General features: G+C 35.1%; 5 protein-coding genes, 1 non-coding gene and 1 pseudogene across 8 annotated transcripts; 3 read left to right on the top strand and 4 right to left on the bottom strand.

The window, feature by feature from the left end:
* The first annotated feature begins 35,318 nt into the window (after window positions 1-35,318).
* Window positions 35,319-37,087, top strand: LOC124830112 (glycolipid transfer protein 2-like). Of its 2 annotated transcripts, none has more exons than XM_047303746.2 (6): window positions 35,319-35,526; window positions 35,614-35,669; window positions 36,211-36,341; window positions 36,474-36,609; window positions 36,728-36,871; window positions 36,958-37,087. In XM_047303746.2, exons 1-6 carry the CDS (start codon window positions 35,364-35,366, stop codon window positions 36,991-36,993), a joined length of 666 nt encoding a protein of 221 aa, XP_047159702.2. In that variant the 5' UTR covers window positions 35,319-35,363; the 3' UTR covers window positions 36,994-37,087. The 2 variants fall into 2 exon arrangements, with proteins under 2 accessions (XP_047159702.2, XP_087965918.1); XM_088109792.1 differs by having other exon boundaries at window positions 35,347-35,526; window positions 35,611-35,669.
* A 17,717-nt stretch (window positions 37,088-54,804) lies between these two features.
* Window positions 54,805-66,556, top strand: LOC124834249 (uncharacterized protein C57A10.07-like). Its single transcript, XM_088102658.1, has 3 exons — window positions 54,805-55,774; window positions 65,558-65,682; window positions 65,885-66,556. Exons 1-3 carry the CDS (start codon window positions 55,180-55,182, stop codon window positions 66,203-66,205), a joined length of 1,041 nt encoding a protein of 346 aa, XP_087958784.1. The 5' UTR covers window positions 54,805-55,179; the 3' UTR covers window positions 66,206-66,556.
* LOC148205084 (uncharacterized) lies at window positions 60,440-63,936 on the bottom strand. The gene is made up of 2 exons (XM_088102668.1): window positions 63,666-63,936; window positions 60,440-60,863 (listed from the first exon to the last, which is right to left on the bottom strand). Exons 1-2 carry the CDS (start codon window positions 63,934-63,936, stop codon window positions 60,643-60,645), a joined length of 492 nt encoding a protein of 163 aa, XP_087958794.1. The 3' UTR covers window positions 60,440-60,642.
* A 3,452-nt stretch (window positions 66,557-70,008) lies between the features above and the next one.
* LOC148205085 (small nucleolar RNA Z221/R21b) lies at window positions 70,009-70,093 on the bottom strand. The gene has a single exon (XR_015783986.1). It is a non-coding gene; the product is annotated as a small nucleolar RNA Z221/R21b (small nucleolar RNA).
* A 6,145-nt stretch (window positions 70,094-76,238) lies between these two features.
* LOC148205086 (secreted RxLR effector protein 161 pseudogene) lies at window positions 76,239-77,027 on the top strand (annotated as a pseudogene).
* Window positions 77,028-80,731: 3,704 nt separating this feature from the next.
* LOC124821051 (protein LAZ1 homolog 1-like) lies at window positions 80,732-98,264 on the bottom strand. 2 transcript variants are annotated; one of them, XM_088102677.1, is made up of 9 exons: window positions 98,154-98,264; window positions 97,328-97,494; window positions 97,157-97,213; window positions 89,531-89,639; window positions 89,076-89,260; window positions 88,875-88,963; window positions 83,053-83,308; window positions 81,380-81,622; window positions 80,732-81,293 (listed from the first exon to the last, which is right to left on the bottom strand). In XM_088102677.1, exons 2-9 carry the CDS (start codon window positions 97,466-97,468, stop codon window positions 81,003-81,005), a joined length of 1,371 nt encoding a protein of 456 aa, XP_087958803.1. In that variant the 5' UTR covers window positions 97,469-97,494; window positions 98,154-98,264; the 3' UTR covers window positions 80,732-81,002. The 2 variants fall into 2 exon arrangements, with proteins under 2 accessions (XP_087958803.1, XP_087958802.1); XM_088102676.1 differs by having other exon boundaries at window positions 97,328-97,788.
* A 13,506-nt stretch (window positions 98,265-111,770) lies between these two features.
* On the bottom strand, window positions 111,771-115,280 carry LOC124834558 (putative UDP-glucuronate:xylan alpha-glucuronosyltransferase 3). Its single transcript, XM_047309267.2, has 4 exons — window positions 114,982-115,280; window positions 114,400-114,609; window positions 113,427-114,064; window positions 111,771-112,989 (listed from the first exon to the last, which is right to left on the bottom strand). Exons 1-4 carry the CDS (start codon window positions 115,038-115,040, stop codon window positions 111,959-111,961), a joined length of 1,938 nt encoding a protein of 645 aa, XP_047165223.2. The 5' UTR covers window positions 115,041-115,280; the 3' UTR covers window positions 111,771-111,958.
* Window positions 115,281-129,914: the final 14,634 nt, after the last annotated feature.

The raw sequence follows: 129,914 nt of genomic DNA on the forward strand, positions 1-129,914 counted from the left end.
TGTGACTCTGTGATCATTTAATAAGTATTTAAGTTATTCTTTATCGCCATATCAAAATTACACTCTTATAAAACAAAACACACATTATTTGCAACATTTAAGATTTGTACACGTGACCTTTAACCTACCACAACAAACTCTATCAAATTAACCACATAATACTATTTAAAATAAACGTCATTTCATCAACCAAGATATTCCAATAACAGACTTATACATAAAATTGTATTAATTTCTCGAGTCTTACACCACCCATTTTTTAACATAATCTACAACCACTAGTATATATTCATATCGCTGGACATAGGTAATTGAACAATGAAGTTCATGCCTCAATAGTAAAATATTTCAACTTCTATAATGTTCTACAAAAGGAATTTTGTTCCCCCTTGTTATGTTGCTAGTCCTTTGGCATTTGTCACATTTCCTACAATGATCAAATGCATCTTTAAAGACTAAAGACCAAAAAAACCCTTCTTGTAGGACTTAGGCAGTAGTCCCATCTCTACTAAAATGGCCTTGCGACAATGCCATAAGATGTCTTGGATTTCTCTTCCAAATATACACCTTTGTAATAGAAAATTTGCACCTGTTTTGAACAAGTTAGGATCATGTCAAGCAAACCATTCTCTTCCTTGATCACTAAATCAAATTGTTATAGAAGTAAGATGCATATGATGAGTCTAGGTGATAACTCTCCAATTTGGCATATTTTTCTATGTTTAGGAGTCTTTGTTACCTTCTTTTAGTTTCTTATTGTTTAGAATTAGGCTAGTTTTAGAATTTTTCTTTTAAATCAGTAGTTTTATAAAATTGTAGTTAAAATTAGGATTTTAGAGATTTTTTTAGTGTTTGTCATAAATAGGAATTTATTACTTTTTTTAGAATTCTTTCCTTTATTTTAGGCTTTTATTTTCTTTAATTTCTGAAATGCTCTTTCCTTTAATTGTTGTTGATTTTCTGCAGATTGGGCCTTGGTCAATTGGGCTAATATTCTTGATCAACTTAAGCAACTTTGGGCAGATTGGAAACTAGGCCGCTGAAATTGGGTGCTGCAAGTGAAAATTTGAACGTTGCTGCTGTATTAGAGTTTGTCGCTTAGTCTGATGCATCCACACTTGGGCTACTACTGGAATTGGGCCATTGCATTAGAATTGGGTCAGCACTGAAATGGAAAAGCACCACACCTTGGAATGCTGATGACGCTGGGCTGATTCTCCTTAAGTGGAGCAGTGCTGTTTTGAGGATTGGCAGCTGTAGCTCTTGGTGGTCTTCGTGTGCGTGGTTGGCAGAAAGAATCCATGTGCTAAGGGTGAATGGAGAAAACACCCATCCTCTAGGGTTCGCGAGAGAACAGAGGAATAAGAGCTCCATGGCTTGTACGATACTTATCCAGGAGCGTGATTGAAGAAAAAGCACGTGCAGTAGAGGGTGAATCGACAAAGTTAAAGAAGATGACCGAAGATGGCCCTGGACCGAGAATGAAGCACGGGACCCTGCAAAGAAGTTGACCGATGGAGATGGAAGATGACCAGAGCTGCCACGTGGAGGGCGAAGATCAAAAGCGTAGTGAGCAAGTTTTTCCCTTTTCCCGCTTTCATTTTCTTTTTCTTCTTCGACCCTATATAAAGGGCTTTCACCATGTAAAAACATTTTACACTTACACTTTATAAACTTTTAGTTTACAGTTCTACGCTCTTTAGATTAGGGTTTTTTACGCTTTTGTAGAGGTAGAAGTTCTTGGCTACTAGATTTCACCTTGAAGCTCTCAAGAGTGATAATTGCGAGTGGTTTGGTGAGTCCGGTAGTGTGTAAATTTCCTTGTCACGTTAATAAATTTCAATTTCATATTCTTGTTTATTTCAATTTTGTTCTTTGTTTTTTTTATTTTTGTCATTGTTATGTTTTGAGAAAATGATTTGGACTCTGTCACTCTGCATTCTATAATTCCTTTTGGAATTAAATGACTTTGTATTGAGCATTCTTTATCTAGATGTCTTCTCAAGTCAGAGATGAGTCCAATGCATAAAAATTGATTCAAATTTGTGTTTCTTGAATTTGTTTGTGAATTTAAGATTGATGAATAGGCTAATGAACATTGGTTGGACAAATGAGTGGAAAAAGTCAATTCAAACTTCTGAAATATGAACTAGAATACCCTGGATTGGGATTCACATTATCAGGATGTCTTCCTGAGAACTCTAAGCACTCTTTTATTCATATCAATGTACATTCACCTATGAAATAAATTCTGTTCTTTTCTTTTGATAGTGATAGTTGAAGTTTAGTTTGAGTTTTGTTGTTCTGGTTGTTTACTTTGAGTATTTTAGAATTTATAATCTGCTTTACTTCTGTTCCAGCCTTTACATTCTTATTGATATGATGCTTTTCAATCTTGAGTTTTAAGTTCTGTTCAATTTGGTTTCAATTTTGATTTCTTGAGAGTTTAGCATAGTTAAGTGTAGTTCAGATTCGTAGTGTAGTGTAGCATATGCATACTATTCATTTGTAAGTTTAGTTGCATCATTTAGATTTTGCATTTATAGATTTTAGGTTCTGGCAGTAGCAATGTTCAATAACTTAGGTTCTTTCATTTGCATTAATTTCTTAGTCTAGTTTAGGTTTCATATTAGAGTTTCAATTTCTTCAGCTTAAATTCTTTACTGTTAGTTTCATTCTTTCAATTAAATTTCATTTTCCCCACCTGTTTAGTAGTAAGTAAATAATTAGTAAATAAATGCAAGACCTTACCCCTATACTTTAATCTTAATTAGCTAAGTCCTAGGATTGATACTTTGGTTTCCCTATGCTACATTAGTGGGGACCATATTTGTTCTGCCTTAGGTGACTAAAGGGTAGTTTAACACTAGGCTTTGAGTCTTTCTTTTTCATCAAGTATGTAATAGCTGCATGATTTGTGTAGACTCTGACCTCATAGCCAATTATGTATGATATGAACTTCTCTAACTTGTAGACAATGGCTAGAAGTTCCTTTTCACTTATGGCATAATTAACTTGGGCCTCATTAAGAACCCTGTCCATGGAATGAATAATATGAAACTCGTTCTCCTTTCTCTAACTCAAAACAATACCAATAACATGATCATTTGCATCACACATAATTTCAAAGTTGAAATTCCAATATGGTGGTGTGATGACAGGTGAAAGCCGAGGTTGCGCTTAAGCTACTCAAAAGTCATAGACAATTCTAATTAAAACTGAATTTGGTGTCACTTAAGATAAAAATATGTTCTTGAGGGCTTGAAAGACACCTCTCATGTTCTGTTATTTATATCGATAAAGAGTTGATACAATAGAGAGATAGAAGGTCAAGTCACTGTCCTAGACTGCTAGGTACAATGATTAGAGATAACCCAACACAGTACCCCCTATTTTAGTCCTACTGACTACACTAACAAGTAGACTTAGTAATTATTCTAACACTGTCCCTCAAGCTGGAGCATACAAATTGTATGTACCAAGCTTGGAATAAATAAACTCGATCCGAGGTCCCCTTAATGACTTAGTCAACACATCTACGAGTTGGTCATTTGATCCAACTAACTCGGTACATATTTCTTTTGATAATAACTTTTCCCGAACAAAATGACAATCAATTTCTATATGCTTAGTCCTCTCGTAAAACACTGGATTTGATGCAATGTGAAGAACAACTTGGTTATCACAATACATCTTCATACTCTGAATGTCACAGAAGCTAAGCTCTTGAAGGAACTGTTTCACCCATATAAGTTCACATGTTAGTGACGCCATTGCCCTATATTCAGCTTCCGCTGTTGATCGAGCCACTACATTCTATTTCTTACTTTTCCATGAGATAATGTTTCCTCCAAGGAAAACACAATATCCAGTAGTAGATCGTCTATTAATAGGAGAACTTGCCTAATCGGCATCACAATATCCTGATACCTGAAGGCTTCCTTTTTCTTCATATAACAACCCTTGCACGGGAGCCTTTTTCAGATACCTCAGAATGCGAATGATAGCATTCCAATGGCCAACACATGGAGCTTGCATGAACTGACTAACCACCCCAATAGCAAAAGTTAGATTTGGCCTTATAATAGTGAGATAGATTAGTTTTCCAACTAGCCTCCTATATCTCTCCAGGTCGGAGAATAACTCACCTTCTTCTATTGTTAATTTTTGATTTGGGTCCATGGGACTCTCAACCGGTCTACAATCAATCATGCCTGTTTCTTGCAAAATATCCAGAGCATACTTCCTTTGGGAGATTACAACTCCATCTTTTGACTAAGTTACTTCAATGCCTAAGAAGTATTTGAGGCTTCCAAGATCCTTGGTTTGGAAATGTCTACACAAGTACTCCTTCAATTGAGATATTCCAGCAGTATCATTCTCTGTAATAACGATATCATCAACATATACAATTAAGTAAACACATTTCCCGAGAGACGAGTGATAATAAAAGACTGAATGATCTGCTTCACTACGTTTTAGCTCAAATTTCTGAACAATGGAGCTGAATTTTCCAAACCAAGCACGTGGTGATTGCTTGAGCCCATATAGAGATCGGTGCAATTTGCAAACCATACCAGACTCCCCATGAGCAACAAACTCAGGAGGTTGCTCCATATAAACCTTCTCCTCAAGATCACCATGGAGAAAGGCATTCTTGATATCCAATTGATGAAGTGGCCAATGACGAATTGCTGCCATTGCAAAGAACAGACGAATGGTAGTCATCTTGGCCACGGGAGAAAATGTGTCACAATAATCAAGGTCATACACCTGAGTATACCCTTTTGCAACTAGCTGGGCTTTGAGCCGATCAATGTCACCATTAGGGCCAACTTTAATTGCAAAGACCCATCGATAACCAACAACCTTTTTGCCTGGGGGAAGTGGCACAAGCTCCCAAGTATTACTGTGGTCAAGAGCCTGAATTTCAGCAATCATTGCTTGTCGCCATCCAGGATGATCAAGTGCTTCTTTCACATTTTTGGGTATAACCACAGAGGACACTGAGGATAAAAGGGAATAAAAGGGGGGCGACAATCTGTGATAGCTAAGAAAATTATAAATGGATGAGGGTTTCGATTGGAACGAGCACCTTTTCTGAGAGCAATGGGCCAACCAGAATCATCTTCACCAGGAGGCGTGGCAGGAGGCGATGAGGGAGAAGAATCTGAAGGAAGAGATCCACCATTTTCTAGAAGAGGACTACCCATCAGGGTACTATGTCGGAAGATATCAATTTGTGGAGAGGAAGGTTCGGGAGGACCTTGAGCATGACTTAGATTGACAGTGACATTAGAGATATTGGACTCAACTACTGGAAGAGGAAGGACCTGTTGGAGGATATGGACATCTTGAACAGATGGAGAGAAGAAAGGTGTCTGTTCAAAGAATGTAACATTGGCAGACATGTAGTACTTCTTGGTTTCGGGAGAGTAACACCGGTACCCTTTTTGAAGTCGAGAATAGCCCAAAAAGACACATTTGATCGCACGAGCGGAGAACTTGTCTAGCCCCAGAGACATGTCGTGAACAAAACATACACAACCAAAAACTCGAGGAGGGGTGTGAAAGAGAGGATCATTGGGAAAGAGAATGGAGAAAGGGACTTTATTATTGAGACAGGAGGAGGGCATCCTTTTAATAAGAAAACAGGCGGTTAAGATGGCATCCCCCAATGATGGACAGGTGTATGGACACCAAGCAAAAGGGTACGAGCAGTTTCAACTAAGTGTCTATTTTTTCTTTCGGCTATACCATTTTGCTGGGGTGTATGAGGACAAGTGGACTGATGCAAAATACCATGGGAGCTCAAGATTGCAGAAAAAGTGGATGAGAAATACTCTTTAGCATTATCACTTCTTAAGATTTTAATCACTTGACCAAATTGGTTCTTGATTTCATTCAAAAAGGATGTGAAGATGAGTAACAATTCAGAGCGATCTTTCATTAGATAAACCCAAGTACATCTAGAATACTCATCAATAAAGGTAACAAAGTACCTAAAACCAAAAGAAGAGACGCGACTAGGTCCCCATACATCAGAATGAATAATAGAAAAACTAGAATTACACATTGATTGAGACTTTTTAGGAAAGACAGATCTAACATGTTTTCCTAGTTGACAAGACTCACATTCTAAAGTCTGAAGACCACTAAGTTCAGGACACATCTTTTTTAACTTTGACAAGTGAGGGTGGCCAAATCGGTCATGTAACACTTTAGGGGGAAGAGCTGCAACACAGGATACCCGTGGACGAGATCCAAAATGATATAAACCTCCAGCTTCATATCCTTCTCCAATCTGTCCCCCGAGCCACGCTCCTGTATAACAAAAGATTTTGAATTGAAAGTTATTGAACAATGTAACATTTTGGTTAACTGACTTAAGGAAATTAAATTGAATGGACAATTAGGGACAAAAAGAACAGATTTTAGAGTTAGAGAGGGAGACAGGGAGACTTGACCGACTCCCTTTGAACAAGTTTTAGAGCCATTTGCAAGAGTAATGAAATGGGGTTTTTCTTGGAGGGAAAGGGTTGAGAATAATGAGGCATTACCATAGATGTGATCAGAAGCACTCGAGTCAATTACCCATGAATTTTACAGTAAGTGAACTGTGGACGTCCCCTACCTCCACGTGCTCCTCCTCTAGTGCCCTGTCATCCTTTTCCCCGCGTAGCAACCATGATAGATGGTTCCATTGTTTCAGGAGCTTCTTGAGATTGAGGCACTGGAACACGAAGAAGATGTGTGGTCAAGGCTTCCAAGGAAGGGACCTCATGGCTTGTCAGAAGTTGATCTCTGATATGATTCAAATCAGGGTGTAAAGCACGGAGGATCATCACCATATAATACTTGTCAAGCTTCTTCTTGATGTCTTCCGAAGATTCCATTTCCAAGAACATTCTCAACTCTTCCACAGCTGCTTGGGCTTCAGTCATGAAGGAGACCATATCATGGTCTGTCATTTTGAGACATGCAAGCTTGTTTGTTGTATCATAGAGACGTTGAATATCATTAGCATAAATGCTTTGAGCTTTCTTCCGAAAAGAGTGACATGTTTTGAAGGCTCTAAGAGATATCAAAAGTCGGGGTTCCACAAATTGCCACAATAGGGCACACAATTGGAAATCTGCTTGTTTCCATTGTTCAGCTTTTTCAGAAGGTACTTGGCTTCCATCCTGCTCAAGGTGGTCATAATGTCCTTGACCGAGAAACCACATTTCCACGACAGCAGACCAAGAGAGGTAATTCTTTCCGTTTAGATTTTCAGAAGTAATGGAGGGACGTCCAGAGAAAGAAAGAACACTTACAGACGCCATTGTTGATAAAAATAGGAGAGGAACTAGAAAGGAGCCAGAAAACCGAGAGTAACTAGAAAACCATAGGGGTTTCTTAGGGTTTTCTTCAAGGGGAGCTTCTGGACCTCACTGAAGCAGGGTTTTGAGGGGCAGAGAAGAGGGAGGAGGTGTCGGCTATGGAGGTGTCACGGTGACTTTCTGGTGGCTAGAGGGCGGCGCGTGAGCTGCAGGCGCCTGTTCGCAGCGCACAAAGAAGCAGCGCGTGGCTGAGCATGGGGAAGAATCAGACGCCGGCACCGGTGGGGTTAGTCATCGCGTGAAGAGGCGAACCGGATCCAGTGGTCGCCGGACAGAACAGTGACGGCGGACGACGATGGACGGCGGCGGACAAATGCGAGATGGCAGAGAATGAAGTTGAAGAGCTTCAAACTGTAGTTGACAGCTGCAGACAGTGGCAAGACAATTACGGACGGCGACAATGGGCACCGGAAGATGCAAACAACAATGACAATGCTGGTGGACCACTTTAGGACAGAAACCAGAGCAGGATGAACCTGCTCTGATACCAACTTGAGATAAAAATATGTTCTTGAGGGCTTGAAAGATACCTCTCATGTTCTGTTATTTATATAGATAAAGAATTGATACAATAGAGAGATAGAAGGTCAAGTCATTGTCCTAGACTGCTAGATACAATGATTAGAGATAACCCAACACACTACCCCTTTATTTTAGTCCTATTGACTACACTAACAAGTAGACTTAGTAATTATTCTAACAGTGTCCTTGACCAGTTGGTTTCTTAAAGGTTTGGCGACTTAAGAAAATTACTTTATGAATCTCTTACATAGGCCAACATGAGCTAGGAAACTTCATACTCCTTTGACATTAATAGGTGAAGGAAGTTTGGAAATGACCTCCACCTTAACAAGATCTACTTTAATTCTTTTTTTTAAAATCTTGTGGCCTAGAACAATTCTTTCCTTAACCATAAAATGACATTTTTTCAAGTTCAACAGTGGGTTAGTTTCTATGCATCTTCTCAATACAATGTTGGGGTTTCTCAAGCATGCATCAAACAAGTAACTATAAATAGAAAAGTCATCCATGAAAACTTCAATGTTTTTCTCAACCAAGTCAAAAAAGATAGCTAGCATACACCTTTGAAATGTAGCTGGAGTGTTACAGAATCCAAAAGTCATTTTCCTATATGCAAAGACACCAAATGGACATGTGAAAGTTGTCTTCTCTTAGTCTTGAGGATGCACAACTATTTGGTTATAGGCTAAGTATTCATCAATGGACAATAATACTCTTATCTAGCTAATCTTTCTAGCATTTGACCTGTGAATGAAAAGGGAAAGTGATCCTTCCTTGTAGCTTGATTGACTTTTCTGTAATCAATGCACATTCTCCATCTAGTGACCATTCTAGAAGGGATCAATACGTTCTTCTCATTACAAATAACTGTCATCCCTCCTTTGTTTGGCACAACTTGTACTGGACTTTCTCATTAGCTTTCAACAATTTGAGCAGTCGTTTCTCTCCATCAGGTGCAAGAGAGTTACTTAAAATGACTACCTTACTGCACTCTTTTCCAAAAATGCATATTTCAAGTAAGGTAGCAACTGCTTTAATTTTGGTTTCTACAACTGTAGTTTTGCTTCAATTGCAAACTAGCATGGTTGTAGTGTTGCTTGAATGTTGATTGCAACCCTTGGAATTGCCTCTTCATTTAGTTCTTTTGTCTTGTCAAATTTTGTAATTATTTTTCTAATTTCCTCTTCTTCATTAGTATCTCCTCTTGGTTCAATATTCATCAAGCCTTTTTTGTAGAGGATCAACCGGAGAAAATGTGCTTATTGTATCCATATAGATTATATCCAGCATATTTATTCTAAAACAACATTTCCTATCAATTGGATACTTCAAAGCCTCAATTACATCAAAGTTCATTTCTTCATCTTACACTCAAACTTTTAATTTTCCATTATCCACATCAATTATGACTTTGGTGGTCTTCATGAATGGCCTACCAATAATCAATGGCACTTCAAAGTCTTCCTCTATGTCCATGATCACAAAGTCCAATAGGAAAAAAATTCATCCACCCTTAATAGAAGGTCTTTTACTACTCCTTGTATATCTTCTTCATTATTGACTACAACAGGAGATTAATGCTTTCTGCAGGATCTAGGAAGGCTTTTCCAACTGTCAATTTTCCTATAGTTACAGGAAATGTGAAGTAACTTGGATCACAAGTTTTCTATGGTAGATAATTTTGAATAATTCCACTGCATCCAGCCTCTAATTCCACATTTTCTTCTTCTTGAATTCACCTTTTCTTTGTTAGTAAGTATTTCATGAAGTTTACAAATGTAGGTATTTGCTCCATGGCTTTTGTGAATGACACATTTATTTGCAACATTTTAATCATGTCCAAAAATCTTATGAATTGTCTCTTTTTATCCTTCCTGGTTGGTCCATGAGGGTATGGTAGGTGTGTGACAAGAGGATTGGCATCGTCAAACAATTTCTTCTTTTTCCTTTCTCCCTCTTTCTTTTTCTTATCAATGTCTCTCTTTCTCTCATTTTCTTTTTCATACTCTACTTTTACTTTTTTACTAGCCACACTTTTTTCATTTTATTATGCACTTGGTTTCTCTTCTCTCACTTTTTTAGACTCAGGCACACTCATTTTCTTCTCTCAATTTTTCTAATTTAAACTCACATTCATTTTATTTTTTTATCTCAGTTTTTCTCACATTTCTCCTTTCCTCTCAAGTCATCACAAATTCCCTTACTTATTACAGTTCCTTGCCTAGTTGTGATGCCTTTACATTGCTTCTTTAGATTAATTTTGGTTTTGGATGAGAGCTTTCATTCTTAGTGATTTACCAACTATTGTGTTATTTGTCCAATTTGTACTTCAAGGTTCCTAAGAGATGCTTTTGTGTTCTTTCGATTAGATGTAGATACCTAGATGAATTGTGTTAGTGCCTTGATAACACTCTAGATTTACATATTTTTCTTTGTTAAAAATCACTTCTTAGATTTCTTTAGTTTTTAATTTCTTAGAATTAGATTAGTTTTATGTTTTTCTCTTAATTCTTTAGTTTTATAAAATTTTAGTTAAAAAGAGGTTTTTAGGTGTAATTTTTAGTTTTTTGTTAATAATTAGGAAATTAATATTTTTCTGAAATTCTTTCAATAAAAATGTTTTGTTTTAATTACATAAATTCTCTTCTTTTTCTTAATTGCTGTTTGATTTTTTACAGATTGGGCCAACAATTGGGCCATAATAGAAGTTGATTGAGAGGTGTTGAATTGAAATGGGCTGCTGGAATGGAAATTGGGCTTAGTTGACAAATGGGCTATTGAAGCTGATTGGGCTGATTGGAATTAAATTTGGAAGCTGCTGCACAAGCTTTTGGCCAATGCATAAGCTGGATACTGGACATCTTAGGCCGCTGCTGCTGTCTGGATGAGTGGGCCGCTGCTGCCACACTTGGAATGTACTGTAACATTTCATATTGGCCTGCTGCAATGAGGCCTAAGTTGAATGACGTTGTTTTAGGTGAAGAGGGAAGTTGTTGCTTTTGGGGGTTGAGCTCGAGACTTCATTTGGAGGAAAAAGAAGTCTCTCTCGAGCAAAGTTCAAATGAGAGAAGAATAACCCAGCAGCTAAGGTTCGTGAGAGAGCCTCTAGAGAACGTGAGAGAAAGGGGTTTTGCAGCCCAAAAGATGATGATCCAGAAAATTAACTAAAGGAGGCCAACCCAAGATGTTGATCAGTCAGAATGGAGGTTGGAGGCACGTGCGAAGCAGTCGACGGTTGAAGATCAAAGTGGTTTAGAGTTTGTTGAAGGCTGCTCGAGAAGCTTCCAAAGACAGTTGGTGATTCTTCCCCCTTTTCCCCCTGTTGTTTCTTTTTCTGCCTTTGAACTTTCCCTATAAAAGGGGGTTTTGTAACTTTGTAAAGCACGAGTGGTGGGTCACAAGCCCCATTCCTAGGTTTAGATGTGCACTGGGTGACAGATGGTGTATCTAGCTTAAGGTTTTCATTCTCTCGCTTTAGTTTTAGAATTTCCAGCTTTCGTAGGATAGAAACTTTGATCCTTGGAGTTCTTGGAGCTTCCATTGGGTGACAGATATTGGCTCTCTGAGAAACTCTGATATCTTGTAAATTCTGAATTTACTTTTCAATAAAGCACTTTTATGTTCCAGTTTCGATTCACTTTACCTTTGAGTTTGTTCTGTTAAATTCTGCACTTGATTTTACTTTCTATGCTTTATCATTCAATAACTTTACAATTCAGTTTTAGATTCTGAGTTCCTTGTGGGTTTGTTTCCTTTCCTTTATGATTTCCTTTGCATTTCCGTTTACAGTTTCATTATAGGTTAGTGTTAACGTGAGGTTAGTATGGGATTTGATTTTGGATCAGTTGGTTTAGGCAATTTGTTATAGTATAAGGACAAGTACAATTTTAGGCAATTGAGGTTGATTTGAGATTTAAAGGAAACTGTGCATATCAGTGGTATTTGATTCAGATACCTTAGGACCCCAAAGAGGACCTAACTTTTCAAGATGTCTTCTTGAGACATAGTATGCTTTGAAGCTTCAAATTATTCCTGTTGCCAAGATTGTGTTTGATATTATACTATTTTCTAATTTGTCCCAATATTAGGTAATTAGTTTTGTGCTTTTCTTTTCTGTTTTTCAGATGCTATATGGTGTTGAATATTCTGTTTACCTTTTCCTATCACAGTCACAATTCAGTTTTATATTTTAAACTTCATTCTATATTGTTCTTCTTTCATTCCCTAAGGAGATTACCCCATGGGGGTTTCGTGTTGTTAATTGTTCTTCTTATTTTAGATTCTATCATTAATAATGTTCAGGTTTTTGCATTGCATTTGTATATCATTTTAGGTTAGGATTCATGCATTAATTTTCTTTCTTTGCATTTATTCATCCATACACCATTCATTCTAATTCTTCATTATCAGTGCATATATTTTTTACATAGTTTATGTTTTCATCACATTATCTTGCATTCAGTGATTAGATTTAGTAGATACATGCATTATTAGTTAGTTTCATATTTTTACATTACAGATAATTTTTCCTTTCCCCACCTTGTATTAGTAGTTAATTAGGTGTTAAATAAATACAAGATTTAATTCTACACTTTAAACTTAATTCTAGCCGAGTCTTTGGATTGATTCCCTGGTTGTCATATACTACATTAGTGGGGACTAGGGTTTGTTGACTTTTAGTGCGACCTAAAAGCCTTTCAACATGCCTCCCCAATTTTAGATACTATGTCCTATTGTTAAGGTTCTTGTCCATGGTAAGTTGGTTATGCAGTTTGTCTACTGGTTGAACCTATATCTAGTCTCCAACTTTGATGATAATTTTAGTTTTGATTTGATCTCCAATTGTTGGAGTAACTATGTGTCCTTCTACTATTGTTCATGAAGTTCACTTCCTCCCCTTTTGTTGTTTCTGTTGTGGAACAATGGTCATTTTGGTGTTTAGTTGCACATAAATCACATTTAAGAATTTGCCGCGTACAATCATGAGTTCGTGGCTTAAGTTGCATCATCGTCATTTTCTTCTTTAACTCTTCCATTTGTGAAAAAATGAGTTTGTTTTATGCCAGTATGGAATTTTGCGTTCCTAACGTCCTTCCTGATTTACTCGCTTACTAGGATGTTCAGTGGAATCCTGAGATTCTGCTCACTCTCATCTTGGCAAGGGCTATGATGTTTTTGCCTGTCGTGATTTTGCATTGAGTTACAAGATTAACCATGAGTTTCTCTAGTTTTGTGCCATATTGACCTGCTCTAGTCTCCTCGAATCCAATGCCAAGTGCTTTGGGTACGACTTTTGGGGGAGTTTTGTTGTGTTCTTGGGTTGCGCTCGGCTTGGGAGTAACAATGGCCCTCCTTTTAAAGGCTCCCCCGATACATTGAGGTCCAACTTGTGTCGCACTACTTTTGTGAGGTTGATTCCTCACTTGCAATTGAGTGTCAAGTCTACATTATTGGCTGAGGGGTCTTTGGTGGACGACGAGGATGTGGGGGAGACCTCCCGTTCTCTAAGTCGGTTAGCTCGTGTTCAGGGTTAGGAGGTATGTCTGATGTTAGACACACACAATAATGAGTTTCTTATTGTAGTATTTGCATTATCATTCGTTCTCCTATATTAGAGTTTGTACCTAATTTCAAAGGGTTGTTACCAGGTTGAATTCCATCTCGTGTGCAATTGAGCTTGGCTTCGGGTGGTGACCATGGAAGAGTGAGGTCGGGAAAAAGTTTTATCGAGGCTCCATAGTGGGCTCCAAATGTTCTTACTGGGATCCTAAGCGTGGACCTCGAACATGTGGCAAGATCTGAGAGAGTTGAAGAATCCAGATATGTACTCCTAAGGCTTGGAACGTAGGAGGAGGTTCACCTACAAAAGACTCTCTAAGCTCAAGTTAGTAAGAGAGTTTGGATATGTTGAGTAAAAGATAGAGTAAGTATGAGTGTGTATTTCTTGGTGAAATACCATGCATATTTATTAGGTTGGAGCCCTATGACTTATGCGATAAAAATATATAATATCAAGATGATATGAAAATATCAATAAAAATAAAAACTTAACGTATATATCATAATCAATAAAATAATCATAATAATGTTATACCTTACTTAATTAACCAAACATTATGTAGATATATGATATTAAAGAATATCATAAAGTAATCAAACTATCGATATTTGATCATATATATGCTAATTACCAACAAATAAATTTTAGAATATTATGTAAGCACTCCACCTAAATAATCAAATTATTTTATTTTTTTAATTTGAATAATTTAAGTGGAGTGGTTTGATGTATAAATTCTAAAAAATTATTTTAACATGTATATATAAGTTATGATTAAACCTAATTACTAATTTGGTCTCAAATTGGGGATGACAAATGAGATCGTTTTAAAACACAAGGGGATTAAATTAAATCAAAATTTTAAGAAGGAACTAAGTTAAAAACAACCACTAGACATGACAATAACGTTGAGACATGACATTACCACTATGGCACGATCATGACTTATGGCAGTTTATGTTTTTTGTTTAAAAGTTAAAATCTTCACGAATTGACATATGACATGTATAAACACGACGGTAATGTCAACTTAACAAACACAACCAAATTTAATCTTTTCTAAAAAATAGAGGACTAAATTAAAATCCAAAATAATAAGAAAACTAAAATAAATCAAACCAATAAATTAGAGGATTAAACAATTAAGCCTAAAAAATATATATTATTGTAATATATTTATTCTATCACATTCAATCTACTAATTCTGTTTCAAATTAGTTCTTTATATAAAGAGAGAAATGATCGTGAGTGAACTTAAAAATTGTAATTGAATAATTTTATTTATATTATGAACTTAAATATTGATTTGTTATCTAATACGTAGATAATAAAATGGATTGTATTTTGATATGTAGTAATTTATTATATGAAATTAATAATTATCTTCATTTGTTCTATTGGATACATTAACCGTCTAATTAAAACTTAATTAATATTTATATGATTTTATATATATATATAAATTGAAAATAAGGAAAGGCTAATAAACTAGTTTAATCTCTAATTGTACAGTTTAAGACTCTTAATTTGCCTCATTTTTTTTGGGCTTAAACAGAGAATAAAAATTGATCGATCGGTTTGGTCCTCTACCATCTATTAAAAATATTGTCTAACTTTGTTTTTGTGCCAAATTTAAAAACTTTAGACTTTTCTTTGTAATAATATTTTGTTTCTTGATACAATATTATTTTGTTTATTGAAGTATCTTATAAAATGTTTTGATAATAAAAATAAAATAAAAAAAGAAAAGGAAAAACTAAAAATTAGTCCATTAGGTAAAAAAATATTATATAATTTATTATTATAAAAAGAATCTCAAATATCATAACTAAATACTCAATTTTTAAATTAAACATTTCATAATAACTAAAGAAAAAATAGTATGGAAATTATCAATATCAAGTTGACGAAAGAGATGGAATGGTCGGTTGTAATCTAAGTGTATATAATAAATTGTGTTTTTGGCTAACAATAATGCATTTTGTTTTCTTAAAAGTCTAAGGAGAGAGAAGATTCTTTCCATTTAGACACTAAGAAAATATTACAAACCCAAAATGGAATTTATAATTATATCAAATTTTCTCTCCATTGATAATTCTATAATTTTTTAATTATAGTCATGGATACCGAATATTTAAATTATATAGAAGGTTAAGACCAATCTACCTATTAAATTAATAAGCATGTCAACATGATAATCTATATTAAAAAATTATATATTTCTCTCCTCTTCTCCTTTATATATAGATAAGAATGTGTGGTTAACAATTTTAGGTCACTTATATATATAACAAATTATTAAATATGTTAGAGCTATTGTATTTTATAAGTCAATTATAAAGTCATCTAATAAAGTAAATGTGGCTAAGGATATATATGTCATGAAATGCTTATTATATAGATATTAATAATAATTTCAATTTGTTGAAGGGACCAAATTGAAATTATTAAAACTTAGAAAAAGTAACCGATAAAAGTTACATAAAGAGGTAATAATAATCTCTATCCTTGAGCACGTTCATTATTCATATTCCTTTCTCTTTATCTATATCAAGAGGGAACCTAAGGTGCTCTATAGAGGAAAGACCATAAACCAATTAAAGGTTGATTATTAATTGTTTCCAATGACCAATCCTCAAGTATGTTTTCGATTTCTGTTCTAAAAGGGATTTGGAACTGCACTATTTTATAATGGTTTATTGCTTATTATTTATTGATATGTGATTCATAAATCTAACAATTAGTATAAGAGCATGTTAGTTTATGATTAATTGGCATGAACCCTAATCTGTTTTTCTCAATTTTATAAAAGAAATTTTGTTTGTGAAATTTGCGGTTTTAATTAATTATGGGTTGTATTTTAAATTCTGATATGTTAATTGTATTAATGTATGTTTGATGAGTGGCTTTTATGATTAAAATCAAGAAAACCCCGACCCTAATTAATAAGAACCTTAAACTGAAAATTGGAAATGGTACTTTTGTGTTTTGGTGACTCTGATTCCTTCTTTTAATTCATTGTAGTAAGCATAAGATTTAATTTGGTTCATAAGGATTAGTTTAATGAATGTTTATGGAGTGAATTTTAATTAAATTTCTCAATCAAATCATAATCCTTTAGAACCGTAAATTGTAATTAAGAATCCTAATAGATTATGAAACCTTAATTTGGGAAAAATCCCTAAATTTTGTTCGTGATTTGTATAGTGACCTCTGTTCGTCTCTTTCCTTGCTTCATTGCGGATGATGCTCTTCACCAGGGGTTTTTGAGGGAGGGTTCAAGACCTTTGCTTTTGTTGTTGTTTTGGTTTTCTCTCACGAGTGATGGCACAACAGTGGTGCCTTTGTTTAGGGCAATGGAGGCGCGACAACTTGCTCATGGTGGAAATTGGCCTTCGCATTCTTCTGTCAATCGTGGCGGTCTTTGTTCTCTAATGTAGGTTTGCTATTATGGCTCGCGAACAGTAGAGGAGTTTTGATGGTGGTTCGTGCGGAAGGGCTCGCGACAATTTTGCGAAGTTTGGCATAGCTTCACGGTGGTTTTTATAAGACCCGATAAAATGTAGAGCTTATAGATAAGATTTGAGTATGTTTTATTAGAATCTGCACGATTTCACAAGGTGTGGTGTAGCTTAGTTGACGTACATGTCTTGAGTAGAACATATAATTCTATGTTTTTTATTTATTTTCTAGATATAAGTGCAACATATGTTATTGTATGGTTGTTAAATTTGTGATGTTCTATATTTTCAATATGAAATGTTGGCTTGTTGGTAGAGATATATGTGGAGGACTAAATGATTGTGAGTTCAAATCCTAGGAAAAGAGGTTTGATGTAAAACCTATGTTTGATTTTATTTATATTTTTGCTTAAGGGCAACCATTTTAGTAATTCAAGTGCATAAATTATAAAAGGGGGTGAAGGAAGTAAAAGCTTGCAGGAAATGAATTTTTAGAAAATATAGCAGAAGCGTGAGAGTCTGTGGTTGATTAATCTTTATGAATAAAGCTCTAGAATTGGCCAAGGTATGAAAAACTTACCTTATGTAAGATTTTATTTATTTAATAGATAATTTTGAATTCTTTGAATGATTAACTGTAGTGTGATTGTTTGGGTGAATTATGAGATTATGATAGTTTATATATCATAGAAATTTTATTTTAGGATGAATAAATGTTGGTTCTCATTTATGTGCACACAATAATCTCATTTTATCATGTAAATATTTATATAATGATTTAAAAGAAAATGAATAATTACTAGGCAAATTTGGAATATGAAACTAGAATAACATATTAGGAATTAGGATTTCTTTAATTATAATTAAGAATTTATGAGAAATTAGGGTTTCTTTTTAATTATAATTAGATAATTTGAGATCAGAGATCCTGTTAATGTTAATTAGAAATTATTAGGGACTAGGGATCCTATTAATGCATTTTCTAATTACCTTTAATCTTAGTTGGGTAATTTAATTAAAACCACTTAACACTAATTAAACTTTCAAAAGCTTATTCATAGTAAAAAAACCTAATTAAGAATTTGTCTTCTTCTCCCTAATTTTCTTTTATTTCTTGCACTTGGACAACCCAAGCCAACATTCTTCTTTCTCGCGGACAACTCCACTCTAAGAGTTATCCTTGTCTCAAGCAAAGGTAGAAAACTTGTGGTGGAGAAGACAATGAAGATGCGGGGGCACGACACAAGCGACATTTTCACCTTCTTTGAGGGCTGACAATGTGTTCGCGAGGCGACTGCGTGAGGGGATAATGTCGGAGAAGGTTGTGGCGACTTGCGGTTGCTCAATCTGGGAGTACTATGGCAGAATCGCAAGGCCCTTCATCGCATAAGGAAACCTTCTTCTTCTTCTTCTTCTCTTTTCTAGGTTGTTTCACAAGGCAGCTCAGGTGCGACCTCTTCGCGGTGCAGTGGTCACAGTAGCAACATCATCGTGACGCAATGGGCTCTCTCTTCAGAGACTTCGCGAAAGGGGTTTTGATGGAGTTTTTGGGGGTTAGGGTTTTCACGTTTTGGAATCTGATTCCTGCTATCTGGGTTTGTTTGGGATTAGGGTTCTAAAATTTGGAACTAGGGATTCTATGGTGTATTTGGAATTACAATAAATGAAATTGTGGTTTCCGATCTTGTTTCTGTTTTGCGATTTGTGAATATGGAGTTTTCCTTTTCGAATTGGGATCTGTTCTTGTTGCCTCAAATTGCATACTTTGGGGTTCTGTTTCTTGCGTTCCGGGTTCTATTTTTGGTGTTGCTGGTTCTTAGTGTGTTGATTCATGGTTTTCGCGCAAGTTTGCGACAATGAAGGAGTTAGTGGGTGAAGCGAGTGAGTGTCAGAGTGGCTACAACAACGTTGGGCTGTGTTTGGTTAGTTTGGACCTAATTGGGTTGTGTTTGGTCAGTTTAAGCCCATAAATAAATATAAATTAATAATAGAAATGGGAGTGAAAATGAAATCATAAATAAAATTAAAATAGTTGAAATAAAATCTAAACAAAAATATAAAATAATGGAAATGGAATTGGAATTAAAATTAATTTTGTTTAAAAAGAAAAGCAATGAGATTTTTAAAAAGGAAATAAATGATTTATTAATTTTGATTATATTGTATGATTTTTATTTATTTATTTTGTAACTTATTGTTGGAGTGGAACCCATGAGGGGTTCATATTGAGTACATTAGGTTTTGAATGAGATTTTAGATAATGATGAATCAATAAGGTTAGGCAGGGAATGAGAATAGTTGTTCTGTTTAGGAATATGATGAACTTTAACTGATGATCGGAATGTGTGATTGTTGGAGTTGTACTATAACTTGTGGATGATGGATGAGCATGAGACATAGGGCATGGGTCTACTTACTGTACCTAATAAATCTTGAAACTATTTGTCATGTGATACGGTGATACGCGGGGACCAAGCACGATGACACACCAAGGTCCGATCACTCGAAGGATGGTCAAAAAGCTCCAAGAGGACCTTGAAGATTCCTTTCGAGAAGGTCAAGTTCTTTGTGCATGCTTTGAGTGGAATCTAGGAGCCCAATCAGATGATCCAGAATGGCCCAAACTAGCACACGGGGAAGGATAGAAGAAGTCCAAGCAAAGAGGCTGAGTGTCAACGTGTTTGCTATTGCTTTTATGCGCGTGTATTTTGTGCAAGCTTCTATATTTTCAGCACATTTCATGCTTTTCCACGTGGGCTATGATCCACAAATTATGGCTTTCATCAATACTGTACAAGGCTAGGTGAATCGCCTATAAATTCACCTTAGCCTTACTTGTAATTCCACTTTCGGAATATAATAGAGAAATTCTGTTGATGAAATTTTCCAGCCACTTTCTCTGCACCGAGACTCATTCAATTGCTTCTTCACTCGCCCCTATAGCTTCTTTCCTTGAATGGAAGGTCGTCTGAGCTGTAGCCGGCTCACCTAAGCACTTCATCCATTTCATACAACCACCAAATCACACCATTTCGCTGTCAACTTCCACTTTACTTTCGTTGATCCAATTGCACGATGGTCTTTGTTGGTTTTTGCATTTGGACAAAGCTATCATATGGGATAACGACCCTCTTTCCCCTTGTGTGAAAAACGAGGGATGTTCGAGTGTTTAACCTTCTTTGGTGAGGTGATGATGTTTCGCCTAGTCCTTCTGTAGCAAGGAAACATGTTTTTAGCCAGGGTGGCGGGACGACTCGAGTAGGTTTGTAGTGGAGGCTACAAATGGCCTGTAGAGAAGGCTACATGTGTGTGTGAGGTAGGGTACATGAGTGTGACTGATTCTTTCATGATAGTGTTCATGGATTGGTGATGGTCATGATAAGGATAAGCATAGTCCTAATGGAAGTACATGTGTTGATCATTGGTGATAACGGTGTGTTTTGGTATTATATAACTAGATTTCTGTAATGGTATTATGATTTTAAAAATTTTAAATTTCACTCATAATTGGGACATCCCAAAAATGGGGGTGTTATAGTTTTGTGGTGCAGTAGCGTTTATGGTTTGTGCGACGATAGTTCAGAGGTGTTCTATGGTTCTTTGTCGCGGTGTTGAGCGAACTTGTAGAAGACATGTCGTGGTGGATCTATGGGGAAGCACATTGGCTCTTTCGTGGTGGGGTTTTGCTATGGGGAGGCACATTGGCACTATTCGTAACGCCAATTCTGGCTTCTGATCTGTAATGGTGGTGCACCGTAAGACTAAGTGTCACGGTGGATGGTGGCGGAAGATTATTGGTGGTTTAGATCTGTAAGTATTGTTCATTGGTTCGTTCTAGTTTGCGAGTTTGAGAGGTCACGATGATGGTTGCTTCAGGAACGTTTTGGCAGGTCTAGTGTGGTTCTCTATTTCGTCTACAATTGGTATGACACTTGCGAGAGGGAGAAAGAGTAATGGATTTCTATTCTCATGGCCTGGTTCGTGTAGTGATTAGCGCAATGGCCAAATCACTAGTTCGTTGATCATGGTTAATCCGCGGTGGCATCAATGGCATGGTGGTTTTTGGCATCGGTTTTGTTCGCCATGGATCTAAAGCCCAACCCAAACCTAATCTAGGGCAGATTCTATTTTGGAACAGATCCATTTTCTGGAAGATCCGTTTACGAGTCTAGATGTCATTTTGGATCTGATTCAGATATATTTTTGGGATATTTTATGAATTTTAAAAGAAGATAAAATTATAAAATAAAGTAAAATTAATAATTATTTTGGAATAAATAGTAAATTCAATTTTGATCCTGTTTATAATTTTGAATGAGCTATTGATAATTAAGAAATGACCAAAGTGAGTCTTCTTTATTCGGTAGTTTATAGAGAAATTATGAATGTTCGTCTTTATGCATATCCATGTGAGTATTGGTCGACTCAAAAGAATATTAATATTTGGTCAAATTGTGTACATACATGTAATGGTATCATATGATAATTTTAAGGTTTTACGTGTCAATGATAAATCCATCCAAAGATAGGTTTGTTATGGACATGTTATTATTATTAATGTTGATCATTACACCAAGATACTTCTAGTAGTTAATATTACTGTCCAAAAACTTGATATTGATGGGGGCATTGGGTATCATGAGATGGATAGACCATTATTTAAATATATTTATATAATTATTAATGTTACGGTGTGAGCTTAATTCCTTTGTTTCTCTTGTATAAAATACAGCTACAATGCCAACTTAAATTTAGTGTTGGTCCTTAACAATACAAATTTTAAGGATTGGAAAAATAACATAGAGATAGTTCTTGGCTGCATAGATCTCGACCTCACTTTAAGGATTCAAAAACCTCATTCTCTTAAGGACTCAAGTACCTCTAACGAGAGGAGAGAATATGAGAAGTGAGATTGCTTAAATCGTATCAGTTTGATGATCAATAAACACAACATTCCAAAGGTCTATAGAGGTACTATATCTGATGACATTACAAGTGCTAAAGATTTCCTTGTTGAGATTGAAAAGTGCTTTGTGAAAAGTGACAAGGCGGAAACGAGTGCACTTCTTCAAAGCTGGTTTCCATGAGGTATCAAGGCAAAGAAAATGTTAGAGAGTACATTGCTTTAAACTTAAGGCATTGAAACTTGAGTTGTTGGAAGACTTACTCGTACGTTTTGTTTTGATCTCTTTTCCTATACAGTTTGGACAGTTTAAGGTTTCATATAACTATCAAAAGGATAAATGGTCTCTTAATGAGCTCATTTCATATTGTGTGTAGGAAGAGGAGAGACTAAAGTAAGAAAGGACTAAATGTGCTGACTTATCCAGTACCTTTAATGACAAGGGCAAAATAAAGAAAATTGAGAATCTCAATAATAATGCTCCTAAAGGTCCATAATAAAAGAAACAAAAAAAGTTTGACAAATGTTTCTTTTGCATTAAAGTTGGACATATAAAGAAGGATTGGAGATGTATCATGCTTGGCAGGCCAATAAAGGGTTGCCTAAACTACTAGAAGATTATTGATTCCGAAATATGTATGTATTTGGAGATGTCAAATCGGTAGAGATGGAAGTCATAAAATGTTTTAGATTATTATTTTGTAATGATTCTCTATTTTTGGTTTTGAAAGAAGCTTCAGTTCTATCGTCATTTATGCGAAATTTGATTTCACTTTGTTACTTGAATAAATTTTGTTAATTATGTTAGTTTGGAAATAATTAATTTGAGATTGCTTTTAAATTCGAGTTTTGTTGGAACTAGTTGAGTGTTGGCTAATAATAATCTACATATTCATGCAATGATTTCTTACTGTGAATCCTTAAATATGGAATTGCATGATACTAAGCATAATATTCTTTCAGGATATTGAGTTTGGGGAAGAATCAATGAAAGTGAATTGATTCATGAAGTTACTTTTGATGAAGCAAGTTCAGAACCTCTAGCAAGTTTAGAATCTCGATAAGAACAAACTTAAGATCATCATAAACATGTGTGTTGATAAATGGGGAGATTGTTGATAGGGGGAGCACATGTATTAGCTGAACCAATCCCTGTTATGTTGGTTTTTGATAAGTAACAACACATGAATGTGGTCAAGTCATAACAGAAAAGAGTTTTTGTATGTTGTGTTTTTTACATATGTGGATTTGCAAATGCATATATTGTGTGATAAATATATATGTTGAGCATACTAGTTATTTTGCATACTATTGTGTTTATGATGTGATTATATCTTTGTATGCATTATGTATGTTTCTGTGTTTTGAAAACCATAAGCACAAAAGCATATCTGCATGACAATCGATTACAGTGTTGTAGTAATCAATTAAGGTCATCAGACAACTTATGATTTAAACTGTGGTAAAACAAACAGTTTGAATCGATTACATTAGTTGGTGAATCGATTAAAACTTGTGTGTTTGCATACATCATTTTCAAATGTGCTATGATGAGTTTTTGGAAAGAAAAGTTTTAAAAAATATTCTAAGTGTTGAAGCTTAAATCGATTACCTGTGTTGTGTATTCGATTAATTATGTTATGTTTGAAAACATATTTCATGCTTGTCATAACTGCTATAACGGTCATATTTTTAAATATGTTTGATCAACATTTAATGATAATCGATTACATTAATTGTGTATTCAATCTGTTACGTCTATTTTATGTAACCAATTACATAAGTTTAGTAATCGATTGTTTTGCGTCAGGACTGATATAAACTGTATATTGACGCATTTTTGAATTTTGTAATGAACGAACGATTAATCATTCTTACATTTTCATATCTGATTAATTTGATCTGAGAGGTGTTTACATATTACTCATAAGCTCCAATAATCAAGAACACGAAGAATTTGAAGGATCTTGAGGCATTCTTGAGAGACATTTATTGAGCTGAATTGACTGATCAATTTAACACAACTGAAGGTGCATCTTGATAGATCAGGAGATAAGACTTGCAATCTTTGACTTATTGTTTTCCTGGACGTGCATGTCAAGAAGAAGAGTGTTGTGCTCTTGACTTTGAGATGGGATTCTTAAAGGGTTTTCTGCAACAAGACCGTGGGGTGTTGTGTTTGCAGGTGTTATTGTTTCTATATTTGATTGTGTGAGTGGGAAAGGTGTTTACTTTGTGAGGGTGTATTCACAATAAAACCTTTGGTGTAATTCTTTAATCATTATAGTGGAATATACTTCAATCAGTGGTTGAATGGAAGGGTGACTGGATGTAGGCATTGAGGCCGAAGCAGGATAAAAACTATGTTTGATTTTCTCTCCTTTATCTCTTTACATTTGCATTTACTGTTTCATTGCACACATATTTGCTTATTACACAAGAAAAATTTCAAGAACATTATACTTAGCGAAAAAGATTTAAAAAGAGCAAGTCTTTATAAAACACCAATTCATCCCCCCTTTTAAGACCTTGGCAAGTGTACCGAATCGTATCAAGTAATAATAAGTGGTAAGACCAAGTATCGTTTCCCAAGAGACTCACGGCACTAAACAGTCATGTAATTACTTAACTAATTAAGACATTGAATAACAATTTAGGGTTTTTGAATGCAAAAACAAGAAAGTAAATATGAATGCCTTTTGATCCATTGAAGAAAAACACAAAGGTGAATGAATGATATTGAAATTATGAGATGATTATGTTGTTGGGGTTTAGATTTTACCTAGTTTACTCTCATGCATATACGAATTCGTCTTCTTCTTTCAATTGTTAACGTCACTTTCTAAATAACTTAAAACTTGATCCCTCGGCGAAGAAAGCCTATCCTTAATTACTAGACCACAATCTCTTGCATCCCTAATAATTAATTTTGCATTACGATTAGAAGCTTAAGATGACCAACCCTCTTATCTCCATTCCTGGGCAATATTGCTTTTGGGAGAAATTCTCCAGATCGTGGTTTCTAGGTATTTCCCAACAACAAAGAAGACCATAAAATCATGTCATGAACGATCAAAACATAACAAGCATAGAGCAAAGGAGAAAATCTCTAACAATTGATGAAAGAAGCATATATAATTAAAATCAATTCAAATACATGAGAGTTCACAAGGTTACATTATCCCCCAACAATAAATTGAATTTAGTTCCCCTTTTTTATGGAGAAACTAGATGAACAATGGAATGAGAATGAAAGATAAACCCTAAAAACTGAAGAGGAGAGCTTCCGCATCCACTTCTGCCTCTAGAGAGCTGGAGAAAATCTGAGTTTGTGTCAATTTTGTCAAAAGATACTCCCTCTAGGTCATGCAAATCCTTAAATAGGGCTGAATTGGATCATGGGCCAACGTTGACACCGCTCAGCGTCCCTACTAGGGCGCCCAGGCGAGCTTGCGAGAGGATGGCGCTTAGCGCCCCAAGAAGGGCGCCCAGGCGTGAAACGTTACTTGAAGACTGACGCTCGGCGTCCCTGAAAGGGCGCTCAGGCATGACTGCGTGACTCCTACGTTGAGGGCCCTAGAGGAGGGCACCCAAGCGTCCTGCGACCTTTAGTAGCCTTCTCTTTTGGTGGTCTTTCCGTCCTTTCTGAGTTCCAACTTCTTGACATTTAACTCCTCTTCTTGTCACAGAGTTGCGTATTATGAAGGAATTGAAAGACCACTCAAGTTATACTCTAACATCAAATCAGTTGTTAAAGAAAGAGTACAAAGTGTATGGATTTCCATAAAATACTTAGGGACAAACTCCTTGAAGGTATATCCTCTTAATAATGCTCTTATACCCAAGGTCTTTCAAGAACATATTGCTCATATGGGTGTTTTTCAGTTTGAGGAATCTTGGTCCAGTGGGAGTTAGTCACTTTTGTGTGTTTGTCTTCTATGTGTGATTTTCATGTATGAATACATGGTTTATTAGTCAGAAATTACACTCTGTATATTAAGGTTATCGTATTGATCTCATTGAGATAAAGTACAGACCAATTGAAAATAAATGTGTACAGTTCACCTTCACGTAATTTTCATGCTACACATTTCATAATGAATCCATATCATTTGGTTCTGTCAGCATTAGTGATCATTGTCAAGTTTGGTTGCGATTTATGCAATGAAAACTACTTTGGTTCTACATGCGAATATAACCAATTGCCGAGAACTTTTGGATATGCTCAAGGTATATAATGGCAATTATGAGCTCATAAAATCTAACACATTTGTAAGGATTTATATAGATATATATATTTGTGATCAGTGGGAGATTGTTAGCAATTTTGGGTCATTAATACATATAACAAAGCATTAAGTGTTATGGTCATTGTATTTTATTAGGCAATTATAAAACGATCTAATCAAGTAAGTGTGGCTAAATATATGTCATGAAATGTTTATTGTGTCCAGACCAATAATAATTTTAATTTATTAAAGGGGCAAATTGAAATTATTAAAACTTAGGTTAAGTAACCAATAGAAATTACTTAAATGGGTCATGGTCTTTATCTATGTTCCTTTCTCTTTATCCCCAGTTAGAGAGAAAGTCAAGAGGAATCTAAACTGCCAGAAAAAAAAATCATAAAGCAATTAATGATTAATTATTAATTGTTCTCAATCACAAATCTTTTATTTACGCTTCTGTTTTCTGTTGTAAAGAAAATTAGGAACTACTCTGTTTTATAAAGGTTTATGGTTGATTATTTATTGATATATGATTCATAAATCTAACATATACCTAACATATACGTCTTATATAACTTTTTCATTTTATCGCGTAACAATTGTGAATGTAATCTTATATAGATTTTTTATTTCTTTATTTTAGCTAGCATCAGTTGTCAATATAAATACATTTTAAAATTATGTACACTAATATTTTGATATGTCCATCAACTAAAATACAAAATAATATATGAAAATGTTTGTAATAATAAAAATTATCTATGCTAATACTAATTAGTAACTCATTTTTTTATATTTGTAGAAGTTTTTGTTTAAAGCTGATATAACAGTTAGATAAAGATTTTCCTTTTTGTTTTTCTTTTGATCAACACACGTCCTATAACGTGATCTCATTATTTAAATTTGTTTTAAGACAAATACTAAAGACACACAAATAAACTTATATAAAGTATACTTGTAGAGAGTAAAATGAATCAACATGAAATATCTTTAAGAAATTAGATAAATTATGTACTTTTCATAATTTAAAAAAATTAAGAATGTTTTCCAATTTTAAATCATTTTTAAAAAAAAAATCGTTTTTAAACTAAATTTATAAATATTTTGTTTCTTTACTTTATGAAAAATTGTAAAAATATAATATATCATTGAAAATAATGTTTTATATAACTTTCATAAAATATAAAAGTAATATCTATAAGTTTAATTTATGAAACAAAATACAATATTTGAAAAAATTTAAGAACAAATATCATATTTAATCCATTTAAAAATCAATATATTGAAACAATTTAAACTTGTTCTGTTTAGAAAAAATTTATTGTAGTTTTCATTTTCATTTTCTACGACTATTTATTTAAAACATTATCCAAACACGCAACATTGCATGTATTGCTAATTAGCACATCAATATATATATATATATTAATGAGAAGAGTATCCAATTCTCTCAAAATTCTTAAATGTCAACTTCTATGATATAATAAAATGTGTGATGAAATAAGATATATAGGTTGAGTCAACTACTTCGAAAGAAAAGCAATTAATGAAATAAATTTAAGTTAATGATGCCGAAATAACATGTTCGAATTTTCTACAAACAGCATCCATCAATTTTTAAAATCCCTCAAGTTGTCATATTTTTGCTTAGAGAATCCCTCATTTTCTTAGAAAAATAATTTTATGGTTCATCATAGATGATAGATCACATTATATATGTGGACTTTGATTTCATAATTGAAGATGATGATTGAAAACTTGAACTGTTCAACCCTATCCACATATGAACGACTGGAACAACCCTTCACATGCTGAAATAATTTAATTATGAATGCATTTATGCTTATTACAATTAATTTTAGTTGTTCTCTATTTCATTTTCAAGTGTTAAAAAATTTGAATATTATTTTATGTTATGAAATATTATTTTAGTTGTTCCCTATTTCATTTTTATTATCTATTCTCGTCAAAAAATATTTTATTAGTTTATGTATTTATATACTGTGATATAAAAAATGATAAAGCAGGGAATATAAATATTTTATTATAGACAAATATTTATTTCTTGATTTTTCAAAAGAGGCTTAACCCTATGTTTACAGGAAATAAATTATGAAAAAAAATAGAGAGAAAAATATCTTTATTCATTTGAGGGTTAGCATGTAAAAAATAATAAATAAATTAAGATGATATAATTGCTCATTTACAAAATTACACATTCTTTTATTATAAAAAAAGTGTGAGGTAAGTTTGGAATCAGATTTGTTATATTCTTTTCATTATTTACTTTTTATATTTAATTGAAAAATAATATATTTGATACCAGTGACATCTTTTTCTGTCACTTTCCTTATTAACAATGACAAATATGCTTTCTTTGTACTTATTTTGTTGTATTAACTATTTTTCACTCAGCTCTCTTTTTTTTATTCTGATCTAAATAAACAAATTTTTTTAAATAGAGTAATAGATGGAATAATTGTGAATCTAGAACCTTGTACTAATAATGATATATTTGTCGTTAGGTTGCTCAACAAGTTGTTATGAAACGGAATAACATCCAACAGACAATCATTGTAATCTATAATCAGTAAAAAGATACCAAATATTTTCATGTATGGTCTGTTAGTCTATCAACTTTTCTTAATTAGTTAGATAAATACAAACCTTAAGGAAATAAATTCGAGCAAACTACTCAAAAAGAGAAGTGATTAGTAGCACTTAAATATATATTTTTATTTCACATAAATTCATGAGTTTTTATTTTAGTGCCTATGATTTTTTTCTTTATAAAATTTGAAACTATTTTTTAGTTTACTGAGAAATTTATTTTTAATAGTTATAAAATATTTTTAAAATTTTTACTCTTCTTAAATTTAAATCATTATTTAAAAAAAAATTGAGTGTTTCTAACTATTTTTAAATACTTTGAATTTTTTATAATTGTTATAGATATTAAAGTAAAAGTGAGTTTATTAATCGATAACTGTATGGATACAGTTCATAATCACCAATGCAGAAAAGACATTTAACATCATCCTTTAGACGTCCGATCACCGAATATCCAACGTAAAAAATGACACGTGACATTGTTGTAATTAAAATCACTATATAATCGTCGGCTTTGGGGGTCCCCGACATCTAAAGAAGAATACACATTGGCCCCAGCAATTGGACGCCAAAAATAAACGAATGAATTAAAAATATTAATATTTTAATTGGCTTTAGACGTCCGGGTTCAGGGTGTCCAACGTTTAAGACCTATTTCAACGTCGGGGCCAACCATTAGATGCCAATAGGGTAGTCAGAAATCCAAAAGTCACAATTTAGACGTCTGATCCCGCCATATCGACGTCTAAAGTCTTATTTAGACGTCGGCTCCCCATCCTTGGACGCCAAATTGCCTAAAAAAGTGACTTTTCCATTGCTCTTAGACGTTCGTCAGTCAGCACCGACTTCAAAATAGGTCTTAGACTTCGGCCCCTCCTAACCTAGACTCCAAATGTGTCCGCTAAAGTTATATTTTAAACCCTTTAAACGTCAGCTCGGGAGGGGCACAAACGTCTATAGTCATTTAGATGTCGGCTAGTAGGGGTCCGACGTCTACGTAAATGATCCAGTAAATCAAAAATTTTCAGTGGTATTAGAAGGAAAAATCATGCACAAATATGATGATGAAGATTCTCTTGAAATACTTGAGACAACAACTTTTGCATCAAGACCCATTGAAGACACGGTTGATGACGTAGTCGATGACATCCACAGAATTCGGATTGATCACAACGAAGGGATCTGGGAGAAAACAATATCTTAATAGGTTTTGTGATATTCTTTTAGTTACTTTAGATGTTGTTTTATTTATTATATTTGATTTAGTATTAACCATAAACAATATTTTTCAGGTATGTCGACCTCATGATCAGGAAAGACCAGACGTGGTCGATTTGTCACACGATTGCCCGATGTGACATCCCGACGCATTGCAGAGGAGAGGATACATGTTGACATTGACCCGAGATCAGGTATGCCTTCAGGGCCAAATGTTGATAAGTTTAGGAGTTATCTGGGTATGTTAGCAAAAACCCATGTTTCTATCATTCTTGCATCTTGGGATGACGTCTTAGAGGTTGACAATAACTTTTTATGGCAGGACATTCAGGTATGTTTACTTAAAATAAATTTGATATACTTTTATCTTTGTTCTTATTATGTCATTAACAAGTTCTTTGTTTTAAACAACAACATTATGATATTCCAAACACTAGTCAAATTAGAAGGAAAGTGTTATCCCATGTAGCGATCAGATTGAGGGATTCCAAGACAAGACTAACACATCTATATGTCTTTGGAGACAGACAACATGAGTTTCCATGTGACAATAGTACAAAATAATATAGGAGGAGTGGATGTAGTTTTGTGCATCTAGAGAGTTTGAGGATTGGCATGTTTGTTTCTTAACATATTTCTTTAGTTAATTAATGCATTTTATTATGATTTTACACTTAAGAATATACATAGTTTCACAGGGTAAAAGGTTAGCCGCCCAAGAAAGATAAAGGCTAAATGATGCAACACACGTGTTATCATGAGGTGGTTATGCATTACTTGAGAAGAAGATGAGAAAGAGTCGAGCGGAGGCCTTAGGACTTGAGTCCCCGACCTAGCACCTACATCTGCTAGGTACGAGATGTGGAAGGTTGCTCGGACTAAGTCTGATGGGAACATGACATCTTCCTCAGCTGCCTTGATCTCACTAAGAATTGTAAGTTCAAATACTAAACATTTGACTGTGTATTTATCATCGCATGTATTTTATGTAACAAAGTTTTTTTTATATGCATGATGAGTTGATTGAGAAACAGACTCAGGGAACATTTGTTGGCCAAGTTAGGGACGACATTCTAACAATGAGCATTGGAAAGCCCGAGCGCCCAAGACGTGTACGTGGAGTTGGTGGGGCGATTGGTCTTCGTGACTACTTTGACCCTACACAAAAAAGCATTCAATCCATGAGTCAGGAGGCACTAAGGAAGATGGATCTTTAGTGAGAGGAAAGGATCAACCAAAGCATGAGATCTATGGAGCAACGATTCATGGAGCAGTTACAAGAACAAAAGGAAATCCAAAGAGCACTTGAAGAGAAGTTGCATTCCATGACACAGGGCACCGTGGGTTGCCAACTGAAGCTCCCACAACACCTCGGGTCAGCACTAGAGGATCATGCTCTACTGTAGACCCTACTGAGAATAGTGGTAAGTATGAGATGTTAGTTGATGGGAATCCTCCACACATTGTGGTTGTCGGACGATAACTTCAGGGAGGCGAGACTATTCATGGTGTTCCCTTATTACCCTACTACGTGCATGTGACCATTGACGAGGTTCGGGATCTCCAAGTTCAAGTGCATGTACCCACTTCAGAAATTCAGTTTGTGGGGGAGGTGATAGGAACATTTATAGCTTGGCTTAGAGCATTGATCATGTCACACATTGCTACACCACATGTATAATATTTTTATTATTAGTATTTCTATGTTAAATTTATAAATATTGATTGATAACTTTGAAAATTTTATCTTTAGTTCATACGTCCTCAGAAGCAGCCGATGCATGAGCCATTCATAGATGAAGATGATGAGATGGCTGAAGCGGAGGATGATCCTCTGGCAAAGCTCATGACAAAATTACCCAGGTTGTCCAGAGGACCAATAGAATTGTACTAGGATTTGAGAGTATTTGGCCTCCAGTGCCATGTGCTAGTATATATCACATTCAGTGATGCATTGGAGGTCATTGGGGGAGACATGATGTTGAATATTTCCATCCTTCAACTATGGTGCATGTAAGATAGTTAATTTTGTCTTCCATATTAGTTATATTTAGATTCTTAGTTTCTATCAACTTAATTTTGTTGTTTTAGGTACATGGACACAATCATTGTGGATCAAGGTCGGTCTTCCATGTACGAATTTGTTGAACCTCAAACCATTCAACCTTCTGGTAACACAATTGAGACCAAACAAAATTATTTGCAAACATGGATGACTGAGTCAAATAGAGACGTATACCTTGTGTCATACATTGATGGGTATGGGTTGTTTTATGTAAAAGTTCATTAAGGTTTACTTAATTAGTTTACTAAATATTTATGATTCATGATAGGTCTCACTGGCAGCTGATGCTCATCATTCCCAAACAATGCAAAATTATATGATTTTGTTCGTTGCACTGGAAGATGAAAACTGACTTGAAAAACATTCTTCAAGAGTACGTGTTTCTCTTTTTATGTTTCAAATTCATGTTGACCTTCAATTTTTATGATAAATATAGTTATATTAATATTACCTTATGATTTCAATGTAAATAGAGTTGTGGGTAAAGCCCGATGTCAACTAGTTCAAATCCTATATCCAAAGGTTGTAAGTCGTTTATAGTTCTAATTCATTTTCTATGTTATTGAATGATCTAAATGCTTGACTATTTAATTTGTCATTTTAGTGTAACAAGCAACTAGATTCATGGGAATGTGGCTACTATGTCATGTCTTGGATTAAGACCATCATTCGAGCTGCCATTACAGATGAGTGAACTGAGGTAATGATGCTTACCTACAATTCATTACAAATCAAATACATCTTTCAACATATGCGAACATAATGAATCTTTCTTCATTTTGCAGCACTTCAAGAGTACATGTCCTATATCAGAGGACGCAATTAAGAAGATAAGACAAGAGTGGACAACTTATCTTCTCCAAAGATGGACCTAGGAAGATTTGTTATTATTGTTGAACATTTACATTTATTTTAACTTTAACTTTTGATAGTTTAGGTTTTTGATTGTTTTTTAGTACTTTGTTAATTTGAAATGCATAACATATATTATATTATGTTGTTCTGGGACAATTTTCTATTTTTCAGGTGTGGTTTTATTGAAAAAATAAAATAATTTAAAAAAAAAAACACCTAGTAGACGTTTGTTTTGGCACTGTTCGACGTCTACTAACGTATGTTAGTGCACATGCAGACGTCTAATGGATTACAGAGCCAATATTCATTTCAAGACATTAAACGTCAGCTGCCCACAGTCAGACGTTTGACCTGTGTTGTCCAACGTCTATATAGACGTTTGACCTGTACTATACGACGTCTATATAGACATATGATTTGTACTATCTGACGTCTACATTGACATCTCCCAATAAGACGTCGAATCGGGATCAGACGTTAAAAGCCTTTTGTACATTAGTGAATAAAAATATGGTATTAATGTATTATTTAATTAGTTTAATAATGTAAATTATACGATTTGTGTTTTTCCTTATATTTCTCGGAGTCTTAAAAATTTATTAAATATCATAAGGAAGTTTATATTGATTTGATATTAAGTATGTTAAAGATAGCTTTGTTAGAACTAATTTTTATATGAGATATTGTCAATTTTGAAGTTTGAAATCATATTATAATTTTGTTAGATGTCTTAGAGTTAGAAGTATGAAAGTGTATTTAAATTATCTTTTACCTCGACTCTTTAACAATGTAAGACTATTGGATTACCAAAATAAGTCCCTACGTTTAAGGGAAATTAGGGTTTCAATTCTTTTGGAGAATGAAAGTTTGTGTCATGAACCTCACTCATCTTAAAAATGGAACCAAGCTTCCAATCTCAAGTTCATTAAGATAGTATCATTAAGGTTATTTACCACATTCGAGGCATTGTCTACTTTAGAAACAAACAAAATTGTTCAAGAATCCCCAAAACAACTTCAGACGCACAGAAAGCCATATATGTTCTTAAAAGTAACATAAACATGGTCAAGGCATATCATTAGCAACACTGATCAACAAAAACTCTTATAGAAGACTCAAACACTACATGTCAATCAAGATGATTAACATCCACAGAGAAAACATACAAACCAAGAAAAGGATAGAAAATCAACTTATTTTGTTGAAGAAACTGATCAGACAAAAGTGAAAAGTTTGCTTCAAGATCACCCTAACGATCTCTGATCTTTAAAGAAATTAACATAAAGTAAGAAAACCTAGAAAGAAAGGAGAGAAGAAAGGAAAGAACTCTACAGAAAATATTTTTAGAGAGATTATATATTTTTAAATAATGAAACTCGTTTATAAAAACTTTATTTACAAATTTAAACTTTTAATATTAAAATAATCAAGTTTTACCGTTCTAAACAAAATATCAATTCTAAAACAAAATTTTCTAAACTCTTACTTTATCATAATTTTATTTTTGTTTGATAGTGACTTAGAATTATTAGAAAAATTAATTAAAATATAAAAAGTTAGAAATATACTAAAAATAATAAAAACATTTATTAAACAGATTTGTTGTACTTTTAATTCTTATAAATAAAATAAAAATAGAAAGAGTAAACACTATACATAAAGTAATAACTTACAACGCAAATATCTCAAAAAGAAAAAAAAAACTAACGAGGCAAATGGTTATTTATTGTCAATTTCTACGTGGTTTATTTATTCTGCCCATAGTTTTCAAAACACTAGAACCATAGATGATAACTCTCTCCAAGGTCAAATGAAAGGTCACCATCAACGGTTTTACATAGGAAATATACCCAAAATGTTATTGACAAACCAAAACTGATAAAAACTAAAAGAAAAAAAAAACAAAAACAAAAGCAGGAGTTCAAGCATGAGAAGTTATGATAAAGCAATATAATAGATGTGTTAGCAAGACTCATTCCTTCAATAGTCCACTTGATCAAAATACAAAATTTAAATTATCTTAAGAATCTGGAACAAAAACATTTATTGTGGAGCAATTGATATGGTAATTCTTACGTAAGAACAAGTAACAGTTCTTAAGACTTTTAAAACAAATAACGTAAGATTCATTTCATTTTCTTAACAGGTTACAGATTAGAGATAAAGCTTGCTGATAAAAGTCCTGAATCTGAGATAACATTTTGGATCCATCATGAGTTGATCTTTTAGTCTGCATAATATATTTGTATAACATTGATACTCATCATTTCTTTATTAGTTGATTAGTTTATCACATCATATTACTTATCTTATTAATATTTTTCTTTTCACTCTCGCTATAACATGCTGTGTCTATACGTCATTTTCCATAATTATTAACAGAAGTCCATGCTCAAAGTTAATAAAGTATAGATATAGAACTCCAGATGTATGTTGCAGCACACAAACATGAGTGTATATATATATATATATATATATATATATATATATAGTATATGATATGCATTGCAGAACAGGAAGAGGGTAGAGGGTATAGAGGAAGAAGGAATCAACTAAAAATGAAGAGCACAAGGAGAGAAATGGAGAAGAGATCAGAGATTGGTTCTGCCATTGAAGAACTTTCCATGATGGTCATAGTTAAACCTGGTGAAAAGCATGAGTCTGCCCATATCCCCACCAAGCCTTTTGTTTCTGTTTGCTATTTGGTGCTGCAAGTTCTCGGTGAGTTCACTTGGAACTTGATCTCTTTCTTTGAAGTTCCAATAATGTCATGTGACACCTAAAACATTGTCATCATGTGTCTAGCAGATAAGATAGGACCGACAATGGCTGTTCTGAGACAAGATGTGTACCAGAATATTAAGGTTTGCTTTCATCATCCACCAAACCACTTCATTCCTTCAGAACAAAAACTATGGCAATTGGTTTTGTCCTTGTGGGTTATTTGCATGGTTAATTTATTGACTGCTAAGTTTTAACCAGAAATGATTAGATAAGTTTTATTGGCTCCTACTAATGTTTGCATGTAATAGTACTTAATAAAGAATATTAATTTTTCTAATGAATTGAAAAACTTATGTACATGTTAAGATTTTTTATTTTATTGAGAAACAATATTTGTTAATATTTTGTTAATAAGAAAGTGAACTCATTAAGTCTTTCATCTTTTATGTCTTTCAAATCAATCTTATATTTTTCAAATATTAGTGTGAGAAGTTGAATTCATAATCTCTCTCGACCTTCTTTCAATTTTTACCAAGCAAACATATAGTTCCATGTACATATCAAATAACTATATATTGAAAACTTACTCCAGTTTAACACAGTTGCACATTGCTGATAATCATCCAACTTCCAACCATAACTTATAAGTCAGTCTCTGTATCGAATTCTGTTTCGTTGCAGACACTGGAACTGATGCATGAGTCAAATACCTCAGTGAACTCGAATTTGGTCGAGATATTGAAGTCAGAAGCGAAAGAAGGCAATGCAAGAAAAGGGTCTAGCTGCAGTAAGGCCCTGGTTTGGCTCACTAGGTGAAAAAACTAGAGACTAATTTTTATGAACAACATATAATATTTACTACTATGATATTACTCAGACTGTATCAGCAATGTGTACTGAAATTCTACATGACTAAAGTTATCTTTTTTTTCTGCAAATTGCAGGACCCTGGATTTCACCTCATCATTATTACAGACACTAGCAAAAGACCCTGAAAAGAGAATGGAGCAAGTAGTTGAGGAGGCTTATGAATTAACCTTAAAACCGTGGCATGGATGGATTTCATCAGCTGCTTTCAGAGTAAAAAACACAATTTTTTTATGGATTAGCTGGCTAATTTACCTATATGATTATGATGACCACTTTTTCATCAAATTCTTATAATGACAAAAACTCTTTACATTGCATGGAATTGCAGGTGGCTCTAAGACTGGTACCAGAGAGTAAAACATTTGTTAATATTCTTAGAACTGATGAGGAAAACTATGACACCCTGAAGGAGAAAATGCAGATGTTGGTTTCTCTGTTTGTTCCTTTTCTTGAGGATATCCATTGTATTCTAGTAAGCTTGGTTTTCTGCTTCATAACATAACGTTAATTGGTAATGAAATTTTCTGGTGTCTGCTTACACTTTGGGTGTTTTTGCAGAGATTGTATAACTTGGACAAGATAAAGTCAACCTGAAGTCAGAGAGAGAATAACTAATGCTGTGTTTGGTGTATTCTCGCTTTCTAAAGAGAAATTATCAATGGTTTGATTGAGACAGTTATGTTTTGCATTATTCCTTACACACTAATTAAGTATTACTAATTTTTCTGTAAATTTAAAAACTTAATTACGTATTATGTAATTATTAACAGAGATCATAAATAGTTATGGTTTTAGAGTACGCAATAATTTTCCTTTCTGTACAGTTACTTTAATGTAAATGAAAATGTAAATATTTTGTATACTAAAGTTTGTATGACAGAACTATTTATGACATCAAGGTCAATACGTGTTAATGGTTATCTCTCTCTTAAATATGTTTATAACGTGCCCCTCAAAATTCTTCTTCTGTGTTTAGGCAGAGATAAAGCTCAAGTGGCTAATTTAATTTTTAGTTAAATATAATTTTAGTTCTCTCAAATAAAGGAGGTCTAATTTTTGTTACTTATAACTTTTTCTTTGTTTTTAGTTTCTCAAAATTTAAATTTTTTTATTTTTGACCTATGGTGTTTTGCGACATCGGTTGATTATTTATGTGTTGAGCTATGATTATTTCAAGTAATAAATATTAATGCCATAATATAAGGTTGACATGTTATTAAAAAAAAAAAACTCTTAAAATCTTTAAAACAAAAAGTTACTCTTTTATCTTAAAACTAGTTAAAAAACAATTAAAAGTTTCATTAAAGAATTTTGATTATTATTTTTAAAGTATTATTCAGAATATTTATATCATTATAGTTTAGAAATTTTTAATTAATTTTGATATTTCAATTTTTTTAATAAAATATTATGTTTATTATTTATCTTTATAACAATAATATCATAATATATTAATATTTTAAGATGATTATTTAGTATGTGTTTGCAAGGTGTTTTGTCTTCCAAGCAAGCAAGGGTTATTTGGAATCCAAAACAAATCTAAAGAACACTTTAGTTCACGTAGTCACTTAAGAATCAGTTTGTAATGTCAAAATTGTACATTTGTAAAGTATTGCTTGATTTAATTGATTAGGTTATTTACATAATCGATTAAATTGAGGTTGTCAGACTAAAATGGCCAAATACAAGGTCTAAAAGAAATATACCCTTGGTCAAAATATAAGGTCTAAAAGAATATTTGTATTTCACTATTCAAATGTAGAGTCTTTCTCCATGAAGTTTCATTTTCTTTAATCTTCTTAGCTAGTGTCTTGGTGGCTAGATGGTTTTCCATCATACTCTTTGTCTAGAGAAAGATCTCTCCTCAAATTCGAGTGATGCTTAGTGACAATGGTCATGTATTTATTTGTTAATGTACTCCAAGACAAATATGAATCTATAGTAACCATCAAACAATATTTGAATAAATTATTATACCAAAGTAAGTGCATATCTAAAGTAAAGAACAAAATAATAAGGCCTTTTTGTATTTTTGAAATGATTTTCTTTAAGAATAATAAGGCCTATTTCATAAAAATGTTTTTGTTTACTTGAGTTATTTATAACTTGTTAGGCTCAATTCAAAGTGCGATTTTCAAAAATCTATTGAGGTGTTTAAAATAACAAGGAGTGAGAATGGAGTTAGAAAATTTTCAAAAGTAAAGGTTCGAAACAAGAAATGAGAATCATTGATAACATGAGAAGAGTTAAAAGATTCAAAAACTTCCTTTAAAATTTCTAACTCAATTATAATTATAGGAGTGGGAGGTTCCTTTAGTAGCACTTCCTCCTTGAGTAGTATTTGTTCCTTCTCCTTTTCTTTTCTCTCAATTTCTTCTTTATCTTTCTTTTCTCTTTCATCCCTTTATCTTCTCTCATTTTCTTCTTTCTCTTTTTTTTCTCTCTACTCCATTTCTCTTTTAGCTTCCTCCTCTCTTACTTTTTTAGCTTCTTCAATTATAGCTCTTAGAATTTCCTCTTCTCTAGCTCTTAGAGCTTTTTGTATTTATTTCTCTTTCCGTCTTTTAATCTCTCTTCTCTTTATACTTCAAGAATTTCTCAATTTTCTCTTTAAACTTCTTCTCTCTATGATAGAACCTCTTCTCACTTCTAATAAACTTTCTACATCTCTCCATGAGTTATCTCATCTCACATTACAACTCTTGGCTGCTTTCAAAAAAAGGTAGAAAAATTGTTCTTCACATGCATGCTCTTAAATCATGTCAATCTCTAATTGGTGATTTTCATCTAATCTTAAAATCATATTGTCTTTGATGCCACCCCACTCACATGCATGCCCTACAAACCTAGAAGTACACAAGCTAACTATATGATATTTATTAAACCTAACAATGAATGGATGAAACTTTTTTGTTAGAAAATTGATGCCTTGTATCTCAAACCAGAGGGGTGTGAATTGGATTTTGCCTTAAAAAATTATTCTTTTCAAAAGCTTTGCAAAATCTTTGGTTTTCTTGACATTAATAAAATGAGTATGATGGCTCGTTCCAACTTGGGGGTGGATTAGGAAGCAACGGATGAAGTGCTTATGGTTTGCAAAAACGAATGGTGAAATCAGTGGATGAAAGTGGTGGAAGAGGAGCTCACGAGTAGGACTAGACTAGCTCAAACGACCTTCACTCTAGAAGGAAGCTAGGTGGTGAGGGGAAAGCTCATTTAGAAGTGACTTTTGTGTAGAGTATGGGCTGGGCATGGCAGCAGAGTATACTCATATATTTCATCAAAAGTGTTTTACAAATGAGAGCAAATGGTGAATTTATAGGAGAAATTATATGTGCAAATCCCTCACACAATGAATCATCTGTAGACCCAAAAGTAATATCATCTACGTACACTTGAACAATCAAGATGTGTTTCCCTACTTTCTTAATAAACAAGGTTGAATCAACCTTTCCTCTACAAAAATTATTCTCAATCAAAAAGGTACTAAGTCTTTCATACCAAGACCTAGGTGCCTGCTTAAGACCATACAAGGCCTTTTTCAATTTATAAACATGATCAGGATATTTAAAATCCTCAAAACCAGGAGGTTGACTAACATAAACCTCTTCTTTTATGAAACCATTCAAAATTGCACTTTTCACATCCATTTGATACAATTTAAACTTCATCAAAGATGCATAAGCAAGTAACAATCTAATTGCTTCTAACCTGGCTGTCGGGGCATAAGTTTCATCATAGTCTATACCTTCCTCTTGACAGTAGCCCTTTGTAGCTAGCCTTGCTTTGTTCTTTGTGATGTTTCCATCTTCATCAAGCTTGTTTCTAAACACCCACTTTGTTCCAATGATTTGATAATCATCTTGTTTAGGAATGAGTTCCCAAACATCATTCCTTTCAAATTGATTCAGCTCTTCTTGCATAACAACGCATCATTTATCATATTGAAGAGCTTCTTTTATGTTCTTAGGTTCTATCTGAGACACAAAAGCTACTGTTAAGCAGAAATTATTAAGATTGTGTCTAGTAGTTACTCCTTTTGATATATCTCCAATGATGTTGTCTAGAGAAAGTCCTCTTGGTTGTTGATAGCTTTTAGGAACAACCACTTGATGATCAACTTGAGTTTCTGGAGGATAGGTTTCATTTAGATACATCTCTTCAAGAGCTTCCCTCAAATAATCCTCATCACCTACAATTGGTTTATTTTACTCAAGAGGGTTCACCTCAAGGTCCACAATTTCATCGAAGACAACATGCATTGATTCTTCAATTATCAAGGTTCTTCTATTAAACACCCTATATGCTTTGCTAGTTAAAGAATAACCTAAGAAGATTGCTTCATCAGATTTAGCATCAAATTTACCTAGATTATCTTTACCATTATTCAATACAAAGCATTTGCATCCAAAGATTTTCAAATGAGACACATTTGGTTTTCTACCGTTAAACAGTTCATAGGAAGTTAGCTTAAGAATAGGCCTAATAAGCATCCTGGTCAACACATAACAAGTAGTACTAACTGCATCAGCCTAAAAGTATTTTGGTACATTAGATTCATTTAAAAGAGTCCTAGTTAATTCTTCTAATGATCTATTTTTCCTTTCAACAACACCATTTTGTTGGGGAGTTCTTGGTGCAGAAAAATTATGAGCAATTCCATGTTCATCACGAAACTTTTTAAAAGATTCATTTTCAAATTCACCACCGTGATTACTTCTCAAAGTTTTGATTTTCAAATCCTTTTCATTTTGAACACATTTTGCAAATGATTTGAATGCTTTAAAAGCTTCACTTTTCAACGTTAAAAAGAATGTCCAAGTAAACCTAGTATAATCATCAACAATTACAAGAGCATAGTAGTTTCCACCAAAAATTTTAATTCTAGATGGACCAAATAAGTCCATATGCAAAAGTTCTAAAGGTTTTGATGTAGAAATCATGCTTTTAGATGAAAATGAGGATTTGGTTTGTTTTCCCTTTTGACATGCAGAGCATATTTTGTCTTTCTCAAATTTTAATTTAGGCAAACCAATCACAAGATCTTTTGAAATCAATTTATTCAAATGTTGCATATGAATATGTGCAGCTCTTTTATGCCATAGCCAAGGATTTTCCTCTTTAGCAACTAAACATGTTATACTATGACTAGATGCACTTTCAATATCAATCAAGTAAATGTTATTATGCCTAACACCTTGCAAAGCAATATCAATAGAATTTTTAAAGTATACAGTGCATTTATCACTTTCAAAAGTTACCTTGAGACCCTTGTCACATAATTGGCTTATGCTTAGGAGGTTGTGTTTAAGACCTTCAACAGATAACACATCCTTTATTGTTAGTGTGTTTCCTCCTCCAATGTCTCCAGTTCCAATGATTCTACCTTTGTTGTTATCCCCAGAGGTCACAAATCCTTGCTTTTTCTTCTCAAAAGATATGAACCTTTTCTTGTCACTGGTCATGTGTCTCGAACAACCACTGTCAAGATAACACAGTGACTTCTTTGACTTAGTAGGTTCATACAAAACAAATTAGCAAGAATTTAGGTCCCCAATTTCATTATGGGTCCTCGGGGTTAGTTCATGTAAACATACATCATTTCACAAGTTTAACCCAAGCATATTTACCATTTGGAACACCAAAATGTTTAATGTTGCATTTGTTTAGGGTATGACCATGTTTCATGCAGTAAAAACAACAAACCTCATGCACTTTATTTTTCACAAAAGTCCCTTTTTCTACCCAAACTCTACGAGTTCTTTTCACTTTAGACCTTTTGTGTTGATGCATGTTTCCATTTCTAGCATTGCTTCTTTTAAAGTTTGTTTTAGCATGTGAATTAGGCTTGGTTGCCTTTGCATGTAAGTTCTCAAGAATGTCAATATCAAACATATGACTCTTACATGATAGACATTCAACAGGTTGTACAATAGCATTAGATTCAGATAATTTAGTTTCTAGATTACTAACTTTGTTTCTCAAAACAACTTCGTCATCTAGCACTTTTTCATACTTCAATTTCAATTCATTATGCTCTTTCTTTAATTTTTTATGAGCATCATCAAGTTTTTCAGATTCATTTAACAAATCAAGAAATGCCTTTTGTAAATCAAACTCATCACTTGACTCAAAACTAGAATCACTTACTTGGCTTCCAGCATCTTCTGAGTCTACCATTAAGCACATATTAGCTTCTTCATCTGAATCGCTTGAGCTTGAAGAACTAGAAGCATTTTCTTCCCAAGCTATGTAAGCTTTCTTCTTCTTTGGAAACTTTCTTTCCTTCTTTTCTTCACTTTTCCTATTCTTAGGACAGTCAGTCTTCACATGTCCTCTTTCTCCACACTCATAGCATTTGACGCTTGATGGAGATCATTGATTATCTTTCCTTTCTCCATGGTATTTGTCTTTTCCTTTTGCTCTCATAAATTTAGCAAACTTCTTAATCATAAGACTCATGTTTTCCTTATCGTCATCAGAATCATCATCCTCAATTCTTTTAGAGCTTTTTCCTTTTGAGATTTCAGACTTGAAGGCAAGCGTCTTTCTTTTGCCTTGATCCTCTTCTGCAGTTAATCTTCTCAACTCAAGCTCGTGCTCACAAAGCTTCCCAAAGAGAATTGCCATTGACATCTGAGTGAGGTTTGAGACTCTGAGATGGCAGTCACCTTTGGTTGCCAAGACCTGTCCAATGATTTCAATATTTTTACACTCAATTCATCAGTGTCAAAAGTCTTACCCAACCTTGCAAGTGGTTCACTATGTGAATGAAACGCTTCTAGACACCAGAAATTGTTTCTCCAGGTTGCATTCTGAACATCTCATACTCTTGGATGTGTGTGTTCTTCCTTGCACGTTTCACGTCATCTGTACCCTCATGTGTGACTCTGAGGACCTCCCACATCTCTTGTGTTGTCTTACACACTGAAATTCTATAAAATTCATCAAGTACCACAACAGATGAAATAATATTACGAGCCTTAATGTCAAACTGAGCTCGTCTATTTTCTTCAGCAGTCCAGTTAAAGTATGGTTTTTCTACTTCTATCACCAGTAAAAAGTGGTGGTCTATTGATGGAAGCACCTTCGGCATACACTTGAGTTTGATGACCGGCCATTTTCGCAAAAGTTTGAAAGAATATCAAAGCAAGCTCTGATACCAATTGGAACTGAGATTGGTGAGACAACATTTCGCCAAATGGGATTTGTTGCTCGTGGCCACGTGATCATTCACAAGGATGATGATCACCAAGATGATGACAATGACGATATGGACGCCCATATGGATGACCCTGTCCAAGTTGCTGATGCTGGTTCTTCTCAAATGCCTTCTTCTTCCTCACTAACTATGGAGGAGCATTTTGCAAACCTGTCCAAACAAATGGAGGATATGCGTCTTGCTCAACAAGCTCACTTTGAACAGATATATGAGTGGCAACAAAATCATGAAGAATATGTGATTGACCAATTCAGTGACCTTGATACTCGTCTTGGAAACATTGAAAATGAGGAGCATTGGTAAATTTGAAGATAAATGATTTTGATGATGCTGCAAGAAGATAGACTTGAAGAAGTTGTTAAAATTATTTTAAAAGCACTTTGTAAAATATAAATGTATTTGGAAAGTCTTTGAATATGTACTAATTAGAAAATCTCGTATCTTTAGTTAAGTTGCGCATTTAATCGATTATGTAAAATATAAATGTATTTGGAAAGTCTTTATCATGAGCACTCTTGAAAAAAACATTTCGCTCTGGAATAATCGATTATTCCTTCAAATAATCGATTATCAACTGGTCCTGATGAGAACTGCACAAGTCTCTGGAATAATCGATTATTTCTCAGGATAATCGATTATCACTTTCTAAAAACCCTGTAACGGACTTAAATAATCGATTATCACTAACAATAATTGATTATCAGTGGCAGTTGTAATTTGTGTTTCTAACTCAGACCAGTTGCCTATATATAGTTGTTCCAAAACCCTTAGTGGGTTAACTCTAAGCTTTTTGAGAATACAGTTTGTCTGAGGAAGTTCCAAAAAGCTAGTTCAAGTGTTTTTCCTGGTATCGTGAATAAGAAGCTCGCGATTTGTGGGTCAAAGGTCGGAGCGGTTCTCTTCGAGTTGGCAATGTTGTCATCTTCCAGTTCGTGTGTCGAAGGAAGATTTTATCTACATTGTTCCGGTTCGTTGGTCGAAGGAAAGTGTAGATTCCTGCTTCCGGTTCGTTGGTCGAAGGAAGGTTTTATTATTCTATTCTTTCACTCCATTGTAATCTGTGAAACTAATTTTTAGTGAAAACGTTAATCACTGTTTATAGTGATTAACAACTAGACGTAGATTCTTTTGAATCGAACCAGGATCAAAACTCTTGTGTGAATTTTTCTACTTTACATTTTGCGCATATCAATTGTTCGATAAATTTTCTCTAAGAAAATCAATTTTCTAAAACGGACCATCTTAATACGAGTTTGACCGAACACGCTTCCGCTATCTGTATTTCATTCCGTTGCGTGACTCTATAACGGTACCGATTGTTCCGACATGTTTGGGGTCTGCCTCCTCTTTAGCACAGAACCGTAAATCAACCTACTAATGGGCCTCTATAAAAAATTACCCAAAAACGGCCCAAAAAGTCAAATATGTCCAAAAACTACCTAAAAACGAAATTACATTTTAATTTAAATAAAAATGCTGATGTGGCAAGTGAAGAATGGAGTGACAACTCTCTTGATGTTCCAAAATAATATTCCAAATAATTCCCTGCAATTAATAATGGAAATAATTAGCATCAGATAATTTAAATTAATTAAAATAAGAATTATTGGTCAAATTAAGCTCAAATATCAAAACTGAGGAAATATTGGACAATTAAGCACAATTCCTTAATCAAATGTAGTACAAAAAGCTAAGTGAATAGTATAAAAATATTGATTCATCAAAATAGACCACACTTAGTCTTTTGTACTCCTGGGCAAAATTAAGACGCAGATCAAGGAACAGTTCAAAGGACATCAGGGGAGTAACACAATCAACACCTAAAGACTCACAAGAAAACAAATAGATTTACACAGAACTCAAGGAATCTGGCAAAGAAAAGGAGTAGACAACATCCAACACAAAAAGAATCAGAGAAAGCAGATATTCATGGTAATCATCCAAAAAATTCCAGACATGTCAAAATAATCAATCAGCTCAAGAGGAAAATCAAAAGTAACAAAACCTTACAGATGCACTATCACTGTTTTTATCAAGTGTCTAGGGTAAACAATGTCAACTCAATGCACTCAAGAAAGCAAGCAACAAATAGACTTGGCAAGCCTCTAATATCAACACCCAAAACATATGCATGTTCAAATCAAAAGGTCTTTTCATGGTTGTAATGGGGCCAAGGACAAGGGAGGATATAATATAGATGAGAAGGTACAAACCAAAAAGAATGTAGGAGCAATGGGGAACAAGTGAAAATATAATTAATTCACACCCAAAACCTCTAATTCAATCCTCTTCATGACTCCATTATTCAAAAAAAAAGTTATTTTTTTCACATTTTTTTGTATTTATTTTTTTTTCTTTTCTTGTCTCTTTTCTTTTCTCTCTTTTTAGAACAACACAATTGTCAGAGAAAAGATGAACACATATTTACACAACAACCAAGAAGAGAAACCAACTAGCCAATTCACAAGAATCACTAAGAAGACCACACTTGTTCCTAAAACAATTCCAAAGCCCCAAAGTTCCCTAAGGTTAAGGTAATCATGGTTTTTGCACTTAAGGCTAATTGATGAGCTTCAATACAAAGAAAAGGGCACATCATAGGCTCAAAGGGGTTTATCAAATGATCAAAACAAGGTAGGCTTATTTGGCTAGAGAGGCTCAAGAACAAAATTGCCTTTATCACTTCCAAACATGCATATCAATCAAGAATTATCAACAAGAGTCAAGCCAAGGCATATGTGCAAGCAATCAAGAGATATATCACACACAAGAAAGAATATGAAGTGGCTCAAATTCTCACACAGGGTAATTGTGTCACAATCAAATCAACCTCTCAAACATCATAATCATTTTTCCAAGCAAAGAAAAGCAAGGATTTCAAACCAATGATAGTATCAATGAAGTGAAGGACAAGTGTACAACCTAAAATAAGTCCAAAAACACAAGGGACACATGCAAAACTATACACAAGACACAACAAAAACAACCTAGAAAATTAAATAAAAAACTGACAAAGAAAAATCAAAATCTCCCCCAATAGACCACACTTAAACTACACAATGTCCTTAGTGTGTCACAAACAATAGGATCAAAGCAATCAATACAATCAATAGATCATGGAGAAGTGTAATAAAAGTAAAGTGAAAGAGAGAAAAAGAAAACTCCCTGAGTCATGGTGGAAGATTCCAAACTTGATTTAGTAGAGAAGTCTCTTTCACAACTGCATCTACCAATGAAAGCTTGTTGATGAGCGGGTTCAGCTAGTGCCTTTTGTCCTTGAAGCTTTTGTCTAGGAATGAGCCTTTGATTTCAATTTTGGGTGCTTGTTGGAAAGATTTATGCGTACCTCCTGCAATAAGGTTAGTGCATTCCAAGTCCACAGAATTTAAATGCAGAGGTATAACACCCAATCCCAATGTGTCAGACTGAACAACTGATACACTCTCAGAACATGAATGGATTTTAGATTTAGGCTCAATATCAACAACAATCCCATATTCATGTTTAGTGCATGGAAAAGAAGCATTCACATGTGATGGAAAAAAGTGGTTCTTATCATGCAAAGACTGACAAGTATAAACATGTTCATCAACAGTATAATCAAGTATTTCAGCACGAAAAACAGATTGGTCCTCAAATGGAACTTTCATGACATCAAGGATATTAAAATAAACAGCAATGTCGCCAAACTCCATAGACAAGGTACCAGCATAGACATCAATTTTAGTTCGCGCAGTTTTCAAAAATGGTCTGCCTAAGATAATTGGGGCAGACCCACGGGAAAATCCTTCCCCCATTTCAAGAATGTAGAAGTCAGTAGGGAAAATGAGTTCCCTAACCCTAACTAAAACATCCTCTATGTAACTAGTGGGGTGGGTAACACTCTTATTTGCTAACTGTATGACTACACCTGTAGGTAGCAAAGTTCAAAGAGATTTAAAAATTGATAGAGGCATGACATTTATGGAAGCACCCAAATTAAGCATGGCATTCTCAAATTTATTATTTCCATTAATGCAAAGGATGCAGAATGTACCTGGGTCTTTGCATTTTTCAGGAATATGAGGTACAAATTTACCTATTAGTGTAGATACATTTCTACCCATGCTGACTCTTTCATTTCCCTTCATCTTCCTCTTACTGGTACACAACTCCTTCAGGAATTTTGCATATCTTGGAATCTGCTTGATGGCCTCTAGTAGAGGTATATTTACATCCACCTTCCTGAAGGTCTCAAATATCTCCTTATCCACCTCTTCCATATTTTTGCTTTGAATTACTTTAAGAGGAAATGGAAGAGGAATAGGTCGGTGTTGTATATCAGGAGATGAACTGATGGTGGTGGTGGTGGAAGAAGAAAGTTCACCTGTAGAAGAAGAAGAACTACTACCTGTAGAGGAAGAAGAACCACCAGCCTCAATTTTCCTGCTTAAACATGGCTGGTCCTCTTTTCTCTAAGATGTAGCAGTGTAGGCTGAGGTTGAGGTGTAGGTGCTAGAGGTGGAACTGTGGGTATCTGAATTTGCTTCCCAGATCTCAAGGTGATGACACTAACATTTTCATTTCTAGGATTCTGCACAGTCTGAGAAGGCAATCTGTCTGAATTTTGTGACTGTGCTTGATTTAGCTGTGTGGCTATCTGCCCCACCTGAGTGGTCAAACTCTGAATGAATGCTCTAGTCTCTTGGATGGACGCTCTGGTCTCTTGTTGGAACTACATATTTTGCATAGACATCTGCCTGACTAACTCCTCCTATGAAGGCTGAGAAGTGGAAGGTTGAGGAGGAGCTGTTTGTGCAGTCATATCAGGTTGTTGCTGCCTCTGGTATTGTTGGACTGGTGGTGGAGGCATAACCGGTCTACTAGGACCAGCAAGATTCTGGAATGGTGGTGGTGGTGGAAGTTGTTGCTGTTGCGGAGCATTTGACCATCTCAGATTAGGGTGATTCCTCCACCCTGGATTGTATCTATTACTAGAGAGGTCATAGTTTTGTTGTTGTTGTGGTTGTTGTTGCTGTTGCTACTGCCTGTTGTTGTAAATGTTTGCAACATAAGCTTGAGGAGCATCAGGGCCAAAGTGTTGCTATAAAGATGGGCAGGTGTCAGTGTAATGGTCACTAGAAGGGCAAATACCACATAAACTTACAACAGTTGCATATTTCTGATTTTGATTTCCAGCTAATTGAGTCACCAAATTAACAAGAGTGTCAAGTTTTCTCTCCATATTTCTATCTGCAAATGAGGAACCAGCACCCACATATGAACTCCCCTAACAACAATAGCATTACTCCTCACACTAAATTGTTGGGAGTTAGAAGTCATCTTCTCTATCAAATGTCTAGCTTCAGCAGGCTTCATGTCACCAAGGGCTCCACCACTGGCAGCGTCTATCATACTCCTGTCCATATTGTTGAGACCTTTATAGAAGTATTGAAGTAGGGGTTGCTCATAAATCTGGTGGTGTGCATAGCTTGCACAAAGCTTCTTGAATCTTTTCCAGTATTCATACAAGCTCTCACCACCGAGCTGCCTAATCCCAGAAATGTCTTTCCTAATGGCCATGGTCCTTGCTGGGAAGAACTTTTCCAAAAACATTCTCTTCAAATCATCCCAACTGGTGATAGACCTGGGCGCAAGGTAATATAGCCAATCCTTTACCACGCCTTCTAGTGAATGAGGGAATGCCTTCAAGAAGATATGATCTTCCAGAACATCATGCGACTTCATTGTGGAGCAAACAATATGGAACTCTTTCAAATGCTTGTGTGGAAATTCACTTGCAAGACCATGAAACTTTGGCAACAAATGGATTAGTCCAGTCTTGAGAACATACGACACATCCTCGTTAGGATATTGGATGCATAAGCTTTCATAAGTGAAATAAGGTGCAACCATCTCCCTAAGAGTCCTCTCGCGAGGTGGAGGTTGGACCATATTGTTCTCAGTAGTATGATAAAAAACAAATTCAGAATCAGAATTATTCTCATATGCAACAGATGAAGTAGATGCACTATGCACAAAGTATGGAACAGTGAATGCAGAAGTAGACTGTGGAGACTCTAATGATATGGACTCAAATGGTAGTATTGACTCTAAAGACAAATTCCTATTATGCCTAGCTAACCTGTGAAAAGTCCTATCAATTTCAGAATCAAAGGGTGATATTTTCCCAGGATTGCCCCTAGTCATACACTAAGTTAACTCTATCAGCAAAAGTCAACACAGTGAAAACATAGGGGGGTAAACAATGATATTTTCAACCTTATCAGAATGAGCTGAAATTTTGTGGGCAACCCCCTAAAATCATGAAAAGATAGCACAACAAATTTTAAAGCAAAATTCAAAGTATAGTTATGTCAACCAACACAAGAAAGTGTGAAAAATGACAAAAATAAAACTTAAAAAATAAAAAAGAAATAGTAAACGACTTTTTTTCAGGCTGAGAGGGCGGTGCCCATGGCAGAATGCGACAACTCTTGCTCAACTCATGGTTTCCACCCACAAAACACAGGATTTGTCCAATTCCGACTCCGTGACGCAAAACACTATCCATGCACTATTCACTATGTGTGCAACTCTTTCAGTGCATTCTAGTGCCTCACAAGCCAAAGAAAATCCTATTTCTCTTAATTGTGACTCAAACAAACAACAAACAACACAATTAAACATGCAACACGCACACACAGACCATAACAAGACACACAAAAACGCACACACAACACACACTAACACAACAAAGAACCTAAGACCGAACCGTTGGTCCCCGGAAACGGCGCCAAAATTTGATCGAGTTCGTACCCGAATCAAATTTAATATGCAATTAAAGTGCAGTATAGACTAGGAAATGACTCCTAGGTTGTCTCTCAAGGACCAAATATTGGTTCAGTCATTAGATCAAACACTTGGTGGGGGGGTTTGTGAAGAGTTTTTGTGAATTAAAATGAACTAAATTAAACACCAAATTCAACACAGGTTTAAAACGGGTTGGTATCTAGATCAATTGCAATGTTTTCAATCACAAATTATCAACAATTACACACTACTCTAACCCCTAATCAAATAGAGTTTGTCATAAAAGCGAATTAAGCAAACATAATGCTCTCATTTAATCATTTCCATGCTGCCACAGATTAAGCAAATGCAGGTTAATCATCTAAGCAAAGATTAAATACAATTAGGAAACTAAGCGTGTACCCAATTGCAAGCATAGAACATAATTAAATATGGAGCAAGGTTAAAACAGTGAAATCACCATTATAGACCAACAATCTCAAGGAAAACGTTGCAATCTCACTAACACCAACCAAGAACACTTAAACTAACATTAACACGAATTTGCAGCAACAAAACGAAAAGCAATTCAACATTAAATCTGCTACAAAAATGCACAAAACAGAAACGCAATAGAACCTGCAACGAAATTAGGGAAAACCAAATTGGGGAAAACGAAACTTAAAGTGCAGACTGGAATACAAAAACGTAAATGGATTGAAATGCAAATTTAGAAATGGAACCCAAAGTAATAAAACGAAACAGCAAGCAATGAGAGAAACGAAATTGGAATTGAAGCAATGTAGAGAAACAAAATTGAAAGCTAAAGAGAGAAAATATAAGTGCATAATTGAAATTACATTGAAATGTAAATGAAAACCTAAAACCCCAAAATGGGGGAGCTCTCCCTTTGCTGACCAAAGCTAGAAAACGTGAAAATGAGAGAGTTAGAGGTGTGTTTGGGGTCTACCCCCTCTTTAGCACACAACCGTAGGTCAGCCCACTAATGGGCCTCTACAAAAAATGACCCAAAAACGGCCTAAAAAGTCAAATGTGTCCAAAAACTACCTAAAAACGAAATTACATTTTAATTTAAATAAAAATGTTGATGTGACAAGTAAAGAATGTCGTGGCAACTCTCTTGATGTTCCAAAATAATATTCCACCTGTAATTAATAATGGAAATAATTAGCATCAGATAATTCAAATTAATTAAAATAAGAATTATTGGCCAAATTAAGCCCAAATATCAAAAGTGAGGAAATATTGGACAATTAAGCACAATTTCCTAATCAAATGTAGTACAAAAAGCTAAGTGAATAGTATAAAAATATTGATTCATCAGAGGCCATAAGGCATTGCTCTAGATTTTGACTTTAAACAAGTGATGCACTTGTAGCAATGTCTTTGGAAATCTCTTCTCGTGTGGGGCCAAAAGAATTTGTCTTTTAGCATGCTTAGGGTTTTGTTTACCCCAAAATGCCTCATTAACCCTCCCTCATGCATTTTTTTTACAAGGAGTTTTCTATGTGATCCTTGGGGTATACAAATGTCGCCTTCCTTGAAGACGTACCCATATCTCACATAAAATCCTCCTTGTGGTTTGTGCAGACATTCCTCATAAATAGTGGCAAACTCACTATCTTGAGCATACAATTCAGTTATGTTATCAAAACCAAGAATTTGAGCACCTAATGTGGCCAACAAATTGTTTCTTCTTGATAAAGCATCTGCCTTAATGTTAGAATTGTCTTTCTCGTATTTGATAACATAAGAGAATTGTTCAATGAACTCTAGCCATTTGACATGTCTCTGTTGCAACTTGTGTTGGCTCTTCAAGTATTTTAGTGATTCATGATCACTATGAATGATGAACTCCTTGGAAACAAGGTAATGTTTCCAAGTTTGAAGAGCCCTCACAAGAGCATAGAGTTCTTTATCATAGGTGGGATAATTACAAGTGGCCCCATGAAGTTTTTCGCTGAAATAAGCAATGAGGTGGCCTTCTTGTAATAATACAACACTTATAGTATCATCCAGAGATATCCCCTCTCAATGTACTTCTCACCCCACTCAAAATCACTATAGTAACAAGATGTGAATACCCTCACAATCTTACCAAAAGCAGAGAACACTCACAACTCTCTTTACACCTTGAAAGCAATACCAACTCTCAATGAGAACAATCACAGTTCTCTCCCCCTAGCACAACAGCATAGGAACACAATACTCAGATTGCAAATTCAAACATTGAAATTAATTGTCCAGGTACACTCTAATAGTGCAGAATGAATCAATACTGTTCAGCCCAATTTCTTGATAGAATCTTGATGTATAAACCTAATTTTTATCCTTGATTCTTGAAGATGGTTCTTGGACTCTCCTGTAATAAATACTTAATCAAAATGTTAGTTATGAAATTGATAGCTCAAAAGATTAGTTTGAAACAGCGAGCAAGACCATTATTTATAGGATTTTTGAATCCTGACGCAATTTAATTGATTACGAAATTAATGTAATCTGTTAAGTTTTTCCTTCTACTTTAACAGATTTGCCTCTATTTAGATTTAACAAATTATACAGCGCATGCAATCGATTAAACAATTCATACAAGCCAGCAATAAATTCATATGACCGTTAGAAACAATCCAAGCTTTAAATGAAATTGATTTTGACAAGAGAAACATATTTAACTTATTATGAAACTTATGTAATCGATTATCTTCAATATTTAAGCAAATTTTCAAATCAATTTCTATTCCAAATAGATTAATGCACTTATCAAACACATATTGGCATACCATCGTGCTTCAATTGATTATACAACTTATGTAATCGATTACTACACAGTTATTTGGCCATGTTAAGCATATAGTAATATATGGAGAAATCTAACAGATTATATACATTACTTAACCGATTATTTCTTACCAGAAATGAAACATTCAATCTATTTAACTCATGAATCATTTATCAATAATGATTTCATACATCAAGAACAAACACAATAAAGGTAAAGTAATTATTATGCCATTTGTTGTGTAAGAAACCATAAAATCATTCTTTTGTTCATCATAAAAAACATAGATATATAGGGTAGGTATAGCTCCCCCTATCAACACTTTTCAACCTTTTTCTCCCAATCTAAGCATGACACTAGATCAACTTTACTATCAAAATGTGGAAACTACTATGATCCAAAAACTATCATGCAAATTAAAATGATGTGAATTATCACTCATGATGTTGTGAAGAAGAAAGTTTTTCACAAAGATTTTCAAAATGTTCACAACTATGAATGATAAAGATTTTCCAAAAAGATTTTTCTTTTTGGTGGAGGATTTCTAGAAAGAAATTAATGATAAAAGTGTTCCAAGTAGCTCCCAAGAAAGAGAGGTGAGTCACAAGTGAACAAGTCTAGAACTCAGTCTTTCCTAGATAGAGTAGTTTGGGATTACTTTCATCAATGTTTTTTAAGTAAAAATCTTCAAAATAATTTTCCCTAATGGTGTTTGTAGAGTGTTCATAGAAACCAAAGAAAGATCTATCTACTTGAAAACAAAGGAACCACCGTATATATCACAAAGACCTAAAAATGAAACAAGAATTACAATAATCAAAATAAGGTAGAAAGAACAATAAAAACAATTCACTAAGCTAGGAAAATCCTATGTGAAAGTGTGAGTGACACTTGAAACCCCTTGACACACTTTCAGTTCTAATGTGCATGTACTATTACAATGTTTAGTCAAAGATATGCGACTGCACTAATGGTCTCTTGTACACACTTTTGTTTTTCACTTTTTCTTTTTACTTTTTTACTTTTTGTCTCTTTCTCTTTTGTTTTGTTTTCAACAAACATAAATACCACAAATTAAATTTGTAAAACTCTTAAAGACAATAACCTAAATAAATAAGAGTTTAGTTTTATAGATGGTTTTAACTCTTTTTGAATTTGATTAACCATACTTACTGTGATTGAAGCCTTGACTAGACTCCAACTTCTTGTTACAACTCACAAAACGTGTAATCTTTCCAATATAAATATAACTACTAAAATTTACGTATTCACATTTTTTTAATACCATTACATGAAAAAAGATCTTCTCAATTTTGCAACTAATACAAAGCAGACCTAGAAATTTAAACCAACGATCAGGCATGTAGAGTTCTTGAGTCATATTGTACAATTTAACATCAATTCATATAATTAATACAAGTATGGGAAGTCACAAATTGTGGCTAAAGTGATGATCCTACATCAATAGGGTTCGGTATGACTTAAGTACGAAAAAGTAACTTTAGCAAAAAATGGGTCCAATTCTTTTTTCATTTCCAGCGTACTATTAATACGTTAAAAATTAAATTGAATTTTTATTTTTGTTAAGAATTAAATTCACCACTTGGATGAAAGTGTTCATTCCCCTGATAAAATAGCGATTTCCAAACAGACAAGGACAGATCCTCCGAAGTTGGATCCCTTTTGATCCTCTGCATTGCTCCACATCGCAACTTCTTCCACGCACACTGCTGCAACAACAATTCTCAGCAATTTCACTCAACCAAACCAAAACTTTCACTTCTCCATTATCATGAGCATTCTCTCTTATTCTAACTCAGGTCCTTCAATTTAATTCTCTGTGTGAATCGTTAGAGCCTTCAAACGCCATATTTTCGCCACTCACTGCTCCGTGTGAACTCCTTCATCGCTTGTGTTTCCACTGCGGTCCAATGATTCCGTTGCTTAGCTTCACTCTTTTTCCCAAATAATAGAAAACCCCATTACAATGAACAGTTACCCTTTTGGATCTCAGGCTTCCAAGTCCTTTCTCGCATACCCAAGAAGCGATTTTGACTTAGAATCGGGAACTGCCATAAAACGAACCCGAAAGCCCAAAAGTTCCCCCTTTCACCCCATCAGAATGATAAAGTCATTTGGGAATCGATTGCACCACTACCTTAAGCTTCACCCTCTAAAGGGTCTCTTCTTAGCTTTGTCCTTTGTGTTCATACTTGTCATGATTTTCTCCTTTTATGGAACCCCATATAAGGTGCAAAGTGGCTACGTAAAAGCTGAAATGAGTTCTGATGATTTCCCTTTCTCCAAGCTTCAAAACCTTGTGATGGTTGCTGGGCATTCTGTTTACACTAGTAGTAGTTGTGGCAAAATTGACAAAGAGGATTCTTGGTTTTTAGAGTCTTATCAGAAGAATCCTGGCCAAGCTTCCACTTTTGTGACACACATTCTTCAAGGGATTGAAATTGCGGCAAAGGATGACTCTGCTTTGCTCCTGTTCAGCGGTGGAGAGACTCGTAGAGAAGCGGGACCTCGCAGCGAGGCCCAGAGTTACTGGGCTGTTGCGGATTCAAAAGGGTGGTTTGGTGAGTTATGGAACTTGCATTGTAGCATATTTTGTCTGACTGGTGAAACTAAATGCCTGCTTAATGTTTATTGTTAGGGATTACAGGTTAGGAACCATTATTAAAGGAGAAGGAATAGAATAGAATTCCCTGATTGTACTGTTTATCTTTGTCATGTGTTTGACACTGCTGCTTTGGGTTTGTAGTTTGTTGCTCCCAGGAAGATCAGACACTATGTGCGAGATATGAATGTCCAAAAACAAAATATAAATTGACATAATAAGAGATAATTGAAGATGGTCGATTAAGTAGGGAATTAAGCTGGTCTTTGGTTGCACTTATGCTACCCATGTATGTGAAAAAGAACATGTGAATTGGTACATTGAATTTGTGATTTTCTTTATTTATAGTCATATTTTCTCATTAGCAACAAGATCATATCCCTTGGGAAGTGCTATAATTTTAAGACAATATCATATTAATTTAGTAGAATTATTTTTCAAATTTCCATGTTATAGAATATTTCCTCTAGTGTTTACTAGTCATTTGACAGTTTGGCCTATCCAAGAGATTATGCTAAGAACTTTCTTATCGGGATAAGATTGCATCAAGATTCAGTCATAAATCTTTGCTTGTTAGATCTAGTCTTACATATGCTTTTCAAGGACATAAAAAATATTATCCATCCCTAACTTTATGTTTTGTTTTTTTGGGATGACAGTCTTTATTGAGGGATAGGGAAATAGTTAACATTAGGCTTAAACTTTGGACACACACTTTGGAAACAAAGGGTTTTAGCTTACTAGGCATACACTAAAGTCTATGCATTTTAACTTTAGCAAGAGAGAAGGAATCTGACTTGGAAGTCAAACCAGAAGATATTGTACAATAAGTTCATAAGTTTAACTATAACTTATTTGGTTGATCAGTTGGTGAGTTAGTGTAAATACACTAGCATTGAGTTTGAATCCTTCCTAAGAATCAAATAAAAAAAATATCTAGGATTAATATTACAAAAATGATAGAGAAATTAATGATATGTTACACTAAGATACTAGCAAGAGGACCATAATAGAGAAAAATTTAGAGAGGTATTTGTGATTGTAGAGTATCTACCAAAGTTGAATGTGAGTTTTACATTTAGTCCGTCAAGCTATATTAAATGGCAGTGAATGTTGCGCTTTAAAGGGGTGACATGAAAGAAAGGAAGGAGTCATGATGGATGTGAGGCCACTCAAGAAATGACAAGAAACAAAATTATTATATACAAGAAGAGATTTGTATAATATTGATTGAGAAAAAAATGATAAATATCCAAAAAATTGGTTTGGACACATGCAATGAAGGCCAATAGATGGCCAACAATTAAAATGGTAGATTGTATATTCAGTTTTTGTGAAAAGGAAAGAAAGACCAAAAGAGACTTCTGAGGAAGTTGTTAAGGTTTTTAACAATGTTCCATGATGTCATATGATTCATCTAACATACAATCATGTGTCTGAATCATGTTTACAATTATGAGTGTATACTCTTGTACTCGATCATATGAGTAAGGGGGATGCAATGAGGTGACGTCATGACAGATCGGGAGAAGAGCAGATGTAGTTGGATCACATGGTTGCCTTTAAAATCAGAGGATCATGTACTGTGTCAATCCATTTGTTTGCTAAAAAACCTGACCCGAAAAAGAAGCCAAACTCTTCTCTTTTCCCCTAGGGTTCCCATTTGCAAACCAAACAAAATCAAAGAACTCTCAGCCACACATGCTCTGATTATCGACAGCACAACCATCATTGTCATCCTTGTCAACCATTGCAACATTGACACTGTTGTCACTGATGCTGGCTTCACCACCATCGGCCATCACAAGACTTATTGGTAGTTGCCTTTATTTCAATTGTGTTTTGTTCTGTGTTTCTTCTTAATGCTTTCTTCAATTCTTGCTACCATTTTGGAGAGTGTTTTGTCCTCTTCAGAATTTGAAGAAAAAAATGGCATCATTGAAGGTGGTTTAGGTCATGCTGCTAAAAGAGGAAGTGGTATCAGAGCAAAGACTGATCCTACATGGACTCATTGGGTTTGAATTGATGGGAAAACAAGAAATGTGAAGTGTAAATACTGTGATAAAGTATTGACAAGAGAATTTATTGATTGAAACTTCAATTAGCATGAACTTCAAAGGATGTTGGAGCTTGTATAACCATTCCTGAAGATTCATGAAGATGTTAAAAAATTAATGTTGGATTTTGTTTATTAGTTGCAGCAAAATTTGATTAAAAAGTCAAAATACAAAGGATTTGAAAGGGGTAGTAGAATAGGCGATTCAGAGGATGCTGGACAAAAGCTAAAGCAAGCAGAATAGGGTCATGACTCATCAAGTATTCTCATGAAAGTGGAAGTGATCAATCAAATTGCTATCATTGCCATTTTCAAGAAAAGTGAGAGGATGCACGTCAAGAAATTGCCTTATTTTCTTACAACAATGCTTTACTATTTAATTTATCAAGGAGTAAAGTGTTAAAGAAGATGCTCGAGTTGGTTGCCAAACATGGTACTGGATGTAGGCCACAATCATACCATGAAATTAGGGTGAAATATTTGAAGTAACAACTTTGGACAGAACATAAACTGTTTTGCAAGAAAAAATGGGTGCTCTATAATGACAGATGGATGGACTAATAAGAGGAGGACTATATAAAAGAAATTCTTTTTCAAGATAATGTGATGTCATTGAGGAGGTTGGGGAAGAGAATGTGATCGAAGTTATAACTGATAATGCAATAATTACAAGTTAATTTGAGACTTGTTGACACAAAAGAGAAAGAAGTTATATTGAACACCTTGTGAGCTCATTGCATGAATTTAATGTTGGAAGATTTTGAGAAGAAAATGCCACTCCGTCAAGACACAACACAAGTGGTAAAAAAATCATAACCCACATCTATTCAAGAACTACTCTTATTTGCTTATTGCAAAAATTTACTAAAGGAACGGATTTGATAAGACTAGCTAATACTCATTTTGACACTTTTTATTTGACTTTGAGATGCTTGATTGAAAATAAGTGATTAATATTAGGATGTTCACATCCAAGAAAAGGCAATCTAGTCATGTTGTAAATACTATAGATGGAAATCTGGTCGCAATTTTGATATTTATTTTGAATTGCATGAGGGGTGCATTTTCCTTAATTAAGGTGTTGCGCATGGTTGGGGACTAATGAATGAACAAGAAAAATCAATGAAGTAAAAATCCATGTGTTATATGCATGAAATATTTTTTGAGCTTCTTAAGTGCTTTTATGAAAGATTGTCATGGGATTCATTTATGAAGAAATGGATATGCTAAAATGGTGATACAAAGTCCCTTCAATGGAGTTAGTAAAAGGTAATAATACCTTTCACTTGTTTGATTTTATACTTTTCTTTTAATTATAGACTTTGTTTGGAGATTAATTTATTTATTTTTATCTTTCATAGCCACACTCCCCTTTGCGAAATCATTAATCAAAGATAGGACAGCGAATTGCATGTGCCATTGCATGTTGCAGGCTATATTATCTTAATCTCAAGTTGCACTATAATCCTGAATTTGAAATTGATTATGAAGTGAACCAATTAATATATGATTTATCATCGATAGGATGGTATGAAATGAGATAAGTAAGACTGATCCTTATATTGAAAGTTTCAAGAGCAATTTTAGATTTTTTTATTTTGGTAGTCTAATGGCTCAATTTGCATTTAAAACCAAAACTCCAGTACAATAGTGGGGAATCATATGGTGTTGAACATATAGAATTACAAAGGTTTTCTAGCTTGTAGTTCATTTGATGTGAGTGTAATTGGAGTGCTTTTGAAAGGGTAAGAATTCAAAGTTATGAAATTGATTTTATAATTATTTATCTATACTATCTAGTAGTCTAGTGTAATGTGTTAATTAATTTTATAACTATTTTAGTCCACACCAAGAAAGAAATTGTTTACAACAAAACATCAAGATTGAACAAGAAGATCATACCTGACTACTAACATTGATGTTAGAAAAACAAATGACTAAAACATTGATGATCTTGCTTCTGATGAAAAATGGACTCCAAATTGGAGGAACCTCCGAATCATCCATAGGTGTAGCAACACCAACTTTACTAACATCTTCATTTTCTCCAACTTCAACTAAGTGTCTTCATCTAAAGCATCCAAAGTTGAATTTGCTTCATTTTCCTCCATAGTCCATCCATCATCAAAAGCAAGATCATCGATGTTATAGTCCTTTGTTTTCTTAACATCCTTCTTCAATCTTGAATAAGCCATCACAAACACCACATTATTCATAGTCTTTTTCTGTAAATGATTTCTTTTCTTGGTGTGGACCTAAATAATTATAAAAGTAACTAACATATACTAGCCTCTAAAAACTAATTATAAGATCAATTTCATAAATTTAATTCTTACCCTCTCAAAAGAAATCCAATTATGATCACAACTGAATGAACTACAAGTCAAGCTCAATACTCTAATTGCAAATCTTCATAATTTTGGATAATCCATTGTGATGGAATTTGGTTTTTGAGTGCATGTTGAGCTATCGAACTACAAAAAAATCCAATTTTGCTCTTAAAACTTTCGATTTGAGCATCAATCTTACTGATCTCATAAATGTTTCCCACCAACCTATCCAAACAATCATGCATTCCACGTTGCACCTCATAGTCAACTTTAAATTTAGTATCATAGTGCAACATGGGATTAAGGTCATAGCCTGCAGCATGCAATGGCCTATATAATTGGTTGCCCCATCTTTGGTCAATGATTTCCTAAAGGGGAGTGTAGCTAAGTAAGATAAAAGTAAATTAATCTCCAATATAAGTGTAAGATAATTAGTTATTATTACCTTTTTCTAACTCCACTGAAAAGACTTTGTATCTTCTCTTTAGCAATATCCATTTCTTCATAAATAAATCCCATGGCTGCTTTCACATTGGAATCTGCCATGCACAACACCTTAATGAGGGGAAGAACACCCATCATGCAATTCAAAATATTTTTCCAAAATCTCTTATCCAATATCAAATTTTCCACAAACCCTCCATCTCTAGTCTTCTTGAATTTAGGAGAGAGAATATATTATTTTCTATTATATGTCTCCTTACATGCATTGGATATATATACAAGAGCTCATTGATTGAGCAGCCTATTCTACGGAACAAATCCCTAAAATTGTGGGATCGTTATTCTAATAATAATAGCAAGATACAGGGAATATAACAAATTAAATACATGGAAATAATATTTAAAGTTTCCTAAAATATATTTTGACACTCCCCCTCAAGCTGGTGAATAAGTGTTTTCCATTCCCATCTTGGATATAATTCTTTCAAAATTACTGCTGCTCAATCCTTTGGTGAGTATGTCTGCAAGTTGACCTTGAGTGGACACATATAGGGTGCAAATCAAGCCACTGTCAAGCTTTTCTTTGATAAAATGTCTATCCACCTCAATATGTTTGGTTCTATCATGTTGTACTGAGTTGTGTGCTATACTTATTGCAGATTTATTATCACAATATAACCTCATTGGTTCATCCCACTTTATCCTTAAGTCTTCCAATATAATCTTTAGCCAAAAAGTTCACATATTCCTTGGGTCATTGCTCAAAATTCTGCTTCAACACTAGATCTAGCTACCACACTTTGTTTTTTGCTCTTCCAAGTTACTAGGTTTCCACCAAGAAAGGTACAATATCCAGTAGTTGACCTTCTATCCACAGCTGAACCTGCATAATCAGCATCTGTATATGCCTCAAGACTGGCATTCTTATTTTTTTTTAACAAAATTCCTCTTCCCGGAGTCCCTTTTAAATATTGGACAATTCTAAGTATAGCTTGTAAATGTGCTTCCTTTGGTTGGTGCATAAATTGGCTAACTAAGCTCACAGCAAAGGCAATATCTGGCCTAGTGTGAGATAGGTAAATGAGCTTCCCACAAGTCTTTGATACATTTATTTATCCACATAAACATCCTCCTCTGCACTTCCCAACTTTATATTTGGATCAACAGGTGTACTTGCTGGTTTGCAGGTTGTTTTACCAGTCTCCTGTAGCAAATCAATGATATACTTTTGTTGGGATATGAAGATTCCTTTCTTGGAATGGGCTACTTCAATTCCCAAAAAATATTTTAGCTTCCCTAAAGTCTTGATTTCGAATTCCTTGGCAAAGCATTGGCTCAACCTTTGTTGTTCCTTTTTATCATTCCCAGTAATAATTATATCATCCACATAAACCAATAGTATTGTCACTCCCCTTGAATCAGAATGTTTGATGAATAAAGTGTGGTCCCCTTGGCTTTGTTTGTATTTAAGACTTGTCATAACTTTGGTGAATCTCCCAAACCATGCTCTAGGTGACTGTTTCAACCCGTATAGCGCCTTTTTTAATTTGAAAACTGTGTTGGCCTCAATTTGTCCTGGATAACCGGGTGGTATTTCCATGTATATTTCTTCTTCAAGATCCCCATGTAGGAATGCATTTTTTACATCAAATTGATGCAGTTCCCAATTGTAGTTTGTTGCCAACGACAAAATTACTCTAAGTGTGTTCATTTTGGCAACTGGTGCAAAAGTCTCTAGGTAATCCACTCCATATGTTTTGGTGAATCCCTTGGCTACCAACCTTGCCTTATACCTCTTAATAGTCCCATCAGCCTTGTACTTCACTGTATAAACCCACTTGCACCCAATAGCCCTTTTTCCAGGTGGTAGGGAGACTAGCTGCCAAGTATTGTTTTTCTCCAACGCCTCCATTTCCAAGTCCATGGCTTGTTTCCATTTTTTGCCAATTAATGCCTCAGATACAGAAGAAGGTGTAGTTGTGGTGTTTAGGCTTGTGAGAAAGGTTTTATGGGTAGGTGAGAATTTTTCAATGGATAGATAATTTGTCAAGGGGTAAGGTTGTTGTTTGGTGCATGTTCTGGTTCCTTTTCTAAGAGCAATTGGGAGGTCTAAATTATGATCTATCTGTTCAATTGGTTTTTCAGAAGGAAATTCATCACAAGCAGTAGAGATAGAATTTATAGGATCAAAAGGAATTACCTCAGGTAATGTTGTAGGGTTGGATTCTTGAACATGAGTAGATCTTGGAATGGCCTTTTCTCTTTGTGTGTACACCAAATTTTTCCCAAATTTTGTATTATCATGAGGTTTAGTTGTTGGTCCTACAGATTGAGGTATTTGATTCACCTCTACTTGTTCCTCTTCAGCTTCAACCTCACATATAGTGGTCATATCCTTTTGAGTTTTTGTTTCTGGTCCAAAAGACAGATTTGGTAACATCAAAGGTTCATCTTCCTCTCTTAAAGTCTCCCCTGAAGATGAGATTGGTCAAAGTAGCTTACTCGTTCATTGAAAGTAACATCTATTAAAAGTGGATTTTAAGCCTAACTCAATCCCACAAAACTAGCTTGTAAGGTGAGGATTGCACCTCACTTATATATTATAAATTGGCCTTATCTCTAGTCGATGTGGAACTTCCAACACACCTCCTTCACGCCGAGGTATAGACATCTCGTGTGTGATAGTAGAAATTAATGGGTGGTCCAATAGCGGCCCGGCAACGGGTGGAAACAGAAATGTCCACTTAGAACTCGCTAGGATAGGCTCTAACCATGGCTCTGATACCATCTTGAATTTAGGAGAGAGAATATATTATTTTCTATTATATGTCTCCTTACATGCATTGGATATATATACAAGAGCTCATTGAATGAGCAGCCTATTCTACGGAACAAATCCCTAAAATTGTGGGACTGTAATTCTAATAATAATAGCAAGATACAGGGAATATAACAAATTAAATACATGGAAATAATATTTAAAGTTTCCTAAAATATATTTTGACAAGTCTTTATCAATTGACTAGATTTCCACCCCTTTGATGTGAACATCTTAATAAGTGACCTTTTATTTTCATTCAAGCATCCCAAAGTCAAAAAGGAAGTGGCAAAACGAGTATTGACAGGGCTTATGAAATCTGCCCCTTTTATAAATTTGTGCAACAAGGAAATAAGACTTGATCCTGAATAGATGTAGATTGTGATTTTCTTACCACTGGCTATTGTTTCATGATGGAGTGGTATTTTCTTTTCAAAATCTTCCAACATTAAAATCCATGCAGTGGGGTGCATAAGGTGTCCAATATAACTTTTGTCACTTTTGCATTAACAATTCTCCAGCTGTCTTGTAATTTGTTGCATTGTCAGTTACAATTTGGATCACATTTTTTTTTCCAAACCCCCTCAACAACATCTTATAAACTTTTTCAGTTGTCTTGCATATGTCAGAAGCATCAATAGACTTAAAAAAGACAGTCCCCCTTGACTATTAACCAGAAAATTGAGTATAGTCCATCTCCTCTTATCAATCCATTCATCTATCATTGTTGTGCATCTATATTTCATCCAAAATAGTTTATGTTCTTCCAAGATCAGATTGGCCTTTTGAACCTGTTGCTTCAAATATTTCACCTTAATCTTATGGTATGATGGTGGCTTAAATTCGAGACCATGTTTGGCAACCAACTCAAGCATCCTCTTGAACTCTTTGCTCTTTGCTACATTAAATGGAATAGCATTGTTGTAGAAAAATAGAGCAATTTCTTGACATGCATCCTCCCTCTCACTTCTCTTTAAAATGGAATTGATAGTAGTTTGAGTGTCCCTTTTCTTGAAAATACTTGACAGTCACCTCGCTCTCTTCTTGACTCAGTCTTTTTCTAGCATTTTCTGAATCACCCGTACTACTATCCCATTCAAATTTTCTAGATATTGAATGCAAGGGTAGCAGCGTAGGCAGTGAGGACAGAGTGCTGAAGACAGTGAGGGTGGTAATCACAGGGGACCATGGTGAAACTTGTGCTCATGTGTCTTCCCCGCTGGTTGTGATCTGTGAAACACAATCCTAACAGAAAAAGGTAAGAGCGTTGGGCTTTTTGGGTTGGGCCAGGTCAGTTTTAATAAAAAATGGATCACCAAACCCTAACATCACAACACCAAGAAGATTGACGCAGCGCACCATCCTCCAATCCAGTGAGCAACCTTGGATAGTTTTTGTTTGTATTGGACAATTATGAATTTATCGTTTATTATGAGTGATTTTATAAATTTTGAACCTATTTCAGTTGTTATGTATTGGATCTCACTATTTATGACTTTTTATAAGTTGTTATTTTTCTTGTCTATATTATTTTTAATGCATGCACAGGTTTATGAATAAAGTTTTTTCATATACTACAACTTTTACGAGTTGAGCAATTTGATCTGAATAAATAGAAATAGTGCATGAATTAGGCTTGTAGATTTTAAAATCCAGTGATTTGAATTTATGGAAAGCAACTTCAATATTCCAAATATTTGATTTTAATGTTGTGTTTTGGATGAACTCATTCTATTTGAGTCCAACTTCTGTGATTTGAAAGCATAAAAAATCATAGGGAATGTTTATTTCAATAGGAAAAGAAAGGAAGTGCAGTAAGGAACATTCTTATTGTAAAAAATGTTTTCTTGGCCTTGTTAATGATTTAGGAAGAGATACAAAACTAAAGTTTCAACGGCTTTTCTTCTGATTAATGGTTTACGCCATGGACCTACTAATGAATATAAAGTTGGCTCGATGAATTTCTGCTGCATAACAGTTTTATCAGGCTGCTGTTGATATGAATTTCACTATCTTTCAGCTTTAGTTTATATGCATATGCTTTCCAAATTAATTTTTATCAGAAATGATGTCATACTTTTGGGTCTTTTGTAGGTAAAGAAGAAAGTGTGAAATGGAGAGCACTTACAGAGGAGCATGCTCGTGACAGCTTTGAAAATCTTCTATTTAGTGTCTGTCGATTCCGGGAGCTTACTGGCTCCTATCCCCAAAATATAACTGTATGTAAGCCTTTCTTATGTGAAATGAAGAATTCTATTCTTTTATTGCATTGCAAGCTTTTACGGGTTAGATTCATTAGTTCCTTCTAAATGCTGATTTAATTTATCGAATATGTTATCCCTCCATTCTTTTCTATGTCTATAAAGGAACCAAAATATATAACAAAATGTTTCAATCTGATTTGTTGAATCTGGAAATCAGGTTGTAAGTTATGATTTCAAGGAAAAAAGATTTGCACATCTACATCGATCTGCTATTGGGTTTCCAGAGTCAAGGTTCTTCTATGCTGGTACTCCTGCTACATCAAATTCAAAAACAGCTGCTCTAAGAGGTGAGGAATTGGTTAGAACTCAGTTCCAGAAAGACCCATATGGCTGTCGAGGTTCACTTTATCACAAGAAACTAAAGCGTGACCCTTTTCATCGTTCAATTCCTTATCCCCATGGGTGCCCTGAAATTGAAGGTTTATTCAAATATTGTGGACCAAATCCTTATTCTGATGCACTTCCATGGACACAGTAAACATGACACAGTCAACTTATACAACTGTATACTAACAAGTACAGATACTAGACACAAATTACTTTTGATTCCATATTTGACTAAATTGTTGATAGATAATGAGAAGATTAAATTTTGTTGCTGAGAGATAATGACAGATTGTGTAGATCAAAGTGTTGCATGTTTGTGTGAGGAGGTTTGTTGAAGTTATCAGTTACTCAAGACGGTTCAAAAACATATGTCCAGGTTTCATGTTCTGCAGTTTGATATGTTGCAATGTACATATCGAGGGAAATTTTGCTTAGCTTTTTGTATTTTATTACTTATGAACCCTCTATAATTGAATATGGTATAAGTGAACCTTTGTTTGGATGAGGATGGGTGGAAAGGGAAGGAAAGGATGGAAAAAAAGAGTGGAAAGGGAGGTTACTTTTAGGTAAGGAAAGTGGAATATAAATGACTATAAGTGGGTGGAAAGATTGTAGATGTGATTTATGAGTGAAAAGAAAAAGAATTAAATTGTTTAATTTAATAATTTACTAAAATGTCTTTGCATTTATTTTATTAAAATTGGTTTAAAATAATTAAGTAAAACGTGTGTATAATAAACTCAAAAAAAGTTAGAACTTTATTTATGAAAGCAATAATACATAATTTTCAAAATTTATTTTACTCAAAAAAATTGAATAAGATAAAGACCTAGACAATGACGTTTTAGAAGTAAGAGTGGGTTAAATCGGTTATTTTAATACTCAAATTTTTAATATAAATAGTTTGTTATGAATGAGTTTTATTATTTTAAAATAAATCATTTTTCTAAAAGTCATTTTTTTAAAGTTTATTTACTTCTTTGTAACATTTTTTTCTCTATGTTCATTTGATTGAGGAACTGAGATAGTAGGATTGCTCTTTGCGACGAGTTTTTTTGTTTGCGTAAGTTGGTTTTCAACCCCTTTTCCTTGTCTTTTCTATTTCATCTGGTTGCATGTGTGGTTTTTCTTGCTTGCATATATTCTTGTGTTGTATTTCTTCAATCTCTGTTTATCAATGTCTTTGTTGGCATGGTCATGTTGTTTTGATGTTTTCTCTAGGTGTAAAAAAGGAATAATTTGCAAGTTAAGAGACATCTTGGCTCTTTAGGATTTGTTAAGCAACTTTGTCAAATAAGGAAAATTAGTCTTTAATTCTCTTGTGGTGTTTTTGCTAAATTGATGAGTGCATATTAATGGTTGATTTTATGTTGATAATGAACTATATTTGTTTTGATGCATTTAATTTGTGGTGAATATGACTATTTTCGTTTTGGTTTACATAGCTGAATTATTTGTTCACAAATTTGTTTGCTTGTACTTGGGTTTGTGTGATTGAGAGAACTTAAGAATTTGAGCAATTGAGTAAATTGGTAAGAGTGTTAGTGTGTAAAAACAGTTTTGAACCAACTCACTAAGAGATATCAAACTAATGTTAAGCGCTAGTTTGTGTTATAGGCTTGGGACATCCAAGGCACTGAGCGAGCGACCAACTGTATCGTCGAGTGCCACTTTTTGCTAATAGTTTGGCATTAAGCAATGCTAGGATGTCGTTGAGCGCCATATTTGCAATACAAGTTCAGAGCAATTTAGTTTAAGGGCGTTGAACGCAATATTTTGCGAGAAAGATAGTGTTGAGAGTCACTTTTCACAAAAGGTTGAGCATTGTGCACCATCTTTGATCGCCAATTTGTAAATTAGATTTGTTTTTCTTTTTTGGTGGTTTGAAATAGATATGTGATGAAATTGATGTATGTTTATAACATCGTTTATTATTATTTGTGGTGACAATTATAGTTGTGGATAAGTATGGTGATGGTATTGAGAAAATTTCAAGAAATCTTGTAATAATGATCTTAGTGTATGAATTCACATTTGATGGGTCAATAAGGATGTATTTTGATAGTCTATCAACCATTTAACTCAGAGATGATAGGTGGAAAAGAGAATGATAGGAGATCCTCGAACTATTTTGGTCTTAGACAAGATTTAATGATCTTAAGTAGGGATGGCAAAAAAATTCGTGTCCACGGATATACGCAGATAAAATCTGCGATGGATAATTGATACCCGCGAATATTTACTACCTACAACCTGTGGGTAACGGATATTTTAATACCTGCTTATAAACGGATCGGGTGCAGGTAGTATACTATCCGTACCCATAGATACCCGCTACCCGCAAAAAATAAAAATAAAAATTTAATTTATATTTTATTAAGTTAAATTTAATTAAAATTAACATTAATTTATATTTTATAAGATTAAATTTAATTAAAATTAAATTTATATTTATTTTAATTTAATATATATTATATTTTATATATTTTTTGTAATTCTATTTAAATTTTATTTTAATAATTTATTAAAATATATTTTTTTTAAAATATTTGCAGGTATTCACGAATATCTACGGGTATCCGTGAGTTTTAAAATATCCACGGATATTTTTTAAACGGATATCTGTGTAGATAACGAAACCGGGTGGATTTTTTTTTGTCGGGTCGAGTTGCGGGTAGGCAATATCCGCCCGACCCGTTATGATCCCTAATCTTAAGTACTCTTAATGCACTCTAAAAATATCAAATTTAATTGTTCTATATTTTATAGTTATTTACTTTTAAAATTAATTATATTATATATATATATATATATATATATATATATATATATATTCAACCATCTATTTTATTTTATTCATTTTATAATGTTATAATTTTTTTACAGTGGTAAGCCATTAAAAATAGGATATTACTATAATGTAATTTTAAATTGTGACAATAATTTTAAATCATAAAATTCTAAATTTAAATTTATGAAATTTGCACAAAGTTTATGCATATTAGTGTACGAAATTTTCACAAGAATTTTATGCCACTTAAATATCAAATTGTGGATACGAAATGTGGATTGTTGTTATATTAATTTAATTTTAAATTGAGATTTTAGATGCATGAAATTTTTAGAAGAAATTTATGTATATTGATCCGTTATGCCAAGATTATTTTTATGTAATTTTAAATTGTAAGATTAGATAATTTTAAATCATGAAATTGCAAATTTGATGTATGAAAAATATTAATATATCATATCCATTCACTTAATTTCAAATATTCTTAAATTTAGTTGGCAGACAATTCAATTTAGTAAGTTTGTCAGCGACTTTGTTTATAAGTGAGAAAACCGGTTTATTTAAAGTTTTGATCAGAAAAAATCATTAAATTAGCCTTAGAAATCATTAAATTTCAAAATCTAATTTAAGTTTAATTTTAAACAAAACAAACGGAGTTAGAAGTATTGTCATCATGAAATTTAAGACAGAATTATTAAACATGTGGAAGGGAGAAAGAAAGTAATTAAGAAGAAGCCATGCATGTTACAAAGAAAAATAGTTGTTCTATTTTTAGAGAGATAAAACAGAATTTCAAACCCAGATTTTGAATGGTTAAGATGAAATCAGTTCAAAGGTTAAGATGAAATCAGTTCAAAGATTTTACTGTAAATCATTAAATTTCAAACCCAGATTTTAGATGCATTTCTAGAAAACGATGATAGAGTAAAATAGAAACCCTAAATAATGAATTAAGAATGAACAGGGAACCATCAGAAACCAAATTGTATCCCCAATAGCTATAAATGCTGTACGGTCCGCATCATGGCTAGGTTAAGAAACCCCATCACACGGTTCCCTTATCCAATTTGAATACAAATCAAACAATTAGACACACAAAAATGCAAAAACCAAAAACATGAATTTGAAAGAATAACCAAATTTAGTGGTCTTTAGAGAAAAAAGGGCTCAGATGGAATGGGTTGAGAAACTTATCAGCACTGAATAATCAGAGTGGTGCATGACTTTCTCTAGAACTCATCACAGCCCGAAAATTTCAGTCCTCCGTTTAAATAATCCGAAACAGCATAAGAAACAAATGCACAGAAATCAGAAAACAAAGAAACTGAGAAAACAAAGAAACTGAGAAATATGTGTGAAAAGAAATCGATGGGAGAACAGGGTTGCGAGGTCGCTTTTATAAGAGAGAACACACAAACCCTAATTCAGTATTTGAAATCTATTGGTTTTTTAACAAATGGACCCGTCAACGTGCCCTTCTTGGGTTTTTTTCTTTGTACATCCACAAAACTACAATTTGCACTCCCTAACGTTTGAAATGACCCTTCTGCTCTTCATAAATTTATTTTCGTTGTGTCTTCTCCTTTTCTGAGTTCGTTTGCTTTTGGGTGTGTTTTTTACACCATTGCGACTTTGTTGTTCATTGCTACAAGCTCAGGGATTCAGGTAAGTTTTGTAGTGATTTAAAGTTCGTTAGCTTTAGGTGGGTGTAAAAGGTATTAATGGGCAGCATTAATGGAGTTTTTTTAAGGCTAAAAATATTGTTTTGTTCTAATTTTATAAAAAATTCAATTAGATTTCTAATTTTTATTTGGTTTAATTTAGTTTTTTAATTTTTAAAAATAATTTAATTAGATCATTTCCGTTAGACTAATACTAGCTTCCGTTAGAATTTATATATCAAATCATTACACTTAGAAAATAAAATTAATTTGAATATTTAAGTTTGGTGGAGTGACTTGATAAAGTAAATGGACAATGAGGAAAGAAGATGTGTGTATTATTAGGTTATGAAATAGGTGATAATACAAACAATATAAAAAAGACTTAGAAGCAACTACTATTGATAATAATAAAATGTGAGTGTCATTTTAAGTTTTGAGGAAGTGAGTATAAGGTAGGGAATGATGGATTGTAAAATTGTTTTGTGCCTCTCATAGTCACGACTTGATAAATACATTAGTATATTATCTATATGTTGGTAACTTCACACATAATGAGAAGTTGATACTTGCTCATATGACAGATAATTTAGTCAAACCTAGAAATATTCCATTAACAATTGAAGGAACATAATAAAAAAATGTGACAACTATAAAACAAGTACATAATGCAAGGTATACATATTGTAAAATGAATTGAGGTCAGATAACTGAAATGTCATAACTAATTATGTTACTTGAGCGAGACATGGATATTCGTTTGTGTAGGTTTAATGAGAGTATAAATGTGGTGACAGATATATTTGGACATACCCTGATGTAGTGAAATTATTGAATTCTTTTAACATGGTATTGATTGATAAATAACACACAAAATTAACAAGTTTAGGATAACCTTTACTTAAGATTGTTAGTGTAACCTCTACTGAAATGACTTTGTTAAATTATATTAATATTTAAGATTGGTTCATGTAATTTAAAGTATAACTTTGATGTACAGATTCTAATGTGATGATTATTAGAATATAATGTATTAAAGTTATAGGCATTATTTTAGAGTTATTAAAATTAATCCCTTTCTTCTCACTTCAATAAAGGACATTTTGGTATTTTATTAAAGTTAATTAAATATCATAAAAGAGGGAAAAAGATGAGACTACGGTGGACTGGTTAAGTTTCTGAAAAGAGAGAAAGAAAGGTTACATTCTCTGGAAAAGAAAAGATACTGTGACATCCCTCAGAATTTCTATATCATCAAGAAAGCATTAAAGTGAAGTAAGAGAAGAGAGAACGTTTGACAAGAAGAAACTGTACAATGGATCCAGGTAAGTTCTTTTCTACTGTGTATGAGAGAATAGTGAGTATCATGAAAATTCAAGATTCTGTGTGTGTTTTTCATTCAATTGAAAATTAAAGAATTGCTTATAAGTGGTATCAGAGTCAGGTTCTGAATTTTATGATTCTCTATGAATGGTAATTTTCTCAATTTTGTGAAACCCTAATTTTTGAATTATAAAATTAGGAATTTTAAAAGAAAGCCAATTAAGAAAAACAAAGTCAATTACATGAAATCATCTAGATGCCGTAAATGTCAATTCTAATTGAATTGAAAAAGAAAGCCAATTGAAAAGCAGTAAAGCAATTTTTTTTTTTTACTATTACATGATTATTTGAATTCACTGGAACGTGAATTTCATTCACCCTAGAAGCCGCAATTTTTGTTTACTTTTTCAATTCAATTAGAGCAACTTTTTATTCATTATTATATTAAAGCAATTTAGTGTTTCATAACTCCAGCCACGGGGTTTTTTCTTTTTATATTTTGGCATAACGCAACTTTACTGTTGCGGCACTTGTTCTCACAGTAAAGCAATTTACTATTGCAGCTTATATTATTATATTTTAAACATGGTTACTCTTACTGTACCGAATCAAAATTAAATGTGAATTAAAAGTTTGAAGGTTTCAAATACTTTTAATTTGAAAAGTGTATCTACTGACATGTATGATATAATTTTTGTTTTATGAATTATATGTAATTGTTTATTAATCTTGGACGAAGGAAATTCAATTAAGTTGAATTTCGGATGAGTTATAATTCTAATCAAAATTAAAAGTTTTAGCAATTCCGTTGTTCTTTTAAATTGCTCATGTTATTGTGAAAATTATTCATAATATAAAGGATGTTAAATTATGAATATATATATATATATATATATATATAGTTATTAGTCATTGATATAAGGGTGTTATGGATTACCCAAAGGTGAACCATTGTTTATAATTGATGACATTAAAGTAAGACAATTCATGTACTTAATAAATATGTTTGTATATCCAAAGATAACATACATATAGACTTAAAGTATGATTGATTGTTTATTAAAGTGTATATGGAATTTGTCAGTTTAAGTATCACCCAAAGGTGAACTTAAATGAATGACTTAAATGATTACCTATCAGTTTAAGTGTCACCCAAAGGTGAACTTGAATGTATGACTAGTATAGTAATTTGTTTGAATCCATTAATTTTATCAAAGCATTAATGTATGAGCTTCTGTATTATTTCCAGCTTACATGAATTTATCAGGTTTGAGCAACAATGTGGTCAAGTTTAATGGGCTCAATTATGCTGATTGGTCATAACAAATCCAGTTCCAACTGGGTGTGTTAGACTTGGACATGGCAATTATGATGGATGAAATGCCCGCAACCATTACAGTGACTAGTACAGATGATGAGAAGTCTCTTCATGAGGCTTGGCATAGGTCTAACAGGCTGTCACTAAACTTGATGCGCATGTCTATGGCAGAGAATGTAAAGCCTTCTATGCCTAAAACGGAAAATGCAAAGGAATTCATGAAACTGATCAAGGAGTACTCACAATCAGACATAACTGACAAGTCTATTGTAGGAACTCTTATGAGTGAGCTGACTACCAAAAGTTTGACTGGTCGCAGCCCATACATGACCATGTAACTGGAATGGCAAATATAGCAGCAAGATTGAAGTTAATGGGAATGGAGGTGAATGAGTCTTTTCTAGTACAATTCATCATGAACTCTCTTCCTCCTGAATTTGGCCAGTTCCAAGTGAACTATAACATTCTTAAAGACAAATGGAACTTTCAAGAAATTAAAGCCATGTTGATACAAGAGGAAGGGAGATTGAAGAAAATGAAAGATCATTCTATCCATCTCACAACTCATGAAGGTGCTAGCTTCAGTAAAGCCAAATCAGGAAAGAAGAACAAGAAGGACAAAGCCCCAATGAAAGTGAATAAGGGCAATATCCAGAAGGACCAGAAATGTTTCTTTTGTAAGAAAGTAGGTCACTTCAAGAAAGATTGTCCGAAAAGAAAATCTTGGTTTGAAAAGAAAGGTACTTTTTATGTTTTTGTAAGTTTTGAAGCAAATATAATTGAAGTGCCTAATAATACCTGGTGGTTGGATTCTGGAGCTACTACTCATGTTTCTAATATTATGCAGGGATTCCTTTCAATCCAGCCCATAAAAGGAACTGAAAAGTATTTATATATGGGGAACAGAATGAAGGCACGAATAGAAGGAATTGGGACTTACAGATTGATTCTAGACACTGGCTATAGTCTGAATCTTGAAAAGTGTCTCTATGTTCCTGGTTGTGCTAGGAATTTAATTTCTGCTGCAAAGTTGGATTATTTAGGTTTTAACTTTAAGATTGAAAATGGTATTTTTCATTTGTATAAACTTTCGTACTATTATGGTTCTGGTACATTATTGGATGGTTTATATCGTTTAAATCTTGATGTTAATTTTTCTGAATCCCTGTTTAATGTTGAACATGTTGTTGATAGAAACTGTGGTGCAGGAAAAGAATGTTCTGCTTTCTTATGGTATAAAAGATTAGGTCACATATCCAAAGAAAGGATGTTGAGGTTAGTTAAAAATGAAATTTTGCCTCAATTGGATTTTGATGACTGGGATGTATGTATTGATTGTATTAAGGGTAAACAAACAAAACAGATATCAAAATATCCTGCCACAAGAAGTAGTCAACTTCTTGAATTAATACACACTGATATTTGTGGTCCTTTTGACATTAAATCCTGGAGTGGTGAAAAATATTTTATCTCCTTTATTGATGATTTCTCACGTTATTGTTATATATATCTATTACATGAAAATTCTCAATCAGTGAATGCCCTTGAGGTGTTCATAAATGAGGTGGAAAGGCAATTAGATAGAAAAGTAAAAGTGGTGAGATCTGATAGAGGTGGTGAATATTATGGTAAAACTGATGAGAGTGGACAATGTCCAGGTCCATTTGCAAAGTTTCTTGAAAGTCGGGGTATATGTGCACAATATACAATGCCCGGTACACCACAACAAAATGGTGTAGCAGAAAGGCGGAATCGTACTCTTATGGATATGGTTAGGAGTATGTTAAGTCATAGTAATATTCCTTTATCTTTGTGGATGTATTCATTAAAGACTGCTGTATATCTGGTTAACAGGGTTCCTAGCAAAGCAGTTTCTAAAACTCCTTATGAACTATGGACTGGAAGGAAACCCAGTTTGAGACATCTTCATGTTTGGGGTTGTCCGGCAGAGGTAAGGTTATATAATCCACATGAAAAGAAGCTTGATGCAAGAACCATTAGTGGTTACTTCATCGGTTATCCTGAAAAATCAAAGGGATATAGATTTTATTGCCCTAACCATAGTACAAGAATAGTTGAGTCTAGAAATGCTCGGTTCATTGAAAATGGTCAATTTAGTGGGAGTGAGGAATCACGAATAGTGGATATTCAAGAGCATACTAATAGTGTTTCTACATCTAATGTCTCTTCTGAAGTTGTTATCCCTCTTGTTGTATCACAGTCACACAACAAGCAGAGACAACAAATTAATGTTCCAATCCCACAAAATGAACATATAAATGTTGAGCCAATTGACAATGAGCAAGTCACAAATGAGCAAGTCATAAATGAGCAATTGATAGAGGAACCACAAGAAGCAGCATTAAGAAGATCTGTAAGGGAGAAAAGACCTGCTATTTCGAATGATTATGTGGTTTACTCTGTTGAACATGAATGTGACTTAAGCATTGATGAGGATCCAGTCTTTTTCAGACAAGCCATGGAAAGTAATAATTCAGAGAATTGGTTGAATGCTATGAAAGAAGAATTGAAATCAATGGATGACAATAAAGTATGGGATCTAGTTGAATTGCCTAAGGGTTCAAAAAGAGTCGGTTGTAAATGGGTCTTTAAGACTAAACATGACTCAAAAGGCAATATTGAAAGGTATAAAGCTAGATTAGTCGCTAAAGGTTTCACTCAAAAGGAAGGCATTGACTACAAAGAGACCTTCTCTCCTGTTTCTAAGAAGGACTCTTTGAGAATTGTTTTGGCTTTGGTGGCTCATTATGATTTAGAACTTCACCAAATGGATGTAAAGACCGCTTTTCTGAATGGTGACTTAGAAGAGGAAGTTTATATGGACCAACCAGAAGGTTTCACAATAACAGGAAAAGAAAATTTGGTGTGTAAATTGAAGAAATCAATATATGGACTTAAACAAGCTTCCCGACAATGGTATCTAAAGAAGTTTCTCTCTAGCAACTTTGAAATGAAAGATATGAATGAGGCATCTTATGTGATAGGAATAGAAATATTCTGTGATAGATCACAAGGATTGTTAAGCTTGTCTCAAAAAGGCTATATTAATAAAGTGTTAGAGAGATTCAGAATGGAAAAAAGTTCTCCTAGAATAGTTCCAATTCAAAAAGGAGACAAGTTTAGTCAAATGCAATGTCCCAAGAATGATTTGGAACGAAAGGCCATGGAGTCTATTCCTTATGCGTCAGTGGTTGGGAGTTTGATGTATGCTCAAACTTGTAATCGGCCAGATATCAGTTTTGCTGTTGGAATGTTAGGCCGATATCAAAGTAATCCCGGAATGGATCACTGGAAAGCTGCAAAGAAAGTTCTTAGGTATTTACAAGGTACCAAAGAATACATGCTCACCTATAGAAGGTCAGATCATCTTGAGATGGTTGGCTACTCGGATTCAGACTTTGCTGGATGTGTGGATTCAAGAAAATCCACATTTGGTTATGTTTATCTATTAGCTAGAGGAGCAATTTCTTGGAAAAGTGCAAAACAATCAGTCATTGCTACTTCCACCATGGAAGCTGAATTTGTGGCATGCTTTGAGGCCACGGTTCATGCTTTGTGGTTGCGGAACTTTGTATCGAGGCTTGGCATTATTGACAGTATTGCTAGGCCGATAAGGATTTATTGTGATAATTCCGCAGTCGTCTTCTTCTCTAAAATTGACAAGTACTCAAAGGGTACTAAACACATGGATTTGAAATACTTGTCGGTCAAAGAAGAAGTGCAGAAACGTAGAGTGTTAATTGAGCATATTGGTACGAATTTGATGATAGCAGATCCGTTAACTAAAGGACTACCGCCCAACACTTTTATTGGCTATGTTGAAAGTATGGGCATTATGGATAAGTCAATATTAACATAATGATGTTATCTATATATATGGATATGTATATTTATATGCTTGTACTGTCATGACACTTGTGAATTCAATTAAAGTTATGTTTCTCTTTATTCTACTGTTATCCACATTAAGTTATATACATGTATTATTGATTGTGGTAACATGTTATATCTCTTTTAGAGACATGAAAGTTAAAAGATTGATTAAAGTTATGTTGAGTTGGTTTGATTATGTGATACATGGAAGGAATCTTGTCGTTCATGACTTTTGCCCGCCATGATCCGATCATTTCAATTCATATAAGGATGATGACTTGATAATTCTAATGAATGGTGCGCACTTAAAGTTTAGTTTAGATCTTCAAGTCATCATATGAACCAAGTGGGAGAATGTTAAATTATATTAATATTTAAGATTGGTTCATGTAATTTAAAGTATAACTTTGATGTACAGATTCTAATGTGATGATTATTAGAATATAATGTATTAAAGTTATAGGGATTATTTTAGAGTTATTAAAATTAATCCCTCTCTTCTCACTTCAATAAAGGGCATTTTGGTATTTTATTAAAGTTAATTAAATATCATAAAAGAGGGAAAAAGATGAGACTACGGTGGACAGGTTAAGTTTCTGAAAAGAGAGAAAGAAAGGTTACGTTCTCTAGAAAAGAAAAGATACTGTGACATCCCTCAGAATTTCTATATCATCAAGAAAGCATTAAAGTGAAGTAAGAGAAGGGAGAACGTTTGACAGGAAGAAACTGTAAAATGGATCCAGGTAAGTTCTTTTCTACTGTGTATGAGAGAATAGTGAGTATCATGAAAATTCAAGATCCTGTGTGTGTTTTTCATTCAATTGAAAATTAAAGAATTGCTTACAGACTTTTTTATTGCATTTGTTTTATTGGAATCTAAGTGTGAAAAGAACTTTGTATGGGCTCTTGAAATATTTAAAGGTTTGGTTTTATATTCCCTCCCTAAGGTCTTCGGTAATGATAGAGACATTGCTTTGATGAAAGTAATAAAGACAGTATTTTTAGAAGCTTCAAATGTTCTATGTTGTTTTCACATGAAATAAAATGTAAAAGAAAAATGTAAATTATTAGTGCATTCAAGACAGGCCTAGGATCAAGTCATGGATACTTGGTGAAGTGAACCTCTTTCGCTCCATAAAGACAGGACGTCTTGGATCAGTGGAAAACAAACGTAGAAATGGTTTAGTGTGGTGTGTGATGTTAATATAAGATAGTCTAAGCAAATCTTCTTTTCAAGTTTAACGAAATGTTTAAACAAAATAGCGTCAAATCACTTTAATTGTCTAGGATAAAGAGTGTTGAACGTTATATCTTAAATATCATAAATGATATAAAGAACTACAACAGAGCATCTAATCACAATAGTGTCTAACAAAGTTTAAACCATCTAGGATAAAAGTAAAGAATGTTAAGCGCTATATATTAAAATTCTCCTAAACGATCTAAGTTACTCAAACAGAAACGCCTAAACGATAGTACACATATTGTGCCTAAACGCCTAGAATCGTCAAATGCTTTAAAGCATGTATGTTATAGTACATATTTGTTCGTACTATTGTGCTTTCTTTGTCTGTGCAGATCATTACCTTTTTTCAAAAGTTTGCTCAAGATCAGAATAACGTTAAGAGATAGGAACATATTCAAGGAATGTTTCCTTCATGCTTTCTGCCAATCTTTTATATACACACAATAAAGGCTTATGACTCAATACCATAAAGGCTACACCTTTAGAAGAAAGTCAAAACTCTAAGTAATGAATCTTTTTCGAAGAAGTCCATATAAAGAAAACTACATAAAGAGAACAAAACAAGAATTAATACGCTCACGTTGCTTCTCTCCTTAAGCTCTGTCTCATAAACTTGTTCTTTGAAAAGAAAAGTTCTTCACAAGTTCTCATAATCTTATTGTATTGATTTAAAATCCTTTGTAAGAGAGTTACAAAGTTTTTTCTTGTAATTTGCAAAACACTTTGTTGTTTTCATTCAGAAGTGAAGTAAAACACTTGTAAGGCTAACTCAGTAGAGTTAGACCTTCTAGTCAGTTAGTCTAGTTAACATCAGGAGCGATTATACTTTTTTTAACTAGTGGTTTAGTTGTACACCAAGAGTGGTTAAACTCGTTGTGATCCTTTATCATTAATGGAACCCTTTAAAGGTATCTAAGGAATAATTAAACATAGCTCAATTTGGAGTGAACTAGTATAAAAACAAGTGTGCCTTAATGCCTTTGTTTTTCAAAGGTTTTCCTTAAACGTAGTTTTATAAACTCAAGTGTTTAACAACTATTATAGACCATCCAAACTCCTATAAAGGAAATTAAGCACTAATTTGCGAAAATATTTAAAACTCTATTCAAATCTCTCATGCCCCTCTCTTTCTAGAGTTTTCCTTGAAATAAATGGAAAACACTAGAATGAGCAAAGGGAGGGGGGATTTGAATAGTGTTTTGGAAATCTTTTTTCCAAAAGGACGTTTAACAACTTTGTTCAAGATTAAACGATCTACACAAGTTGTTAGATGCGTAACTTGTAAAGTACTGTTTAAACCACGCGTTCAACGATAACATATTTTTCAAGTGTTTCAGTAAAGCTACTACAGTGTTTTTAAGAAAGACAACTCTTTAAAGAAAATGACGTCTGATGACAAGAGCGTTTATCAATAATTAACTTTGCAAGCAATTGCAGTATTTATAAATAATATGTTTTACAAAGATGAAGTAGTAAACACAATTTTTTTTATATTGATTCACTCAATTGAGTTACGTCCAGTTCTTCTCTAAGACCTTTGGTAACAATTATTACACTGACTAGAACTGAGTATCACACTCTTGTTGTGCAATATTCTTCACTACTCCTGGTATCCTTAAACAATTATGGTATTTTCCTGATATCCTGCCTAGTTGAGTTTCACTCATTTCTGTTTTCCACTAGACAATCCTGATATCTTCTTGATATGTTGCCTAGAACTGAATTTCACTCACTCCTGGTTTTCACTAGACAATCACAGTATACGCTGCCTAGTAATCGTTTAACTTGATTGAATTAATCAACAAGTGTTTGAATTCTTTCCAGAATGTGCAATCAATCAAATTGCTTACAAGTCTTAGAAGATTACTCTCGTAGAGATGATGTGTTCACAATACAACTCTATCTAATATACTTTGTAGAATTTTCTCTCTTTTTACCAATGTAAGCTTATGATTCTGAGGCTCAGAGTTTTTGTTCTCTTTTTAGTATTTGTTTTGCTTCTCAGATGATATCTTTTGTATTTATGTGTTTTTTCTCTTGATCTTCTCTTCTATGAACTTTTCAACTCAACTTTTAATGGCAAAAACATTATGTGAATATTTTCTTTCTTTCTAATGTCCACTTTTGACTTTTAAAGCCTTTTTCTTTTATAGTCTATTCTCTCTCTACACAAAATTGGATGAAACTAATGAAAACATTGACAAACCCAATTTAGATAAATTTCTTGGTAGTCATTTACATTGGAAGAAAATTAAAAAGTAAACTGTTTTAGACAATATGTTTGCATATAAACTCATTTGAAGACATTGACATCTCGTATATACTCATTGAACTTCGAAAAATTAATTTCACTCTTTCATACAAAACACTAACATAGAGAAGTTTACCCACAGAGCACATCATCTATGAGATGATAGGATTTTTTTTCTCCTTACAAAGTAAAAGACCAGCTAAAACAAACATATCATTAAATGTAAAAAATTGAAGTGGAACCTATAATAATCCTTCAACATCTACGAGGAGCACTACACATGACGCATACACCTTGATGATATGTTACACGTATAGCAGGTATTATTCAGTGTCTCAATCCATCACCTCATGTTAAATATATACACTTATATTTCAGCACTTTCACCGAAATATAACGACGTAGTCTAAAATTTCACGTCGATTCGTGTGTAACTATATATACACTGAACTGTTAAAAAAACACTATCTTCTACTTCTGGAGGTTCCTGCTTTTGATTGAGAATACTGTCGTTTTCCACTGGATAAGCCACTATCACTGAAACTTCCATCACCCATACTGTCATGAACGTCAGAAAATTCTGGTATTCGTGATCGCAAGGGAACAAGGTAACAATCATCCTTGGCGATTTGCGTCCGCTGCTCATGGCGTTTCACATTTTCTGATATCTGATGGAAGGTTTTGTTTATCTTTGCAATGCCCCTCTCAACAGGCTCCACCACATGAGAAACTGTAAATATCATGTCATCGACAATCTGAAACATAAAAGACAGTAGATATCTCACAATTAGAAACATGACAAGATGTACAGGTGGAGCAGGTTCAAGTGTTCATATCTCACAATTTCACCACTTCCAACAACAACGTCCCGAACACTCTGGGTAAATTTCATAGGTTTTTCTCTCTCATAAGCTCCCAGCCATGTTCTCGTCGAGCGCTGACAGTCTCGAACCTCCTCGGGGTCTGGTGGCGATCCTAGCGAGGCATAGTCGGTCATCACTGCTACATTACGGACACACCTCTCCCCCCTTTTGTAAGGTTCTGCTGGGAAGACATAAAGGTGCACAACAGCAGCCACGCCCATCTATTCACAAATTTTAAGAAGCCAAACCACATGAAAAAGGTTTTCCCAGAACTTCAGAATAATTGAATATTTTGTTTCAAGTAAGACACCCAACACAAGAATTTATAGTTTAAACATAACCTAACTTAACATGACGTGACATACTACTTTACATACAACAGCTAACCAGTCTACCCTTGAATAACAGAATAAAATGAACCTGTCTCGGTTTTAAAGGAAAGCAGTCACTGGTCACAAAAAAAGCTCCATAAAATCTAACTTACTATGCCATATACGATCATTTAATGTACTGCACAAGTCCTTCTCGGAAATAGCATCTTATGCCTGTGCCTCATCACCAGTCATCCAGGAGTGAGGACCCGTGATGCAGATATAAATATATAGATAACATCTAAACATGTTCATTCTTTAGTACTTCATTAATTACCCTACCACTAAAAAAGGCTCACACACATGTTTTACCGACTTACAGAGAGAGATTGTTGAAGCAAAGCAAAATTTTGAACAAAAACAAAAGGCTAGTTATAGCGAGATCACTTATATAAATACAGAGGATACGTATATTCCTTATTCAATCAGATGTTAACAGTTTATAGTTCATTCACTTATTTCAATTATTAACCAGGTGTGTCAATTCTGGAACAACACTCTCTAGAGGGATAGCAGGATGCTGCAACACACTAATGCTCAAAAACAAAGAATTATCCGTAATTAGAGGCATTCATGTGATTACTAATGAAAGGCCATAATATAAAATACGATCGTAATAAAAAATAAAGGAAGACAATTGCATTAATAATAAAAGAATACACTCAACAAAGAGAGTGCGCAAAAAACCAAATGAAGAAAAAAAGGAGAGGGCCTGCGGGTGTGAGCATCACAACACAAAATCGAACAGAGACTCATGACTAACAGGTCGCTGGAAAGAAGTGCACATTCTGGAAATGCTAGGCTGGGCCACAAATGATGTCAGAGGAGTGGATCATGGGCAGGATGACTTGGTTTGAAACAGAGGTAAGTTATCAAGTCTGTTTTGCGTGAATAATGTGTGAATACAGATGAGCAGAAGTGAAATGTGTGTTTACGCAAGTAATAATAATTACAATGTTTGTATGTGCATTCATATACAATACAAATATTCAACAATCTGCTTGACATGTATGCATATACAATACAAATATTCAACAATCTGCTTGACATACACAAAGGAAGAAAAATACACACTACCTCAAAAATTCATACGTGTACGTGTGGCATGGCCCATGGTTTTCATGCAATACAAATGACAATGAATACAGTTCAGATTAATTCCAAACACAAATGCAAAGGATACGAATATATCAGTATACCTTAAAATCTAAATATCTAAATCTTTAACAATGCTGTATCAGAGAAAATAATATACATTATTAGCAGCACAACTAGCTCACCTCTATACAGATGATGTAGTCCTGTATACGTGTTTTCAACTCCTGAGCCAATGATCCCCTAAAAGCTCCCACATAAAATAGAAATGCAACAGCCACACTTTGCCACCATGTGAGGAAGACAATTGACTTAAAAGTTAGAAACTTTGCCAATGGTTTGATTGGTTTCAACTTATCTTTAATAACAGAATAGAATTGTACAAGGCAATATAGGGCCCATGTCTGACTAAAGTTAAGAACTAGTGCCAAGTAGGGATACCTGCAAGCACAACAGTGTCAGACTAGAGGGGACACAAAATTACAAAATTACTGCTACCCAACCTTGCACACCCTCACCACAAAAAAGTTAAAGGTATTATCATCAATATTTATCTTTTCAATTGACATATAACTATACATAACTCTCTCTCTCTCTCTCTGCATATAATATATATATATATATATATATATATATATATGTGTGTACATATATATGTATATATGCATATATATGTATGTGTATATATATATATATATATATATATATATGTATGTATGTATATGTATGTATATATGTGTATGTATGTAGATATACATACATATACATACATATACATACATACATATAAACATACATATATATAAACATACATATATACATATATATATATATACATACATACATATACATACATACATATACATACATACATATACATACATACATATACATACATACATATACATACATACATATACATACATACATATACATACATACATATACATATATATACATATATATATATATATACATATATATATATATATATATATATATACATACATATTGTTAGGATATTTATCCTAATTTATCATGATTATATTGTGTCAAGGATTATCCTATTTATCATGATTATATTGTGTATAGGATTACCCTATTTATCATGTACTCTTGTATCAATTTATTCTTATAAATAGAAGATTATGAGAGAGATCAATCAAGCCCTCCATAATTATTTTACAGTTTAATTCTCAAGTTATTTTACAGTCCGCTGCCACCGTCCGACGTTGCCCGCCGCCGGCCACCATCGTCGCCGTTGGCCGCCGCTATTAGTCTTCGGCCATCATCCGCCATCCGACACTGCCGGCCACCGTCCGCAGCTAGCCGCCGTCAGCCACTGTCATAGTTCTATCCATCTAAACCCTTAGGGTTTTCTTGTTCCTTGCTGGTACGATTCGTCTTATTCAAAGATGGCGTCTAGCAGTACTTTTTCCTTCTCCGGAAGTCCATCAATTACCTCCGAAAAGCTAAATGGAAAAAATTGTCTATCATGGTCTGCTACTTTGAAATGTGGTTCCTTGGCCAAGGGCATTATGGACCACCTTGAGCGAGATGGAAGCCATGTGCCAACCGAAAAGGTTAACCAGTGCAAACAAGAAGATTTCCAGTTGTGTGCCCTGTTATGGCAATTAGTGGAACCCAAACTTCTTATATCTCTGAGGGCTTTCAAAACTTGTCACTCCTTTTGGAAGAAAGCTCAAAGCATTTATGCCAACGATATTCAACGTCTCTATGACACTGCAAACAAGCTTGCATCTCTTAAAATGGCAGCCGTGATATGGTGTCCTTCATGGCTAAAGCCCAATCTGCTTTCGAAGAACTCAGGATGTTTTTGGAAGCGAACCCATTAGAGGATATCAAAATGAAACTAGACAAATTTTACATGGTGTTGATCCTTCGTGCCCTACATTCTGATTTTGATCATCTCAGAGATCAATTTCTGACCAGTCATGAGGTCCCCTCCATGGAAACATTGACCACTCAACTTCTGCGTGGCCCAGTACCTCAAACTCAGGAAGCGCATGAACTAGTGGAACCATCTGTCATGGTTGCCACACGAGGAAGACGAGGACGTGGCACTAGAGGAGGAAGACGAGGAGGTCGGGGACGTCCTCAATGCACATATTGTAAAAGGATAGGTCACACTCAAGAGAATTGCTACTCCTTACATGGATTCCCTTCCAAAGCTGCCAATATTTCGAAGACTGGAACTTCCACTTCGAAGACTGAAACTTCTACTTCTAAGTTCTCCAAGGATGAATATCAAGAGTATGTAAGGTTAAAGTCTAACAGTTTGGAACAACCATCTCAATCTCCCAGTACATCAACAACCTGCGTTTCTCAATCCATGGAAGGTCAAAATTCATTGGTAATTGACTCAGGTGCTTCTGATAACATTTCTGGTAATACCTCTTTGTTCTCATCTATTTCCTTTCGAGAAAAACCTCATTTCATAACCCTTGCAAATGGATATAAAACTTCCTCCAAAGGAGTCGCTCATGTTTCCTTGTCTCCCTCCCTTAATCTCAACTCTATTCTTTTTGTCCCTAATTGTCCTTTTATTTTAATTTCCCTAAGCCAGTTGACCAAAATGTTAAATTGTTTAATAACCTTTGATCACAATTTTTTTGTTATACAGGAGCAAGGTTCGGGGAGACAGATTGGAGAAGGATATGAAGCTGCCAGATAATACCATTTTGGATCTCGTCCAAGGGTGTCCTGTGTTGTTGCTCCTAATCCTAAACTGGTACATAATCGACTTAGCCATCCTTATTTGTCCAAATTAAAAAAGATGTGTCCTAAACTTAGTGGTCTCCAGACCTTAAAATGTGAGTCATGTTAATTAGGAAAACATGTTAGATCTTCCTTTCCTAAAAGGTCTCAATCAATATGTAATTCTAGTTTTTCCATCATCCATTCTGATATATGGGAACCTAGTCGTATCTCCTCCTTTGGTTTTAGGTATTTTGTTACCTTCATTGATAAATATTCAAGATGTACTTGAGTTTATCTTAAGAAAAATCGTTCTAAATTGTTAGCCATCTTTACATCCTTTTTTAATGAAATCAAGAATCAATTTGGTCAAGTAATCAAAATATTAAGAAGTGATAATGCAAAAGAGTATTTCTCATCCTCCTTTTCTGCCATCTTGAGTTTCCATGGTATCTTACATCAGTCTACTTGTCCTCATACAGCGCAGCAAAATGGTATAGCAAAACAAAAAAATAGACACTTGGTTGAAACTGCTCGTACCCTTTTGCTTGGTGCCCATATTCCTGTCCATCATTGGGGGATGTCATCTTAACTGCATGTTATCTTATTAATAGAATGCCCTCCTCCTCTCTTGATAATAAAGTCCCTTTCTCCATTCTGTTTCTTAATTATCCTCTCTTTCATACATCTCCCCAAGTGTTTGGCTGTGTATGTTTTGTTCACGACATGTCTCCAGGTCTAGACAAACTCTCTGCTCGCACTCTCAAATGTGTCTTCTTAGGCTATTCTCGACTTCAAAAAGGATATCGGTGTTACTCTCCTGAAACTAAGAAGTATTACATGTTTGTCAATGTCACATTCTTTGAACAAACTCTTTACTTCTCTCCATCTGTTCAGGATGTTTCTATCCTCCAACAGGTCCTTTCTATTCCAGTGGCTAAGTCAAATAGTTCCACTGTCTCTATCATTCCAAGTCTTGATCACAATCCTCCTGAACCCGTTTCTCCACATACTGAGATCATGCCACACAGGGCCCCAATGGATAGTCCACCTCCCCAAGACAATGGTGAATCTCCTACTTCAGATTCTTCTCCCTCGTCACCTCCTCCCACACCTCCTAGTGCAAATGATTCAGCATGGCCTATTGCTCTCAGAAAAGGTACTCGTTCCACTCGAAACCCTCATTCCATTTATAATTTTCTTAGCTATCATCGATTGTCACCCTCTTATTTTCCTCTTTTATTCTCAGTGTCTTCTGTTGTTATACCCAAGAATGTGAAAGAAGCACTTGATCATCTTGGATGGCGACAAGCTATGATTGCAGAAATGTAGGCTCATGACTACAGTAATACTTGGGAGCTGGAACCCCTTCGCCCGGGCAAAAAGGCGGTTGGTTGCCGATGGGTGTATGCAGTTAAAGTCAACCCTGACGGTGAAATTGATCGGCTCAAAGCCCGACTTGTTGCAAAAGGTTACACTCAGGTTTATGGTCTTGATTATTATGACACTTTCTCTCCTGTTCATGGCAGCCATTCGTATTGGCCAGTTCATCAATTGGATATCAAGAATGTCTTCCTACATGGTGATGCAAACTGCATCGATCTTTATATGGCCTCAAGCAATCACCACGTGCTTGGTTTGGAAACTTTAGCTCCATTGTTCAAAAATTTGGGCTAAAAAGCAGTGAAGCAGATCATTTGGTTTTTTACTCTCATTCTTCTCTTAGGAAATGTGTTTACTTAATAGTATATGTTGATGATATTGTCATTACAGGGGATGATGTTGGAATATCTCAACTGAAAGAGTACTTGTACATACATTTTCAAACCAAGGATCTTGGAAGTCTTAAATATTTCTTAGCCATTGAATTAGCGCAATCAAAAGATGGAGTTGTAATTTCCCAAAGGAAGTATGCTCTTGATATATTACAAGAAACAGGCATGATTGATTGCAGACCGGTAGACAGTCTCATGGACCCAAACCAGAAATTAAAGACAGAAGAAGGTGAATTATTCTCCAATCCAGAGAGGTATAGGAGGCTGGTTGGAAAACTGATTTATCTTACTATTACAAGGCCAGATCTATCCTTTGCATTTGGAGTGGTTAGTCAGTTCATGCAGGCTCCAAGTGTTGACCATTGGAATGCTCTCATTCACATTCTAAGGTATGTCAAAAAGGCTCCCAGGCAAGGATTGTTATATGAAGATAAAGGAAGCATTCAAGTCTCTGAGTATTGTGATGCAGATTGGGCAGGTTCGCCTATTGATAGACGGTCTACTATAGGATATTGTGTTTTTTTGGTAGGAAACATTATTTCATGGAAAAGTAAGAAACAAAATGTAGTAGCTCGATCAACCGCTGAAGTCGAGTATAGGGCAATGGCGTCACTAACATGTGAACTTATATGGGTGAAACAATTCCTTCAAGAGCTTAAATTCTCTGACATCCATACTATGAAGATGTATTGCAACAATCAAGTTGCTCTCCACATTGCATCAAATCCAGTGTTTCACAAGAGGACTAAACATATAAAAATTGATTGTCATTTTATTCGTGAGAAGTTGTTGATTAAAGAAATATGTACTAAGTTTATTGGGTCAAACAATCAACTCGCAGATGTATTGAGTCATTAAGGGGCCTTCGGATTGAGTTTATTTGTTCCAATCTTGGTACATACAATTTGTATGCTCCAAGAGGGGGAGTGTTAGGATATTTATCCTAATTATTATATTGTGTCAAGGGTTACCCTATTTATCATGATTATATTGTGTCTAGGGTTACCCTATTTATCATGATTATATTACCCTATTTATCATATACTCTTGTATCAATTTATTCTTATAAATAGAAGATTATGAAAGGAATCAATCAAGCCTTCTAGAATTATTTTACAGTTTAGTTCTCAAGTCATATATATACATATATATATATATATATATATATATATATATATATATATATATATATACATATATACATATATATATATATACATATATATATATATATATACATATATACATATATATATATATATACATATATATATATATATATATATATATATGTATACAATAATAATTGGAGAAGGCCAGTGAGCGATTTTAGCATGTACATGTAATCTTCCTCAGGCATATTGATAGTTCTTGTGGGCCTGAAGACCCAAACTTCGAACCACTTGATCATACAGACATTTTTATACCATTTTAATTATTGATTCTCAATAAATCTTGAACAATGATTTCAGTATCTATAATCAAGATCAAAACACGAGACATTATAATCTTACCCGTATTTCCATTCAAACTTCCCCTCTCCATAAACCCCAAAAGATTGGAGAATTGTTGCCAGTACTGCACATATCATCTTCAATATCATCTGCAATGAAGATTTTAGTGAGCGACGAGAGATATTTACTTCGCACAGAAACCACTAGAGGGAGGTTGGGGGAAGACATTAATATTACACAATTTGACAAAATCACACATACATATTGTACAATGCCAATTTTCACAGATTGATAGAACTCGGAGCCTAGATTCCAATCCTTCAAGAAGAGATTTAAGGGAAATGGATGCTCTACAACTCCATATGCATATGCTTCTTTCAGCAGAGGAATGCTGGAGTCTGTTAGGTTCATACTTTCCATAAATTGAATAGTTTTGTCCTCACCACCTATAAAAATAATATAAACATAGTATTAAAGAGCATTACAGCATAATAAAATTCAACAAACAAAAGAATTTGAGATGTATCACATCTTTTTCAAGTCATGATTTATAACATTAAGGTATCAAATTCTGAATGAAGAAGCTTGAAAATTGAGGGAAGGAGATGCAGAAAGTTCCAGTAAAAGATCTCATCATTTATCACTTTTGGAAAATATATCAACACAAAAATAACAGGTACAGTTAATGGAATCTTATGGTCATAGAATCAATTTACCTAAGCAAGCTATCAAATATCTCTCAAAGCAGTATAATGCAAAAGCTTCATAGCATTCCCGGATAATTTCACTGTTAAATGCTGCATCAGAATCCAAAACTGACAAAAACTGCACCATACAAACATCAATACTTGAGAATGAATTATTACATTCTATTCAAAAACAGAGATATAAATGGAAAGATTAAAACTAGATTATATACAGCTGGAAGAAATGGAAATACAATGCTTCATGCAACTTGCTCCAAATAGTCGTTGTGTAAAATGAAGCCAAGATTTACTAAAATTTGTATTACCAGTTGAAGAACAGGATGTGAGAGTATATTTACGAAAATAAAGTAGTTATTCATCCTAAGCAAGTCCCTCAACATAAAGATGTAAGAAAACGATTCAAAAAGGAAATAATGGAAGTGAGCCGCATCTCTTTGTGATAGGGAATTGTTTGGTTCTTGAAGGGGCCATACTACTTTCCTCCCAGCTTGAAGGGAGTTGGGATCCTGGAGTGGGCTGTTGATAGAGCGGACAGATTTTTTGACTTGCAAGGGGTAACGGAGGATGAAGAGAAGGTACGGTTGGCGTATATAAGCATGGAGGGCAGTGCTGGATATTGGTTCCAGTTCTGGAAGGAGAAAGCCAGAAACCAATCTTGGGAAGGGTTGAAGGAAGCGATGGTAGCGCGGTTTGGGGGAAGAAGCAGGGGAACCGTCTATGAAAGGTTGGCCACCATCAAGCAGACCGATTCAGTGGATGAGTTCATCAAAGAATTCGAAATCTTGGTAGGACAAACGTCAAAGCTACCGGAGGAAATTTTGTTGGGATATTTGATGGTTGGGTTGCAAGAAACGATACGTAACCAGGTGCGATCACTTAACCCTCAGGAACTGATGGTCGCAATGCATATCGCAGACGACGGGGAAGAACTGCATAGGGGTGCGAAGTCAGGAGGAACAGGAAGAAGCATGACGAACTGGAATAAGCCGATCGGGACGGTGTCGCGGGTGGAACTCATACGTCAAAACCACAACCGAATGGGGCCAGCGGAGAGTAGTGGGTCGGTGCGTAGAGAATCGACACAGGCGAGTGGGGTGGCGTCATCCAATATCGATAGCAAAGGAAGAAATTTCCGAAACTTGCCTTACGCCGAATATGTGAAACGTAGGGAAGAAGGCAAATGTTTCAGATGTGGAGGGGCTTTCGGGCCTGGGCATCGATGCCCAGAAAGGGGTTTGAGGATGTTGATTTTGGCAGAGGACGAAGAGGGAACTGAGACCGAAACAGAGTCAGAGTTAACTCAGATGCAGATGGAGCTCTCGGCGTGCTCTGCAGGAGGTCTGACACAGGCTAAGACGATGAAGTTGCAAGGAGAAATCAGAGGGAGAAGAGTTTTAGTCCAGATTGACAGTGGCGCGAGCCATAATTTCATTAGTAGAGAGCTTGTGGGAGGACTGGGATTAGACACAACAGAGACTGGGCCTTACATGGTTAGCCTAGGCGATGGGCAAGAAAAAGAAACCTGAGGATGCTGCAAAGGGGTGCGGATTGGTATAGGGGAAGTAGAGGTGACAACTAGATTCCACCTATTTGAATTAGGAGGAGTGGATGTGATTATGGGGGTGGAATGGTTGGCTACTTTGGAGAGGTAACTCTGGATTGGAGCAAGCTGACCATGACTTTCAGCCAGGAGGGTAGGAAGGTAATCATAAGGGGGGATCCTACGCTAACCAGAAGCTTGGTAGCTCCAGAAACATTGTTGAAAATAAAGGAGGCGGAGGTTTGGATGCTAGTGTGGGAATTGGGAGAGATGGAGAGGGGTGGAGAAGGGGCACCTTACCCAGGAATAACAGAGATCCAGAGAAAAGAAATAGAGGAGGTACTGGACTAGTATGCAGGGGTGTTCCAGGAATCCAGCAGGTTGCCCCAGAGAGACTTATGGTGCATCAAATACCCATGAAGGAGGGAGTTGACCAAATAAACGTGAGGCCCTACAGGTACCCACACGTGCTGAAGAATGAAATAGAGAAGCAAATGGCGGGGATGCTGCAAACAAGGGTGATACGGCCAAGCAATAGCCCATATTCCAGCCTTGTTATATTGGTGAAAAAGGATGGTTCTTGGAGATTCTGTGTGGATTATAGGGCCCTAAACCATGCCACAGTTCCGGATAAGTTCCCAATTCCAGTGATAGAGGAGCTGTTGGATGAGTTGAGAGGAGAAAAATATTTCTCCAAAGTTTATCTTAAGGCAAGACATTCAGAAGACAGCGTTTCACACTCATTTGGGGCATTATGAATTCTTGGTAATGCCATTTGGCTTAACCAATGCCCCTGCAACCTTTCAAAGCACGATGAACAATTTACTACAGCCCTACCTAAGGAAATTCGTGCTAGTTTTCTTTGACGATATATTGATTTACAGCCAATCATGGGCAGAACATGAGGCATGTGGGGATGGAGTTGAGGAGGCTGGAGGAAAATCAATGGGTTGCTAACAGGAAGAAGTGCGAATTTGGACGTGTTCAGATAGGGTATCTCGGACACTTGATTTCTAAAAAAGGGGTAGAGATGGATCCAGGAAAAGTAAATGAAGTGCTGGATTGGGAGAGACCAAGGAGTGTGAAAGCCTTGAAGGGATTTCTTGGGCTGACTGGGTATTACCGGCATTTTGTCAAGGACTATGGAAAAATTGCTAAGCCCTTGACCGACTTATTGAAAAAGGGAGAGTATAGTTGGACTGAACGGGCTGAAGAAGCTATGTCTAGATTGAAGAAAGCAGTTACTTCAGCCCCTGTGCTAGTGTTACCAGATTTTGATCAGCCATTCACAATAGAATGTGATGCGTTGGGAGGGGGAGTTGGAGCAGTGTTGACACAAGGCCGAAGATCCATAGCCTATTTCAGTAAGGCCTTATCGTAGGGGTCATTGAACAAGTCAATCTATGAGAAAGAACTCATGGCCTTGGTGATGGCCATACAACATTGGCGACCATACCTGCTGGGACAACGGTTTGTAGTTCACACAGACCAGAGAAGCTTGCGGTACTTACTGGAGCAACGGATTACAACCTAGAATCAGCAGAATTGGCTTGCCAAACTGCTTGGGTATGACTTTGAGATAGTCTACAAGGCAGGAACACCAACAGGGCAGTGGATGCATTGTCCAGAAGAATGGAGGATCAGGGGGAAGGGGAAAAGGAATTAAGGGTAGTGACTAGACTCTATTGGCAGGATTTTGGGGATATTTTAAAGGATGTGGAACAGGATGAATCCTTAAGGAAGGTGGTGGAGGATATTAAGAAGAACCCAGAGGCACACCCACCTTTCACTATGGAGAATGAACGGCTGCATTATAAGGGTAGGTTGGTGATATCAACTCAATCATCCTGGTTTCCAAAACTGCTAGTCGAGTTTCATCTAACCCAAACTGGGGGGATTCCGAAGTGTACAGGACCTACAGAAGGGTGGCTCAGTCTCTTTATTGGGTGGGAATGAAGAAGGTTGTTACAGACTATGTGGCGGGTTGTTTGGTGTGTCAACAGCACAAGTACCTTGCATCTTCCCCTCAAGGACTGTTGCAACCTCTACCTATTCCTAATGTGTGGGAAGAAGTCAACATGGACTTCATAGTCAAGCTGCCACGATCGAATGGGTTTGATGCAGTGCTGTGGTGGTGGATCGCCTTAGTAAGTATGGCCATTTCGTACCCTTGAAGAACCCTTATTCAGCTTGCACGATAGCTGAAGTATTCATTAAAGAAGTGGTCAGGTTGCATGGTATACTAGCTTCTATTGTGAGTGACAGGGATCCCCTGTTTTTGAGTAATTTTTGGAAAGAGTTGTTTAAGAGGCAAGGGACTCAGCTACAGATGAGCACAGCTTACCACCCGGAGTCTGATGGCCAGACGGAGGTGCTGAACCGGGGTATTAGAGGGGTATTTGCGATGTTTTTGCTCGGAGCAACCTAAGGGATGGAGTTTTGTTTTGCCTTGGGCGGAATACTAGTACAATACCAGTTTTCAGGGAGCTGCGAAGTGTACACCTTTCGAGGTAGTCTATGGGAGATCACCTCCATCTTTGCATAGGTTTATTCTAGGCGAAACAGCAATGGAGGCAGTAGCACAGGAGTTGCAGACCCCGAGATGAGGCTTTGAAGCAATTGAAGTTCCACTTAGTGCGAGCCCAAGAGTTGATGGTAAAGTAGGCTAATAAAAAGCGGAGGGTAGCAAATATTGAGGTGGGCGACTGGGTATATCTCAAAATCAGGCCGCATAGGCAAACATCCATGCCATTGAGGCTGCATCTGAAATTGACAGCGAGATACTATGGGCCTTTCCTAGTTGAGCAGAAGGTAGGACAGGTGGCTTACAGGCTTCAGCTACCCGAAACAGCTCGCATACATCCTATTTTCCATGCATCACAATTGAAGAAAGCAGTGGGGGATAGGAGTGTGGAGAAAGAATTACATGCGGATTTACAAGGGGAAGGGCCGTTTTATTGGCCTATTAAAGTCTTGGATACGAGGCAAATAAGGCGGGGAGACAAGGAAGTGCCACAAGTGTTGATTGAATGGCAAGAAGGGGGAACATTACCATACGTGATCAATACCTGGAATTCAACCTTGAGGACAAGGTTGAACATGGGGCGGTGGGTAATGATAGGCCCTGGTTAGTTTACAAAAGGAGAGAAAGAATTAAAGAACCTAATTGTCTTAACAGTTAGGGGGAGCGGGAAAGAATTGTATAAATAACCTCTGTTTAGCAGAGGTGGGGATCTTTTGGCAGTTATTGCACAGACAGGTTCTTTGAACCTTGTGAGGGAGGTTATGTTCCCAGACTATTCTTTGTACAAGCTATCTCTTGAGAAATAACAGAATTCTTTCATTCTTCTTTGCATTTTGTGTGTGTGAGAGTGTTTTGGCTAGGTTTCATACTTACAAACCTATCAGCTGCTCTCACCCATGGCATGTGTCATTGACCACCCAAAAGATCCAAGTGTTTTTTTTAGTTAGAGAGTCAAATAAACTTAACTTAGTGTTTGTTTAGTAGAGTAGGAAGAAATGAGTGAATGAAAAGGGTCAATCTAAATAGCTAAGAAATAAAGTGAAATTAAAGGACGTTGGTTAAAGATGTTAGATATATTATATCTTTTATTTTTTAGTTAGTTTGTTATTATTTCTCATTTGTATTTTGGGCTTAGCTCATATTGCTTCTATTATAAATAGAGAACCCTATGTGTGTATTTAACACAAAGGAGATTAATCCAAATATAGTTTTTCATTATATTCAACATGGTATCAGAGCAGGTTCTCTGATCTCTTCTCGTGATCTCTGCTGTCTGCCGGTGGTCGACCGCCATGGCCGCCGGCAGCCCCTAAAATCTCAGTGGGCAGTCCATTTTTTCTTCTTAAATCTCTGCCACAGTCAGCACCAGTCCAGACCTAGTGTGCCACTGCTGCCGCCGCCACTTTCCGCTGTCGTCGCTGCTAACTCCGGCCACCGTCGCCGCCGCTACAGCCGCTGCCATCGCCGCCACCACCGCCGGCCGCCGTCACAGTTTCGACCGGTGACCAGCGGATCTGAAGCGTCTCCTCGAGCGACGGCCAACCCCGCCGGAGTGATGACCAGACTCCTCACCACGCGCCTCTACGCCCGCTTCTTCTCGGCCAGTCTCGGTCGCGTGTTTTGCACGCGCCGCCTTCCCGGTGTCGGAGTTTCACCGCGTCACTGCAGATCGTCTCGCCGGAGCTTCTTGAGTGTGTTTTGGTTCCTGTTTCTCCGTTTTGTTGGCTTGGGCTCATAACTAGGGTTTCCGCTGTCCAGGCGATGTTTGTCGCGGTCCAGGCGCCGTTTGCTGCTGTCCGCGCCGTTTGCCGCTGTCCGGCCGTTTGCCGCTGTCCGGCCGTTTGCCGCTGTATGCTTCCAACCACTGTAGGCCCCATCACCTCGTCAGTTAGTGATGGCAGTCCCTGTAGTTTTGTCGCTTCCAGTCACTACAAGCCCCATCAGTCAGTGATGGCAATTTAGTCCCTACAGTTTTATAGCTATCTATCAATCGCCGCCGCAGTCGCTACAGTCTCAAACAGACGCAACTGCGTCAGTTCTTCTTGGGCTAGAGTTTAGTCCGATCTTCTTGTGATAAGTATCACCACTTGGGAGTTGTCCAGCAAAGAATTTTGGACCTCCAACATAACTTTGGATCTTTGATGCCTTTGTTTCAGCATTGTAGCTTAATATTTTGTTTTGCTTTAGTGGTCCAGCAACTGTGATATTCCACATTTCCGCCCTTCACGCTAAGGGGGAGTACGTTTCCAAGACACTGCAAGTCACATATATATGGGTGTAGTCCCTGCAGTTTTGTAGATTTCAGCTACTACTGTTGATCCCGTCACCCAGCCATCATTGATGAAGATTTAGTGTAGTCCCTGCAGTTTTGTAGCTCTTAGCTTTCAGCTAGCATTGTTGATCCCGTCACTCATCCATCATTGATTGGGAATCAGTCCTTGCAGTTTGTCATTGTCCACCACTGCTCTTCTTCATCCACTTTTGAAGTTGAAGTTGAAGTTTCACAAGCTGCTGTTAGTCCATCTATGTTTGTCTCCCACTCTTGAAGACAAATCATCTAGTTCAACACTGAGTTCATCTATTCCAAGCTTAGTTCATACAATTTGTATGCTCCAGCTTGAGGGGGAGTGTTAGATATATTATATCTTTTATTTTTTAGTTAGTTTGTTATTATTTCTCATTTGTATCTTAGCCCATATTGCTTCTATTATAAAAGAGAACCCTATGTGTGTATTTAACACAAGGGAGATTAATCCAAATATAGTTTTTCACTATATTCAACAAAAGAAAAATAGGAAAGGGATAGGAAAAACATAACAGATAAATGAAAAAAGGTGAGAAAAAGTAAAGTGAATCCCATCAATTTAAAAAATGTTTCCACTCTTTTTTCTCTCACAAAATACCATACTTAATTCCATCCTCTCTCTCCCCCTTACATTTCATCCCAGCCAAATAGAGATTACACTTTCCATGACTGAATAGTTCTTTCAGTATGTAAAAAGCAAAGACAATTAACCCTGAAGCTGAAAAGGTAAAGTAACTAAACAACATGCACTACAAGTGTTAGACTCAGGAACTTCCAATGAAACAGAATTTCCTAGATCACAATTCTGGAACTAATCAGAACTAACGCTCACAACTGATAACACAAGTTTCTGCTCTAATAAAGAGAATCCTCCTTCAGCACTGCAGAAACAATGAAAAACAGACACTCAACCTAATTGATCTCCTTTCCTATATCTATAATCCAAATTGCCTATGCCCACTGATATTTAACAATATTTTATTGATACTAATAACTGCCCTATTTAAAAAACTGTCATACATAAATAACAAGTGTCTTTTATTTTTTCTAACATATACCTTCAATGGAATAACAGTAAGTTCCAACCTACTCCCACCGCTAGCAACTAAGTTCATCCAAACATGTGAATCAAAACCAGCGGCAAGATGAAAAACAAAAGAGGAAAACATGGATGCTTATTCCCAAGAATATATGTCATAAACTCAAGTATAAAATGTAATAAAAGGAGAGCAGTAAGTATTATGTAATTGAGTTAGTGTCTCTTACTGATTCCAATGCATAAACAGGAACCATTAAAATGATACCAATCAAAAACTTTTGTTCCTGTAAAGTGAATATTGAAAAATAAAAAAGACAATTAGCCATAGAAAATATTACAAAAGAAAAACACTGAGGTGAAATAGGAAAGTCAGTTAAAAGTGAAAAAACAGAATTAACCTCGGGCTGATTATAGGAGGCTAAATGCTCAAATACTAAATACATGGAGAGAACAAGAGCAGCAACAACAAATATACTTGCACTGAAGACGGTCAAACTCACAGTTCCTCTGGACTCCTCACCCAAGTTTTGGAGCCACATAGTCCCTTCTCTTCCAGTAGATTCAACTGGGATAAAAAGAAATATGGAAAAACAAAAAATCCCCATCAAACCCATTCGATAGAAACTTGTAATTGGTACTAATCACACATGGTCACATTCACATGTACGATTCACTACAAGAGTCTATGCTCCCACGGAAACTTTTATTTTATCTAAGTTTCCCTCCCTCCTTGTCTAGATGTAACAGCAATTCCTCAAATTCAATAGGTAAATGCAGAACTAACACATTCCACCAACAATTTAATGCAGTTCTTGCTTTTTATTCACACGAAAAATCCAAAACGAGATCGCAAGGAATCCTGCAATGACAATCATGTCGACTAATGATTAACAAAAAGTAAAACAAAAAAACATTAAACATTTTAAAAATCTCAAAACTCTGCTTCAAGGCAGGTACTGTTAGTTTAATCAACTAGTGCATATATGTATAATCTTTAACAGAGATAAACTAACAGAAACACAAAACCCTCAATGTTACAACGTTAGTTTCAAAATACACATTTCACACCGATAAGGTTTTAAATAACGGTATTGATCATTCATCATTAATGAAACGTCAAAACCCTAGGCTCTGGAAAACAAAGTACTAACTGAAACTGAAGAAAGAAAACGATGCCATGTCAAAAGCATCGAAAAGAAAGAAAATGAAGAAGAGAGTTCAAACCTGTTCTCTCGACTCTTATTTTCCTTTTTCTTTTTCCAGGAAAAATGAAGATGGTGCATTTTACCAAAATATAACGCGACTTTGCCTTCGGAGTTGGAAAACAACGTTGCAAAAATCGCTAAACTCGAAGTAATAAATAAATAATTATATATATATATATATATATATATATATATATATATATATAAATGCAATTTGGCGATAAGGGCAAGAAATCAAGATAAAATAATTTATATGGATTAAATTAATTTTGTCTTGAAATATTATCTGACAAACAAAAATCTTGAAATATTATCCATTTGGTTTTTTGTTTGTCACTATAAACTATTAATGATTTTAAATTTATAAAGCAAAAATAAAAATTATTTTAATACTTATTGAAAATTAACGTTAACTTTTGTTTTAATAAATATATGGTGATAATTATTAAAAATATGCAATTACTTTAATAATTTATCCAAAACAAATAAAAATAAGAAATTTAAATACTTCATATTTTTATAATATTAAATATTAAATATGGAATATGTCAATAATTGATGTATTAAATGGATTATTTACTTTTATATTAATTTTGATATTGTAGTATTATATTATTATAGATAAATATGTTAATATATCATGAAATGATATTTTAATCTTTAAAGCCCAATATAATAAAATATAAAACATATTCTATTATCACTTATAATATCCTAAAATTCTATCTATAATTTCTATAATTTTATATAAAGAATATTGCATTTGTAACTGCTCAATAACTTTATTTGGAATATACATTTCATTATCATTTTATCTTTAATAATATAAATTATTTATTAGTTATTTTATCCTTTAAATTTTGCTTCTATTTTTTATAATTATCTTTTAAGAATATATATTTTTAAATTTAACACATTTTATATTTTAATAATAATTAGAATAATTAATTTTCATTTTTTATTATCATAAAATAAAAATTGATACAATGTGCACTAATATAATATAAAAGTAATCATTACTCTCCTTTTTTTATCATTATATAATTTAAATTCAAGATAAAGAGTTGGCTTAAATATCCTTGTAACCCTTACATGTATTATCTCTCTTGTTTATTTCAAAATGTTGAAATTGTATTTCTACTTTTTTTAAGTTATTATTATTAATTATTAAAATATAAATATATTAATTAAACCAATTAAAAAAATTACATACATAATTCACTTAAGTAAAATATTTAATATTTTTTATGATTAGCAATTGTCAAAAACTAAAACATATTTAAAGGTAAATATTTGTTTGTGATATATTATAAAATAAATGGTTTTATAATCATAAAACCTACAATTTAAAATAATGTATGTTTCTTTTTCTTTTTCTTTCACTTTAGTTTTTCAATTTTATGAGCTTTCTAAAAATCAATTTTGTTAACGACAAACAAAAACTAAACTCTAATATCTTAGGAGAGAAATTTGGAACTCTCATTTCAAATTGAGAACAAAAATAAAATGAAAATGTTTCAAACAAAGATAAATGTTATGTAAAAAGAAGACAAAGTTAAATCTCAAACATCATACTCGTATTGTTCTAAATACAATTAGAAAGTGTAAAAGTGTTTGATCAAAGGAGAAAAAAAAATTGTTGTGGTTTCTAGCAAAAAAGGTGCTCGTGACATGTGACAAACTAAAGGTTTATGTTATTTTACCTAAAGAAAAGCCAATGGATTAATATGAGAGGATAAATATAAGTCTTAGGTCGGTTAAATATGTTTTTAGTACCTAAACTATCACGCGATTTTGGGTTTAGTCCATATTCGAAAGTTTTGTTTCTTTTAGTCCTCTTAGTTTTGAAACTCTTATTTTTAGTCCTTAAAATTGAACGACGTTAAATTTTCTTTGATGTGACAAACAACGAGCCATGTGTTATGCCACCTTCCCTGACTACTTTTAATTGACGTGGCAGTAAAGGTATGGTGATCGGTGGCCTGGTGGGTGGTCGGCCACTCGGCTTGGTCGGCCACTCGGCTTGGTCGGCCACTCGGCATCTACTCCAACGAACCGTTCGACCTCACTTCCCTTTGTCTTACCGTTCGATTTCTCCTCTAGTGCGTCGTTCTGCCTCAGTCACTCTTCTGTCTTTCGCTTACCGCTCGGTCTTTTACTCACCTCTCGGTCTTACACCCACATACTGTTCGGTCCTGCACACAAACACACACTTAACCGTTCGGTACTACACACCTACACACTTAACCGTTCAGTTATGCTCAGAAACATATAATTAACCGTTCGGTCCTAACACTCACACACTTAACCATTTGGTTCTTCGTGTTCACACCACTAACCGTTCGGTCCTGCGCACCAGATCGACCACCAGACCAAGTGGCCGACCGACCACCAGACCTTTACTGCCACGTCACATAGTAGTCAGGGAAGGTGGCATCAGACGTGGGCTTGTCGTTTGCCACATCACTCAAAAGTTAACGCCGTTCAATTTTAATGACCAATTATAAGAGTTTCAAAACTAATAGGACTAAAATGAACAAAACTTTCGAATAGGGACTAAACCCAAAATCGCTTGATAGTTAAGGGACTAAAAACATATTTAACCATCTTATGTTCTACATTAATAATATTTTATTAGTTAAAGGTCTTAAACATAATATGTTAAATATAAGTCAAATGTGTGACATCAAATACCATCTTTTATTCAGTAAAGGCCTATGTGTAGTAAACAAAATAACAAGATTTTATCTTTTCTATCAAGGGATAAGGAAACTTGTATAAGATATGCGTATCTGTAAATTATCATATCAAAATGTCAATTGTCTAGCATATTTTAAAGAATATCGTTGGATGTAACACAACCGTGGTCATGCAAACTTGAAATTCATCTCAAAACTAGTTAGACCTCATAAGATGATTGCCCGACATATCATTCTATGATGGTCTTCTTTTTGAAGTATGTATAAAAGGAAAACAAGTGAAAGAGTCTTTTCACAACAAGAATATTATTTTCTCTACAAGACCTCTTAAGTTGATGCACATTGATCTATTTGATTCAATAACAACTTGATAGAAACATCCTCAAGCTAGGTTGGGTCAAAGGATGAAGAGATGTTATGGTGATGATAGTGCGGAAGTAAGGAGGATAATGGGTGAAAAAGGTCATGACCTTGATGTTCAGATGGTGATGGAGTGATGTTTAATGATGCTCTTAAAGATATTAGGTCAACTTCAGAGGAAGGTGGCTAGAGGAGACCACATGGGATGCTCTAGCCTTGACTTTATGTTATAATATATAGTAATATTGCAAAAGTTAAAGCCTTGGAATGTTTAGAACGTTGGTTGGCAATGGTAAAAATATATTTTATTAATTGCAACGTTAAAAGTTTTTAATAAGCAACGTTAACAAATTTTAATAAGCAACAATAAAAAACTTTAGTGCTCCAAGGTTAATTTGTTTTGCTTTTATTGTCTTTTATGTATTTTATTCTTTCCTAGCTCTATAAATAGAGAGTTATTTCCTCATTCCAAAACATGCCAAAATCAGTCTTATCTCATTCTTCTTTTCCTTCTCCTCTTCTTAATTTATTCCGAGTTATTCTATACTCTTTTTAGAGATCCTTGCTAGTTCTGAGATCCTCATAAATATTTTGGGAAGTTTCTGTTGTATCTTGGAGGGTTGCACAATACACCGCGGATAAGTTCTTAAGGATAGTGACTCTACGCGCCTCAGGAAATACTGTTTTGTCAGCTTATCTAAAACAACCTTAAGGACTTATGGCTGACATCAACAACATGCCTTCAGAGAGCCAAACCATTGCTTTTGGAACCCAGACGGTCTTCGCAAAATCGCTTCCGGACATGTTAAAAATCGAGGTTTTCTTTGGACAGAACTTCCGACGTTGGCAAGAACGTGTGTCTACCCTTTTAGATATTTATGGAGTTGCTGCTGCTCTTTCATCTCCGAAGCCCGACTCCACTATTCCTTCAAACTCAAAACTAGTTGAAGAGTGGACTTATGCGAATAAGGTATGCCGACACACTCTACTTAGTGCACTTTCCAATTATTTTTTCGATGTGTACTGTTCCTACAAGGAAGGAAAAGACATTTGGGACTCGTTGATTCTCAAATACACTGCCGAAGATGTCGTTAGACAAAGATTCGTCATAGGAAACTACTACTGTTGGGAGATGATTGAAGACAAAGACATAAAAACTCAAATCAATGAGTACCACAAGCTACTGGAAGATATCAAAGCATAAAATATTCTGCTACCGGATGAATTTTTTTCAAAACGTCTAATCAAGAAATTGCCGCCATCCTTGACAGATTACAAACAATAGTTGAAACACAGGCACAAACAGATGTCTCTACCAGAACTCATTACACACACAATAATTGAAGATACCAACAGGAAGGAGTCTGCTACTACAAGGGCCAAAGCTTTATCTGCGAAAGCAAATGTGGTAGAAGTAAAACCTGCTCCCAAAAGGTACGAATACAAACCTGATCACAAAAAGAAAAATAAATTTCTTAAATCCCGTCCCAATGAATCTAAACTCACCTTTAAGAAGAAAGAAAATTACTTCGTATGTGGGAAGCTAGGCCATCATGCACCATAGTGCAGGCATAGAGGGAGAAATGACAATCCTCTTAGGGCCAATATAGCCGAAGGAGATGACATTATTGTTGCGGTCGTTTCTCAAGTGAATTTGATGACCAATGTGAGCAAGTGGGTGGTAGACTCTGGTGCTACCAGGCATATATGTGCAAACAGAAGTGCTTTTACCTCTTACACTAGTGTAAGGGATGGAGAAGAACACATCTACCTTAGTGATTCCAGGACCACTCCTGTTATGGGAAAAGGAAAATTTCGTCTCAAACTCACATTTGGAAAGACTCTGGCCTTGAGTGATGTGCTACATGTGTCATCAATCGAAGTTAATTTAATCTCTGTAGCACTATTGGGAAAGATGGGGGTTAAGGTGTCATTTGAGTCTGACAAGATGATCATGACAAAAAAACAATGTTTTCGTGGGAAGGGATATTGTGATCAAGGACTCTTCATTCTAAATGTTTCTGAAAATATTAATGAATCAAGTTCTTCTGCTTATATTGTTGACTCGTATGATATATGGCATGCTAGATTAGGACATGTGAATTCCTCTTATGTTTTGAAATTACAACGACTAGAATTGGTTAATATGCATGATAACTAGAGTAGTAAATGTGATATATGTGTAGAATCTAAATTAACAAAGAAAACATGTTTTTCTGTAGAACGCCAAACTGAGATATTAGGGTTAATTCATACTGATCTAGCTTATATGAAACAAATCATGTCTAGAGGAGGTAAAAATTATTTTGTGACCTTTATAGATGATTATTCTAGATACACCAAAGTTTACTTAATCAAACATAAAGATGAAGCCTTTGATGTGTTTTTAACCTATAAAGCAGAAGTAGAAAATCAATTGAATAAGAAAATTAAAAGAATTAGATTAGATAGAGGTGGTGAGTATGTGCTCTTTAATGACTTTTGTGTTAAATAAGGAATTATCCCTGAAGTGACCCCACCGTATTCACCTGAGTCTAATGGAGTAGCTGAGAGAAAAAAATAGAACCCTTAAGGAAATGATGAACGCTATGCTTGTTAGTTCTAGTGCACCTAATAACCTTTCGGGAGAAGCCTTGCTTACTGCATGTTTTTTACAAAATAGAATACCCCATAAGAAAACCGGTAAAACTCCTTACGAGTTGTGGAAAGGTTATCAACCTAACCTTAAATATCGAAGAGTGTGGGGGTGCTTAGCTAAGGTGATGTTACCTGATCCTAAGAAAAGGAAAATAGGCTCTAAAACCTCTGATTGTATGTTCTTAGATTATGCTGAACATAGTGCTACCTATAGATATATAATTGTTAAAAGTAACATACTTGAGAGAAATTCTATATTGGAGACGAAAAATTCTATATTGGAGACGAAAAAGTATCACCCTGATGGATCCATAGAGAAGTATAAGGCAAGGTTAGTGACAAAAGGATTTCCTCAAAAACCCAACATAGATTACTTTGATACTTTTGCTCCAGTGACTAGGATTTCCTCTATTCGAGTGTTGTTAGCCCTAATAGTTATCCATAAACTAGTGATACATCAAATGGATTTTAAAACAACCTTTTTGAATGGTGATTTAGAGGAGGAAATTTATATGACTCAACCTGAAGGGTGTGTTGTACCTAGTCAACAGGATAAAGTATGTAAACTCTTAAAATCCTTGTATAGGTTGAAACAAGCACCAAAACAATGGCATGAAAAACTTGATAATGTGTTACTTTGTGATGGTTTTTCACCTAATGATGCTGATAAATGTGTGTACTCTAAATTTGAAAATGGTGATTGTGTCATTATATGCTTGTCTGTGGATGACATGTTAATATTTGGTACATGCAATGATATTGTCGCTAGAACTAAATTGTTTTTAGGATCAAAATTTGAAATGAAAGACATGGGTGAAGCCAATGTGATTTTAGGTATTAGAATCATAAGGAAAGGATATAGTATATTACTATCTCAAGAACAATACATTGAGAAACTTCTTAAGAAGTTTGGGTTTTATGACCTAAAACCAGTGAGGACCCCTTATGATGCTAATTCTAAATTAATGAAAAACAAAGGAGAATCATTATCTCAGCCTCAATGTGCCTAGATAATTGGGAGCTTACTGCACTTGATGAGCTTTTCTAGACCTGATATTGCTTATGCAGTAGGTAGATTGAGTAGGTACACTCAATGTCCAAATCAGGAACATTGGGATGCACTTGCTAGGCTTATGAGATACTTAGGTTTAATGGATTATGCCACTAAATATAGTGGATTTCCCACTGCACTAGAAGGGTAATGTGATGCTAACTGGATATCTGATTCAGACGAGACAAAATCCCCTAGTGGTTATGTATTCACACTTGAGGGTGGTGCGATTACATGGAGATCAGCTAGACAAACAATTATTGCAAGATCAACAATGGAATCTGAGTTTGTTGCTCTTGAGATGGCTGATAATGAGGCTAAGTGGTTGGAAAACTTCTTAGCGAACATTCCACTAGGAATGAAACCAACTCCATCGGTATCAATACACTATGATTGCCAATCGGCATAGCTATAGATAAAAACAAGAATTACAATGAAAAAAATAGACATATTCAATTGAGACACAATTTGGTGAAGCAGTTGTTAAAGAGTGAAACTATTTCCATTGATTATGTGAAGTCAAAACGAAATCTAGCAAATCCTTTAACAAAACCCCTAGGAAGACAAATGATATTAGAAACATCAAGGGGAATGAGACTTAAGCCACTTGCAAACAAACAAGTGATGATAATTCAATATTTATGATTGGAGATCCCATGAATAAGGTTCATATGGGTAAAAACAAGTCACTTGTTAGTTCTGATAGCACTAAATTGATCTTAACCAATTATGTCTCTTCCTATGGTGTGTGCACGAAAATGCTAGAGACTGCATTATTAAGAGGCTGAACTTTGTCATTAAAATTGTATATGGTGATAGAATTTTATCTTAAACAAAGTTTTTAATGATTTTCATATCCCTTATGGGTGGTGTATGATTTGGAGCATACACTTGATGAAATCACCTATATGAGTGTCAAGTGGGGCCGCTTGCATGAGATCTTGGCATGATCTCTAGCACTCATGAATACCGGGCACGCGCATGGCCTAGTAAGCGCAACACAGCGATAACAGCAAGAATTGTGGGGGTGTATTGGGATTGATAAACCTCTAACACACGTCAAGTGTCTTTGGTTCATATAGCTTGCTATACCAACTACACTGTGTATTAAGTTTTTAAATCTAAGATTGGTTCATATAGCTTGCTATACCAGCTCTGATGCATTACATCCTTTGAGACCCAGAATAAAAGTTTTTATCTTTTCTTTCAACTCTCTTTTGCAATATGTGGGGGATTGTTATAATATATAGTGATATTGCAAAAGTTAAAGCCTTGGAATGTTTAGAACATTGGTTGGCAACGGTAAAAATATATTTTATTAATTGCAACGTTAAAAGTTTTTAATAAGCAACGATAAAAAACTTTAGTGCTCCAACGTTAATTTGTTTTGCTTTTATTGTCTTTTATGTATTTTATTCTTTCCTAGCTCTATAAATACAGAGTTATTTCCTCATTCCAAAACACACCAAAATCAGTCTTCTCTCATTCTTCTTTTCCTTTTCCTCTTCTAAAATTATTCTGGGTTATTCTATACTCTTTTTAGAGATCCTTACTAGTTATGAGATCCTCATAAATATTCTGGGAAGTTCCTGTTATATCCTGGGGGTTGTGCAATACACTACGGATAAGTCCTTAAGGATAGTGACTCTACACGCCTCAGGAAATACTGTTTTGTCAGCTTATCTTCAACACTTTAGAAAGTAATATAATGGCTCAACAATTTGACAACATTTCATTACTAATCTCAAAGTGAGAATATAAGGGTGAAGACACTTTTATTTATAGGCTAAGAGTGTCTCCAACTTGTAGAAGCAAAACCGTAAAAGCGCAAGGTTGACCTAACTTGGAGACCAAGGGAAAAATCATATCCAACAGTAGGAGGACATGTGGCCACTACCTATGGAGAATCCTCTCTATTCCTAGAATCACATATGGCCACTAACTATGGAAAATATTTTCCAATGTGAGCATGATACATGGTCACACTCATAAAAGTGGGACATCTCATCCTCTTGTTCACCTAGCTAAGTTAAAACTTTGACCACATGGTCAACACATGCTAATAGACATCCATTTTGGTCAACATTGAGTGTTGACCTTTTTTGGTCCAAGTTGACCAAAAATTCTACACTACTTGACCTAAAATACAAGGCCCAAAAAGAAATCTTAGACCACTTGGCCTATAATACAAGGCCCAAATTATTCATACTCTACTATATGCTCCATGATGGCCCAAGATGGCCTAAGAAAAAAAATCTAGGCTCATCTTTCATAGATGACTTCAACCCTTCTTGAAAGTGCTTGGCTAGGGGGTATGTCATCACAACTAAGTTTGTTGGTGGCAAAAGATACAACATGTTCATTATAGATTATTACATTAGATTAGATGGACCTAGCTTAGGTTCCTTGCCTCCAAGGATGAATCTTTTAAGGTCATTTAAAAATTATACAAAAATACTTGAAATGAAAAACAAAACTTGTTTATTATAGTAATTATAAGTGATAACGAATAAAGTAGAGTACATAAACAGGTGTTTTCAATTATTTTGTAATGAAAGCCCTCATCTCAAGTTTTCAGTTATGTTTGTTGTTTAAGGTTCTTTTCTTCTATCAATTTCATTCTTCATTGATGTTATTAAGATTTTTTTTCATTCCTATTTCAATTTATATGTGTTTGTATTTTAAATTTTGCAATCTAATCTTATTCCTTGTATACTCATGATCATGTGTTGAAATCATTCACTCAAGTTTCTAATGGATTATTATTGATTTGAAATAATAAAAAGATTTTTGACTTTTGTATCTCATGTGCTAAATTACTTTTCATGCTTAAAAAACTCTTATAACTTATATAAAGAAGCATATTAATTCCATGAAGTACAAAAATAAAAGTAGTTTTTACATGTGTTTTTATAATTAAAAGTCATAATTTTTTTACTAGCTTCTCTAAGCTTTACTTCTAACTCTTTATATTGTGTTTTTATTAAGCCCATTACGAGGAACAATATAAAAAATGTATACATTAATGTTACAAAAAATTATTTGACAAGTAAATTCAAACTATCATATGTGCAAATGTGAAAAACATGCACAAAATTTACAAAACCCTTCTACACAAAACACCAGAACAAATTGTCTTTATAAGTATAAAATTATTGTGATATTTGACATTTTCTCTAATTCTTATTTTCTCGTAAAGTCAAATAAATGAAAGAAAATCGAGCTTTAGAAAGGAGAACTGGATAAAACTTTTAAATCTTTCAAAAAAAGTATTATTGTAAGATGGTTTATTCGATATTTTTAAACTATTTGATAATTTTGAAAAAAAGAAACTTCATAATTGTTGCAACCGAAATTACAACGGGACGACGATCCAAAAAAAGACGAATTTTGAAAAAAAGATTTGGTTGAAAAAGAGATTTGGATTCGCCATCATGGTTTATTCTGAAAAACTACGGAAAAATCATAAAATGATAAACTCCTTCGTAAATGCACCCCACACCAAACCCTAATCCATTGACGAAAATGAAGAGAAACATCTTATAAATGTTTTGTTGTGTTGAGAATCCAAAATTGTGGCAAAAAAGGTGCACACAAATTTCTTCTCAATCTTTTAGGTGTTGTGTGGAAGAAGAATCAATTTTCCTTATTCTTAATTTTAACACAATCGGTTCTTCTCCTCTTAATAATAACAAATATAATAACGATAACAATAACAAATAATATTAATAATAGTTTATTTAAACTAATTATATTTTATTTTAAATTAATTTTAATTATATAAATAAAATGATAGTCAGTCAATTATATCAATTAACATATTTTTTAATTTATCAAATCTATTATATTATTCTCTAACTTAAGTTTTTCTCTTCTCTTCCTTCATTCCTTATAGAGTTTTTAGGCCATGCTTGTTTTTAATGATGAATGTGAAGGATAACAAGTAGATAGATTTGAAAAGATGTAAAGATAAAGTTTATGTTGATTGTTTTAAGAAATTTGAAAGTGAAAGAGAAGATATTTAAAGATAAAATTTGTGAAAGTTTTTGAATCAATGTGATAGATAAAAATAATATTTTAATAAATTAAAATGTAAGATTACAATTTTACACTTATAGTTAAAATAAGGTTTAAATCCTCGGATGATCCTCATATTTATACGGGAATCTCAAGTGAGTCCTCATATTTGAAACTGTCTCAATTGAGTCATAATATTTGTAAAATTGAGCCAATTTTGTCCTAACCGTTAAGTTGTCACATACGACGTTAAGTAATGATGACGTGGTGTACAGATAATATGTTGATGTGTATTATTTGATTACGTGGACTTTGTTATTTAAATAAGCAGTGTTTGACATGACACAAATCTAATTGTTTACTTTAGGAAATTAGGGATTTCATTTGATCTCTTCGTCTTGTCACCTGATACTCTTCGTCTTGTCTAAGAAATCTGTGTTGGTGTAGTAAGAAGCTCTTTCTTTAGGGATTTCTTCCAAGAACGAGAAAAAAAGAGGTTGTCCCATTCTTCTTCCTACCTAGCCGCAATAAAGGGTTTCTCTTCTTCAAAAAGAAAAGGGTTCTCCTTTTGACCAGTGTTGCCGCGCACCTCCGTGGCCGGCTGAAATCACTGTCGGCAACGTCACCCATGCTGGAAGCGCCGCTGCCACCTGCAACGTTTCTCCCTTCACGCGCTATGACTCCTGGACTGTGCCTACCTCCACGACCAAGGCTCGCCACCAAATCGCCACACTATGCCACTACTAACACTCATCGTCACGTCACCGCCGGTAATCCTGGTCGTCGCCGAAGGCATTGCCGCTGAGGGAAAAAATGCACTCCATTATGTTAATCTTGAGCCGTCGTGATCGATTCGCCTATACTCGGAATCCACACTTGTCGTCGGCGATGTCGCTGATGATTATCTTCTTATTTGTATTATGTTTTATTGGGTATGGCTTTGGGGTTTCGAGTGGTTGGAGGTTGAACATGGTTGTGGCTAGGATGTTGAATATGTTTTTTAGTGTTCTCTGTTATTGGGGGCAATGAATAGGTATTGATAAATGGGTTTCAGGTTCTTGTCTCTTTTTCAGGTGACGATCAGTGTTTAAATTGGGTGATGAAGACATTACAGAGCCTAAATAATATCTTTGAAAAACAAATTCGTATACACAATAAGTACAGGCATTAAAATATTGAGTTGGGGTTGTTCGCAAAACCGAAAAAGATATTGGGAAGAAGATAAGTGCTCGCGTGAAGGAAGAACCTTTCCCAGAGTTGGGGTTGTCCGCGAGACCGAAAGAGATATGGGGAAAAAGATAGGTGCTCCCCTAGAAGCCCTCTTGCACGAGATCAAAGAGCCCTTAAGCTAGGTTTTATTTTTTGAGAATTAGGAGCAAAAGTGTGAACCTTTTGTTCCGAGTTCACAGGATAGATTGAGAAAAAAAACCCTAATGTATTTAGAAGAGGAAGAGGGACTACCCAGATTGGGTTTTCGAATTAAAGAGAGGAAAGTAATATTTGGAGTTCAATTTAGGTTTTGTGGGTTCAATTAGGATTAAATTGGTTTAATTACATTCTCCATTTCTTCCATGGGGAGGTTTGGTGGCCGGTGACTTACGACGAGGTCCATGGGAAGCGAGCCTCTGTAAATTTCGATTAGAAACCAATTTCTTTGTTTGATTAGGAATAAATTTCGCCACGTCAAAAACTCTTACTTTTAAAAAAAAAATTTCACATAATTAAATACTTTTAATTAGGGTACACCATGTTAGCACCTTTTAACACCATCAGTGACAACTTAACTGTTAAGACAAAATTGGCTCATTTTGACAAATATTATGATCCAATTGAGACAGTTATAAACATGAGGACTCACTTGAGATTCTCATACAAATATGAGGACTATCCGAAGGTTTAAACTTAAAGTAAATATAAAATAAAATCTAATAATTATTATTATTTTTAATATTATTATTATTATTATTATTATTATGTTTAATTACTCAATTTTCGTTATTATTATTTTTAATTAAACCTTATTATTATTAATCACATCTTCTGCAAGTGGTTCATCTTCAACAATGCACATCTTCAACCTTTTTCCACACCTCTAGATCCACCCGCTGCCACCAGCCCACACTTTTCTTCAACTTCTTCATCTTCAACCATTCACACATTCAAGCTCTTTCACCACCTTTACTTCCTGGCACCACAGCCACAACATCACCAGAATCAATTTCAAACGAGCAAAATAGGTTCTCATATGGGACAAAATAAGCATTGACCGTTTTATAATTTCACTTTCCATCCCTTCAAATCTTCTCATCTCAGTGAGGTTGTTGGTGATCTTTCTCCCTCAAATCCGCGCCTGCAAATCCACCCAAATCGGTTGAAGCAAACACACATAAAAAGTGAATAACATTAATCATAATTAAATTCGCCTAACACGCGTAACAACTTTAATATGCACAATATAGTTCGCCGTAAATGGCATATCTGTATCTACATATACTCTCTAGTGATGAAAATGAAGATAGTGATCGCCATGCAAGAGCGTGAGCGGTACTTTTGACCTTGAGGAAAATAAAATCTCAGAAATAAATTTGTGTCAGGATAAAAAGGAAATAAATATATTTAACTCCTCAACTTTTATCGTTAATTCTCAAATAATTCAGAGCGTTTTGGCAGAGAAATAAATCAGTGCAGAAATATCAAGTCCTCATGCCATCCATAAACCCCATCATACTTTCAGTTTCAATAAGATCAGAGAACCAGTATTAATTCATCATTCGTGCCACTTTTTAAGGTAACAGTAGATGCCTAATTACTGATGCGGAGTTACAGCATGAAAAGATAGAAAGCACAGCGAAAACGGCGGCAGGAGAAGATATTTAATGAAATATTAAAGTCATTTACTTTGAATATAAGAGTAACTGATGCACTTTCAACGTATAATCCTTTGACCTAAACCATACTTTGGGACCAAAAATAGCCTTATGCCATCACTTGCCTGTAGACGAGGGTAATGAGAGAAACACTACAGTAAATATATGGAAGTATGAACTACGAGAAGTAAATTCATAAAGACGAGAGAGATTTGGTTTGGACAACAGGTGGCGAATTGTTAACAGTGGAATTATCTGTCCAATTCTTTTCACCCCAATGCCATAACATGCTCTCCCAAAAACAGAAATCCTCAAAGCACGTTTTCAATCTTGGATCTTCTATCTTGATTTTCCAGTGACCGTCACTGTAGTTTCCCTTTTCTGCTTGTCTACGATCCCACTCTAATGAAGCCTTCTGCTTGGACCTAAGCAGACAGTACTTATGCAAGTTTTGTGGCATTGCATCATGCACCTTCCACCATCTTGCATGAGCCACATCACTTGCAAACTCCTGCAGAATGTCCACATTCCAGTTGCAGTCATAGTCTCGAAAGCAAAGCCATGGTTTATAACCCAGATAATGGATGACATAAAGGATTGGTGGATCGGCTCCGAAGAGACGGGTTTTCATCACTTTTTTCTCTTCCTCATCACCTTCCCAGAAGTGCTTCAAGAAGTTCATATGTTTTGGAATCCGGTGCCACCATGTGAAGATTTCATTAAGATACCCCTGGTCCCCTCCATTGTAGGAGACAATCTCATTGATGTGATCCATAAGCAGTTGGAATGTACAATTTGATGGTTCAACCACCATTACACCTGAGTTGAACAGCGTAGCATTGTTTCCTATGGCAGTTATTTCAGGCATCTCAAAAAGGAAATCGATATTTCTAAGAATCAGAAGGTCAGCATCAATGAAAATGATTTTATCATAATCTGTTAGCTGCCAGAGACGGAATTTGCTGTAGTTCCACTCGTTGTATGCCTCTGGTTCTGCTTTTGGATTCCTGATTCTTTGGATTGTGTGAATCTTCCATCCGGCAGCCTCCAAGCCACCTCTATGATAGTCAGTAATCGTGTCGTCAACAAGAATCACAAGATCTCGTGTTGAACCAGCCATTCGAATACTCTGAGCAGCAGTAATAGCTCCACAAACATATAAGTGTGCAGAGTGCAGGATGGTTGCATAAGCTTCTCGGTGTGGCCTTTCTGAATAGAAATTTTCTGGTAAAAGAATATAGTTAGTCTCTGATCAGTGTATCCAGTTAATTTCATAGATCAAGAAACTTCAAAGGCAACGGAATAATATACTTTCAGAAGCCACATTGCCTTTCAGGACTATATCATAAAAGAAGTATAATAACCTAAAAAATAATTTTGATGCAAGAAAACAGGATTTAATTAATTTAAAAGTTCATGTTTTCAGTGGCACTACAAAGGAAACCTGTTGTGACATCATACACCATGCTCCTTGGCCAACCTTTTATTTTCCATTTTAGTCTTCAATAAAGAAAAATGTGGTACACTTAAATTTTGAAACTCAAACTGATTGTTGCTTAAAAAACATGATGGAAACATGATTCCGGGATAAGGAGACCAAATGAAAAAAGCAAGGACGAAATGAGAACACGGCGTAAGAAACAAGTTTATTTGAACCTGACCTTTAGCCTTCATAGGAACTGCTAGTTCACATGAACCAATTGGTAGCTGCAGCTTATCCCTCAGTCTATTCAGGTTGGGTTCATAAAGCCAGGCACTCCCTTCATGCTGTATAAGGTCCTTGCAAGTAAATAGATTTGGAATCGGGAAGCAATCCGTGACCAAAAGCACACGCACTGGATGATATCCTTTGGAAGAGGCAGCAAGTCTTGCAGCTTCAATTTGCAAGTGCAAACGAGCTACATCTCTAGACCAGCGTCCTGACGTGTGGCAGGGAAGCTTGACAGCAATAAGATCAAGCCGTGGCTTTCCTGGTACCTGAATCCTAGGTAGAGCTGGACAAGTAGGGAACTCATATTCTTCTTCTTCATCTATCCATTCGGGATACAGAACTTCCCAAGTAATATTACTTGAAACATAGTCCAGACTAAGGACTACATGCTCTGCTTCTGGTATCAGCTCCTTCCAGTGGTCATTCTCACTGTCATTGAAGTTTAATAAGCCAACACCCTGATATGTGTCCTTATCCTTCAAATTTTCGAGAACATTAGATATTTGGTTCCACTCAATATTGAGAAATGATGCATAACGTGAATCAATTCCTCCAAATCCTCCTCTCCAGCTGTTTATAAAAGTTGGCCTGCATAAGAAAAAAAAAAAAAAAGACAAGTTAAGACAATGAAAGATGTAACCGTACTAAATCACCCTTTACGATCTGAACAAATACATTGCCGCAGTATTTCAAGAACACCAGACATAATCTTCGAACCGACACATGTTTATACATAACACTAAATGAATTCTCCTTCTAATACATACTGCAAGAAGAAGAAATCCAAGAGCAAGCTTCATCTTCCAGAAAAGCAAAATTTAAGAAACAAAACTACTACGAATATATAACAGCAGGAAACTACCAGAGCTCGAAATAGAAGGATGCAAAAAATGTGAAAATACGGAGAAAAACAAAAGACATACCGCGACATAATAGAGTTTGACAAATGATCGGTATTGTAAACAGCTGGAGGATGGAAAATGGTAACCAAGGTTCCCAATATAACAATAACCAAAACTAATTTCCAATTTGGCCTGCATGTTATACTCCTCTCTTGGAACGGAGTATGCAACAACTTCTCAACATCTTTGTAATCTTTACTTCTTTGAGACCTTCTCTTGCCGGTATCTTCACTGCACCAACAAGAAAGAAAAGTAAACAAAAATTCAGTATCCAATAAACATGAGAAACAGTCCAAGTAGCACGAAATCATCAAGATCAAGGTTCAATTTCCCTCATCATTATTGCATTGCTGAGATACCAAGATCCTACGAACATATCGCGCCAATTTTGAATTACGACACAAGAAATACAGTTCGCCGGCAAAAGATTCCGTTATCTTCGTAGAAATAAATAAAAGCAAAAATAGAAGCAGATATCGAGGATTTCGAAATTCTCTACAGCTCAAGTGCTAAAAATAGATGTGACATCTAAAATGCAGTTCACACAAGAAGATACAAAAACAAACGCAAACTAAAGTAAGGCATGAAGTAACGGTGCAAAACCTAAAGGAGGCGGAGGAGCGATGGCGTGGCTCCACGAAGTTCGGAGACGGTCCCCTCATTTTCCGATTCGGTTCAAGGAAGCATCAGATTCGAATACAGAACGAGGAAATGGCAAGGGAAGAGGAAAAGTTGGAAGTAGAAGAAGTGAAGTATGATTGGATTCAAATGGAGGAAGATCAAGCCAAAGAAACAGAATTGAAGGAAAGAGGAATCGACAAATGTCGCAGACGGTTTAAATGCTGCGTTTGACGAGTTTGTAAGAAGCAGAAACACAGAGACCTAGTCTCTCCCTATATACATATATAACTCTGCTGTTACACTCCACCTTTAATAACTTGAAAATAATCACATTTTGAGATCATTTCACTGTTGCTGATTCGACCATTTATCACAAACCTACTTTTCTTTTCTTTTATCTGGAAAGTCTACCGTGTGTGAATTTAATCATTGTGTTACTGTGAGAGTTGCAAGTTTTCACATATTACTAATTTTTAATTTTTAGAGCTGCAAATTTTGTGAAATAGAAAAAATAAAAATAAGTCAACATAAACATAAAATTTAAAGCATAACTATTTATACTCTCTAGTTAAAAATAAAATACTATATAAAACTAGAAAACATAAAGATTTGCCAAAGAAATTCCGCCTTCTAAATATTTATTGGATTAGGAAACAGTCAACACTATTTTAAGTATTTATTATCATTAATTCATACATTTTTATATACCAAAGTAGTAATTAGTTCTGACCAAAAGTTATTGTTAGTGTGTGACAGGCAATTTTTTAATATTAATTACCAATGACCCAGAAATCTTTATTTTATTTATAAAAAATACGTTATTATTATTTTTAAATAATTGACATTTAATAAGTAAATTATAATGATGTTCAATGTAAATTTTGTTATCCTTTCACCGTTAGAGATTATTTGACCAAGTGAAAAAGAAAATGCAAACGAAAATTAAAACTAAAGTTAGAAAAAGTTTGTGAATTTGAGTATAATGTTTAGTAGTTGTTGTATGTAACATTTCAATTTTTGAAATGATAAAGGTCATTAACCATTGATAAAATTCAAAATTTATCATAACACGAAACGTATTTGATGAGGAAGCTTCAGGTAAGTTTTTTAGATCAGAGGTAGCTGAAGTAGTTGCTTGGGGTTTGGCAGCAATGGTGTAGAGGGATTCAGTGATGTTGATGATGGATGTAGAGCTATTTAGAGGGTGGAACTCTAGCTCAAACGACCTTCATGAGAAGGAAGCTAGGTGGAGAGGAAAAACTCAATTTAGAGGTGACTTTTGGTTAGAGTTTGGGTGCTGGAAATGATTCAGCATGGTAAACTCTCATTTCATTCAAAAGTGAGTTTACAAAGAGGAGGTGGGTGAATTTATAGGAGATTCACCCTTCCTGATACAATGTTGGTCATCAGCCATGATTTATGAATCTAATGCCACGTATAGGGAAGCAAATATGGTGTTGGGTTCATGACAAACACATGATCCATGCGTTGAAATAGCTGGCTGAAGGAAGTCGCGCTCGAGCGCTCCACGGTCCTCGCTCAAGCGTGCGATGGTCTTTCTGGATTTTGTGAAGCAGCGCGTACTGGCTGATTGGCGCTCAGGCGCCTCTTGGTTGCACTCAAACGCGCGATGGTCATCCTACAAAGTATTCCAAGGTGTGTTGGCTTGCTTCCAAGGTGTGTTGGCTTGCTTCCAAGGTGTGTTGGCTTGTTTCCCAAGTCCTTGTAATGCCTTATTTGTCATTCTTCTAGTGATGGGTTGATAACAGTTGAAAAACTGTTATTTTCATGCTTGAAATTGATACTAAAAGCAACCTTTAACACTTAGAAACTAGCTTGAAATCATGCTTTTATTCATATTTTCAGAAATAAGAGAGCTCGACAGGTTTATGCTTGATTTCAGTGTTTTTGTGCAGGTTTTAAGGTGAATTTGGTGAAAGAAGTGAAGAAGGAGAGAGATGAAATCAGAAAAGACATCAAAAAGTGCAAAAGGAGAAGCCGCAACTGCCGCTCAGCGGTAGTTTACCGCTGAGCGGCACTCAGAAGCTCACGGGGGATCCGCTGAGGGGCAAAATGGCCGCTGAGAGGAAGAAACCAACTCACGCACTTACCGCTGAGCGGTACTTTACCGCTGAGCGGCACACTTATGGGCTTGGGCCTAAATTTTCTGTAATTTTAGAATAGTATATAAGCTTTAGGACGTCCTAGGGTTTGTATCTTTGGCAGAAACGAAGAAAACACTCTCTCTTCCACCCCTTTGAAGGAGGATCTGGGATGCTCAGGCTACCTCTTCACCTTTCTAGGGTTTTATCTTTCATTCTTTCATTATTATTCATCTAGTTTCACCATGAATATGGTGAACTAAACCTTGTATTGTTGTTGGAGAATCAATGTAGTCTTGTGAAACTCTCATATATGGAATTTGTTTTTACATCTTATATTTAAGACCTATGCTTTCTTTCATCATTAGTTAGGGTTTTTCCTCTTTGCTCAATGCTTGCTTTGTTTAACTCATTCAATGCATGATTATTGATTTTGTCGATACGGGAACGTACGGGGAAGTCTAGATCCGGGGAATTTCTCCCAATAGTATATTGGTTGCCGTTAAGCTCCTGCACTAAAAGAACTAATTATTAGGAATGCTAGGAATCGTATGAACTCGTAATTAGGGATAGGCCTTCTTGCAAGGTAATTTAGAGAGTGGCATTAACAATGATGAAAAGAATGTTGAATTCCTAAAGTATATGAGAGTGGATAAGATGAAATTGATAACCCCAACAACATACTCATCCATATATTCCATTGAAGTGTTTGTATTTTGTTTTAGCCATTGATCAAATTCATGCATACATGTTTATTTTCTGTTTTGCATATTAAACTCCACTTATTTCGTTCTTAAGTCTTAAATAATCAACGAATCACATAACTAAACTAGGTCGTGAGTCCTTTGGGAGAACGATACTTGGTCTTACAGAGTTTATTACTTGAAACGATTCGGTCACACTTGCCGATTGTTCAACAAGTTTGTGGCGCCGTTTTTCGGTGTTCATAAATTTGTCATCAAGTTTTTGGCGCCGCTGCCGGGGACTCGTGGTTTAACTGGTTAATTTGTGTGATTATTGATTATCTTTGACTTTAATTTTGAATTTCTGTTTTTATTTTTCTGTTTTTATTTTTTCTGTTTTTGTTTTATTTTATTTTACTTTATTTTATTGTATTTTATTTTATTTTATTTTATTCTCTGAATCTTATATCTTCTCCTATATCTTTTTGTGTTAACCAAATATTCTAGGGTTTTGTGTTCTTGTGTATGCAGGAGACAATTCGAACTAGGAGCAAGATAACTGCAGAACCTCTTCTTGAAGGTTTAGACGAGAGTAGACGGAGGAGAAGAATCCGAATATCTAGAGAACTTTTCCCTCCTCCGAAAACTCTGTTGCAACCATCACCACAAGGTTCTGACCATAGCACAGAAAATATGGAGAACAATAATATCAGAAGAACTCTTGCTGATTACACCAATATAGCTGGACCTCAGCACTTTAACAATATAGCTAGACCTAGAATCAATGCAGCTAACATGGAGGTCAAACCAGCATTGATCCAACTGGTGAAGAGCAATCAATTCAATGGGTTATCTCATGAAAGCCCATATGAGCACCTCACTACATTTAATGAGATCTGCAACACAGTGAAAATCAATGGGGTGCCAGATGAAGCGATCAAACTTAACTTGTTTCCTTTCTCATTAGGAGGCAATGCTAAGCTTTGGTTAAATTCTTTTCCAGAGGGAAGTTTCACAGAGTGGGAAGCAGTGGTAACCAAGTTTCTAAATAAATACTTCCCACAATCAAAGGTGAACAAAGGCAAGCAAGAGATTTCTTCATTCAGGCAGGGCATGGAAGAATCACTAGGTCATGCATGGGATAGATACAAAAGCTTGCTACGAAAAACACCCACACATGGATTCGATGAAGTGGAAGTAGTCCTTACCTTCCTTGGAGGTCTTGGTTCACAAACCAAGATGATGCTTGATGCCTCAGCAGGAGGAAACATTAAATGGAAAACTCCAGAGGAAGCAACAGAAATTATTGAAAATATGGCTTAGTGATAATGAGCTCAACAGTGAAAGAGGAGCTCCTATGCAACAGAAAGGAGTTCTACAATTACAGACACATGATGCCTTGCTAGCACAAAATAAAATTCTAACTCAACAGCTGGAGACTCTTACTAAAACACTTGCACAATTGCCTAAAGAGTTGAAAACTGCTGCACAGGTACAATCTCAGTTGTGTGAATTATGTGGAGGCGACCATATCAATGGTCAATGTGCCTTTCCAGCAAAAGCCGTGGAGGATGTGAATTACATGACCAATCAATACCGTCAAGGGAACTACAATCAAGGGTGTAAACCACACCCAAGCATTGGTCAAGGGCAAACTGGGCAACCTGGTCAATTTAATAAGCAGCAGCAACCCACCTTATGGCAGCAGATTTCTATGCTTAATGAAAGGTCCATGAGGATGGAAGACACTCTTAATAATTTCATACAGAAAACTGAGTCTACCCAAAAGAGCACTGAAGCTGCTATCAAGAATTTGGAGATTCAGATGGGGCAGATCACCAAGCAGGTGGAAGAAAGGCCAAATAGAAATTTTGGGGCTAATATTGAGGTTAACCCCAGAGAAGAATGCAAGGTGGTAGAGAGTGCTAAAAATGAGATAGTTGAGTTAGACAAAGGAGAAATAGAAGAGAAAAGAGAACTAGAGAGCAAAAATACTTCTCCTTTTCCAATACATCAAGGAAAACAACTGGATTTCACAGAATTATTCAAGATGGTGGATAATGATGCACCTTGGGAGCAGATTCTACAACAAATTACGGTTTACACTAAATCTGATGAAGACGTCTCTACAAAGAAAAGACGTAGAGATGATGAGGCAAAGAAGTGTAAAACTGTTAAAAAGGAGCCATTCCCTCCAAAAGCAACAGATCCAGGAGGCTTTTCTATCCCTTGTACCATAGGGAAGAAAAGGATCAAAAAAGCTCTTCTTGATTTAGGTTCAAGTGTTAACTTGATACCTTACTCTTTACTGGAGCAAATCGGCGATGTTAATATGAAACTTGTAAAGGTTAATTTAGTAATGGCCGATGGATCTTCAAAGGAACCATGTGGGATTGTAGAGGACATCATAGTTTGTGTTGGAAAACTCCAGTTCTTGGCAGACTTTGTGGTGATGAAGATGGAGACAGAAAAGATACCTATCATTCTTGGAAGACCGTTTATGAAAACGGCCAAAGCTATCATTGATGTAAACGAAGGTATAGTGGTGCTCCAGGAATGAGAGGAGAGAGTTGTTGTAGATGTCTTTAAAGATGAGACGCAAACACAGGTGGAAGAAGCTAGTTATACAGCTGCATTTCAAGATGCACACATGACTAGCCATAAAGATGAAAAGCCCAAGGTTACAGGTAACCATTGTTTGTTGTTTCAGGTGCATAAAGGAGAATAGATTGGAAGAGGAGGAAAAGTTCTTGATGACTGGAATAAAGGAAGACCCCAACTTGGTACACCTGTGAGAATCAAAAACAAGTTGTGGGTTGTGAAAGGCTATAAAGAGAAGGAGATGATAGAGATAGAGTCTCCACATTCTAGAAAAATCAAAGAAATACACAGGAAACAACTAATGAGTTGGTGGGACAAGAACATCAACTATGAAGAAGGAATTTGAACTTTACTGGGTCAAGCTAATGACGTTAAAAGAGCGCTTGCTGGGAGACAACCCAGTGATTTAAAAACTTTTGATTTTGTTTTGTAACTTTTAATTTGTGGACATTATTTTTGTAAATACTTTATTGGATATAGCATCTACTGAAGGATGCTAGGTGGTTAAGTATCTACTGAAGGATACTAAGTTTGTAACACCTACTGATGGGTGTTGGTAAGTCTGTAACACCTACTGATGGGTGTTGGTAAGAAAATTTTGCACCTACTAATGGGTGTTGGTAAGATTGTAACACCTACTGATGGGTGTTGGTGGATTTTGGGTCAGACTCGTGACGTTAAAGAAGCGCTACCTAGGAGGCAACCCAGTTGATTGAATGTTTCTGTTTGATCATTTTAGTTGCATAATAGGTTTTGCATAAGTATCTTGAGAATTGAATTGCAGGGAACCAGTGAGGGGCATGTTTAGGAGGCACGTAGGTTAAGAAAAGAAGGAGAAGAGCACTTCACGAAAGTGCCGCTGAGCGGCAAGTTACCGCTGAGCGGTACTATCGCAAAGTGGGTTTAGTTTCCCCTTAGCGGGACCCGAGCCCATTAGGGTATTTTTATACCCTAAGCTGCGCATAAGCTTCTATTTTCAGGCTCTTCTCTGCACACTCACTTACACATACCTTTTCCAAGGTTCTCCACATCTTTTCCCTCTTCCCTCTTGAGAAAATCTCTCTTTCACTCACTTGCTCACTAGTTTTGAATCTAAGTTTGGGGTTGGGAGAGAGCATCATTGAAGGGGATGATTTCTTCATTGTGGTACTAATGCTTAACAATGTATCTTTTGGTTTTGTGAATTATGTTTGATGCAGGGATGGCCTCCTCATCAGGCAAAGAGAATCAAGACTATAAGATCCAAGAAGAAGGAGGATACAGAGGACAACTCAGATTGAGGAGGAGCTGAGATAGCATTTACTGATGAATGTTATCATGAACTTATGCTTTTGTTGGTTTAAGTGTTCTGAACTTATTTACTTTTGTTTTAGATTAAGGTTGATGTACTCTATTGGAAACCTGGTTTGTTATGATGGTTTGCTATTGACTGTGATTGTGTGATAAGTAATGCTTGATGATGATTATTGATTGATTGATGTTGAGATAGATGTGCACATTAAATGCTTATACAGGTGATTCACAAGCTTTGTGAACAAATGCAGGATATTATGATTGTGATTGTGAGATTAAGCAGGATGTGTATGTCAAATGTGAATGAGCCTATTTGTGAGGTTTTGAGCTCCAGAGTTTTTATTGATTGAATGTTATTACTTTGAAAGCATGAATGATTTTTCCCAGGTTTTCTATGATTGAATCAATTGCTTGTTTTGCATCATATGATCAAGGCCGTTTGTTGGAACCCTTTTTATTGGCCAAATTCATGAAGTTAGCCCACTAAAAGAGAACACTTTATGTTCTATCCTTTGAACCCTTAGCCTTGAACATAAATTGAAAACCCTTGTTGAAAAGCTTTACCTTGAGTTAAGTAGAAAATCTTTTGTGGTATTGTTAAATGTTCAAGTTTGGGGTTGTTGGGAAAGCATAAAAAGAAAAAGGAAAAGCATTGAGCTAAAAGTTAAGAATAAGAATGTGAAAAGAAAAGAAAAAGAGAAAGAAAAGAAAAGAAAAAGCAAAGCTCAATGTAAAGACAAGTTGGGAAAAATAAGAATAATTGTGTTGTTATGATTCTCTTAACTCAAGGATTTTCTGATCCAGAAAAACCAATTTTCTTGATTAGCCCAGCCACGTTATAAGCCATTGAAAAGTCCTTGTGATGATGCATGCTTGTAAATGTTTTGATTGTGGTTAAATGAAAGGCAAAGTTGATTCATGTGACATTGTGGTAGTGGAGTGAATGAGTGATTACCTCTTATACACTTGTGTGTGTGTGAAACACTTTACCTGGTGAGGAAGTATTCCATGAGCACATGAACATCCATGCTTAATTGATTGATCAGTCATGAAAAATAACATTTGTTTGATATTAACTGACTTTGTGAACACTAAAGCATGTGCACATCTTGATTGAAATCTTGGTCAAAAGTTTGATTGAAGTCTTTGCTTATCTTGAAAAGAAATTTTTGAATGAGTGAACCATCATATGAATTGGTAGAAGATTGAGTTACATCTTGTTTGCTTGAGGACAAGCAAAGTTCTAAGTTTGGGGTTGTGATAACAGTTGAAAAACTGTTATTTTCATGCTTGAAATTGATACTAAAAGCAACCTTTAACACTTAGAAACTAGCTTGAAATCATGCTTTTATTCATATTTTCAGAAATAAGAGAGCTGGATAGGTTTATGCTTGATTTCAGTGTTTTTGTGCAAGTTTTAAGGTGAATTTGGTGAAAGAAGTGAAGAAGGAGAGATATGAAATCAGAAAAGACATCAAAAAGTGCAAAAGGAGAAGCCGCAACTGTCGCTCAGCGGCAGTTTACCGCTGAGCGGCACTCAGAAGCTCACGGGGGATCCGCTGAGGGGCAAAATGGCCGCTGAGGGGAAGAAACCAACTCACGCACTTACCGCTGAGCGGTACTTTACCGCTGAGCGGCACACTTATGGGCTTGGGCCTAAATTTTCTGTAATTTTAGAATAGTATATAAGCTTTAGGACGTCCTAGGGTTTGTATCTTTGGCAGAAACGAAGCAAACACTCTCTCTTCCACCCCTTTGAAGGAGAATCTGGGATGCTCAGGCTACCTCTTCACCTTTCTAGGGTTTTATCTTTCATTCTTTCATTATTATTCATCTAGTTTCACCATGAATATGGTGAACTAAACCTTGTATTGTTGTTGGGGAATCAATGTAGTCTTGTGAAACTCTCATATATGGAATTTGTTTTTACATCTTATATTTAAGACCTATGCTTTCTTTCATCATTAGTTAGGGTTTCTCCTCTTTTCTCAATGCTTGCTTTGTTTAACTCATTCAATGCATGATTATTGATTTTGTTGATACGGGAACGTACGGGGAAGTCTAGATCCGGGGAATTTCTCCCAATAGTATATTGGTTGCCGTTAAGCTCTTGCACTAAAAGAACTAATTATTAGGAATGCTAGGAATCGTATGAACTCGTAATTAGGGATAGGCCTTCTTGCAAGGTAATTTAGAGAGTGGCATTAACAATGATGAAAAGAATAATGAATTCCTAAAGTATATGAGAGTGGATAAGATGAAATTGATAACCCCAACAACATACTCATCCATATATTCCATTGAAGTGTTTGTATTTTATTTTAGCCATTGATCAAATTCATGCATACATGTTTATTTTCTGTTTTGCATATTAAACTCCACTTATTTCGTTCTTAAGTCTTAAATAATCAACGAATCACATAACTAAACTAGGCCGTGAGTCCTTTGGGAGAACGATACTTGGTCTTATCGAGTTTATTACTTGAAACGATTCGGTCACACTTGCCGATTGTTCAACAAGTTTGTGGCGCCGTTTTTCGGTGTTCATAAATTTGTCATCATGGGTCCTTGACTAATTGATGGGCTTGGACCCAAGTCATCATCTCCTCCCCCTTGCGAAGGATTTGTCCTCAAATCTGGTGGGTCGTTTTGATTATGAGGACTTATTTTTGCTGACTTCACAAGAATTCATCCTGGGTCAAATGTCCATCTGTAGTAAGCATCAAACATATCTCAAATTAGATTTATTTGACCCATTAAAATATATAAAGTAATATGTTTAGAAGAGGGTGTCCTGGTTTTGCAATTTTTGAAATTTAATACAACAAAGAAACTTTGCTTCTTTTGAAATTTTATTTTTGCCTTGAGTTAGTGGTATCCATAAAGGTAACCATAACTCAAGTTGTGAATTGCCAGGTCTTGAAAGTTGTGAATTATGAACATATGAAACGACAATTGCTCTGAAAGACAAGTTAAATGTTGAAAACTTAAGGATAAATGGAGAAAAGTTAAAGGATAGAAAACCTCCCCTTAAGAGTCTTGGTTCTATGAGGAGTGTGGGAGGAGGTTGTGTTTTTAGTTGTTCTTTCTCCCTTATCTCTTGTTCTCTTCTTTCATATTTTTCTATTCTCCCTTTTTTCCTTCTTCTCGCTTCTCTTTCCTCTTACTCTCTGCTTTCTTGATCTATTTTCTCTTGTTGTCTTTTCTCTTGCTTTCTTCTTCTTCTTCTCTTTCCTCTTGCTCTCTTCTTTCTTGTTTTCTTTTCTCTTCTTCTTCTCTTTCCTCTTGCTCTCTTTTTCTTCTTTCTCTTTCTATTTCTCTTCTTCTCTTCTCTTTTCTTCTTCTCTTCTTTTCTCTTTTTCTCTTTTCTCTCTTTCTTCCTTTTCTCTTATCTCTTGTTCTCTTGCTGATAACGGTTGAAAAAACCGTTATCTGTGACGTAATTCAGATGCTAAATGCACCCATTTATACTTAGAAACTTGGTTGAAATAATGTTTTTGCTTTAGTTTTTTGAATAAGAGAATTGAGGTTATACTTAATGATTTTATTACTAAATTCCCTTAATCTTGTAGGTTAATGGAGTGATTTGGAAGAGGAGCAAAAGTATGAAGGAGTCGGAACTCAAGGAGAGAGCAGAACTGTAGAGAAAGAGGAAAAAACGCAGTGCTGAAAAAAGTTGTCCAAGCTTGAGCGGCCCTTTTAGGGGGGCGGAGTGCCAAAAGTTGTTGTCCAAAGCTTGGGCGCCCTTTTAGGGGCGCTGAGCGCCAGAATATGTGCCGCAACACGCCCGAGTGCCCTAAGTGGGGCGCTGAGCGCCAGCGAGATGGGCATGGACTTTGTTTCTGTTTTGATTCCGCTCTATATAAAGGACCCAGACGCCCTAGGTTTTGTATCTTTGGCATAGGAGGCGCAGCAACACACTCTTCCACTCTTTGAAGGTAGATTTGGATGCGAGAGCTTCCATCTTCAACTTTTAGGGTTTTCCTATCTCATTCTTCTCCATTGTACATTTAGTTTGACCATGACAATGAGGAACTAACTTCTATTTGTTGTTGGGGGATGATGTAACCTTGTGAACTTTCATGTATTTGAATTGATTCTTAATAATATATGCTTCTTTCATTAATTGTTAGGGTAATTCTTCTGTGATCAATGATTGCTTTGTTTAACTCATTCATAGCGTGATGTATGAATTGCATGAGTGTTGGGAGGTTCCTTACAATTCAGGTTCTTGTAGAATTACTCCCAAGATTAGTATTTCTTAGGGATGGGGGTATAAGTCTTGGTTGTCTTAAGCTCCTGATCCTCAGTATTAGGAATGCTAAGAATCGTATGAACTAGTATGATCTGGTACACTTGGTAGTGACTTAACAAGTTTTTGGCGTCGTTGTCGGGGACTCACGGTTTAAACTATTCTATTTGTGTGATTCTTGATTAACTTTGACTTTATTTTTTATTTTAGTCTTGTGTTTTGTTTTGTTTTTATTTTTTTGTGCTAACAGTGTTTTCTAGGGTTTTGTGTTTAGCGCATGCAAGGTGAACTTCGGACAAGAAGTTAACTATATGGGCACTCAATTCCACCAAGGTAATTTCAATCACGGGTGGTTACCTCATCCAAGCATGGGACAAAGTCAATTTGGGCAAGCTGCTAGACAATTCAATAGACCACCACAACAACAACAACAATGGCAACAATAATCCTCTCTTTCAGAAAGAATGGCAAAGCTAGATGACACACTTCAAAAGTTGATGCAGATGTCTGTATCTCATCATAAAAACACTGAAGCAGCACTCAGAAGGATGGGGATGCAGATTGGTCACCTAGTTCAGAAGATGGAAGATTTTGGGGGTAATATGAAACTTAACCCTAGGGAGGAGTGCAAAGTCGTTGTTACTAGAAGTGGCAGAATTTTAGATGAGAGAAAAATAGAGAGAAAAGAAGAAGAAATATTGAGTGAAAAAGAGAAAGATATAGAGGAAGAGAAAGAAAAAGAAGAGAGTGAGAGAAAAGAAAAGGAAAAAGAGAGAGTAGTAGAAAGAAAAGAGAAAGTTGAGTCAAAAGAGAAAGAAGAGAAAGAAGAAAGAAAAAGTGAGGTTGAAAGAAAGAGAGAAAAGAAGAATGTGGAAGAAGAGAGAAAAGAAAAAGAAGAGGTTGAGAGAAAAAAGAAAGAATTATATGAAAAACCCCTCCCTTACCCAAAGAAATATTCTAGGAAGGAGAAGGAAAAACAGTTTGAGCGTTTTAAAGAAATCTTCAAGAAATTGGAGATTAAAATTCCTGTGATTGAGACATTGCAACATGTTCTTGGTTATGTTAAATTCCTGAAGAAATTCAACAAAAAGAAAAAAATATCCAGAAAAAGAAACAATTGAGGTACATGGCAATTGCAGTGTGATCTTGCAGAAGGCACTTCCTCCAAAGGTTAAAGATCCGCGAAGTTTCACTATTCCTTGCACTATTGGGAGTCATGAAATAGGGAAAGCCCTAATTAATTTAGGGTCTAATATCAATTTGATGCCCTTATCTGTACTTGAGAAGATTGGTGGTCTTGAAGTCAAGCCTACAAAGATGACTTTGTAAATGGCGGATGGATCCATTAAGAAGCCCTATGGTGTGGTGGAAGATGTAGTGGTTCGAATAGACAACCTTAGATTCCTGGTGGATTTTGTGGTGATGAAGATGAGGGAAGATGTGGGGATCCCTATTATTCTTGGAAGGCCATTCATGAAAATGGTCAAGCTTATCATCAATATTGATGATGGAACTATAGCACTCAAAGACCAAGAAGAGGAGTTGATATTCAGTGTCTTCAATGCTGAGCAGCAGATCCAAGTGAAGAAGACTAGTCTCAAAGCTGCATGTGAAGATGCACCAGGGACTAGTACAAAAGCTGCTAAGCCAGGCAAGAAAGGTAAAAAAAATTTGCTATCACAAGTGAAGGAAGAAGAAAAAGACAACAAAGGAAAAAGTGTTCATCAAGACTTTTTGGTCAAACATGAAGAACTCAAACCAGGCATACTAGTGAGATTCAACAACAAATTGTGGGTTGTGAAAGAACTTAAAGTTGATGGACTGATAGAGATTGAAGCTCCAATTTCAAAAAGAGTCAAGAAGTGAACAGGAAGCTGCTGAAGATAAGTTGGTGCAGAGAAAGACAGGAAAACACCAAGATTAAAGATGTGACGGGAGCTTGATGGTGTCCAGCTAATGACGTTAAAGAAGCGCTTAGAGAGAGGCGACCCAGTTTCTGATTTTTCTTTTTTATTGATTATTTATGTGGTTTGGATTTGATTTTTCTTTGTGTGTTTGAGTTTTTTTTAGGTTATATGCTACTTCTAATGGAAGTGATGACAACATCTACTGATGGATGCTAGGAGGACTCAGATAACAACATTTACTAATGGATGTTGCTATGATAAGAATGAGGAATAATAACATCTACTGATGGATGCTGTGTGACTAAGCATCTACTGATGAATGCTATGAGGTTAGACATCTACGGATGGGTGTAATGTCAGTGTCCACTGATGGATGCTGGAAGATTCATATGATAGCGTCTACTGATGGATGCTATTTTGCCTTTAAAACAGGATTTCTTTTATTTTTATGTCTATTGTTTTTATTGTTTTCATTGTTGAACTATATTTTGCTTATGTTTTTATTGCTTTGTTTTGATTGTAGTATATGTTGATGTACTTTGCTTGAATTAACTGTGCTATAATGGTTTGATTATGATCTGTTGTGTGATAAGTATTGCTTTATGATGCTCTATTATATTGATTGATGTTGAGGTGATACATGATGTGCTTATATACAGGTGATGGCTCATAGTTTGTATGAAACAAATGTTTGAGGTAAAATGTGATTGAGATACTGAGCAGGATGTTTATCTAAATTCTGGAACTTGAGAGTTAACATGTATGAGGTTTGGGGTTCAGAGTTTTTGTGAATAATTGCTATTACTTTGAAAGCATGAATGATTTTGCCCAAATTTTCTGTGATTGAACTACTTGCTTACATGTTTCATATGATCAAGGCCATTTGTTGTTATCCCTTTTTAGCCTTAACATGATTTTAGCCTACTAAAAAGAGAACAATTTGTTCTAACCTTTGAACCTTGAGCCTTAAGCATGTTTTGAAAATCCTTTTTGAAAATCTTTACCTTGAGTTAAGCTAAGAACATTTGTGGGGTATTGATGAAGGTTCAAGTTTGGGGTTACTAGGAAATTTGACAAAAGAAATAGAAAGAAAAAACATTGAGCTACGCAGTGAGCAATTGAAAAGCAAAAGCAAAAGCAAAGAAAAATGAAAAGAAAAGAAAAGAAAAGCTTAATGCAAGGGAAAGTTGGGAATAAGTGAAGATGGTTCTGGGAAAGAGAGGGTGTGTGTGAATGATGAAATCATGAAGGACTCTCTTAACTCAAGGATTTTGTTGTCCGGAAAAACCAACTTTCTTCTTAGGCCAGCCAAGTTACAAGTCCTAAAAAGACCTTGTGATGAAAACTTGCTTGTGAGTATGTTTGATTCTGGTTAAAACGAAAGACAAAGTTAATTTATGTGACATTGTGATAGTAGAGTGAAATAGACACCTACACCTCACTATACACCTTTGAGTTTGAGTGATACACTTTTGAGTGCTTGAGTGAAACACTTTCCTTGGTGAGGAGTAGTTATTTGAATTTATGATTACGTCTTTGCTTGGTTGATTGATCATTCTTAAGGATAACATCTATTGAAATATATGAGCACCATAGTGAATTTGAATGAATTCAGGCATCTGTACATCTTGACTGACATCTTTACGACGAGTTGATAAAAGTGATTACCTATCCTGGAAGAAAAAGTTTTGAAAAATGTTGAACCATTGTAGTAATTGTTTTGAAGAGCTAAGTTGCATTTTGTTTTGCTTGAGGACAAGCAAAGTTCTAAGTTTGGTGTTGTGATAACGGTTGAAAATACCGTTATCCGTGACGTAATTCTGATTCTAAATGCACCCTTTTCTACCTAGAAACCTTCTTGAAATCATGTTTTTGCTTAGTTTTGTGAATAAGAGAATTGAGGTTATACTTAATGATTTTATTACTAAATTCCCATAATCTTGTAGGTTAATGGAGTGATTTGGAAGAGGAGCAAAAGTATGAAGGAGTCGGAACTCAAGAAGCGAGCAGAATTGCAGAAAAAGAGGAAAAAGCACAGTGCTAAAAAAAGCTATCCAAGCCTGAGCGCCCCTTTTAG

This window comes from Vigna umbellata, chromosome 1, assembly GCF_029865625.1.
Source record: "Vigna umbellata cultivar VRB3 chromosome 1, Vumbellata_1.0, whole genome shotgun sequence".
Classification (NCBI taxonomy): domain Eukaryota; kingdom Viridiplantae; phylum Streptophyta; class Magnoliopsida; order Fabales; family Fabaceae; genus Vigna; species Vigna umbellata.

What these genes read in the sequence shown, in the direction of transcription:
- LOC124830112 (XM_088109792.1), top strand. Translation starts at nt 35,364, where the DNA reads ATGAAGAGCACAAGGAGAGAAATGGAGAAGAGATCAGAGATTGGTTCT. An exon ending in ATGTGTACCAGAATATTAAG is followed by an intron (nt 35,670 to 36,210) that starts GTTTGCTTTCAT and finishes GTTTCGTTGCAG; the next exon opens with ACACTGGAACTGATGCATGA. An exon ending in AGGATATCCATTGTATTCTA is followed by an intron (nt 36,872 to 36,957) that starts GTAAGCTTGGTT and finishes GTGTTTTTGCAG; the next exon opens with AGATTGTATAACTTGGACAA.
- LOC124834249 (XM_088102658.1), top strand. Translation starts at nt 55,180, where the DNA reads ATGAACAGTTACCCTTTTGGATCTCAGGCTTCCAAGTCCTTTCTCGCA. An exon ending in GGATTCAAAAGGGTGGTTTG is followed by an intron (nt 55,775 to 65,557) that starts GTGAGTTATGGA and finishes GGTCTTTTGTAG; the next exon opens with GTAAAGAAGAAAGTGTGAAA. An exon ending in CCTATCCCCAAAATATAACT is followed by an intron (nt 65,683 to 65,884) that starts GTATGTAAGCCT and finishes TCTGGAAATCAG; the next exon opens with GTTGTAAGTTATGATTTCAA.
- LOC148205084 (XM_088102668.1), bottom strand. Translation starts at nt 63,936, where the DNA reads ATGCACCCCACTGCATGGATTTTAATGTTGGAAGATTTTGAAAAGAAA. An exon ending in AAAGGGGTGGAAATCTAGTC is followed by an intron (nt 60,864 to 63,665) that starts AATTGATAAAGA and finishes TTCTCTCTCCTA; the next exon opens with AATTCAAGAAGACTAGAGAT.
- LOC124821051 (XM_088102676.1), bottom strand. Translation starts at nt 97,543, where the DNA reads ATGGGTTTGATGGGGATTTTTTGTTTTTCCATATTTCTTTTTATCCCA. An exon ending in ATATTTGATAGCTTGCTTAG is followed by an intron (nt 89,261 to 89,530) that starts GTAAATTGATTC and finishes TTATTTTTATAG; the next exon opens with GTGGTGAGGACAAAACTATT. An exon ending in AAATTGGCATTGTACAATAT is followed by an intron (nt 88,964 to 89,075) that starts GTATGTGTGATT and finishes TCTTCATTGCAG; the next exon opens with ATGATATTGAAGATGATATG.
- LOC124834558 (XM_047309267.2), bottom strand. Translation starts at nt 115,040, where the DNA reads ATGAGGGGACCGTCTCCGAACTTCGTGGAGCCACGCCATCGCTCCTCC. An exon ending in TCAAACTCTATTATGTCGCG is followed by an intron (nt 114,065 to 114,399) that starts GTATGTCTTTTG and finishes TTTCTTATGCAG; the next exon opens with GCCAACTTTTATAAACAGCT. An exon ending in AGTTCCTATGAAGGCTAAAG is followed by an intron (nt 112,990 to 113,426) that starts GTCAGGTTCAAA and finishes TTCTTTTACCAG; the next exon opens with AAAATTTCTATTCAGAAAGG.